The sequence below is a fragment of the Mustela putorius genome, unplaced genomic scaffold (genome assembly GCF_011764305.1).
Source record: "Mustela putorius furo isolate JIRA1106 unplaced genomic scaffold, ASM1176430v1.1 tig00000835_pilon_pilon_pilon, whole genome shotgun sequence".
Lineage (NCBI taxonomy): Eukaryota > Metazoa > Chordata > Mammalia > Carnivora > Mustelidae > Mustela > Mustela putorius.
The window spans coordinates 6435418-6579075 of NW_025421492.1; the positions used below are offsets into that span (position 1 = coordinate 6435418).

General features: G+C 54.8%; 1 protein-coding gene across 4 annotated transcripts; it reads right to left on the reverse strand.

Annotated features, from left to right (window-relative positions):
• Nucleotides 1–10365: 10365 nt before the first annotated feature.
• On the reverse strand, nucleotides 10366–120233 carry ZNF516 (zinc finger protein 516). Of its 4 annotated transcripts, none has more exons than XM_045085233.1 (4): nucleotides 120066–120233; nucleotides 70257–72188; nucleotides 22658–24100; nucleotides 10366–13099 (listed from the first exon to the last, which is right to left on the reverse strand). In XM_045085233.1, exons 2-4 carry the CDS (start codon nucleotides 72013–72015, stop codon nucleotides 13083–13085), a joined length of 3219 nt encoding a protein of 1072 aa, XP_044941168.1. In that variant the 5' UTR covers nucleotides 72016–72188; nucleotides 120066–120233; the 3' UTR covers nucleotides 10366–13082. The 4 variants fall into 4 exon arrangements, with proteins under 4 accessions (XP_044941168.1, XP_044941169.1, XP_044941171.1 ...); XM_045085234.1 differs by lacking the exon at nucleotides 120066–120233 and adding an exon at nucleotides 119656–119868; XM_045085236.1 differs by lacking the exon at nucleotides 120066–120233 and adding an exon at nucleotides 119558–119661.
• Between the last annotated feature and the right edge of the window lie 23425 nt (nucleotides 120234–143658).

Here is a 143658-nt window from a genome sequence, read left to right on the forward strand (position 1 = left end):
GGAGGATGACGGCAGTGATGAGAATGATGGTGGTCATGGTGACGACGGTGATATGGTGACGGTGTTGTTGGTGATGATGGCCATAGTGGTGATGGTGGTGATGGTGGTGGTGGTGATGATAATGGTGGTGATGGTGGTGGTGATATGGTGATGGTGGTGATGGTGGTGGTGATATGGTGATGGTGGTGATGGTGGTGATGGTGGTGGTGATATGGTGATGGTGGTGATGGTGGTGGTGATATGGTGATGGTGGTGATGGTGGTGATGGTGGTGGTGATATGGTGATGGTGGTGATGGTGGTGGTGATATGGTGTTAGTGGTGATGGTGGTGATGGTGGTGGTGATATGGTGATGGTGGTAGACGTGATGATGATAATAGTGGTGGTGGTGATGATGGTGATGATGATGGTGATAACAGGGCAACGGGGATGACAGATAGTGGTGACGGTAACAGAGATGACGATGGTGACGGTGGTGATGACGAACGTGATCATGATGATGGTGGTGATGGCGGTGACGGCAATGACAATGGTGATGATCAGGACGGTGGTGAGGGCGGTAGTGGATACTGACGGCGGCAGGGGTGAGCATGGTGATGACGATGGTGAAGATAACGAGGACGGTGGTGACGGTGATGGCGAGGGTGGCGTTGATGATGAGGGGGGTGATGGTGGTGGTGATGGCGAGGGTGGGGGTACCACCAGGACCGCTCTCTCATGGGAGTGCCTCTGAAGGGGGCATCATGCCAGGAGCTGACGGACGTGAGGACACATGCTGAGAAAGATCTAAGGAAAGAAGTTTCCAGAAGCACAAATGTTTCGTCAAGGATAATGTTTATCCACCACAAACAGGTAACATACTTCCCAGGGTATAGATGATGTCGCATGTTTACTGACGAGGATACGGAAAATAGAGGATTTGTGTTGGGTTACAGCAGGCTGCCCCGGCCAGGATCCTGGGTGTCGGCAGAGCCGAGGGCACAGAGCTGGCGGAGGGAGCGTCACGACCCTTGCCTGGCAAGAAGAGCCGACGACGTGAGGCCCCGAGCCCCCAGCCTGGTGCCTGCTCCTCTTTGCGATCACTTGTCCTCCATGGCTGGCTCTCACCTTCCACCTTGAAGACAACCCATGAAGACAGGCCCGGCCACTGCCACCTGTGTCAACTCTGCATTCGGTCAAAGGCGCCCTCACCTGGCCACCGCAGGTCCTCACACCCCCCTTCGTAAGGCACCAAGAGCCTTTAGCAGAGCTGGTCCTCAGGAGGCCGACTCCAGGGAAGTGAGGGCCGCTGCTTCCGCCTCCCATTTCCCCCGCACCGCCCCTGGGCCAGAAGGTCTCACCCCAACTGTGACTGTACTTGGGACCTTTGCCTGCCTCCCCCACTGGCGGGGCTGAGCGGCCGAGCTCTCCCCAAGTGGCTGCCCCTCCAGCCCTTGGTCCTTCTCTCCCTCGGCCTTGACCCCCTTCGCGGGGCCCGTCTGATGTCTTCTCATGGACGCCATCCTCCCAGACTGGGGGAAACCGAGGCCCTGACAACGCTCCTCTGTTCTCCTCCTCCCGACTCCTGGCCTTTCTCTGCTCGTGGCTGTCCTCTCCTTCTGGGGTATGCACGCCTTTGGCGACCGTGTTTCCCCAGAAGAACGTAAAGGCCCTGAAGGGCGGGAGCTAAGCCTCTGATGTGCCCCTGCAGCCCGGGAGCCTAGACCCAAGCGAGACACGCAGCGGGCGCTCATGGCAGACGAAGGCAGGAAGGAACGCCAGCCGTGCTCACGGCCAAGGACCACGCAGCCCGAGCCCTTTCACCCGCCCTGACGTCGGAGCTGCCGGGCCAGCAGCCCGCCCGCGCTCCGGCACACGGCGCGCAGTACACGCTCGCTGCAACCCATGCTGAAGAAGGGATGGCTCTGAAATGGGATTAGTTTACCTTCATGTCTGACCACCGCCCACCACCTAGTGGTGGGAGACGGCAACTTCAGGGCGACGTGCTTCTGCAGGAGCACCAGGGAGAGGATGGAGGCAGGGCTGTGGCCGCTGGGGAAGGGCTGGGGGGTTCCAGCACTTGCTCTGTGACCACATCAATTCAGACTCCGGGGTTCGACCCCAGAGCTGCACCCTGCCTGGGACTGAGGGAGAGCAAAGGCCAGCCAGTGGGTCCGAAACCCCCGCGAGCCACGTGGACGAGAGCTTCCGGGGCCGTCCGCGTGTTCGCGGGACGTCGGATATGTCAGAGTGACAGTCCGGGGACTTGCATGTGGCTTCTGACGTCATCAGAGATCAGAACCACACAGAAGCTTTAACTGGAGAACACAGGAATGCTGTGTTTCCAATGGCCTCAGGACACCCCGAGATCCCTCGAGGGAAGTTAAAATAAACCGAGAAGAGTGAGCAATGCAAATCTGAGGGAGAGGCAGGGTGAAAGGCAGTAGAAATGACAAAGACCCCCGAAGCATGAAGCCAGAGAGACCAACACAACACTTACTGCCTAAGATCACAAAACCCAGTAAGACGGCAGACCCCCACGCTGGCAGTCCGCAACCCCTCCAGACCGCTCTCCAGCAGGATAAACAAGAACTTTGGACAACACAGGAACTAAGAGGTTTTTCAACCTTCAAGTTCTTTAAGAGTCTTATTTTAAATTAACTTCAGGCAACTCCCCAACCCAAACCTGAATGTAGCCTCATTCGGCTTTTCACGGCGTCCTTGAATAAATGTTTGCTTTCTTGCTCTAGGGACCATCCCAAACCGGAGGGTAGTGACAGGGACGAGGTGGGACACAGTTCAGGAACGTGCCAGCCTGCACCGAGCTTCGTGAAGACCTAACAGAGCTTCGGCAAAGCTGGAAACACATGGGGATCCGGGCGGTGGGTGTCCGCGAGCAGGGCTGGCAGGCGACGGGCGGCGAGCCTTCCCGCACAAAGGCGGGCCGGGCCGCGCAAGGTGGCTGCCACGTTGCATCAGACAGATGCAGAGAAGCACTTTCCACAATGACCCATCCGCCTGTGCGTTCATAAATCCCAGGAATCTACCGGACTTCAGGCCACGAAGACCACCATGGGACAGGCACCACTTTTATTCTTTGGGAACTTAGCAGGAGGCAGTGGGGATTCTGAGCTGCCTGCCCTTCCCCCGCATGCCCAGGCCCACGCTCTCAAAGCTGGGCGATTGCTCACCTATGTCCTGGTGCTGGAGCCACAGAGCAGGGCCAACTCCTACAGGATCCTTGGACGGCCGACACTCAAAGCCTCCGAGGGCATGAACACAGCCCCTAAGGTCGCTGGGGCACCCTCGCCCCCTCGGCCCCTCGGACGGCCCGCGTCAGCTTGTACAGCCCACCTCGCCCCACAGCCGCTGCTCCCTCTACAGCCCACCCCTAGCAGAAGCACATCCAGAAAACAGCCCCACCTGATGCTCCACAGCCATGTGCACAGAGCCCCCCGGGGGCTGCACCCAGTCTCCCCTGGGACGGCCCAGCCCTTCCTGTCCTTGATAACGAACAAAGAAGCCTTTTCCCAGCGTCTACCACTGTAGCTGAATGACCAAGAACCATCGAAAGTGGTTTGGTTAACGTACAAGCCCTCGTAAGCGCTAGCTCACTTCCGTGTGAAATGTGCAGAAATTAGTTAACCTTCTCCCTTGAGCAGCCCTGTGAAGGGCCTGATGACGGACTGCCCACAGCAACGGACCCGACGGTGGCCCGGCGGCACGGTGGCCCGGCGGCACGGTGGCCCTAAAACACGGATCGAAGCCCCGAGACTGTTCACTGGGTGTTCGTGGAGTGGTTTCTGTCTACAGAGAGCACAATCAGCTCTTCCTTTATTATCATTTCCGAATGTTACTAATAGAATACATTGTTTCATGAAGAGTGTGATCAGCTCGCTTTCACTGGTGTTAACCTTTGTCGCTACAAGGAATCCAGCTATCTTTGGCTGGTCAAAAAACTTTTGTGAGCGCGGGAAAGTGACCCACTTTTAAGTGTGTCAAATAAGCAGTGGAAATTTCCTGATTCACAAGGGCAATACCTGTTTTTTTTGAAAAGCTGGTACATAAAACCCATGTTACTTAATGACGATCTTACAGAACTGGAAAAACACTGCTATGTAAATTGCTTGGAAGTAATTCTGGCGCGTGTTTATGAGTCACATGAGAGGCTAGAGCATGCAGCCATCACGCCATTTGACACGGCAGGAGTAGGAGGGAGACGGGACTGAGACGGGTCACCCTGCACAGCTGTGGGAACTGAGGCACGCCCTGTTGGGTACGGGCTGAAGAACCGGCCACTGGGGCTCCACCAGGGGACCTGGCTTTAAGGCAGCCCAACTTCTCTGCCTGCCAGCAACTCGGCTCATGGGGAGAGGCGGAGGGGACCTACTGACTCCCAGACGTCACGCTACCCGCGGTGAGCGGATCCCAGCATGCTGCAGGGGACCCGGAGGAGAAGCAGGTGCCCCGCCGGCGGAGGGGACGGGAGGTCCAGGACGCCAGGGTGGGCCCTGCACAGGCTTCCTCAGGGGTGGGGGGAGGAAAGCGCCAAGCATGCGCGCCAGAGCCGGTGCCTTCAGGAAACGCTAGTCACTTGGTATTACAGGAGGCGTTGCATGACGGCACACAGAGGAATTCAGCCTCTTTCTCAAGGATATAGAAAATTACTGGTGAATTCAATCAGGAGAGTAGAAAGATCTAACGCGGATTCCAGAAGATTCCTATGGTGGCCACAGAGGGAGAATAAATTGGAGGGGAGGTGATCCAAGGCAGAAAGACCAAGGTCATCGTCCCCAGAGCTCAGAGAATAGTGTGGGGGAGACGGTCTGTGGATTCGACAGGTGTGTGACAGAGAGAGAGAAAAGTCAGGACAACCCCCTTACTTTGGGCACGGTGACCAGCCGGCAGCTGGCTATGCCATTTACTGAGACGGATTTGTAGGAGGAAGGGCTGAGGGGAGAGAGGGAGCCTGTGAAGTCCCGGCACCCCATTGCCGGCTGAGCCCAGGGTGGCTGAGGCTCCCAGGGCACGATGCTCACCTTCACTGCCCAGGCAGGAGGCCCGTGTCCCAACCCTCGGTGGGTGCAGGGTAAGAGACGCACGCAGGAGCGGGATGCTGGCCAGGAAGACCAGGGTCGCCAGGTCGGGAAACCAAGGGCGGGGCTGGAGGGGATCGATGGAAGAGGAAATCCCACGGAAGCATCACGCAGTGCAAGGAACACAACATTCCTGTTTCGTTTGTTGAAAACACATCACTCGAAGATCAAGTATTCACAGTGCAAGTATCGGGATGTCTGGGAATGTCCTGAAATATTCCAAGAGAAAACAGCCATAATAACAAAGTAAAGTGTAGCAACAAACTTGGCAAAACGTACGTTTTATGAAAAATGTACATGTGTGTTTTTCAAAGGACATTTGAATAACACGTAGAATAAAAGGGGAAAAAAAACATGATTCTAACCAGAAAGGTCCTTCGTGATCTTAACAGGAGACAATGCAATGAAGTAAGTGAAGTAGGTGATGCTCTTCAAAGCTAGACTGGGGACTGGCAGAGGGACCGTGAAGCACCTTGTTTGGAAGACCGGCCTTAAAAGGCAGGACAGGACGTACGGGAGGGAAAGGAAGCAGAGGACCAGAGGACCAAAGGTGGTGGGGTTTTGGGGGGCGGTGGTGGGGAATAGGATGTCTTGATCATGAAGGAAAGAGCCAATAGAGAAGGAAAGACCAAATCTGGGAGAAACTGGCCAATGGATGCCTGTGTTCCACCTAGGACGTACCGCATGTCCTACCCAGGCTCTCAGAAATCCCAATCGGTGTTGTCCTCCCTCCGTGTTCGTAACTTCCGGGAAGTCCATCGAGAGACTCTTCGACCCAGAAAGAAGAGCTCAGGAGTCCGGAGCGTCTGGTTCTGAACCGGTGGTCGCCTGCCCGCCTGCTGGACACAGGGGCTACTGTCTGCACCTTAGTTGCAGGATCGCCACCGTGGTCCGCGGGGTAATGGGGGTCTCAGAGCTCCGGAAAGCGGGAACAGGTCTCGCAGAGATCATCACTGTTACTCACCCAGCTTCCTTAGGGATGGGAGGCAGAACACGCCGAGGCAGAACAACAGTAGCTGGCGAGCCCACGGGCCCGGGGCCCCAACGGTGTGTCCGCAAGCTACTGCTTGTGTCACTTTGAGCACGGTGCCCTTCCAGAACCTTCTGTGTTTTTGCCCTTAAACTAGACTTAATGATGCCGGCTTTGAAGGTGCAGGGAGACTTGCCATAAGGAATGGCCTTTCCCAACCCCAGAGCCTGTCCTCTCGAACGTCCGCTGTTCTTTGGTTCTGAATCTACCTCTCCAGACTGAACCAGATCCCACTGAGACCAGTCACAGTGCCAAAGTGCTGACCCAGGTCCTTCTCAACCATGTTCTGCCTCGGGCTAAGGCCTCCCTCCGTCAACCGCTGGCTTCTCCGGTTCCTCAAACCCGCGCGGTGGCCCATCAGTGACTCGGCACAGACGTGCACTGTTGCTGGCCTGTCCCAGCACCTTGCCCACGGAGACCCCTGCTCTCTCTGCCCGACGGCTCACTTGGAGCTACTGTCCTCAGCGACCCCGGCCGTGTCATCGGCCCCTGTTCTCGATGCAATCTGACAACTTGAAGTACGTTCTGAAGGTGCGGTGGTTATTTCCCAGAATACTCCTCTCTGGATTGTCGTCACTGAAATCCCCGGGTCACCCTTCTCTCCCGCATCGAAATCTGCTTGGAGGCTACCCAGGTCTACGAAGGTTTGAGATCAGATGCCCATTTTAACTCTAAATCATCACCTCCACCGTTTTATAAAATTGTTTCTGAAGTTTTAGGTCAGTGCCCCTGGGTCGTGGTAACACAGAAGCGTTTGGCTGGTTTAGAAGATCCTGGTCCCTCCTCCCCCGCCCAGCGGGCTCCTGCCTCCTCCACCCACGCCCCGCAGCCCTGACATGCCCAGCATCAGGTCAGCTCCAGGATGTCCCCGTCCTCCTGTGGGACACAGCCAAGGGCAGGCTCGCGTCGCCGGGCTCTCCCACCCAGCACCTGGGGCTGCGCTGTGCCGTGGCAGGGGCCCCGGACTTGGGGCATGGATTTATAAAGTCAGAAACGTCCTGTACCATTTCCACAATTGGGCCCGGGCCCGTGGGCTCGCCAGCTACTGTTGTTCTGCCTCAGCAGAGGCGTTTTCTGCCTCGGCGTGTTCTGCCTCCCACCCCTAAGGAAGCTGGGGGTAACAGTGATGATCTCTGCGAGACCTGTTCCCGCTTTCCAGAGCTCTGAGACCCCCATTACTCCCGGACAGTCTGAACTCTTGGGATGAGACGGGCGCGCTCTTCTGGTTCCAATTTGCTTCGCCGTGCCTCCCGCCACTGAGAGCGGCTCCGAGGGGCGAAGTCCCCATAGGTCTTCACTTGCTCCTTCTCCTGTACATCTCCAAGACCTCACAACCACTCACCTGAGCTGCGTGAAGATTTTCTTCGTAAAAGACGCCCCTCTGTTTTCGATTCCTTGTCCCCTGTCCTGCACATGTTCGAGTTCACCACGCTTTAAAAGGTCATTTCCCGAACTGAAATGAGCCCATCAGGAGACAAAGTGAAGCCGCAGGTCAGGTGGGGACACTTCTCCTGCCCTGAACACGCATCCTCCACTGACAAATCCGGGTCCAGAGAAAGGTGAGCTTCCTTGTCCCCTCTGAAACTCAGAATGTTGGCCACGCGCTCGGGGGTCAGTCTGAGCCCCCCCTGCAGAGACCCGGCCTCCCGTCAGGAGGCCTCCTTGGGAAGAGACTCCCATACTAGCTTTTTCCGTTGGAAGAAGGGAAAAAAGATGGCATTCTCATTACGATCTTTATTTCACTCTTTCCTCTTCCCTCAGAGGAACCCAGAGGGTGCGCCACCTGATGTCCCCTGCTGCCAGGTCCCCGTGGCCCTTCCCCAGCCACAAAGCCCTGCCACAGCCTCGTGTGTCCACGGGCAGGGACTCTCCAAGAACTCATCACATGGGCCGAGACCAGAGCACGTCCCGTTCTCCTTCAATTATTCTGCTCATCTCTTGAACGAGAACTTACCTTTTCAAAGTTCAGGCGGGGAACACGAACAGCCCAGATGAGACACACATCGTTTTCAAACGGCAAGAAATCAGACGCAGGGCAAGAAGGTGCCGTCACAAACAGTGGGATTTGTTTCTCAAGCGTGTGTGTTCTGTGTGGTGGGGGGGTGTGCGTGCACGCGTGTGTGTGAAGCATGGCCACGCCCAGTCCCTGCCTCCAAGGTGCTCCGCGGCCGACTAGAGCGCAGGAAACAGTCAGTGGCCATCTTACGCCATCTTCTCCCAGTGGCCAAGGAGCCCCCAGCCCGCGGCTGTCTGCTGTCTGGTGACCAGCAGGGAGACAGAAGGAACGCACCTTCCTGGAGAAAGGACTGTGGCCACCTGGAGAAAGCCCAAGGCCGGGGAAGGTGTCTGTCTGGGCATGAAGTTAGGAGCTCCCACGCCCGTGTCCTGTGGAAGGAAGTCCCTGCATCGGGGCACAGGGAGGTCTGGGGCAGGTTTCTGCCGGGCACCAGCAGGACTGTCCGTTCCCACCTCTCTTACTGCCAGTGGAGACACAGTTATACCTTCTCACTTCAAAACACTTCTCAGCTTTTTAAGCTGAAGTCCCCTGAGGGCCTCGGACCCCCATGTTCTTGATCCCATCACTTCACGGGACCCGGGCTCGCTCTGCGTCCGTCCTGCGCACGCCGCGTGGCTCGGGCGGCCAGAGTAGGGACGGTGTGTGCGTTTGGTGAGGGAACAGCGAGGGGCGCCGCGGGAGAAAACGAGCGCTGTACGGTCACCTTCCAAAACAAGAAACAGTGTGCATGCCCTGGAGTTGGCAAAAAAATAAAAAAAACAAACAAAAACAAAAAGAAAACACTCTGGCCATCCTGACATGGTGTTAGATGAGTTATCTTGTGAGTCACGCTAAAACCCTTCTGCTTCTAGAAAGAACTCTACACTTGGCTTTGTGTTCTGCCAATGAAAACAGGAAACCACAGATCGAGACGAAGTTTAGGCACCTCCTGGGAGGGCGAAGAAGGTCTTAACGAGTCTCAGCAACTCCAAGATCTTTTTATTGATTTCAAAGTCCAATAGAATGAATATGTTTTATCTAAATATTTTTTCACATAACTGAAACACTGAATTATTTTTTCAGAAATAGAGTTAAATACATCCATCTAGTTACAAATCTAATATAAAGAGTACAAAATATAATGTTATAAACTGTATTTTAAAAAAAAAAAAGAAATACAAACTCTATGGTCTTTTGCATTTGACTGCTTCAGAGTGTGATCAGCGCAGTGGATGAAGAATGAAGCCCCCTCGGTCCCGTCCCACGGGTGTGCAGGAGCCCGGCCCGCACCGAAACCACCTCTGGGAGCCCTGGCCGTGGTTCCCTTTCACTCCGGGGACAGAAGGCTCCACACCCGGAACTCAGCGACGAGAGACAAACACGGCCCCGCTCGCTCGGCGCCACTGACACCCTCAGGGCTTGGGAGTCAGCATGTTGGCTTTAAAGCAGAGGCTGGTAAAGGGAATCTGGGCACAAGAATCTTGGAGGCACAGTGTCTCTGGGGCACAGACCGACACGTGTCGTCACTGCAGGATCGAGGCGACACCCGTCCCGCGGGCTCCAAGTGCTCTGGCTGTCGTGCTCTCAGCCGGCGGCTCCCCGTCCGCGCCGCACTCGAGACTGCGCCCATCCGAAAGCGGGGCTCGCTTACCAACGGCTGTGTGCGGGCCCTTGTTCCGGATGTTTCCGGAATATTACGTGACCTGTGACAGAGTGGCCACGTCTGAACGTGGCTCGGGACACAGAGGGCAAGAGCCACGTCCCTCACCCGGCGCAGCGGCCACGGGCCAGGACTACCGCGAGCAGCTTCCCGGGCGCGCTTCTTGGGAAACTGGTGTCTTTCTTGATTTCGAAAATAAATGAGTATCAGAGAAACCGCTCCGAGTATTTCATACTTTTCGAAACTAGAAAGGCAAAATCGCCGAGCCCTGCAGGTCTGTGCTGCGTTCGGACCGGCGGGAGACGGAGCCTTCGGAGAGGCCGAGGGACCCTCCCGGAGCAGGCGGCGGAGCGGCCGAGGCGGGCTGCGTCCTGGAAGGGGCCGGCGGCGGACGCTGCGGAGAACGGACGCGGCCTTCTTCGAGTTAAGGAGTGTGAGTGAGTGACCTGAAACGCTCCTCAGCTCGTCGTCATTCTGTGTGACCGGACGGGGACAAGGAGGAAAGACGTGAGCGGGGAGGGGAGGGGGCGAGGACAGCCGGACCGACAGCCGCCCGGGGCAGCGAGGGCGCCGGCGGGCCGGGGAGACACACGGAGAAGCTGCGGTGTCGACAACCAAACCCTTTATTGTCTAAGTTACATCAGACGCCAACACTGTAAAAATCCTGTTAGGAAACAAGGAAACAGCAGGTCGGTAGAGGTAGTAGAAAGAGTCTGTAACAGTCAGAAGACGACTTACAGGAGGGATCACGGGGAAATTATCGTTCGAAAAAAAGCAAATCAAAACATTGGCTAAATAAATAAGAAAACACAAATCATATTAAATACTATGGTCAAACAGACAACAACGCATGAACAGACCCAACCATACTGCTGACCAGTGACAGAAGGAAGCCACAGTCCAGCCCCAGACAGCGTGGCTTGGAGGGCGGCCTCCTCCCCTGCTCCGTTCTGGGGCCGCCGCCTTCTGCGCTGGGCCAGGCACGCGCTCCCACAAGCGGACTTGGACTGCGCGCTTTGCCCGCGGGACCAGGGGTGCACCCCTCTCGCCATCAGGCCATTCCGGCCACTGGCGGGGCTCCGGGGTCGTTGGGGCGTGGGGGGGAGCTTCCAAAACAGGAAGAATGGACAAGACAGCTCCGTGTCACTTTGGGGACAGAACTGCTTTTAATCGCTAGAACACAGAGAAAGACAGGACTGGGTCTGGAGCCCCTGTGCGCCCTGACCTGTCACTGTTCACTTTCAGCTGAGAAAATGAAAGCCGGAACTTATCACTGTGGGGAAACTATCGAAATGATCAAACAGAAGTCAAGAGAAAGGCATTCTGATTTCTAACAGAGGAATGTGTCTCTGCAACTTTGCTCAAAATACAGAAACAGTCGATCACAGCTGCTCGATACAATCGGCGTGAATGTTCCTAATTACGCCAACACAACAGATCATTCCGGAACAAACCTGGTGTACGAGGATCAGGAAAAAGTGAGTGAAAACATCGTGCACACAGGCATACGCGTGTGTACATCCATACGTAAAGAGGAGCTACCCAGTTACATCCCACTGTTTCCAAGTGTTGCAAAGTAACCGGAACCTCAAGTAATTTAAATTCAGTAACAAGTAGAATCCAGAACCAAACATTAACTAATAACAACATCAACAATAATAATAATATAATAATTCAACAAATCATTAGAACAGGAAAACCACACTTCAGGGTTTGTGTCTGTGCGCGCGCACGAGTTTAAACATATCTTTGTATCAGAAGCCCATTTTCTACAAAAGACTGCGCTGATCCATGACTGTATTAAGTAAACTGTTGCTCTCACCAGTATTAAAGGTTAGGATAATTTCTGTACAGGTAAAATTATTGCTTTTTTGAAAAATATATTTAGCATGCTTGTTTTTAATCTGTTTCCTGCCTTTACAAAATGTCACGATTAAAAAAAACCTAGTAAAGCTTTTGCAAAAAATTTCACAGAACATTGTCATTCAAGGCAGCAACTTTTGATAATGCATAAAATCATATGTGCAAAAATCTGAAACTCTCAGAAATATTACCATCGCACACAGTGCCACGGTAACAGGAAAAGAAAATATTTCTATCTGTGGAATACAATTTTAGCTGCGTACACTGCACGGTTTAAGATCCTTTGTTTTGGGCCTTAACCCCCCACCACAAAAACTTGCATTTGCGGGACTGAGGAAGAGGTATATGAAGCTGTCCCCACCCAGGGGCCAGGGGACCTCCACGCTCCGGGAATGAAGGGACTCATCCCATGGAAGTCCCCGGGCCCGAGAAGACACGACACCTACTAGCTGGGCCGGGCGGGGGCAGCTGGGAGGGAGAGGAGCACAGGTTTCCAGAGCACCAGGGCCCCCGGATCTGCTCAGGGATGCTCCCGCCATCACTGAAACGGGTCTAGACCGGGGCAGGGAGTTTCAGTGGCTAGAGAATTTACGGGCAGTCTTCCTTGGGGAGCAGTCCGCAGAGTGTAGCCCTGTTACAAAAAGGTCCTGAGAATAAACAAAGAAGCCTGCTTGTCTTAGTGTTCAACTAGCTCTTTCCCGAAGCAAATACACGCACTCCCGTGGGTGTGTGTCCCCTGCAGGCTCGCCGAGCACAAAGGACGGGAAGGTCGGGCAGAGCAAACGGGAAACACCCGCGGCCCCCAAAGGCCACCAGTTAGGACCACACCGTGGCCCCAAGCCACCGGGCCTGCTTTCCGCAGTGACCAGTGCTCCCTCCTTCCTCTCTTGTGGACGACTTTAAACACCCGCTACGACACAGACGGGCTGTGGCACTAACGCTCCACCAGCCGCCCCACCACGTGTCCTGGCGTTACCCGACTGTCCTCTGAGCGTCTGCAGCTCCCGCCGGCGCCCAGCTCTTCCGTCTCTCTGACACGCACAAGAATCTCTCTCCAGTGTCTCAGACGTGTGTCCAGCAACACAGAGGCCTGTGCTCTGAGCGTACCTGCCAATAGCACTGTTTATGATAAGAAAATAGGGGGCGGCGGTCGATGAGCCCAGAGCTGCCCAGAGTATGTACACGGGATCCTGGAGGAGACCATCTTCGTGTGCTCCGAACCGTTTCCCAAGGCGCAGAAGCATCTCCCTTTGGCCTGCGCTCCAGCACGGCCGCGCCCGGGTCGGGCCAGGGTCGGGCCATCCGGTCGGGGCTCCTGCAGCTTCTCCTCCACGGGGGGTCGGGGTCACTGCCGGGACGTCCATGGGGGGCTGCGAACGGCTGTCACGGGGCACCAGGATACGCCGGCCACGAGTCTCTAGGTTCCCTTTCTGAGAGGCACTGCTGGACGGGATTGGGGTTAGAACGGTCTCTCCCCTAGATGAGAAAAAGCAGACAACAGAGAAGCTCATTTCTGCCTTTTGGTATCTAAGTGCATTTTCCCTATTAATTTTCTTATCAACCCCCAAGAGCAGGGCGACCTTGACGCAGCAACCCCGTCAGGTGGGTGGGGACCCCTGACTGCTGCAGGAAATCACTCTGCTCAGCAGAAGAGATTTTAAATGGGCCTTCCTGCTCTGCGGGGGCAGCTTCAGACAATCATTCGCAAGGCTGCAGAGAGGATGGCCGGCCGCCTCCGTTTCACATCCAAGAAGGCGAACAAGCGTCCAGACCAGCCCCGGAGGTGAAAGGTGACAAGATGGAATTGGGGGAGGATTCCCAAAAAAAGGAGAATTTTGTAGCACGACGCGGATTTACAGGTGAGTGACAGCTCCGCAAGGAGGCTGAATTTGGGGGCCAGACAGACAGTCAAAAAAGGACAGCTCCCACATCGATCCGTCGGAACCGAGTGCTTCCACCGATTCCCGTACATAATCACCACGTCGGGAAAACAGAAGGGGTTCTCTAAAGTCAAGTGCACGGCGAGATAAAAATGGGAAAACATGTGAGCCTGCGGCTTTCAGAGAAGGCTCTCCAGTGACATTCGAAGCATCGCTGTTGGAACAATGGAGTTTACCATCCGAGAACAAAAACAACAGGGCGAGATTAATCTTACTGAACTGCATGAACCTCCAGCTGACGTCCTGACGGAGAGAGACCGATCACTTGACATTAACACGCACACGACGCCACAGCACTCCCGCGCCGTTCTCACTGGTTTCCAGCCGTGCCTCCGGGAACCCCAGAAATCCTGGGGGGAGGGCTGGCTGACACCGTGCATTAAGCGCTTCTCTTTAGTCAAGTTTCTGAAAGCTCCTACTTAAAACCAGCCCCACGTGCATGACGTCCATCAGTCAACACTGACGGAGGCCCAGGAAGACACTGGACCAAAGTTCTGGGGGGGCTGGGGCGGGCACAGTGGCACAGGCAGGAACTTATCCGACGCGTAAGAGTAACTCCACGTCCTCGGGTAGACGGCGCATTCCCTGCAGCGAGCGGAGCGCGAGGTTTTACATTTTTGCACAGCGATCTCACACCACGGAGATTCATAACAGGGCACTTTCCAAACTGCTTCTAGATACATTCAAGAAAGGAAAATGGCCTTTGTGTTTGCCAAGAGAAAAATGAGTTATTGTCAGTGCTTAGGTGAATGGCCTGGAAGTCTCCCCAGAATGACTCGCCGGCGATTCTGAACAGTGTCCACTCTGCACACGTGACAGCGACGGCGCCCCTGACCTCCGCCTGCACCTTGTTTCCTTGGGGCCAGAATACACAAGCTTGCACAGGGCAGATTAGAGAGGGAACAGGAGGACGCGGCTCCCTCCATGAAGGACAGAAGTTTTGAATTGCAAAGCTCAGGAAGTTTTCAAAATGATTCGGAAGGACTGCAAAATCTGGTAACCCTAACCACCAGGTTGTTAAATTTAGTCCATAAATCTAGACACAGTAATGCCTATTTTTGCTTTGGAACTGAAGCAATATGTTCAGACAGCATCTCATTCTTTAAGGGAGTCATCAACATTTTATTCCTCAATACAGCGACCTACAGGCTTTTTAGGAAATGAAAGAGATTCATTTGAGAAAGCGGCACATGGGAAATGCAGCCCGGGAAGAAAGGGGTCACAGAAATATGCACGCGCACACCTAGGATTTTGAGGGCACACATGCTGCTTTCTCCCGCTAGGAGACCGAATACTCAGAAGACGAGAAACATGTTTTTAGAAAAATCTGTGGGTTTTCTGCTGCTCTGTGAATTATGGGCTTTTCAGTAACAGCAACACTAAAGAAAATAATTATCTTCCTTAATGCACTTCAATGTTCTAGGGATGGATACTGACTTCCGGAACTTCATGAGGTCTACTTTTTCTCCCTTTTGGCTTTATAAGGTAAGGGGATGTACGTGTACTCCTGTGGGGAGGGGGTGAGGACACAAACACCCTCCCAGGACACACGCGAACCTGTCGGCCTTCAGAGGGAAGGGGACGCGACCAGCGTCTGACACACGCGGTGTGGTGCTCTAGGCCGGATGAGGTCACACGCAGCACCTTCCTGACTGCGACCTTCACTCACCGCGCCGCAGGCGAGGGGCGGCTCTCAGGACCGCGTGTCACTTTGGACAAACCACGCATCCTGTTCACAGCTTTTCATAGTACGTTCGACTCAAGAGAAAGGTGGAAAACGTGTTTTGAGGTGTCTGTTTGGTTTTACCAATACGGAAGCTGCTTGGAGACCTGAGCGGGACTTTGAAATCCGACGTGTGACACTGAGACCCCAACAGTGACCGGAAACCGGACTGGGCGGCTCCACGAGTCTCCATCACCTGCATCATAATATCCAGAGCTAAACCAGGCCCCCAGTTACTTTTTCATTTCCCCTTATTTTGATTAATGGAATTATTTCTCTGGCTTAACTACTTTAAAATAACATTTAGAATAATAAGAAATAAACTATTAATCATAGTCTTTAAATTTTGGCAAGGAATCCAAACACACTGGGAACACCAGATTTGCTATTTCAGCAAAAGTCAGTCTGGTCTTTTAAATCCAAAAGCCAGGATACAGCAGGGAGACAGGGTCCATTCTTCTTGGTTCTAAAACCATTTCAATTTCTAACGTTTAACCACATAACAGAAAAGACAATTTCTTCACAACACACAGACAAAGCCACCTAGAATTCTCCCCCCCAACACCACTAGGACAACAATACCCATACGTCAGCCTATTATTTTTTAAAAATCTTGCTGATGATGAATACTGGTGATTACTGGGAACTAAACGTTCACTCAGTCCTGCTGAATCTATGACAAAGCATCTTGGAAGGATGCCCTCCTTTCATTTAGAATTTAGCTTCGAGCATCAGCTACCCTCACGACTGGACTTGGGTGCACTTACGAGAAGCACAAAAGTGGGGCCTTCATTCCTGAGGGTGGGGACAGTACACCCAGAGCCATGGCCAGGCCGCACGCGGGATGACACTCCTCCCCTCCAGCACCCACGCCCTGCGAGAGCAGACACTGCAGAACAGACACCATGACCACGAGTCTCCTTCTAGAAGCTCGACCACTAAATCCACGCCTGTAACTTGTAAGGGTTCAGCGACCCTGTCCACTCCAGCTGTGGGAGGAATGCCTGCTGACCAGCGCACGTACGGAGAAGAGCACGCTGCCACAGCACACAACCGAAGAGAATCACTTCATTTCCCCAAGTTTCTTTCATTCTGACCTAACAGAAGCAGATTCATTTTGGCTCTGGGCCTGGACCCCGTGCCTCACTCGGAGACCGGGGACATCATGATCTGTCCGAATTAGCTAACACACAGACTCTGGATGCTAATTCGGCAAGTCAGGGGGCTGCTGCGTGGTTGCCGGTGTGACACGGCAGAGAACTGGGGCCCCAGGTCTTGGCGACAAAAGGCACAGTGCCTGGCTCTGGCAGCACCAGGATGTCCAGAAAAAAGAACCGCCATCGGGGCTGGTTGGCTCATTCAATCTGGGAGCAGCATCCTGCCTCCGCATGTGCCTGGATCCCAGCAGTCACGGCGGGCAGCGGCAGACCCATCCCAGAGCACACCTGGATCCCAGCGGTCACGGCGGGCAGCGGCAGACCCATCCCAGAGCACACCTGGATCCCAGCGGTCACGGCGGGCAGCGGCAGACCCATCCCAGAGCACACCTGGATCCCAGCGGTCACGGCGGGCAGCGGCAGACCCATCCCAGAGCGCGTATGCGGCCCACAGTGTCTTCAGGGCGAGGGTACGACGTGCTCCTGGGGTTACCACAGACACGGGGCACCGGCACAAAGTCCCACACCCCAGGCAGGGCGGGGGGCAGGGCAGCTTCCTACTCAGGACCCCAGGTTCTCAACAGTTCAAAAGCGGACCTCGCTCGCTCTCTCAAATAAATAAAACTTAAAAAAAAAAAAAGCCACTTTAAATGTGACAAAGGACAAGAGGCACAACCAGGGGCCGCGACCTCCCCCTAGGAATTAAGCAAACCAGCAGCTCCAGTGGGAGGGGCAGGTAATCCAGCACAAGGCCAGGGTCACAGGTCTGAGTGAACGTGTCCCACGGTTGGCCAGAAGGACAGCTGACCCACAGAGGGCCTGGCCCCGAGAGGGAACGGTGGCTTAGAGCACGTAATGTGCATCCCTGCGGACAGGAAGCCCACAGGTCAGTCGGTCAAGCACAAAACTGCAGAATTTGCGTCCACAAGCCCAGAGAAACATAAACCATCTTTTCTCGGTCACAGTCCAGCACGGGTACCAACCGTTACGAAACCCCAACTAAGTACCGCAGCAAAGACACCGCGTAAGACACAGGCTGTGACGAGGCTCGCTGACCCGCGTGTCGCTGCGACAGGGCACCCGTGACAGGAGGCGGGGCGGAAGGAGCGCGGCGCCCACACCGGGCGCGCGACCCCGAAGAACCTCGCCAAGCTCCTGGTGGGTCCGCCGGGCCTCGGCCGCGACACCCAACACTCTCCGCGGAAAGCCACGCCCTAGGGAGATGCAACGGGTCGCCTGCGGGCCACGGACACTCTGCCCCGACGCCAGCTGTGACCTCCAGCGCACTCTCCAGCCCCGGTGCATCCGCGTTACGTCCCGCAAACACGCCGCGGTGAGTCCCGCCGTGAGGGCGTCTGTCTACACCCGTGGGAAACGGCGGCGCCCAGGCCACGTCTGGGTGGGGATCTGTTAACTCCGCATCCGGAGAGACGTTAGTTACGTCCGAAACGGTCCCAGCACCGCCAAGTGCGTTCTTTCTATGCTAAAACAGCCCGTTTCATGGACAGACAGAAACCGCTGACTGGAAAACGCTACCACACAACAGGGTGTTCAGTCGGTGACGTGAAGAACAGGCTTTTTAGCAACCGGCAGACGTTCTAAAATCATAGTAAGACACAAGCACCAAGTGCAGGACAGGCCACTCCGGGCGAAGGTCCACCTGTGTGGCAGTGGACGCTCCCCTGACAGCTTTGCAGCGAAGCTTCCCTTCTTGAGACACACACCGGGAGGCCACCGTCACCGTCCCCACCCTCGGCAGCCCAGAGTCCCGGGGACGGTTACGCTGGTCAGACAGGACCCATGAGCGTGCGCTGACCCCGTGACAGGGCCCGGACTCTTGCCCCGGCTGCCGAGACGCCGCTCCCTTTACAAAGGGGACAGTGAGCAGGTACAGAATCCCGTCAGAAAGCGAGAATGTCAGCGGAAAGTGCCCGTGGGAGGAGAGGGCACAGGGATGTTCTGTGCGGGGACAGGAGTGGGGAGAGCCCTTAGCCCAGGACGACCCACAAGGCCACTGAGGACGGTGCGCGCCCTGCGACAGGAGCTCACACTGAACCCCTCCGACGGCGCGGCGCGCCGTGGGGATGCTGAGCGGTGAACACACGGAGGCCATCCAAAGCGGCAGCAGAAAAACGCAGCACTTCCATTCAGCCGACCGCACGGCCTTGATCAAGTATGCGCCGGCGCGCACGCACGGACACACAGACACACGCTGTTCTCCTGCGCACTTTGCCGCATCGTTTTCTCTTTCCTCTCTGAGAAAGGACCGCTGCCCTTCATGGTCAATAATGTCGTGCCCGAGCTACCCCGGAATTCGGAGCCCAACATGAAGGTTATAGACTTCATTTGAGCCGAAGACTGGCTGGGGACAAGCGCTCTAACACTCTGACCTGGACACTAGAGTTGCGCAGCAAGGCGGCCCGGTGAAGGGCAGGCGCCTCCCCGAGGCAGGCGCAGACGCTCCCCAGCCCCGCACGCTAACGTGACCCGATCAAACACACTTGCCTGTCCGCAAGGGGACGGGGAGCCTGGACGCCTGCGGGGACCCCTCACGGAGCCCGGCGAAGGAAGCACACACCTCGCATCACCGTCACATCAAGTGTCTGTGTGGCGGCAGCAGCGCTGGACGGGACACTCCCCGGCACGGCCCTGGACAAGTCTCAGGCTTGTCCTCGGACAAGGGACTCTGTCAAGTCCCAACAACAGAGACCTTACATCTCATTCTATCTAAAATCAGCTCGTCCTGTTACCCTCAAGTTTCATTCTAAAGTCCCTATTCTCACCTAACATAGGCTGACCACGAAGCGTGAAAACCCAGATAATGTATTATTTTTCTATTCCATCAACAGAACAGTCCTACTCTGCGGATGGAAGTTTCCAGACTCGCCAGCCACAGAGCAGACCCTGTGTTTCAGGCTTCAAGGGTGGTGGTCGGAGTCCCTCCAGGAAGCGACAGTCGTCACGCCACAGAACATCCTTCCTCCCCTGGCAGGGCCTCCCCACAAACATCATTCTGTGGCAACACGTGGGGAGACGGCCTCGGAGAACTCTCCGCCCCGATGTCTGGAAGGACCCGATGTCTCCGAGGCACCGCCCGATGGCAGGGCCTCTGTGTGAGCAGAACACGAGCCCTGACAGAGTCACACTGGCCCCCACAAACACTGCACGTGGCACAGACGGCCGCTCTTCTCAGATGGTTCCCGGTTCCCTTCAGCAGCCTCTGCCTCCCCCACAACAGCGGGAGGCCAGGAGGTGCGTTCCCGCGGCCCGCGTGGAGGAGTTGAGACCTTTACTCTACAGGGACACCCCCGAGAGGAGGCTCGCATCCGATCCGAGAGGAGGTGGATCTGACCACGGAATGGGAGCCGACCAGCACGGGCCGACCCATCAGTGGTGCAGGCCAGAAAGATGACTTGGAACTGAAAGAACTTAATTTTCTAGATTCATGATGTGAAATTCAACTGCGTAGCACACCAAAGCCACGGACGCCTGGCCAGCAGAAGACAAAAACCTCAGGAATCTGCGTCAGTGGCACCTTCAGAAATGCGTCAGGGCGGTGATCTAGGGGCCACTCGCACCTGCCGGCGGCACAATGACAGAGGGCCTCCCTACAAGAACCGTCAGCCCCCCACTCACCTCTCGGCCAGGCCACGCCTGCCACGTCTCCTTCCTATGCAACACCTCAAGGGCCATCCAGAAACATCCCAAGAAGGAGAAAGGAACCAGCAAAGGCCCCGGAGGGGCGACCACAGACGGGACACGTGGGCAGGGCGCGGACAAGCCGAGGAGTTCGAGGAGTCCACAGGTGTTCCCATGGGACAGCCCAGACCCGGCCCCAAAGTCGAGCCCAGAGCCCAAGGGGGGCCACAGAGGGGAGGGCCATGCAGGGGGCGTCCCGTCCGTGCACGGCCATCACACAGACACCAGCCAAGTGACGGAGAGAAACCGATCTCTGCTCTTCCCTAAACCCAGGAAACCATGGTTCTAGAAACACACTTAATATATTACAGCTGAAAAGTTTAGGATCTGCCCTTAAGGAACCCACATCAGCGTGAATTTAAACGCCCTAAACGCCCTTAATCCACGGAGCTGTTATGTCCACGTGTACACGGGCAGAGGACCCAAGAGAAGCACGTGCGTGTGAGGCACGAGTCAGCGTTTCTCACATGTAGAAGGTCAGTGTGGAACCTCTCTTAAACCACGCACACACACACGCGCGTGCGCACACACGCATACACGCACATTAAACCCCGAGAACCATTTACAATTCTTAAGGAAAAGGAGAACATTTCTGGCTACTGCATACTTCCAAGCTGCCACGTGAAATTCTCAAAACCCGAACTTGAAACGGACTTCTACTTTTTGGGGGGAAAAGCAACAACAGCACCGTCGGACGGGCAGCGCGACAGGCAGCGCGACGGGCCGGTACAGAGGAGGGTCGCACCATGATGCCCCAGGTCTGGGCGCTAAGCAGAAGCCACTGACACAGGGACAGGCTTTCCCGGTCTGGGCACCCGAGGCCACAGTCACTGGAAGGAGTGGACAGCGGGTCACGGCTGCTGGGCACACGGGTACCCACGGAAACTTGCCCACTGTCAGCGGCCTCTGACTTCTCAGCTTTGAGACCCACGGAAATCAAACCTAGAGCAATGGGGCTGCCCCCAGGTCTAAAGGGCGCCCACGCACTGTGGCTCGTCTCCCAGCAAATAATCTGCATGCCTGGAAACGTCCCTGGGACGTGCAAAAGTCACTGAATTAACTGAAACCTGAACATGTGAACACACCAGGCCACGGGCCGGCTGCCATCTACCACCCGCCACAGCCTGGCGCCGCGCCCCTGACCCGAGGGGAGGCGTTGCGGACACAGGGCCTTCCAGCCTTGCCTCCCAGCACCTTGGTGATGGCGCGTCTCAGCGACCTCTGGGCTTCCGTGCCTTTAGCTTCATTCTAGAAAGTTCCCAGGAAGCGCGGGCTCTGAGCAAAGAGGAACAGACGCCGGCCTCGAATGAGGACCCCACTGGCAAAACCTCCGAGACTGTGGGACCCGGAGTGCTTCCCACCTTAGTGTTCCCGGGAGCCAAAGGCACCGCGAGCCACGCCAGGACGGCTCCAGCGTGCCCAAGGAGCCGGCAGGTTCCGAAGTCCCTGCGAACGTCGGCCAAGACCCGCCTTCTCGGCGAGGCACCCGCAGCCACATCATGGGTGTGGGACGCCTCGCCGTTCACCCAACTGCCACCAAACCATGAACCACGTTCCCCAAAAGTGCCTCCACCTTGCTGGAATTTGAGGGGCCCGATCGCAAAGGTCACTGTTGACGGTGACCTGCTGTAACGACAGGTGCGCGAACACTTGAGATCAGAGAAGGGCCACGGACAGAGAGAGCGCCGCGGGGCCTCCAGCTGCTTGATCTTTGGTTTTTAACAGCAAATCCTTCACTCTCCTCGTGCTCTGTTAAGGGAGAGCCCCCCACAATTCACGCCCAAGGAGGAGGGCGCCCTATCCGGCGTGTGCCTTCCCTCGCAATCCTCGCAACAAGGAGTCGGTACCCAGACACCGGCAGAAGAGGGCAAACGGCCACTAAGGTGTGTCTTTTCTCAAATCGCGGCACAAGCCAGTCCCCAGACGTCCTCCGGTACATCCATACTCCGCAGGGCTTGCTCACTACCACCACCGAACTACGCGCTTTTCGATTACGTACGTACAGAAACAAACGCTTGCTTCTTCAAATGGACGTTCCCACCTATTGAGAGAAAAGGGACCACGAACATCTACTGATTCTGTGTTTAAAATGACAAAGGAAAGCGCACCCAGCTGGCTCCGTCAGGAGAGGCTGTGACTCCTGATCTTGGGGCATGAGTTTGACCCCTATGCTGGGCAAAGAACTTACCTAAAAAATTTAAAAAAAATTAAAAAAGATAAAAAAACAAAGGACGTGAGGGGCGTCCAGGCTGCCCGCTCCCGTGAAACGTCAGCATTCCCGAATTAACAGCCCCAGGAGGGAAGGCCTGCGGGGCCCCAACCCTGGGCACCCGAACCCAGGCAGGCAAAGCTGGGGGGCAGGAGGGTGCACGGGCCCCGCATTCTCTGCTTGGTGCTCAGAGGCACAGCCGGCCGCCGGCAGCTGCCCCACCCCGTGGGGAGAGGCTGCTCGTGGGGCCTGCAGAGGACCTTTGTGCCGGCGCTCACAGGGCAGGGTGGGGGCTGCCCGTCTTACCTCTGTGCTCGAGTGCAGGGCCACTGGCACCCCAGCTCTGGTAGAGAGAAGCGAAGTCCTTTGGAATGTACGTCTTAAAGACACTGAGGATGTCCAGGCGTTTCTCGCGGCCATCCGCTGCGGGCTCCGGCTTGCTGGCCTGCACGGCCGAGCTCCCCCTGGGGCCCGCTCCGCAGCTGGTGGGCGGCCGCAGCTCCTGGCCGGCCTTGGAGTGGGGCTCGCGGGGAGGTAGAGGGGGGCCCCCATCGCCTTTCCCGTGCGGTGGACCCTGAGGCTGAGGGCTGAATTTGGCTTTCGGAGGGTCTGGGGCACTGTGCTTCTGTGGGGGGCCGAGGCTGGCCCCCGTGGGAGGGAGGACATACTTGTCCCCCGGCCTGCTACCTGTGGGGGGCTGGGCTCCTGCTCGGGCGATGACGGGGGGCGTGGGGGTGGCACACCGGCTGAAGCCACCGCCGCCTGCCACGGGCCCCGCTCTCGGGCCAGCCTCCGGCCCGGGCTTCGGCAGGGACGGCGGTGCGGGGGCACCGTGGGGCTCGGGGCCGTGGCCGGCTTTGGCCTGGCGGGGCCCGTCAGGGCCGGCCACCCAAAGCGCACAAGGGCCCCCGGAGTGGCTGTCCTTGCTCTTAGGCAGGCTGGCGGCTTTCGTGGCCACGCCCAGGGGCGAGGGGCCGCCTTTGGGCCCCGGCACCCCACCTGGCACCTGAGTGCGTGTGAACCGGGCGATGGGCAGCGGCTGGCACTCTTTGCCCCCAAGGGCAGGCGGGGGGCCCGTGCGTCCGCTCCGGGCAAGGAAAACCAAGTTGTTCCTGATGCTCCTGTAGCCGTTGGGCTGGATCCACTGGGGGGCCACGGAGCTGCAGCTGACCCTGTGCCAGACTCGCTCGTGCATCCACAGGACCTCGGGGTAGTAGGTCTTGTGGTCGCAGTAAGGACACGGGTGAACGGCCAGCGCCGCCCGCAGGGACGAGACCGGCTCCTTGCGGCTGGGGTCGTCCCGGCGCGACCTCTCGCTGAGGTCCAGGGGGGCCAGGTCTGGGGCCGGCCCCCTCCGGCCCCCTGCAGCGTGCTCCCTCATGTGCAAGTCAGACGGCTTCTCCTTCAGGGGCTGAGCCGGGCCCGTGGACGAGCGCGGCAGGTCGGCTCCTTCGGGGAAAGTCTGATCTGAATGGAAAGGGGAGTCGGCGGCGTCCCTGGAGACGGCAACCTCCTGCTTCGGGTGAAACGCCGGCATTTTGACGCCCACGGAAAACCGGGGCTGCTCTGCTCTCTTGGAAGCGTCTCGGCTCCTGCTTCCGAGTGCGGACGCAGAGGCTGCGCTCCCCGCTCCGGGCTCCCCGGTGTCGGTGTGTGACGCGGCAGTCCGGGGCGCGCTACCCTGGTCTCCGCTGGCGAGCGCGGTCGAGGCTGCCTCTTCAGAAAAGCGGAAGTGGAGAGGCTTTCCCCCTGGAGGGTCAGAATGTAAAACGTGAAGTTACCACTTCTCATCAGAACAGAAGAGGCACAGCAGCACACCCCAAGGCACTGTGGTCCTCGCGCGCAGAGGGTGCACAGGTCCTCGGGAAACAACGGGGTCTCGCCATAACACTCTCAAAAGTGGGCCAGCTTTAAGGGCAAAAGGATGGTATTTGGGGTGGGGTTTCTTTCTTCGGTTGATTAACTCAACAGACTGTCGGGAGAAATAAAATCTAGCTGCCTGCAACCGTGCAGTTACTCGTGAACAGAGGGTAACTAGTTGTATCAGACACCAAGAAACACCTGCTCCGTACTAGCACAAGCTCCCCATGCCTTTCTGAGAACTCTCTGAATGCAGTCACAGTTAGGGACCCCGGGGACGTAAGCCAAGAGGACCCCAGGACCGTGACACGCAGCCCGTGGTCACACAGAGGACCCCAGGACCGTGACACGCTGCCCGTGGTCACACAGAGGCTGAGCCTGAAAATGGCTCACTTTGCCCAGGGGATCCCGTGGCTGCCGCAGAAGTGTCTGGGCTACAGGTCAGCTTCAGACTAATCCAGAAAGGGTCCCGAGTGACACTCTGTCTCAAGGTCCACTCCTCTGGTCCAAAGCCTTGACACGGGAAGATTCCCTTCAGAGGCACGGGAGGTAAGTGAAGCCACGCATCCCTGCCCTTCCCCAGAGGGGTGTCCGGGACGGGGACCCTGAACGCTGCCCCTGCGGTTCCCACTTGCAGTGCTCCTGGCAAGAGACACCGGGTGCACCCGGAGGCCCTGCCCCAGGGAGGCCGGCCTCTGCCCAGCCACGCTGCGTGGAGTGGTCAGTGGCTGGTGGGAGCGGGGCTCCCTGCCCTTCAAGCCCGATAGGTGAAAGCCTCCGCAGCCAGGCCAGACCACACCCCAAGGGGATGAGCACAACCTGAGAGAAAGTCCACTTCACACTCGCACTGATGAGCTCGGGTGCAGCGAGCCCAACAGCGGGAAGGTGTGCGGTCCTTTCTGGATGTCTCAGAACTTTCCAACACAGGTTCTTCATCGTGAACACCCGCTGGACGCCCCGCGACCGCTGCTGGGTGCCCACTGACGGCAAGGCCCAGTACTGCTGGTCTTTAAGGATATTCACACCCTTAAATATCTGCAGTGAAACGTAGGTATCTATTTATAAAAAAATGTTCTTTAAAATTATTCTAAGTATATTTTGGGGGGTTAAGTCTCAGAAATCCCATCAAATGGGTATTTTTTTTAACGTATTCCAAAGGGATCTCCATTTAGGCAGGAGAGCATCCTTCAGAGAACGGGTTTGACAGAGATCAGAAGGAGCACAGTAACAAATGTGCAGTTTCCATTAGTAGGTAGTGAGCCGCTCCCACGCAATTTTAAGGGCTTGTGACTCACATGATACGTGACCAGCATGTAGTGATGGGGAGGAGGGGTGAGGAGAGAAGAAGGCGCAGAAAGGCTAACTATTCCTGTCTGCACCAAAATGCTAACATGTGAGCCACTCTGGGGTATGTGTCTGTCCTAAGTACCATGTCCTGTTCCCCGGAAGGCACACTGAGCAACCCTGGGAACCTCTGCTGACAAGAGGGTACCTGATCTGGGACTAAACACGTGGAAACCTCGTGGCCTTTGTTCAATTCCCACTGATGCTTAGAATGTCATAGTCACTTTTAAATTATCCAGAGAGAGAAACACCGGGGGCTGGGGGCCTCGTCTTTCCTGTATTAAAGGAATATGGATTTATGAAAACACATGCCAGAGACTAGGAGTCGAATTCCAAAACTGAAAGAGAGAACCGCGTAACCTGACACTGCACATCTGTGGAGGTTTCAAAGCAATCTGTCCAAGGCCCCACATCTTATGCTCCCAGAAAGGATTTTAAAACATCACAGCGGGACTTCCAATACCCCTGACCACGACACTAAATCACAAGATGAGACGTGCCACGGGGTCATCAGAGCCACCGATGGGGGCACGGCAGAGCTGGGGTCACGGGAAGCTGGTTGGGAGAAAAAGGAGGCACTCCTTCCCAGCGGCCGCCTGACTCCTGGAGGTCAGCTCAGGAGGGGACGCCAACAATCCACCATCAGGCGGGACGGGGGAGCTGCTGAGGAACCAGGTGCTTCTTCAAACCCAGAGCCTACAGCTCTCACGCCCTGGAGCCCTTTCCTTGAGAGGTTCCCTACGACGGGTCTGAGGAACCCCAGTTCACCGCAGAGAAGCACCTCCAGCCCGTCCCACGAAGCCAGGGGGCTCACTCGAGGCTGCCAAGCTTCAGGGCAAGCAGGCCAAAGCAGGGGCGGAGGGGCCGCCCGGGGGGCCCCATGCTCCTGGGTTCTTGAGTGCCATTTCCAACTTTGCAAGTCACCCACGGGGTGGACTTCTGGGGCGCTTCCCCCAGCCACCTGCTCCATGAGCACATGGGGAGCTCATTCCCAGCAACTGATGAGGCTTCAACAAAGGGGTTGCTTAAACCCAACACTGAGTTTGGGGCCTGAGTTACTCTCCAGCAACAAGTGTGGGTGACCCTGGCCACAAGGCTAAGTGTCTGCAGATGAGACACGGGCTCCGAGAGGCACAGTAAGTCAGCGTCCCTGCGGGAAGCAGCAGCCATGCGGTCTAGCCACAGCCCCTATCCCGGAGCCCGTGCCTGGTGCAGAGCAGCCAGACCCGCACGGCACTGGGAACCACAGCTCAGTCACCACCCCACATCTGCACATCCAACAGGGTGATCACCACCACACACACGTGTGTTTGTGCACATGGGTGTGCACACAGGAACACACATGTACGCACACGAAAACATGCACGTGTGTGTGCACTGGAACATACACGTGGACACATGCACACACAGGAAGCGTGCATACACGTGTGCATACACAGGTGTGTGAGCGCAAACACGTGTGTGCACTGGAATCATGTGTACACACATGGACACCTGTGTGCACTGGAACATGTGTGCACACATGGATGTGTGTGCACAGTGTATGCGTGTGAGGAGGTGTGTGCGTGTGAAAACATACCTGCACGTGCGTGTGAGCACACAAACGTTTGTGCGCGTATGGAACCATGCACGTGAGTGCACACATATGTGGGCACACACGTTTTCCAGGGCCTGCCGCTCCTTGGCCCGAAGGACAATGTGTGTGAAATCTGTTTCTCCCTCAACAGGACCATCCTGGCAGCGCTGGGAGCCGTGCCGCTCTGACACGGGCCCCACATCTGCAACCGCCCGGGTCACTGTGCATGCACACGTGCCGTCCGCACACACACGCATGCGCACACAGCGCCCTGCAGACCCCCAGCCGCCCCAGAAGGCCGGTGGAGGAGGGGACATCACCGTTGGAAATCTCCACAGCAACCCCGTTACACACACACGCACACGCGCGCACACACAACCACCCCGAAACAGGACACAGTGGAAGGGCACTCAGTAAGAAGAATCACTCCCCTTTGACTTTCTCTTTCTCGATGTTTTTACTGCGATAAGACCTCCGTCCGTCACAACAGATCCACCGTTCACCATCCCGAGTGTCCGCTTTCGCCCTGATGACGGATCTGGTTTTCACCGCACATCCCTGTTTTCATTTTTATACCCACTTTAAGGCACTTAATTCTCTGTGCCCGTCACTGCCTCTCCCCTCCCTGCTCCAACCCACAACTGAAAAGCAGGCCTGTGTGCTGTTACGTGTCAGAGACGAGCAGGCCGTGGACACGCCCCATGGTGCCTCGGACTGGGGTGCCGTCCGTGCCCCGACGCAGGGGTGCTCGCCTGGGCCGTGGCGCACCCCACCCCTGCACACGGGCTCTCCAGCTCACACCCCAATGCACAGCTGCTAGCGTTCTCTCCACGAGGTGCCTGTCTGACTGGGTGCCCGGCCCACGGGCTCAGGGCAGGATGCTTCCACCCCACCCCCAGCACTGGCTTCATCACGGTCATTACCGATCCTGGGAGTGGCCGCGATAAGGCGTGCACCCGCCCACGTCAGGGCTTCCCTTGCCACCCCGTCTCCCCAGACTCAAGAGTCCCTGTAGGTCCAGCCTGGTGACACGCAGGGCAGGGCTGCCGGGACCCAGCGACCGGCACGTGCGCAGGAGCCGTGGACCCACGTGCAGCCACGTTCGCCACCTCACGGGCTGGGCTCCCCCCACAGCAAGTGCACAACACAGACAACTACAAACCGGCATTCCGCGTCCGCCTGTGGTACCCGGGGATGATGGGAGAACGAGGGGGCCTCTCTCAATCGTTAAGAAAGAGTAAAGCTTCCAGGCTGTGCAAATTACATGAGGAAGAAAATCTGAGGCCCACCGCTGGGATTCTCTAAAAAAAAAGTTGGTGGTGCAGCCCTAATTCCAGGGCATCTTGGACACAGACCTGTCCTCTGCCCAGCCCGGGACGGCTTCACCGGAAGCACCACCAAGAGCTCACTCGGCAACTGCACTGCGGCCTCTTGCAAGGACTTTAGTTTCTTCCGACCCGGTAGCGCTGTAGTTTCCTTCTTAACAGATGAATCTGAAGTTGAATCTCTTCCTGTTTCCCGCTGTCAGTCCCTGCAAAACCATCACCCTCGCCCCCGTGGGACGCTGTATTGACACGAACACCTTCCACCTCTCCCGTCCTCGAGCAGCCGGAGCTCGCAGCTGCCCTGCCCAGGCGTCAACACCCTTCTGTCCCCACAGCGGAGGAGGACTGGGTGCCCAGGGCGGCGGGGCCGGGGGATTCTCATCCGGCTTCCCACCCAGGCTGTGCGCTGGAGGGGACCTGCCTTCTGCCGCTCACACAGCCCAGCTCCTGGGAGGGAAGGGGGTCTGCGGGGCGGCTCTGCTCTGGGTGGGGTGTCCGGGGCACCTGCAGGGCCAGAGGAGATGTGGCAGGACCCACACTGTGCAGTGCACTCAGCTTGGCCTCATCCATAAAGAAACGTGTCCTCCTCCAGGCCTCCATGATGACCAAAGACAGAGGCAGGAAATTCTATGTGCCTTGGTGTTCGGGTTTATAAAATAGGATGCATTTCAAAATATTTTATCCTAGGTTTGACGGGGAAAAAAAAAAAAAAACCACTCAGCACTGTAACAGCCCACAGATGGTCCAGCACAATTCCCTCTGCGACAAGGCTTTCAACACTGGTCACTCAGGGGACAGAGTGGCACATGGGCCTGACTCGCTGACAGTCCAGGGACTGGACGGAAGGAGGCTGCACGGAGGTCTCAGAGAGGCAGGGTGGGCTGAAACCGCGCCCGTGCCCAGGACCAACAGGAAGGAAGGCCTCTGAAGCGTGTTCAGTGTCTGTGCTCCCACCGTCATTTCCACCAGGGCCCTTGATGAAGAAATGGGACTAGACAAGTTTATCAGATCCGAGACTGACACTCAGCTAGGAGAAACAGCCAAAACCTTCAGTAACAAAACAAAAACTCAAAAGTTTTCAACAAGATATAACAAAGGCTGAAAAATAACGGGAAATCCCATGAGGAAAAACAGAAAGTGAAAGGTCTGGCTTAAGAGCTGTGTTGTGAAAAAGACTCCAGGATCCTAGGGGACCACAAGCCCAGTATGTTAGATCAAAAAAGCATCCTCAGGCAGACGTCTAGCTGGAAGAGCCCAGCCCCGGCTCTGAGCCACACACCAAGAGCAAAGAAGATGAATGGGAGCACGTCCAGAATAGGCCTCTTGAGGAGAAGCTTCTGGAAACCAAGCCATATGAAGAAGACTTGCAGGATCTTGGACTCCTCTACCTAGACAAGGGGACTGGAGGCTGTATACCTCGAACATTCCTTCACTCAGTGTGGGATGAACGAGGGGATGACTTCCTCATCAAGGGCAGGGTTCTGTCTACACCCTAGAATCACCCAGAAACATGCGAACCATCACGGGTGAGAAATTCCCAAGCCTGGACCAAGAGCCAGACTTTCAGGGGAGGGGCCTACCCTCAGCCTTTTCTCCAAAAACCTTGGGGTGATTCAAACTGTGGCCAAGACCAGGGAGCAGAAGAGTCAACACAGGACGAACACCTGGGAGTCACAGAGGACCTGGGACACTTGGAGTCACAGAGGACCTGGCGGCCAGGGAGGCCAAGGTGGACATACAGCCACTCCTCCTGGGGACAGCGGAAGCCCAAGTCGGCTCCCAGGAACCGAGTGACCAAGTGTCTGTGCGAGGCCAGGTGACCGGCACCCAGTGACCTGCACCCAACCCCGAGGCTCTATGGGACCCAGTGACAGGGGACCACAAGCTGCTGGTGTCCCGTGCTTCTCCGGCACCCCCGTTCCTCCGAATGAGCCCCTTTTCTGCACACTAAGTGTCAGCGAGGTTCAGGACAGAGCCCCACCTTTTAAAAATAGCTTTGTCACTGTGTGAGCTGCAACCTGAACCCCGGCGCGTGACGATTTCTCCCAGAGCAGCTCGGCAGCGTGCACTCGGGGACGGCTGAGTGATGGGGATGCGGCGTCTGGGTGGGGCAGAGCCGTGACAGCCCCGACTTCTAGCCCCCAAGTTCTCCTAGTGGCTGACTCGTGAGCTCGGGCCACCGCACACTCCGCTGTCTGCTACGGGACTCTGACTCTTTCCTTCCTTGCAGGTTCTTCATCATTTCTACCTACCTACCTACCTATTCCTTCCTTCCTTCCTTCCTTCCTTCCTTCCTTCCTTCCTTCCTTCTTTCTTTATTTATTTATTTACAGCGTAACAGAATTGGTTTTTGCACCACACCCAGTGCTCCATGCGATCAGTGCCCTCCTTAATACCCACCACCTGGTTCCCCGACCTCCCACCCCCGCCCCTTCAAAACCCTCAGATTGTTTTTCAGAGTCCATAGTCTCTCATGGTTCACCTCCCCTTCCAATTTCCCCCAACTCCCTTCTCTTCTCTAACACCCCTTGTCCTCCATGCTATGTGTTATGCTCCACAAGTAAGTGAAACCATGTGATAATTGACTCTCTCTGCTTGACTTATTTCACTCAGCATAATCTCTTCCAGTCCCGTCCATGTTGATACAGAAGTTGGGTATTCGTCCTTTCTGATGGAGGCGTCATACTCCATAGTGTATATGGACCACATCTTCCTTATCCATTCATCCATTGAAGGGCATCTTGGTTCTTTCCACAGTTTGGCGACAGTGGCTATTGCTGCTATAGAACATTGGGTACAGATGACCCTTCTTTTCACGACATCGGTATCTTTGGGGTAAATACCCAGTAGTGCAATTGCAGGGTCATAGGGAAGCTCCATTTTTAATTTCTTGAGGAATCTCCATACTGTTCTCCAAAGTGGCTGCACCAACTTGAATTCCCACCAACAGTGGAAGAGGGTTCCCCTTTCTCCACATCCTCTCCAACACATGTTGTTTCCTGTCTTGCTAATTTTGGCCATCCTAACTGGTGTAAGGTGGTATCTCAGTGTGGTTTTAATTTGACTCTCCCTGATGGCTAGTGATGATGAACATTTTTTTCATGTGTCTGATAGCCATTTGTATGTCTTCATTGGAGAAGTGTCTGTTCATGTCTTCTGCCCATTTTTTGATATGATTATCTGTTTTGTGTGTGTTGAGTTTGAGAAGTTCTTTATAGATCCTGGATATCAACCTTTTGTCTGTACTGTCATTTGCAAATAGCTTCTCCCATTCCGTGGGTTGCCTCTTTGTTTTGTTGACTGTTTCCTTTGCTGTGCAGAAGCTTTTGATCTTGATGAAGTCCCAAAAGTTCATTTTCGCTTTTGTTTCCTTTGCCTTTGGAGACATATCTTGAAAGAAGTTGCTGTGGCTGATATCGAAGAGATTACTGCCTATGTTCTCCTCTAGGATTCTGATGGATTCCTGTCTCAAGTTGAGATCTTTTATCCATTTCAAGTTTATCTTTGTGTATGGTGTAAGCAAATGGTCAAGTTTCATTCTTCTACATATAGCTGTCCAGTTTTCCCAGCACCATTTATTAAAGAGACTGTCTTTTTCCCACTGTATATTTTTTCCTGCTTTGTCGAAGATTATTTGACCACAGAGTTGAGGGTCCATATCTGGGCTCTCTACTCTGTTCCACTGGTCTATGTGTCTGTTTTTATGCCAGTACCATGCTGTCTTGGAGATCACAGCTTTGTAGTAAAGCTTGAAATCAGGTAACGTGATGCCCCAGTTTTGTTTTCTTCATAATTTCTTACGTTCCCACTCTTCTGGTTCAAACAAAATAGAAACTTTCACTAAGCACAAACCCAGGAAAACTCCCCCTGATGGTCGGCCTCCCTCTGCACAAAACAACCCTGACGGACCCTTCCTGGTGATGCTCTGGGCCCCGCAAGCAGCTGTGTGCTGAGGGCCTTGGCAGATCTCCTGCACACTGACTGGCCCCCATGATCCACAGTCTCCCCTGTGCCTCACCCGAGGGAGCTTGGCCATGAACCCGGAGGACTGGCTTGGAGCCCAACACCAGTGGATCTCACTGGACATTACCAGCTACCACCATCCATAACAGAAGCCCACAAATGGCAGTGTGGCTCCTCTGTCCATGTACCACATCACCGTCCTGTATCAGCAGCCTTTCCACGAAGCCACGTCACCCATGTCGGGGAACCACTGGCAGCCAGGTCAGCTCCTCACGGGCCCCCAGCCATTCTGCCCTTGGGAACAGGACTAACGGCGCAGGAAGTGGGCGGTGCCACGACAGGGACACGACAGGGACACTCTACCTCATGACAGATTGTATGTGATCCTTTGCTCTTTGTCCCAGGAATGAGGAGCAGGACAGAGAAGCAGAGGGTGAAGAACTCCCAGGTCGAGAGGAGACAAAATTGCAGACCATGGGGAAAAGGTCTCGAATCTCTTGGTCAGCAAGACTCTGGGGGGACCCAGGGCTCTTCATGCAGAAGCCGACCTTCAACAGGTTCAAAGTGGGCTCTGGGGAAAGCAAGCTACCCTGGGGGCCGTGGAGCCCAGGGAGAGCCTACAGCTCGGAGCAGAGAGCCACTGGTGTCCGGAGGGAGTGCTGATCCACACCTTCCCACGGTCCGACCACCACGCTTTCCCCCAACAGAGCTACGGGCCATTTGGGGGAACTGAGACTCTATTCCACGTTTTTGTGTCTGAAAGCCTCCCTCCCTCCCTTTAACACGTTTCTGCCCTAAAAAAACATGTGAACAAGTGCCTGGTCACCTAAGGCATGGCAGGAATATTTTAGAAAGTACGTAACAAAGTCACTGAGACGGTCTGTAGAACACCTCCTTGGGCCATACTAGAACAAGCATTTGACCGTAGGAGTGAAGCTCTCATCCAGCACGTCCATCACCCGGCGGCGTGGGCTTCCCACACGCCCACAGCCACTGTCCCCCCAGGCCAGGCTCCTCCCCCTCCCCGAGGAGCACCTCCCTGACCACCCTCCATAAAATAACAACCCCTCACACATCCGTTCCCACCTCTTGCTCTGTCTGCTTCGGTGCTGCGTGTGGGGGCGCGTCCTCTCTGCCTCTCCCCAAAGCCTCTGAGCTCCAAAAACACAGTAACCAGACACTGTTCTCGCCAGCGTCTGGCACATCTGGCACGGGGCAGACGTTCCACGGACACACACCAAATTAACAAACAAGTAAGACAAGTCATTCAACGTGCACAGGTCATGTGTACAAGACGGAGCACAGGAAAGCACCCCAAAAAGTGTGAGGTGAATTATGACCCGGTCAGTTCAGCAGATGCTTCTCATGGGCTTGAGGGACCGAAAGTGAAGGCTGTGTGGGCAGTCGCGAGGCCCTGCGGTCCCCGCCCTGTGCAGAACCGCCAACCCAGTTACCCACCTCGGTAGCAACCAGTTACCCAGCGCGGGTCCTGGAACTGCGGCGACCGCCGTGAGTGCCCAGTCACGGGAGTGGGGGCAGGCACGGTGCTGACACGGCTCACGGCGACGGGGTCCCCGCGCTGCTCAGACCTGAAGAGCTCCGAGGGGACCCGCACTCTGGACTCCTCGGCCCACGAGTGAAATCAGACGCCCGCTCGGACGCTGGCAGGACAGGCCGGCTGCGGAAACGCCCTCCGTCTCACTCTCGCTAAAGCGTGAGAACGTCCCATTATTGCTGCCGCCTCCCACCGCCCGGTTCCCACAGCCCCGAGAACGGAACCCTCGCTTGCACCATGGGCCGCCACTCGCCTAGGGCCGGTCCCACCGCGAACTCCGTCAGCGTCCCCCTCGGGCGGCGAGAGGGCACGGGGCCGCCCCAGCCGCCCCCCAGCTCCGAGGGCCAACTGCTGAGCAAGCCACTGCCTGCGCCTCTGCTGGTCCCCAAGGCCGCCTCTTCGGAAATATAAACACCATTTCTGCAGGGAACGTGAGCTGAACACGGAAGAGGGAGCAAGAATCGTCTGTTTCCTGCGTCCGACAGCGGCCGAGGGCAGGTGCACAGCCCGCAGAGCGGCGTGCGGGACCGGGCCGCGCTCAGACGACGTGGCAGGGCGTCCCCGGCTGCCTCCTCGCTGTGGCTGTGCACCTGCTGGAGGAGCAGCAGAGAGACGCCACGCTGGGACAGCTCGGCGTGGCTTCTCCTGGGAAGGGACCCATCCAGGCCGGGTGCACTGAGGGCGAAGCACGGGCCTCACACGAGCAGCGAACCTCCACCGCTGTCTACACAGAACCCAGATGCTCTCCAGCCACGTGATTCTAGGAGAGGAACTTTGTCTCCAAGACAGGCAGCCTGAGCACAGGGCGGTCCAGGAGAACTAACAGTGATCCCACGGAAACGCAGGTCAGCCGCGACAGCCCCAGCCTGGGCGGCTGCAGCAAACGGCGGGGACGGCCCAGCGGGCCTCCAAGGGTCGACGAGCTGCAGGGACAAGACCCCACGACAGCCAGCACCTCCCCAGCACCTCCCCAGCACCCCCCGGGGTCTGCGCCAGGCGGCCCGGAAAGCAGGAAGAGGCAGCTTCTCCAGGACCCGCGGGGAGCCCTGTGCCACCCGGGCATGGGATCCGATCAGCAGCCCCACGCCCTTCGTTAAGATCCGGACGTACCATCTGCAGGGAGAACCCACCGGCGGCCGCGCTCGAGCGGACGGCAAGCGCACACGCAGGTGCCCAGCTGGCCCGTCCCAGCGGCTGTGACTTGGGAGAGCTTCACATCTCTCCTATTTGCTCCTCTTTCCTGAAAAGATCTGCAAACTAATTCCACATATGGAGGAATTAGGGGGCACATGGGGGAAGGTCGGTCACTTGAGACAGAAATAGCTTCTATCCTAAACTGTACTGTGATGTGAGCTTTCTACGGCACACGGCCCTCCTCTGAGGACATCCCGAGCGCTGTGAGCCTGAAGCAGTCTACTGACAACTACTGGATGAGAAGTACGTTTAGGGGCGCCTGGGGCTCAGTCAGTGAAGCGTCTGCCTTCAGCTCCCAAGGGATCGAGCCCCAAATCTGGCTCCCTGCTCAGGGGAAGCCTGCTTTTCCCTTGGCACGGCTCCCTCAACCCGTGGGATCCTGTGCGTGTGTGTAACAAAATCTTTTTTTAAAAAAGGAAAAAAAAAAGAAAAAGAAGTCCAACATATCAGCAGTTCATTTTAGTATTCCTGAGTTTCTAGTAACTTTTATAATAAACATCACCAGTTATAAAAACCTTGATGTGACAGCGAGAACGCTGCAGTTCGTAAACGTTTCTCGGCAGATTCTTCTCTTATCTTCTTTTTATGTGTCTTACAACAGGACAGCTGGTCGCCAAAGCCAGGCCAGAGGAAAGGTAACAGGTCTGGGGAACCACCAGACATGGGAGTCTCGCTGAAGCCTCGGACTTCCTTGACAACTGACACGCAAACATTAACAAAGAGAAAACGGCATGGTGTCTGCAAAAAAAAAAAAAAAGTGCCCTGGAAAGATGTTTCCATGAGAAAAAGCTCCGACACAGACCACTGATTCTCGGTGAAACGTGATGACATAATGACGATCTGGCACTGAGCCGGAGAGGAGATCGAAGAGCTAAAAGCTTTACGGCCGTCGAAGGTTTTAGGTCGGACCTACAGGACGCGCAAGATGGCTTTCAGCTCCATTCCCCATGGGGCTTTACCGTTAAAACACACAACTCCGGCGTCCTGTGCCAGCGAAGCCGAGGGAAGGCAGGAAAACACTGCCACGGGCTGGTTTACCCCAGAAGCTCACCTTCCAGAAAGCGGGAAAATAACCAGGAGCCCGAGACAGAGCTGGAATGTGCGGTCAGCAGAGGGACACAGGAGGGAGGAGCGGCGGGGCTGCCGGAGACGGGGCAGGACCGAACACGGACGCTGCGGAGACGGGGCAGGACCGAACACGGACGCTGCGGAGACGGGGCAGGACCAAACACGGACGCTGCGGAGACGGGGCAGGACCGATCACGGACGCTGCGGAGATGGGGCAGGACCGAACACGGACGCTGCGGAGACGGGGCAGGACCGATCACGGACGCTGCGGAGACGGGGCAGGACCGAACACGGACGCTGCGGAGACGGGGCAGGACCGAACACGGACGCTGCGGAGACGGGGCAGGACCGATCACGGACGCTGCGGAGACGGGGCAGGACCGAACACGGACGCTGCGGAGACGGGGCAGGACCGAACACGGACGCTGCGGAGACGGGGCAGGGACCGAACACGGACGCTGCGGAGACGGGGCAGGACCGAACACGGACGCTGCGGAGACGGGGCAGGACCGATCACGGACGCTGCCGGAGACGGGGCAGGACCGAACACGGACGCTGCGGAGACGGGGCAGGACCGATCACGGACGCTGCGGAGACGGGGCAGGACCGAACACGGACGCTGCGGAGACGGGGCAGGACCGAACACGGACGCTGCGGAGACGGGGCAGGACCGATCACGGACGCTGCTGAGACGGGGCAGGACCGATCACGGACGCTGCCGGAGACGGGGCAGGACCGATCACGGACGCTGCCGGAGACGGGGCAGGACCGAACACGGACGCTGCCGGAGACGGGGCAGGACCGAACACGGACGCTGTGAGGCCATCCAGGACCCTGGGCCCGGGACTGAGCACAGAGCACCAGCAGGGTCCCTCCACTCACCCTGAGACCTCAGTATGCCATCTAGCAGGTTCGGTCCAAGGGCCGGAAAACTTCTCCTAAGCGTTCTAAACTCTCTCACGAAGGTCATTACACCCACAACATAAACTACAAAAAGAAGAAGAAAGCCTAAAAGATAAGGAAAGTGCCAGTAGCTAAAATAATGGGTAACAGCTAATCATATTTTCCAATTCTTACAAAGAACATGTCAAGTTGCTCGGCTACTTTTTCTGTGTGAGTACTATATACGTTTTCATTTTATTTTTTTTAAAGATTTTATCTGAGTGAGTGAGAAAGATTGCACAGCCGAGGGGATGGGCAGAGGAAGAGGGAGAAGCAGACTCCCCGCTGAGCAGGGAGCCTGATGGGGGACTGGATCCCAGGACCCTGGGATCATGAGCGGAGCCAAAGGCAGATGCTTAATCAACTGAGCGACCCAGGTGCCCCCAAGTTTTCATTTTAAACAACTGATCTATTAACATAAACAAACTGCAAAATTAACTAATTTGCATTAATAGAAAAACAGTTAAGAACCTTCGTACTTTGGAAGCCGTACTTTGATTTCTGAAGAAAAAGGGTTACAAGTTAAATACTGGCTTTCTGACTGATCAAATTAACCAGCTCATACGAGAAAACCTAAAGCTTAATATCCGGAAAAGAACTTTTTCAAAAGTTCTCCTACTGCTCAACTACAAAACCCGGTTTCCGAGGCTAGTCAGACACCTTGAGTCTCCACGGAGCTTCAGCCACTCACCCGCAGTCTGTCCCGCCGTGAACACAACTGCGTTCTCGAAATCTCGAACTCAGGAACTGCTTCCTGACTCAACCATGAAACACAACTCCCCGGTGGCTGCTGTGTATTTAACAAAAACCCCACTGCTGCTGGAGTGAACAGAATCCGGGTCTGTTTTCATAGTGGCGATCCATTTAACACACCCCCTTCACTCCCAAAACCTAACTGCAAAGGACAACTCACCCATTTGAAAAACACAAACAAATGCAAAAAGAAATCACGAAACAAAGATTTGCAAACCGTGCTCTGAGCAGCAACGAACATTCTCACCCAGCACAACCAGCGGGAAAGTAAATCAAATCTTCCACAAACGGTCAAAGGAACTGCCGGAAAGAAGGCCCTTCTCCCACGTCTGGGTGTGGGAATGTCGCCACGGGAGGAGAGGGGACAGAAAGGCACAGGACAGCTCAGCACCGGGCGCCCTTCCCCGTCCCCCTCGGGTGGTCCCGACCTTGCTCACGGGACAGCAGCCTAGAGTCGCTGTCGGGGGCGACCGAGAAAATGCTCCTGAGCTCCCCTGCTCCGTCTCACACCAAGTGTTTCCGGACTCGGGAAGCGGGGAGCCCTGAGAAGGCGGTGGCGCTGCACAGCTCCCGCACGAGAAGCGGGACGACACGCACAAGCTCGCAGGCACGCGGTTTAGAAGCTTCCCCCCTGCTGCCTTACCCCAAAAATATAAAACCCAAATGCTGGGTATTTCCAAAGAAATTATAATGATCTTGTTTTTAAAAAATCAGATTATCTACTGGCATCGCCTTCAGACCTACACACAGACCGGGGGAGGCAGGCGCTATGCGGGCCGCCAGCCACTAGATGGCGGCTGCTCACAACCGATAGGCCCAGGCTCCTGCCGGCTCCCTGGGTGGTCCCCGGAGCCCAGAAATGGGACCTAGAGATAGAGACCTCTGAACAACGCCGTTTATTAGCAACAGATGCAAAACCAGGAGCGCGCTTTCAAGTCTGGTCAACATAATCGTGCCTGTTTCTTCTGAAAGGGCCTCATCAGCATTTGGAAGTAGTTCATCAAAAGGTCTTCAAGCATCTTCCATTTGTGGGTGTGTTTGCTCATCAGGACGGGCGGCAGTCAGAATGCGGAGGGCTTTCACCTGCTGATGCACTCGAACGATCTGGCAAACACGAAGTCAGACCAAGTAACGTTTTTCTCTGCCTTGGACTCTGGGGGACTGGACCTGTAAATGTCCAACTTGCTGGAACTTAATCTAGTGGCTGATTTGAACGACTTGGGTCCTTAAGAAAATGACTTGAAAATCTTCATCCGCAGATATTTTCACCCTGACTTTGAAGCAGTTCCTTTCCAAGTTAAAACAGAAGCAGTTTCTAGGGGTGCAAGTGCCAGATCGTCTAAGAAGGGGGGAGGGGCTGAGTCACGACCCTCTAGACTCAAGTCTGAAGACCGAGCTCTAGTTGCAAGATCACGGTGTCTCCGAAAGAATGTTTCCTCATGCAGTGGGAGCCCACTCGGGCCACCGACCTCGTTCAGCAGGTAAGCTCTGCACACCTGTCCGTGTCCCACAGTCTGCTCCGTGCTGGACACAAGCTACCGGGGCTGCGAGCCGGAGAAGCAGGAATCATCATTTAACACTGTGTGTAGAAGGAAGGTGATGAACTGGAAGCATTTCTACAGCTGCTTCGTCCTAGTCGGGTCCCCCGATGGGGCTTTCCTGCACCTGCTCAGGTGACCACCACGGAGCACCCGGGAGAACCGTGACCGCACCCCTGCCGTGTGGGACCGGAGCCAAGCCGCCACCTTTCTGGCCTTTCCGCACCCACACTCACTTTCCAGCAGCAGGAGGGCCGTGTGGGCAGCGCATGAAGGCCGGGTTCCGGGGACTGGCCTGGGGCGGGGGTGGGGGGCACCTGCCATAGGCACCTGGTAAGACAGAAACACTTCAAAGGAGAGCATGGTCCCGGGATGCATGGCGTGGCGGGATCTCCTATGTCCTTCCACAAACAGAATCTCTTGTCTAAATTAAAATCACTCCCTTCTTTGAGTAATGTCCTATGTATCTTCTGACAAGATGCGCCAATGAGACCTGGGCACGGCTTCTTCCGAGCACTTGCCAGGATTCGCCCTCAAAATGCCCACCAAGTTCAAATGTCACTACTCGTGAAGGTAAATATATAAACTAAGTATGAAGCATTCCTTCTCTCACGGCTTGAGTGGATTCCCGACACGGACAGCCGCTGCCGAGGACGAAGCAAGACCCACAAGCCAGGAGCAGCGAGGCGGCCGCCAGGAAAGTTAACAAACCGGCCAGAGCCTGTGTGGCCGGCGGTCTCGTCTACATGGGGACGCTCAGCCTGTGACCCAAAGCCGTTCATGGTTACAAATGCATACCTGACAGCGAAACACATACAGTGGTTCTAGCTCACCCCGAGAGCTCCAACCGTTACGTAAATACTGCATCTCAACAGTCTCACTTCACCGAAGATACTTCATGGCCAGAACTGTTTCGTGTTTCACTTCATGATTTAAGCAACTCTTCCCCAAGTCCGTCACTGAAGTTTTCTGGGGTCTCAGGCAGGCCGTCGAAGCCCCGTGATGAGTCGTGACCATGGGGTCGTCAGGAGAATGTTCTTCGTTAAAATGCAAAAAGGAACAAAAGAGGTCATGCACATTCCTCCTTCGTCAACTTCTCCATCCCCGACTTTTCGTGTTTTCTCATTTCTGGTGACAGGCGGGAACTACGCCCCCTCCTATGGCTCTTCAGTTTCACTCCCGAATGGCGGCTCTCGCCAACCTGCACAGTTTTTGAGTCAAGACGGAGTCCCAAGCTCGAGGGAGCAAGGCCGCTCAGAGGATCTCGGAAAAGCCCCGATTACTCCATGTATTCTCCTCTACCATTTCAGTCCTACTGCTATTTTGAGAAGAAGTTGCAAAATAGGATTTCTGAGATTGTTTACTAGGAGCTGGGTGACTAAGCCAGCGGCCCGAATCCATGAATTAAAACTTTCTTAAAGCTAAGGAAAGCTTTGCCATCAAATTCTGCTGGCTGAACCCAAGAGGACAGGCCCTGAGCCCCGCCTGTCCCCCACTCTGCCTGGCGTCCCCCCGCAGAGAAGACCCCGCAGCGGCAGGCTCACACGGGGGCCAGCCTGGACCGTGGCCCAGCGCGGACGCCTGCTACTGGGGCCAAGGGGAGGGGCAAGCAGGCCAAGACACAGAACAGGCTCCGGCTTCTCACCCAGTCAACAGCACACCGCCACCGAGCTGCTCCCACATTCAGGAACGCGGCCAGCTCTGCACGGGCGCCCAGAAAAGCAGTATTTTGGAGCCCTGCCTCTGTGCAGGCAATTTCCAGACATCGACCACGGCACGCGTGCAGGTGCATGTGCATGTGTGTGTTGTGTGCACGCGTGGGAGCAGAAAGACAACCGGGGGCTTCTCCGAGGATATCCATTGTGGGCACGGGTCACCCCTCAGCCGCGTGCTCCCATTTGCTAGAGACACCGTGGAAGTCAATACTAAGTAACTAATTTATCTGCTCTTTAAATATGCAGCTCAGGACTCCCCAGAGATCCCCCACGGACTCAGGAGTGAGCCAAGCACACACCACTGTCCCTACACAGGCGATGGGAGCTGATCGGAACAAACGGGAACTAGCAGCGTAGACGCTGCCTTGATCGGCCGTGATCTCTCTGAGTGGCGCTCCAGAGCATGGAAGGTTCTACTAGCTCCCTGCACTTCACCTGTCCCACGATGTCTATGACCCATGGTCAGGGTCCCAAGTGACCCCCGATGCCCCCACGGGGCCACAGATGCAGCAGAACCAGACCCTTCCCAGGGCTCGGCGAGCTGCCAACTGCAAACGCAAACGGACGCGAGCATCCCCATCCCGCTGTAGGTCCCCCGAGAACAGCGAGCTCCCACCCCGTCGGCCGCTGGGTCTCCCTGGCCTGGAAAACACCTTTCTCTGGCTACCATGCCCCCACCCCATTTATAAGCTCCTTCTCTTTCAAAATGCTGGCAGCTCACTGTTCCATGCAGGCCCGAAAAAGATCCACTGGTCGTGGTGGCAGAGTTGAAGCCATAGGGTTGAGAGCCATAAGCCACATCTAAAAATAGACTGTGCTCACGGACGTTAATTACCCGCAGGCCCGCTGAGTCATCCCTTCGCGACCCTGGAGATCTCCAGGCTCTATAGGCCCAGCCCGAGCCGACCGCCCCACGGTGTCTGCGTCTGCCTGTCTGTCCTCACCCTGAGCTCCCCACACACATGGTCACAGGGCGACTCACACACCGCGTGCGCACGCGCGCGCACACACACACACACACACGCACACACACGACTTCCCACGGCAGAACCACAGCGAGCCCGGGTCAGGAGGACCACAGGGGCCAGCAACTACCCAACCTGATGATTACACCTGTGACCCTGAGTCCTGCGAACGTGGCCATGTCCCCACAATTACAAAGTCCAAAACTGAAAACCCCACCATTCTTTAAAAGGAAAAAACGTGTGTTGAAGCCATTTTTTTAAAAACTGAGAGCATCAATCCAGCCCCTTAAGGCCATCAGGAGACTGGCTGACCTTCTGCGCCACCAGGACGTAAGGGCCCCAAATACAAGGTCGCCTCTTCCCACCTTCGTTCACAGACTCTGTCCACTTAATGTTTTACAGAACACACCACACCACAACTAAAACACGCAACTGCAGAAAATGAAATGCTTACTTTTAGCATCTGGCTAAAACTCCACTAGTCACATGCAATTGTCCTGTTGCTTTAAAACCACAGCTCCCCCCGGCCGGCATCCGGACGGGTCCCGCGCGGCCCTCTGCGCCCTCCCTGGATGGCTTCCACTCCGCGGGGCTGACTGGCCACCGGCTCGCAAGTTCCCACACGGGAGCTCACCAGCCCTGGGACAGAAATCACAATGTTTCCACTCTGTGGTCACATTACCGAGGGCCTTGGCCTTCCACGCCACCAACCCCCAGGGGCTTCTGCAAAGCACCCAGGGGCCAGATACCAATTTTTGGCGCTGAAGGGAAGTTACTGAAAAGCAGCTGAGCGGATGCAGGGAGCGAGGTAAGGGCCACTGAGGCAAGCCGCCCTCCTCCGTCACCACAGAGCCAAGAGCGACGAAGACAGTTTTGGCGGGGCCGGGCCCCCCGTCCTGACTCACCTCCCTCCAAACACCAAACACCATACCCATGTCTTTGATCACTGCAGTGTGAGTGTGCGTGCATGCGTGCGTGTGCGTGTGTGTGTGCGCGCGTGTGTGCATGGCGGGGGGTGTCCGCGCACAGACATGACGGCGTCCAGCAGAGCACAGTCTGGTGAGCCACGGGGAACGCTGCACCCACCCTCCCAGTGCCCGGGTGGCAAATCCCGGGTCTCTGTGCAGCAAGGAAACACACCGGGCCCTGCAAAGGTTCCACACTCAGGTTGGAAGGTCCCTGGATGCCTGGGCGTCCAGGGCAGGAAACATATCCAACAATCCTGACTTTCCTTCAAAGGACCTCGCGAAGTGGCTTCCCTGCACCACGGCACGACACAAGCCAGCAGCTCCCAGGGGACACGGGTCCCACAGAACAGGGTCTGCAGAGACACAACAGGCCAAAGGACACCTCAAGGCCCGACCCCCACTTGCCGGACAGCCTTTCAGCACGTTCCAACGGGGTCTCGGCGCCGCTGAAACGTGAGCAGGGACCAAAAGGCTCACTCCATCTGTTGAAGGAGTGTGTGCGCGCGGGCGCTGCCTAATCACGGGACACTCTCGGGTTTGGGTAAAACTACAAGGTGCTCAAACAGTCTACAAAGCGGCAAATGAGATACCTTCCAAGGGAAGAAAGAGCACAGCACAGCGTCCCTTTACTCCACCTCCTGCCGCGCGGTCTGTCTTAAGCTACTATATCCACATGGTGGGTCTCAAAGATGACCCAGCCCCCAGGAGCCATCCGGCAACATCTGGAGACAGTCTGATTTGTCTCTGGGGTTGAGGGCTGCTGGTCTCTAGGGCTGGAGACCAGAGACACTGCAGAACACTCCTCAGAGCCCAGGACAGCCACCATCTCAGAAGTCAACAGCATGAGGCTGAGAAGCACTCGGCTGGAGCCCAGATCCCCGGGCCAGCGCCTGGGCAGCCCCAACACTCCCTGCGGAACAGGAGCCCCAGAAAAGGCTCAAGCGGTCCCAGGCAGGATGGCCTGCTGATGGGGGACAGGGGGCCCACGAGGCCTCCAAGAGTGGTGAGACACTCTCCAAGCATCCAAGAGGGTGGGCCAACAGCAGACCAGAAGGGGACAGTCCCCAGATGCGTGGAGACCAGGAGGGGAGGCGTGAGGACCGAGGAGGCCGGCAGCCGCACTGAGAGCAGGGCAGGCGAGGTGTCCCGACGCGTGGGGTGGGGTCAGCTAGAGGAGCCGGGACAGCCTGACGTCCACGGGCTCTCGGTCCCCTTTTATCTTCCAGACACTCAAGCATGTTGTGATAATCCAACAGCAGGTCTGGGTCTGCACAAAGTGGATGTAAAAACCACGGGGAAGGCTTCCTCTGTAACACAGACAAGCCCAGGCATAAAACCCTTGTGTTTTCACAGAAATCCCGTGTTGGTGTGTGACTCACGCATGTCTTACTTCAGTGCCTCGTCCTCACCCGGGCAGGGGATGATGGTGGACCCTCTCCCTGCTCAGCTAGGCTCACAGGACAACGGCCTGTGGTTTGGATGCCCAGCTGTAATCCCAGCGGGGGACGGGCAGCGGAGGGCCGTGTCCGTCTGATGGGCTTGGGGTCCATCCAGATGAGTGGCGTCCACTCGAGCTGGACAGCATCACGCACTGGAATCTGCTTAGCAGCCCAGTCTTGTGAGAAGCAGCCAGTGGGAGGTCACCTCTAGCGTAAGCCTACCGGATGCAGGACACTCCTGTCCCTCTGTGCTGGCCCCTCTGTCGGGGCGGGCATCACCTGCACACGTGCAGGAATGATGACAGCGTCTGTGCCCGCGGATGCCGTCACCGCTGCCACCTAACTCGAAGCTGTTGCATCCTCCGAAGCCTCCAAGGCACGCCAGAAGCCTGTGCAGACGGCTCTCCCGGCTTGGCTAGCCTTTCCCTTCCGACATGACCCTGGCTAATTCCCAGGAGACAGTCACATTCCCCTTCACGCGAGTCCCAACAGTTTCACTGATGATCCAGGAACAAACGGGGTCTCCGTCTTAGAGACGGAGGCACAGCGCACACCTGGGAGCGTGCAGACGGCTGTCGGCACCTCCCCCCGCCCGGGTCTCGCACCTGCCCGGCGCAGGCTCGGGTGCAGAAGCCGGCGGTGGGGGTCTCCCGGCTGCAGACACACCCGCCAGAACCCTGGTGCTCTCGGGGCAAGCGAGGAGGGCGGGTTAGTGAACTCTGAGCCCCTCCAGACAGGTTACAGCCCGCTCTGCCGCGTCAAGAGTAAAACGCAACAGAGCGCCGGACCGCCAGCCCCGCACACAGCCCGGCCCCGTGAATGCCGCCGTCGGGCAGGAAAGGGCACCCCAGGCCGGCGGCTGTGCCCCCTTCACACTTGCGGCCTCTGGACGGTGAAACAAAGCATGGGTGGGCGCAGAAAATGAAACCAAAGCAGAGTCAAAGTCCTCTGAGGGAGCACTCCTGAGACCCCGCTCGGGTCGGGCAGGCGCCAGCGGCCGAGCCAGGGGCAAAGCAGCGCGTCCCCCCGACCCTGGTCCGCACCAACGCACATCCTGGGACCCGTCATTGTGCGTGCCACCCGCCGCCAGGGACAACCGAGAGTCCGAGCGCAGCCTCGCTCCGCGCGGCCACGCAGCCCCGGCAGCAAGGAGCCGACCTGCAGGACACCCCACGGCGGGAAGCGCGCCCGCTCCTGGGCACAAGCAGGAAGCGGCGGCACGCTGCCCCCCAGGGTGTGCCCAGCGGTGCCCCCGTGACTCCGGGAGAGCGAGACAGCGGGGTCAGGACACACAGGACGTGGAAGCGGGGCCTTTCGAGACTGGCAAATGCACGGGAGTCCCTGGGGACGGTTCTCTGTTCTCTCTCGCTCCCAGGAAGCCACCGCACGCCGCACCGGGATTTCCCGTGAGGCACCAGCGGTGCAAACGTTCCTGACAGGTGTAGCGCCGACATCTACAACGCTTTGAAGCGACGTCAGCCTAAGCTCTGGGCCTCCAGGGGCGCCGGGCCAGCTCAGTCCGTGGCACGTGCGACCCTCCATCTCGGGGTCATGAGTTCAAGCCCCAGGCCAGATGCGGAGCTGCTCACAAACCCCAACAAAACTGCGGGCCCGGAGACACCGGACAGAGCCCTGCTCAGAGAGGGCTCACCTCCCGGCCACCGGCCAAAGCCAAACCCACGAGCTCAACACACTGGGCCCACCTCGCTTCAGACGGGAGAGAGCTGCGTGACGTGAAGCTGACAGAAGGTATCATCTGCGGGACGCGCACAGCCAGTGGACGTGTGTACATGTACACGCTCCCAACACACACACGCGTGCACACACACACGCACACGTATGCACACGCACACACACACACGGCCAGGAGACGGCAGCCCAGAAAAACGAGTCCACGAAAATAACGCCGTCCTTACGGTGATTGTTCCCTGCAGGAGGATGTACTGTAAATCCATGAAAACCCTATTTTTGTAAGGTCAGAAATCCCAGAATAAAACCCTTGGAAGACCAACATTCCACTGTCAAATTTAATTAATGATGAATATTTCATTATCAAAATTAATAAAATCCTACGACCTTCAACTTGTGCCCAAAAGACTGCAGGAAATCGTACTGCCCACACAACACTTCTACCAAGTGAAATTTCAAAGGAAAAAGTGAAGACGACTATTTTGAAGCAAACAGTCAAAGCTAATTTTAAGAAACAAAACACGAGGCGCTTGAATTTCACCTTAGGAAAGATGACTGTGCCAGTAGGAACGCTGCCATTCATGCCCCAGAATTCATGGCAAGGACAGGAGGACACAGCTGCTCCCAGCGGGGCAGAGACACCTGCTGCTTGCTGTACGGGGAGCAGCGGTCAGCCTCCGTCCACTCCGGGAACGCCCAGGCAGCCCGGCGGTGGGGCCGGTGTGAGCCCCCGTCCTCCAGTCAGGGGCCCCGTCTGGGTCTGGAGAGACAGCATGTGGCCGGCCCGTGGGCAGGCCGGCCGGCGAGGACGTGGCGCGTGGGCCCCCACAGCCGGCCCCTTGGCTGTCTCCGGAGCGGCCACAGCGGCAGAGTCCCCGCTCTCAGATCCAGACACCCATTCTCCTGCGTCCAGGGTTTCAAAAGCAGTTTTAGGACTGGGGACGCTGGCTTCTTTCTGCAGGGAGACAATTCTGGAATGTTCCGAGGGCCGCCCCAGGAAGCCCGGCCGGGCCACCCAAGATTCCATAAGCCCTGCTCTACGTGTCCTGCCTGAGACAGGGACGGCAGCTCCTGGGGCCTGAAGCCTGGCAGGTCAAACTGCCTCGTCCGCAGGGGAGGAAAAGCCCGAGGCCTCGGAAAGCTCCAGCTTGCTTGGAGAGAAGGGAAGCTCTCCCGCTCCCGGCCACGGCAGTCACTCACCTGGGTGCCGTGTGAGTCAGGACGGGCCGCGAGGAGGGGTTCCCCCCCCCGGGGCTCCCGGACAGGCTGGCTCAGCGCCCGGAGCCCGCCGACAGCGACGGTGCGGGGCTCACACCCACGCAGCAGGCCGGCGCCCAGACACCCCGCGCCAGCTCCCGCCCGCCTGGCCGCGCTCAGGCCACTGTCCAGCTGCACCCGCGGCCCTCCCAGCGGATCCGCCAGCGGAGCGCGCACGGCTTCTGGCGAACACGAGCTTTCAGGAGCCAAAGCCAGAAGAGCAGCTAGAACCCTAAAAGAGCACCAAGGCCGGCGAGGGGTGGCTGCGATCAATCCGTCCACGGACTGAGAGGCAGATCCTAGGACCAGAGTTAAGAGAAAAGTCCCTTTTCCACACAACCACACGGGCACCGGTGAGCTAAGCTCACTTTTCAGGGTTGTGTGAACAAGACACAGGGCAAGTTTCTAAAAACCCGAACTGTAGGATGATGCGAATTTCTTTTTTTCTTTTTTTTTCTTTTCTTTTTTTCTTCTTCTTTTTTTTTTTTTTTTTTTTTTTTTGTATTTATGACGGTAATTTCTAACTGCCTTGAGGTTTCCTGTATTTCCTACCATTCTGGAGGCATTCCCAGGTTATTTATCCTTCCGTGTGACGCGGGTGTGATTTACCCGCTCAAATACTCCGCCCACCCACCCACGTCCCCCGTCCCCACCCTGCCGCCCCCAGACCGGTTTTATGCCCAGAGAGAAAACGCTTCCCCAACCTGACCCACTTCTGGCATGAGGTCCATGTGACCGGATAAAGCCAGAACCGAAACGGTCTTTAAAGAAGGACCCAAGCACACGGTACCGGTGCGCAAGCACGAGGCGTCCGGGAACCCCGGGAACAGAAATGTTCCGACACAATCTTGATGTACTGGGAACCACGGGAGTCGGGCTGTTCACAAGGCTTCATTACCCGGTTTCTCGGACTGATAAAATATTGAAGTTTACAGAACTACCAAATCGCTTAAAGAAGTTCACATCAACTTTTATTTCTGAAAACATGAACCACTGAAACCGAAGGTTTTTTTGAGAAACTCCCGATGCCGTCAAAACCATATTACCCTTGCCTTTTCTCCGAACAAATTTGCTTTAAAATTATTTCTCCCAGGGTTGTAAAGACTCACGTGCACGTCGACACATATTGCTAAATATTTAAATTAAAGAAGGTAAATCATTCATTCCCTGCTGTCCGGCTGCCAGCACTACCGATCGGTGGCTTCCAACCTGCTGTGAAAATCCTACTTGTTCTGAAACCAGCTGTCGTGCCTCTTTCTGGGATCGCGCACTAGCACGTACTTAAGTGAGATTTCACTGAAAAATCACCTGATTTGAATACTAGCACACTACAGTGATTTTCCTCAGTTGGGGAATTTTTTTTAAAGTTTAAGAAAGGTTTTAAAAGTTGGCTGATCCCAGAGCCCACCCTCTCCCGCCCTGTCTACCTGCGGACGGCAGAGGCCCGGGGGAAGCGCGCCATCCGCCTTCGTGATCTGGTGACCTCGAGAGGGCACAGGGCTTGAGCCGCGCCCGACAGCCCAGACTGACCGAGTCCCGATGGCCCAGACTGACCAAGCCTGGGGCTTCTCCGACTTGTCTCACCTGAGAAGGGTCACCTACTTCACAGCACCGAAGCTTCTGAAGGACTTTCCTCTTGCCGAACTGGCTTACTCAGAGTACTTACGGAAAAGGTCAGAGGAGGGAGTGAAGTCTACGTCTGCTTTTAAATCACAACATTAATTTTTCACCGACATGTGATGAACAGGACGCTGGGAACACGGGACTCTTGGTGTTCCCAGCAAATATTCTGTGCTAAACCACACCACGCGTCAGGCCCTCAATTCAGTCTTCAAGTGAAATGACACGTACGCACACACACATGTACGAACCTGCGTACACACGTATATGGACAGATACATGTACACTTATATGGACAGATAATCACAATCATCCTCACCTGCTGCACATGCACATACACAGGCTCTCACACACACACACAGGCTCACGCATATACACAAGCACACACACACAGGCTCACACACACACAGGCTAACACACACAGGCTCTAACACACACACACGCACACACACACACACACACACAGGCTCTGAAACGCTTCACCACCATGGACCACGTTGGTGACTGAGGACCACACGCACTTGAGCTTAGCTACGTGGGACTTGGACACAGCAAAACTGGCCCCGGGGGGTGAAGGCAGGAGTCTGAGCTGGGAGGGCGGGGCCGGCGCACCCCATGCTCACTGCCTCCGTGATGACAGCAAACCTGTCTGCGGAGGGTCCCATGGGTCCTGCGCCGCGGCTCCTGAGGTCTCAGACTCGGAGGAAGGTTTCCGTGGCAGGAGTCAGGCTGGTCAGGAAAAGTCACTGTGAAAGGAAGAGTCTTCTGGACCCTTGGAGCCAGGGACCACCACCCGCCCGGGAAGGAACGCCTCAGGGGGGCGTATCGGGAGCGTACTTCTCTCGTTTCAACTGCACAGAGAACCTGGCCGAAAGGGCCATGGGAATATCCGTTCTCTGTCCCAAAGACCAAGTTCACTTCAGAGTCGCTGACTCGGCCTAGACTCTCCTGACTCGGCCTCCACACCTGAAGCGGAACCTGGATCCTTGAGCAAAAGCGCTTCTGGGAAAGCCAGCATCCTTCCGCCCGAGAAGTATGCTTTTAGCAGCCGTTTGGGGACCAACCACCAACCGGTCAGCTTGCAAACGAGTCAGTAACACACCAGCAGCAACCCTCTTCCAGAACCGTGAATTAAATTCACCGATTTATACGAACAGAACAGACTCCTTCCCACGCGACAGCCTTCCCCAGTCAATGAGGGATTATTCTGAATAAAGGTCACCTTCTAGCGTTGCACACTGAACCGCTACTCCTTCCCGAAAGGGAAGGACACACTCTGGAAAAAGACAAACGTCAATGCAGGAGAGTGAAAGGCAGCTCTGCAGGACGACCTTCCACGGAAGCAGCAAAAATGCCACAGTAGGAAGCCGCACCCGAGTCACGCAGAAGCGGCCGGTTTCCCAGGAATAACATGTTCTCGCGGATCACACCTTAGAAAAGAACCACGCCACTGCTTCTCTGTTTGGGCAAAGCTATGTGCTGACCCAGATCCATGGTCACGGGTCGGTGCGTCCATCCCTGGGCACGGCCATCGCGGGGTTCCCTGGGCACGGCTGTCACGGGGTTCCCTGGGCACGGCCGTTGTGGAGGGCTGTGCTTTACGTGACGTCAGGAGCCATAAACTTCCCTCTCGAAGACCACAGACCAGAACTGCCCATTATCCAAACTTCCTGCTTGCAGGCTTTGGGGTTTTAGTCCAATATTCAATCCTGTTTCAAATCCTCAAACATAACCAAGCCCCAATGCCAGGTGAGAACACGGCACATTCGTTCTCCTGTAGACCTCAAGAAAGAGAAACGGAGCGTTCCCGAATGTGGACCTCACAGATGTCACCTGAAACATCCCAACTCCTGAGCGGTAAACAGGAAGCTGTCTTTAATAAGCCATAACCACACACCTGAACCTCTACTGTAACCGAGAAGGAGGTTTAAAGTCTCATATGAACTAGAACTTTATCGCTGGGGGAGTGGGGACCTTTGCAAATATGCGTTTCCCTCCTTTTCTCAAATCCTGCCTCCTTCCTGGGTTGCCTGCAAACACACGTCCTGGGACCCCATGCGTCACCCTTCGTTCCTCCACGCCCCCTCCTCCAGAGTAAGGCGGGGTGCGCTGCCATCTCAGTTACGGCTACCAGGAAATCTCCAGCCCTTTTCATGCTTAGCCAACAGCCCGAAAGACCCCATAAATAACTCAGAGAATACAGGCTCGGCACGGTCTGTGATACAGAGAAACACATAGATTCTCCCAGCACTGCTCAGCGGAAACCATTTGGCGGGACTTGGGACGTGCTCTCTGCGAGGCGCCTTGGATCTCAGGATGCGTCCCCGTGGTACAAGGACCGTGTGGGTCGTCTGGTCCCCGTCCCCAATGTCAAAGAGCAGGCTCTCATCCCCGAAGGGCACCAGTCTGGGGTCACAAATTTAGCCCTAAACCTTTCACGTGACGCTTCCAGCCCTTTCAACGTCTCATTAACCTGTGAAAACACGGAGACCAGAGCCATAGGATGACTCCAGGCACCTCAAAAAACTTTCAAACTCTGAAAACTGTCTTCACAAAAGTCTGAAAACAGTCATGACTTTTTGTTGTCGCCAAGCAGATCTGCCAGCAAAATGTATCAATTTCTCCACCACGTTCTTTGTCCAAATAGTTTAAATACGTGCGTAAGAGGATGATTTCATTATCTTCAGCAATCATCTGAGGTTAGCTGCATTCCGTTACCTCAAGGTTTATCACTGGATTTTTTTGATGCTTTCAGCCAAGAAGTAATAAAACTGGAAATGACTGGTTTTTTTTTTGATGTAACTAATTATATTAACTTGATAACCTTCAATTAGAGAGACTACTGCATTAAACAATTTATTAGCCCTAAAAAAAGTTCACAGTTCCTTTTATGGAATTACTGATGTCACTGATTTTCTGCAGAAGTATCAAAACCTCCTTGGTCAGAATGTGCACCAGCTCAACCTCTGAGAAGCAGTGACATACAAATACACAAAAGACAAAAGCGTGGTCACCTATTAAATGTGAAATCCTACAGTTTTGCTAGCTATCAAGATGCAAATCAGCCTAACAGTCAAATATGACTGTGAATTCTTAAAATCAAATTATAGACAGTTTCTTGGTAAAATACATGTATCAGTAAAATACAGTATTTTAAAATTTCTCTTCTCAGTGCTTTTGGGAGAGGGTTGTACCCAGTATTTCAGCACAGGGCATGTGGTCTTTCACTAACAATAACTCACCCTGATCGCGGATTAAAATAAACTAAATTCAGATACGAAAAGAAAAGCAGAACAAGATTATGTTTCCCGGATGCACCTTGTATGTGGAACAAAACCAAGATGGAAACACAAATCTTGGAGCAACAGCTTCATCTGAAATGTAATCTGTCTCGGCTTTCCCCTTGGAAACCTACAGCACGGGCTGAGCAAGACAAAGACGCCAGCTGGGGAGTCCAAAGTGACCAAGCAATGGCAGACCGTTTGCTGGTGAGCGAGGACAGAAGTGCCTTCCTCCCGGCGAGGGACACTGTAAGCACATGAGCGCGGCAGAGGATGGTGGGGACCCGGACACCCGCTTCCCCAGCCCCCAACCAAGCGTCTCTCTCAAGGCCTCACGATGAAAGCCCAGGAATCCTCTGGGAGAAGTGGCCACTCGGTCGCCGCCATCCTGCCCTGCAAACTCGGCCGCCACTCTGTCACACCGACAAGTGACGTCTCGGCTTCCCGAGACCGCGGGGGGCCAGTGTCCCGCGCTGCACTCTGGGCTGTGCACAGAAGCTCGTGACGCGGCGAGTTTGAGAAAGGTCTGTAAAACCGTCCCCCTCCAGATGCACGCAGGTGTGAGTGCAGACACAAGCCGCACGACAGGCGGACGAGACAGACCACGGAAAGGCCTAGGAAGGAACAGCCAGACCCAAACAGCGAGTCCGATCATCTCTGAGCTGCGGGAGCCTTTCTCCTTCCTCATCCGCATCTCCCACACGACTACGGGTCACGGGACGTCCATGGGGCAAGCACGGTCAAACCGCCCGTCCTCCCATACACCCTGACCCATCCGCCGTCATTCCTGACCCCAATGCCGGGGCGTCACTGCTGGGCGCCAGGCCCGGTGCACACCGGAGCTGTCAGGGAAGGTCTGCCTGACTGGGGACCGGGGACGCGACCCGGCTCCAGGGGCTGCGACGGTCTCGTCCATCCTCTGTTCGACCCCTGAATGTGTGCAGCCCCCGCTTCTCCGTGGTCAGTCTTCCTGCTCCCACGTCCTGACATGTGCATGGGTGGGCTAGAGCTGCCACACACGTGCTGGGAATGCGGGTCAGCAGCGGCACCCCTTAGCGGCCACGGAGCTCCTGCTGGAACCCCCGCACCATGGCCCACCTGCTGCTGCACGGACACAGGCCACATGCCAGAGCTCCAGAAAGGTAGCCTGCTGAGCCTTGAGTGGCGGGAAAGTGCCAGACCCCTGCGGAAGGAACCCGCCCCGTCACGGCCACGCGTGGTTCTCAGTTTCCGTGCAGACGCACCCCTGCGGGGACTGGATGGGGGGCGGGGCACGAGCGTTCCATCACATCCTGGAAATCCGCGGACACCTGCGGCAGTGTCCTGCCCCTGACAGAGGATGGCGAGAACCCGGCCCCGAAGTCAGCTCCTGCGCCTTCAAAGTCTCTGCTTCCGCTGCCTTTATAGCATCTCAGAAGGTGCGTGTAGTCGCGTCTCCTGAATGCGTTACGTTCTTTTCTCAAGAAAGCGTTTACAAGCTAGTTATGCAAAATAAAAATGTGTTTTTTTATTGGAAAATTTTATACCCTGCCATTAAGTTCCCAGACAAGTCTGCAGACGGATACGTGACCACCCAAAAGTAAACCGACAGACGGCTCCACAGCTCCACAGCGGCAACCTTGTGAAAACCCCAGTCACGGTCACGACACGGTTCGTTTTACAAGTTGTGCAGGCCGGTGACCCAAAATGCCATACGCAGACGAGAACGAAGAGGCAAGACTACACGAGCGGTCCGTCGCTGGCTGGAGCAGCAGGACACAGAGGGCGTCTGACCGCCCCCAGTGCCCCTTCCCTGGACCCGCACGCATCGGCCCCGCTCTTCTCAGGGGCCCCACCCACATTCAGGGCCGACCTCGGATGCAGAAACGCTCCAGAAGGGAGGAGAGTCAGAAGCAGCTCAGGAGGGGGCGCCCGGGGGACTCGGTCAGGGGAGCGTCCAGCGCTCGCTTTTGGCTCCAGTCGGGGTCTCGGGGCGGTGGGATCAGCCAGCACTGGGCTCCGCACTCGGGGAGGCGTCTGCTTGAGATTCTCTCCCCTCCCCCCACTCCGAACCTCCTCTCACTCTAAGATAAATAAATAACATCTTTAAAAGAACAAAGCGCAGGAAAGGGAGCTGCAGTTATAGTCTGAGGTGACATTCAGGTCACCCCCACATGACAGAGGGGGGCCACAGACATGCCAACAAGACAGCTCTGGCCAGTCGCGGCCCTCCCAGCCAACCCCTACAGATGACCTGTCCCTGCGCCCAAGCAGAAAGTCGGGGGCCCCTGCGGGCAGTGGAGACAAAGCTGGTCCGTCCTGGGTCAGAGCTTTGGGGGGTGGTAAGAAGCAGGTCACGTGTCCCTGGACTCTGTCCTGGGCGGGCAGACTGCAGCCTGAGCCCCAGCTAAGGTCTCCCTCGGCAAACCTCTGCCCCAAGAAGAACCTGCCGGACGGCCCAAGAGTTGGCCAGACGGGTGTGCTGGGCACACGGGCCCGCCCTCCATGCTGCCGACGTGTCCACAGCGCCGGCCGCCAGCACGGGACGGGGGCGAGCGACACCCTCCCTGGAGCTGCCGGGACCCCCAAGCACACTTTCTCACGGGCAGAGGAGCGACAAGAAGCTGCATGAAACACTGTTCATGTTGGGGCAACACTTCCCGTTTCTCTTACTTCACTCCCCGTCAGAACGCACACAGACTGCCGCACTTTCAGAGCAAGAAGGAGTTTCCAAGGACAAGACATGCCCATTGATCTCAGTTACACGAGAGTTCCACGGCTTTTCTGTGTCCTGCACGGGTCAAACTGTAGCGCTCGGGCCCTTTGGAGGCCTTTGGAATTGTAACAATTCATTAATACACCAGACCATTAGCGATTATCGGTGTCATTTTAAGTAAAGCTAAGACTACGTGAGCAATTTAAAGTAAATCCCAACAAAATTCAGCCAAAATACTAAAATGCAAGCAAAACACAGCCGTACTGTACGTGCTGATAAAGCCACGTGGGTCTTCAGTGGCACAAACGCGGTGACTTACTGGAGGCGCACAGAGCGTGTCCGAGAGGAGGCTCAGAGGGGGCTGCTCCTGGGGGTACACGAGAACAGAGCGCCGGACACAGCTTCGGCCCAGCTGCACTAAGAGCGCTCTTCTGCCTGCAGGGCTGTGGCCTAGCTCTTCCCCTGGAGGCAGGGGTGAAGCTACGTGCTCCCTGGCCGGCCCAGCTCGTGGGGCCCCGACCTTCTGCCCACGCCTTCAGACAGTGGGGAGCACACAGAAGCAGGGCCCGACCCGATAATGCATGGCCAGGGAGCCGCTTCTCTTGGAGACCTAGGATCCAGACGTGTAGGTCACTGCAAGGTTAAAACACACACGATCTCGAATTAAAGTAATGACTGGGGGACAGGCCAAGGCTGCAGGAGCTCCAGGCGTCCAAGGCACCCGGGACGGGGATACCCAGTGGACAAGCCAGACACGCGGAGGGCGCGGGGCCGGGGGCCGAGAAGGGCGCGCGGGCCGACCTCGCGGGGCGCAGAGAGGAGACGTGGTCCCAGCTCCGCCGAGGAAGGGACAAGCCACGACGGTTTCAGCCGCAGGCAGGGCAGGCGAGGAAGCAAGCTCGCCATGTGATACACGCCAAGTGACGAACTGAGAGACGTCAGAAAACCAGCTAAAGCGACTCTCCTCTGTGCGGATCCTTTTAACAAAGCAAAGATAATTCATTCCTGTGATTGGTTCACGGAGTCTTACCTACTGACAGAAGACAAGACGTCCTCTCACGATCCTACTGACTCCTACTACTAAATGCCGCACCGCCCGGCCGCCTGGAGCCTGCTTTCCGCCGCGAGCATGTGGGCTCGCGGGGAATCCTGGGGGTGGCAGGTGCCCGCCAGCACGCAGCACCAATGGGACTGGGATCAGTCACAACACGACGCCTGCGACCGCATTTCCACACGGTCATTCCAGGGGAGGAGATGCCTACGAGTCCCCAGAAGGAAAACAGCTGTGGGATTTTTTTTTACAAGGTCCAAAGGGAAAAGTCACCCAGAGCAAACGCCGGGACGGCACGCACGTCCCCACTAGTCCCTACGGGTGCGAAGCACAAGGACCTGGCCTCGGACCCCCGTGCGTGACACGGCGGGACAGGACACAGGGCAGCAGGCAAGACGGCTCGCCTGGAAGGGCCTTCAGGTGACGCAGGGAACAGCCGCCGGCCCACACAGGCCTTATCTCAAAGGAACACCAGCTTCCAGCACCTTCTATTTCAATGGCAGACCAACCTTGTAAAACCAACTCCAGATCTCTCTGCATATCCTGAGAGGCTGGAGGTGTACGAGGAGCCCCTGGTTTTCGCCAAGTTGCCTCTGTGCCCTGGAACCCACAGCTCGTGTCAGTCACTCGTCACAGTTCAACCAGGGACAAGGAATTCCCACGGGAACGGTGATTCGCCATAGATTTTTTTTCCACACATATTTACTTCGTGTTTGATTAAACCAAAACTAAGGAAGGACAGATCATACACAGATAAAGCCAACCGAGAACCAGAAGAAATATGTACCCTAAAAATGCCACAGCACGCGGATGTCCTCCGACGACACCAGGGGGACAGCGAGTCGATCCTGGACCGTCACTCCCTACTGTGAAGACCACAGCCCAGAGCGCAGGGACCGCTGTGACCACAGAGCAGCCCTCCATGGGTCAAGCACGATCTAAGGAAGGGATTCTCAGGTCTCTTTTTATTTTGAATTAATGTGAGAAGCCCGTCCACGTGACCTCAGGCTCAGCGTTTAGGGCTCGGGTCTTCCAGGAACAATGCACCCCGCACAGGGTTCGCCGACACCCTGAGTCAGGACAGGCTACAGCGTGTACGCCGCCCCAGGGACCCCGACATTCCCCACAACAGTGCTGACACGAGGTATGCCCGTGGGGCCCAGCTCCGAAATGTCACCTACAAAGTCCCCAACAGATCAGAGCCTCCCAGCTGAGGACGGACGTCCATGCGGGAGGGGGAGGTGGCGGCACCAGGTCCTGCAGGGCAGCCCCGCATCCCAGCATACCACACACCATACTCGGAAGCGGGGGCCTGTCCCGATTCGAGAAACTTGATACAATCGTGCTTGACAGAGACCGTGCGGTTCATCGAGCGACAGACGAAGGTAGTTTTATTTGCTCCCAAATCCCGTTCTCAGCAAGCACCGCTGTGACCCTCAAGAGTGTGAACACACGAGAAGTCACCGGCGAGCGGGAACTGTCGAGAGCGCACACCCCGCCGAGGGGGCCTCCCCTGTCCTCCGCAGCATGTGAGTCCTGGGTGCGCATGGAGGGGGTGAGCAGCGGCGGGGCCTCGAGGGCAGCAGCAGGGGCGCAGCCGAACGGCCTGACCCGCTGGCCGGGAGCCGGGACTTCTCCCGTGTGCTGAGGACAACATCCGCCCCAGGAGACTTAGCCCAGAGCCGCTCTCCAGGAGAAACACGGCGCATCAGGTAACCCTGACTTCAGATACACGGCAAGTCATTCTTAGCACAAGGGATTCTCCAGCACTACACGGGACACATGGAGACCGAAAATGTACCATTCACGGCTTCTCGCAAATGCACGTCGAACAGGTGACCCCTATTTTTACTCACTGAGTCTGGCGACTTGACTTTTTCTCTTATGCGAAACACATGATCTGAATAAATTACCTCAAAAGCAGCACAGAGCGAGTGAGACCCCTGGCCTGGAACAGGTAAGTGATGCAAGAACACGTGAACATCACACATGGAGAGAAAAATTATTTTTCATTTATATGCAGCGTCATTAATTCACTGCCAAGTGGAGACTCTCCACAGCCAATGCAGGAGAAGCCCGTAATGGCAGGCGGTCACGGGACGGGGCCTCTGGGACCCTGTGCCCCTGAAGGCCCCAGGCATGCGAGCAACCGTCCACCCGCGGGACCCGGCCGGGCTCCGTTCTTCCTCCCGGGGCAGGCTGCAGAGAGGTCCTCCCGGAGCCCTGCTCGAGGCCCTCCTGAGGCGGGTGAGGGGTGGGAAGTAGCTGGAGCACAGCGTGCGTATGAAGGGGAAGGTCAGGAATTCTCAGGACTGCCCGGGCGCCAGAGAGCCCAGCCGCTGCTCGAGGGTGCACAGCGCACGCCCCATTCTCTCCTCCTTTCCTCTCCCGGCTTCCTGCCCCGCCCGAACACTGCGACGGAACCAGCACTGACCGGCCCGAACACTGCGACGGAACCAGCACTGACCGGCCCGAACACTGCGACGGAACCAGCACTGACCGGCCCGAACACTGCGACGGAACCAGCACTGACCGGCCCGAACACTGCGACGGAACCAGCACTGACCGGCCCGAACACTGCGACGGAACCAGCACTGACCGGCCCGAACACTGCGACGGAACCAGCACTGACCGGCCCGAACACTGCGACGGAACCAGCACTGACCGGCCCGAACACTGCGACGGAACCAGCACTGACCGGCCCGAACACTGCGACGGAACCAGCACTGACCGGCCCGAACACTGCGACGGAACCAGCACTGACCGGCCTGAACACTGCGACGGAACCAGCACTGACCGGCCCGAACACTGCGACGGAACCAGCACTGACCCAGGACTCACGGGTTGGCTTTGACACGATTGTCAGCACGAAAGTCTCCTGAACCTCGGAACCTTGGAACCTCGTCTGGATGTGAAGAGGAACATCTGCAGCCTTCCGGCGCCCGGGGGACGACGCCGGCCCACGGCCTGTACGTGGCGAGGCTGCTGTTTCAAATCAGCAGAAATAAGATGCTGAAATAAAATGATGCTGGGAAAACGGGATAGCAATAGCGGAAACAATTAAAAACACCTCCTGGGATCTGCCAAAAGTGCCACGTGGGTTCATGCAACATCGGCTAAGCACACGGAATAAAGCAAACTCACTTCATTCGGTGAGAACATCCGAACGGTAGGGCCGGGAATGCCTAAGTCCTGGGTAAAAACCATGACGGAAAAATGAACAGTTCTGACTTTTTAGAGCTTATGTGCTAGAAGACTTCACACAGCACAGCACAAAGTGAGAAGAAAGTAAACCGAACAACAAGATTCATTCCCACGATGTACCAAGTTCCTGTTAATTAATAAGAAAAGGACAAACACCACATTATAAAAATGGACCGAGGGCATGAACAGGTGAATCCCTCGAGAAATGCCAACGGCCAGCGATCCTGCAAACACACTCACTCTCACAGGAGCAGGGAAGAGGTGAAGTCCGGCAGAAACACATGAAGAACATTCTCTGCCTTCCGCTGGGCGAGTGCAGGAGATTTATGATCCTGGCACCCTTGAAGGCGTGGGCCCACCGCCATACTCGCGAGCTGCTGGTGGACATGGGGACAGTCACGGCCCACCTGGTGGTACCCACAGAAACAGAACACATGCAAACCCCCAAACCAGCCGTCTGGTACCGAAACAGGTCTCGGCAAACTCCCAAGCGTTCTCAACGGTCCCTGTTACCGGCAGCTACAAGCAACACTCTTTGTAACGAAGCAACTTCAAGGTCCGTCAACAGGCAAATGAATCATGATCGTACTTCACTTTCAGACGGCTCGAGAGGGAAGCAGATTCCTTTATCGACATGGACGATTTCCGAGACATTATACAGAAAAAGCAACTTTCAGAACAGAACAAACAGGATAATCTCATCAGGCGTCCAAACAAGAAAAATGCACAGACGCGGATCTACTGACACATGTAAACACACCTGAAGGGGCTGAAGCGGACAAGAACCCAAGTGTCTCCAGCCCACGAGGGAGGACGGTCGAGGAGGGCGGTTTCTCACGCGCACGTTCAGACACCGCGGATCAGCTGCACTTGGCGAGCGTTCGTGAGACCTGCCGACTTTCAGGAGGGGGAGGGGCAGAAGTTTAAACTCAGCAGCATGGGCCTGGCACGGTCTGGCCCAGGCCGTGTGCTTGCTCCTCCTCCACCACCTCCCACTGCTGGGCCCGTGAGGGATACAGGGTCAGGGAGGCAGCCTCGGGAGGAGGGAGAGAGCCTCGGGAGTGTGGGGTGAGCGGTTCTAAGGCAAGAAAACCAGGTCCAGGGTCCCTGACCTTGCCCCAAAGATCTTCCTCCCCACCAAGGGCACCAGGAGGAGCAGAGACGTGAGGAGTTCATCTTGCATCCAGGGCAGAGGGACGGGCTCTCCCAGGAGGAGGCTCAAAGAGCGCTCCATTCCTGGAGTTCCTCTGGCCAGTGGCCGCAACCTGGGATCCTGTCTCAGCCCCGGGACAGAAGAAAGAAGGCAAGCACAGGTGTCCTCCGCGATCAGACCCACAGCCCCAGGGTCCGCTGCTCCCCAGCACCATGACCTACCGGGTGGGGTACGTATTTGATGTTCTGTGATGCCCCGTTTCCACACGGCCCTTCACCCGCCTGACTGGAAGGGGAGGGAAGAAAGGAGCAAAGAGCTCGAAGGGAAGGAGACGAGAAGCGGCGGGCCGGTGGGCGACAGGAAGGTCCCCCCAGTGCCCCATCCCTACCCAGATGTGCTCTGCCCCTCACAGGTGTGCCACAGGTCTGAAAACTGCTGCAAGCAGCCACAGCAAACACCCCCCCTTAAAACTGGATCTCAAAATTCGAAGGAAAAAATCTTAAACTCAAGATTGGGGGAGAAGGAAGGAAGCAAGGCAGGCAGGCAGGCAGGTTGGCTATTCTATCCTGACCTGGAATGGAAAAGAAATGTTCAGAGCACAGGCTATTGAGAAGGTACTAAGGTCTGCCAAGGGTGGCGGGCTCGCCAGGCAGTTCTGCAAAAGCAATTTTATCTATTCGTAACTAACTTGCAAGCATGATGCCCTTTTATAACTGGGTTTCGAAACAGTATCAAGAATTGGTTTCTAAGCTGTGTGTGTAGGCTTATCACCATGGAAACTGCAGATACTCTGCAGAGAACCTAACCAGAACCTTCCTGTTCAGAGTTCCCAAAATCTGTCAGAACTTCACAATTCCTTTAACACCTAAACTTCAGGAACCCTGCGAGTCGTCTCTTGGTGACACACAGAACTGCTCCCTGAGGCTCTCACTGATAACTTCACCACCCGTGAAGGAGGTTCACGATAAAAACGACTCGTCAGTGTTTTCGCCTTGTTCCCAAGTGCCGACCCTTCTACCGCACTGCATCGGTTTTTAAAACGCGGTACCTGACGTCTCCTTAAAGTGGAAATGTTCAAGCCGCCCCACTATCAATTTCTAACCTGAGGCCAAAACCCTCTGCAGAAGTCCTATGCCATGAACTGTGTTGTTATCAATGTTTCAAAAACCAGCAATATCCTAAGCGAGTCTTCTATCAAAGGAGCTACGGTAACCAGAAGGGACAACTGGAGATGATCATCCATGCGGTAGCACAACGTTCTCCAGGTGTCCAATCCAATTAACAAGCTATGCCCATGCCGCTCACGCGCCCAACGGCCTCATCTTGTGACCCGGGAGGAAGCTGACAGCCCCTGGGTCTGTGTCACGGGCACGCACGCGCCAGATCCTGGGAGGAGGGCCGACCCCCCAGAGGGGACCACTCAGTGACCCCTTTACATCGGGGATCTGAAGAACCGGTGAGGTCACAGACGGTGCTGGAAGTAAGTATTCTGAGTCAGAAGAAAGAACACAATTAAGACTCGGATGGGGCACACTTTTACAAGACTGGACCCCAAATGCCTTACTAATCTCTGATAATACTCGTCTCAAATCAACGCCTGCCTTTGTAAATACAACTGGAGCCGAGACATCCTGAAAATGGAAAGGACTGCCCTCGCCTCCCGCGGAATCAGGTAGGACCCCAGGAAGGAAACTGTGACCTTCTTCTGACCTTCATCCGGAGAAGACCATGCCTCACTTTTTAATTCTAGTAAAATACAGATCTTAAAAAAAAAAAAAAATCTAAAACCGCAGTCTGCCTGAAGACCCAAAGGCTTATGCAAATCGGTTATGCAAATCCTGATGCTATCAGCAGCCCACAAAGGTTTCACTCAGAAATGGCCTCAGATTAGGTCCACCACACAGGATATTAAGGAACATCAAAAAGAAAGAAAAAAACTAAACTTATAAATGAAATATTATGATTCTGTGCCAGAGAGGGGCACACAAAACAATCACCAAATGAAGGCTAAGTGCTTGGAGAAGGAGAGGCTAACTCACTGAGGAATTCAGCTTGCCCGCTGCGCTCAGACTGCCAAGGAGAAGGCTGAACGGGAGAACCCAGGGCCCAGGGGCAGGCTCCCCGCCACGGGCTCTGGGCCGTCCTCTTCCCGGGCCTTCCAGACAACCGTGGCTCCCTGGTGGAACCGTGGGGGAACGGGAGGGCCCTGCCTGTCCCGGGCCACACGGGTGAGCAGTGTTTTGACGAGTCACCACTTGCATTCACAGGATGGCCCCAGGAAGGGCCAGGCCAAGGGCACTGTGCCCACCAACTGTGCTGACTGGCAACTGCTGGGGACACAAGCAGGGAGGTGGGAACCACATGGTGACCTCAGTCCCTGCTTCCTGAGATGCCGGGTCTGGGGGAGCATGGGCTGTGTCCTCCGGCACTGGGGATGGGACAGGCCCAGCCCACTTCTGCTCCCCTGCACACAAGTGACTCCCGGGAGTCCTGAGAGACACAAAGTCCCAAGCTGATCCCAAGTCTGGCACTGGCTGGGAAGTAGCCCCAGAAGCAGCCAACTCCTGCCGTGCCAAGAGGCCAGTGTGCTGGGCCATGTGCACAGGATTCCAAAGCTCAGGCACAGGATGGTATGAGTATCCGCTCTCATCCGAACCCCCACTATCCGTCCACACCACCATCATGGGCCACAGGCCTCTTGAAGCTGGCAAGCACATGCTCCCCCACGGGGGACAGATCTCAGCGAGGCTCACTGCAAACCCGAGGTGCTCCTGCTCCGTCCAGGGTGGCTGGCAGCCACGGCTGGAGTCGTGCAGGCCATGGCGCAGCCGGGCTGAACGAGGCAAACCCTTACCCTCAGTGAGATCACAACAGCGGCAGGCGCAGGAGGTAAAGAGGACACGGGGCACGGGAGGGTCCTGGTACGGAGCGGGAGTGACGCACGCGGGCTCCGGGAGGACTGGCCACGGGGGCCGAGAGGGGCTTCCCAGGTCCAGGGCACACTCAGGCCACACAGAGGGCACATGGGGGTTCTGGACGAGGCATACGGGGTGCGGCGAAGGAACAACAGCGGACCGTGGTCCCAGAAGGCCTGCACAAGAACAGCGTGCCTCCACTAGCTACCTGATGGGCGCCCGGCCTCCAACAAATACCTGGAAACCGTGTGAAGAAGGGGACGTGGTGACAGGTGCCACATCACCACCTCAGAGGATACGCAACTGGCCAGTGTGCTGATGCAGCAGGAATGCCTGGCCCACGTCTAGGATGGCCCTGCGACAGGCAACATCTTCAGGGCGATGCCACGCCAGCAGAAGCCGCCCCCACTGACTGGGTGACCCCCTCCTACAGAGCTGACCTGGAACTACCTTACCCCAATGAGCAAATGCGGATTGTCCAGAAGCAAAACCAGGTCAGCCTGCTCGGCAGACACTCCCAGATCGGGCACGATCCAGGCCTCCCCGCGGACCCCCTGCGGACGCTCCCAGACCTGGTGAGACCCAGGCCTCCCCGCGGACCACCCCCCACAGGGCCTGGGTTGGAGAACCGGACGGACTTCTATCCCGTCGATGCACAGAATCCACAAAGAGGGCCCCTTCCACTTCACGTCAGGAGGAACAAGCTCAAGTCGGAAGCGAAGACCAAGAGCCCTTCTTCGTGACAAAATGACAAAGAGGACACTGAAACCCAGGATGGTGCCAGAAACCACGGCCAGCATCATGCCTACAGCAGAGCGAGAAAAACTGCATCCAGCAGGACAAGGACTAAAACAACAGAATTCAGGATGTGAACCAAAGGCAGAGGAAGTGGAAAAGTGGTTACACATCAGCTAAGGCTCTCTACAGACCCATCGCGTCCATGTTTATTTGAATGCAGGGACGCAGATCATTCTGCCGGGAGAGGATGCCCCCTGAGTGCCCCCCAAACAGGCTCCTGCGTGACAGACGCCCGGTCTCCACCCCACCCCACCCTCGGAGCCAGCCTCCAGGCAGAACTGGGGATCCAAAACCCCACATGGGGTCCAGGCCACCTTGTGCCTCGAGCGACAGGGCAGCACAGGGACCCTCTCCAAGGCTGGAAACCAGACGCTGAGGCCCCAGCTCGGATCAAGAGCCAACAAGAGCCGTGCCCACAGGACGCCGACCACAGGCCAGGCACCCGAGGAGCACGGCCAGGACAGCCCGAGTGGGGACATCGCGGTCCCCCACGGCCACTGGGGGACTGGACACTTGTGGAGCTCCAGAGTGAACAGCACGCTGCCCCTCAGTGCAAAGGTGACTCGCGACCTGGCATCTGCCGACCGGGCTGCCCTCCGCAACACACGCTGCCCACTTCTGGAAAACCAGAATAATTCCTATAACCCAGTCCCTGCCCTGATGAAACCGAGACAGACTCCCTTCCAACTCTAAAATCCTGCGATCCTGTCTCCTACAACAAAGTAAAAGGAGAGAGATGAAACCGAGCGCGTGAATGATGCCAGCAAACGCAAACGTTCGCCGGGGCCGGGTGCACGGTTCTGGGTACCAGAGCCCATGCGTGTGTCTCGGTGAAAGGAAGAAAACCCCAGCATCTCGTCTCCAGAGTCTGACGCTGTTCACGCCGCAGTGAATTCGCTCTGGAGGTCAGGGGACGTGTCATTCTGCTCAAGCGGACATCAGCCTGCAGGCCATGCAGACACCCACATCGGAAAAATCAAAATACCAACAACCGTACTCTCGTCGTAACTCAATGTCCTCCAGTAATTCAGAGCGCGTAGCGGGGTGCTGGCTGCGCGGGGGCAGGCCCTCTCGTGGGTGGACGTGTCACCAGCACTGATACACGCAGGCCCCAGCCGCTAACACGCGAACTGAGACCACAGGGCGCTCTGCTTCTGACGGCCAAGTACACCTGAGCCGCTTTTCCGAAGACCTGCCCGGCATGTTCCCACCAGACAGGACATGACGAGGAGGGTTTCCAGCTCCACCTCCGTTCTCTGACACCAACAACGAGAGCTGCCTCTGCTCCACGGAGCTGGAACGGCCGGGCGTTCCAGGATGCTCTTCTGGAACCCGCAACAGCCGGGCTCTGCCATCGTCTCCAGCTCCAGGGAGAAGGGAACGACCCGGCACTGCTGGGAACAGGGCCCGGCACCCGCCACGCGGCAGAGCGCGTCCCAGGTTTCCAGCCCGGCACCTGACACCCCCGGCGGGGCGTGCCCCTGGGCCCTCCCGACCGGGCATCGGCCCGTGTGGACATTTATTTGGTATCAGCAGTACCTGGGGGTCGCCGGAGCGGGAGAGAACCTGGACAAGGCAAGCCGGAGCGACCTGCCCGCAGCTCAGGAGCCAGACCGGAGGAGTCCTGTCACCAGTTCCGCGGGCTCCCCCAGGACAGAGGGCGCCGACCAGCCAGGCCCCCGCTCAGAAGGACCACCTGCGGTAGCCCCGTCCGGCAAGGCTGTGCTGCTAGGATGGAAGCATCCCCAGACATCCTGGCTTCCCTCCCCGCAGAGGCCGACTGTCACCTGTCGCCGGTCTGTCTGCACCTGGGCCCCTCCTTTCTCCCTTTTCCCATCCACACCCCCACCCCGGACACGCCGGCTCACGCTCAGCCCCTGGGTGGGGCCGATGCCACGGTCCCTCCCGCTCACTCCGTCCGTGAGGTGGCCAGAAAACGCGGGGTCTGCTACGCGGGTCCCAGCTCCGCCGCTCAGGACACGCATCTCGAGTGGATCCGGCCAGAAGCGCAGTGCGTTCCTCCTGCTCTGCACTGAAGCAAACCCTGAGATAAGCGATCGTCAGAGCTCCACGTCTCGGCAGGCCCAGCTGCCCCGGACCAGCACCGGTTAGCTAGGTTCTCCCGCAACCCCGGGACAACGGGTGGACGGCCGAGAACGTGCTCTCCCCGAGCCGTCCTGAGGACCGTCTGCGCTCTGAGAAGCGGAAAGAACGCCTGCTGGACCTCCGCGGCCCTGCCCCCGCACGGCAGGCCCTCCTCCCCCACCTCTGCCCCAGCACAGGGGGCCTCCTCCCCCGCCCCGGCAGCACCACGGCCACCCGTCGCACAGTCTCGGGGCGTGCGTGCAGGAGAGACGGGGCATCCTCCTGCCGTAAGACGGAAAGGACAGAGCGCGATGCACGAGGCTGTTGGCCTGCGGGGAGCAGGGGGACCAGCAGAGAGAGCCAGGCAACCGGGGCTTCCGGAAGGAAATCCTGTTCTTCTTTCAACTGTCTGTCCATTCCCTGATCCCGCTCAGTACTGAGAACGCTCTCCTCCATTCTCCAAGCTGCGCATCACACTGTGGCCCTTGTTCTAAGACCCCGTTCCTCTCTCCATGCAGCAGGTCTGACCCTTTAGTGGGCCGGAAGCCAGGATGTGCGATCTCACAGGACTTCATCTAGAACACGTGGTTTTGCCATCTGTCCAGCTGCACCGAGTGTGCGAAGACGTACCAAGAGGCAGGCTCACCAGAAGGTGGGCTGGGTGTGACAGCCGTGTGGAGAACACCAAGTGGGCCACACCGAGGTAGTCACGTAAGTCTTCGCAGAAACTATACGCAAATGGTGGGAATGGGGGTCCTTGGCATTTTGCCCGAAGGCAGGAAGACACACCGTGATGGCCCCAGATAAGGGAGGCCACCCAAAGGTGCTCCTCACGATGGCTCGGGCTGTGAACCAGCCTGTCCAAGACACGCTCAACAGTGGTCCCTCATTCTGGAGCTGTCCACAAGCTCTTTGGCCAGAACCCACTTGGGTGTATTGTTCAGCACTCCTTCATCCCCAGAGTGACCTCAGAGTGCCCGGACTCTGCTTTGTGTTGGAAACGCTCATTTTATAAACCTGAACTGCATCCCCTCTGAACACTTCTCTCTTCCCTAACTCAAAGGCTTCCTCTTTTCATGAGCTCCAAAAGTGCCCCTTCTCTGCCAGGGCTACGCCACTGTCTCAGTGGAGGGCTGAGATCCAGCTCAGGAACCCATTTGATACTTGATTTTTATTCACAGGTTGCTCTTCTACCATTTTTGGTCAGTAAGGAGGGCTGCCAGGACCCAGTGTTCCATGGAAATAAAGGGAATGTGACAGAGCTTTTCAAACAAGCACATGGATTTCATGGGGAGCACAGTTCTTTTAATTAATCTGATAATGCAAAGTTTCTCCAGGGCCAAAAGCAGCATTCAAATCCATTCCTGGTTGTCAAAAAAATCTCTGGGTAAAATTACGGCACAATGGGGGCTTGCTGCGAAGGGTCACGAAGACAGAATTGTAATGTCGACTTTGCTTCCACCAGAAGGCACATTCATCTTGTGGGACCTACTGTGTGCGGCTCTGATCTCACGCTCCACGTATTTCCTCTAACAATTTTGGCCGGCCACCCCACCAAAGTTCTTAAGAATGGTACGGTGCCTGTATGTGTAAGACGTAATTCCCCTGTTAGGAGTAGCAAAGGCACACTGCAGATCGAGAAACGGGATTCAAAATACTCGTTTGCTTTTCCGAAGTCTTTAGCCAAACCCCGAGAATGGGAGTGTCTGTGGGGTTCACGTGGACTGTAACGCACATTTCACTCCTCAAAGAACACCCATGAAGCTGTGGTTTACTGCCCACACTGGACCACCAAGGGCCTGCTGGGCTTGCCAAGTCTGTAGTCTTTGGAGGAAAGAGTCTGCTCCTCAGAGCCACAAAAGGTACCCATGCAGACCCACAATGTTCTTCAACACTTTATGCCACTGTCATGACCTAAATCTCCGTTTCTGGTCTCTCAAGGAGCTAGAACATTCTGTTGATTCTACTGTCAACTTGTTGAACTAGGACATGAACACATGAACTTGTTACAGAAACATCTGATATATCAGGTTTCTCAAAAAAAAAAAAAAGATCACATATAGAAAATACATATAATGTTATTAGGAGGGAAACAATGATCTCAAAGTTAATGAATCTAAGATGAAAACAGTGAACTCCAATGTCGAGTGAAAATCACTCCATCCTTCCAACATTTTCAAAGGACGACTGAATTAGATTATTAATCATGTGACCAACGTCACCACAGATGAGGAAAGGCTCAAGAGCTTTTTTAAATATTAAAAATACCAACCTCCAGAAAAAGACTTAGTTCTAACCTAGTATTATCCAACGCACTCCAAAAACAGTTATAGTGCTATTGGAATATCATCAGTAAAATCCGTAATTTTCAAAACTTTTAAAAGAGAAAAACCAAGAATTAATCTTCAAAAACGCCAACCAAAGGTCGCAGCTGGGTGGCCCAGGTTTTAGGACGACTCGGAGAAGGAGCGGTGGTTTGTTTTCAGAGAGGAGCGTGTTCTGCTCCTCCCCACAGGTTAGTCAGAAATGAAACGGGACACAAGGGTCCACGTGCAGCGTGCCACTGCCCGTCTCGGACGGATCCTTACGAGGTATATGCAGGGGTCAGCACGGGCTTCTCTACAGGACTCGAGAAACAACTCTCTTCCACACTGTTACTGACTCAGTACATCTGAGCAGCACACTCTCATATGACACACAGATAAACCTATAATGAACCCTGTGCCAGAGAACAGGCTAGGCCCCTCAAAAGGAAAAAGAGGACGCAGATTTTGCTTTGGAGGAATGCAGGCGTGTTGTTTTCTTCACTACCAATCGTAAAGAGCCCTCCTGAAGCTCCTGGGTTTCTACACCACAGGACTTTCGGGTAAAAGCAACATCCACGAGCCAGTCTCCAGGGAGAAGAGAAAAACACTCCCAGTGATGCAGGGAAAGTTACAAGTTCTGTCACTGGAACAACCCTTTCTACTAAAAAGAATTACCCAAAACAAAAAATAATTAAAATATCAAAACGCTTAAGATGTCTAAAAAGTAGGAAAATGACGAAAACAAAGTCAGCAAAGCATCTTTAAATATTTACATAGCTGCTGTTTGGAAAGCCATCTGTTCCAATGAGCCGTCCCTAAACCCACAGGGTTACGTGAACCCGAGGAGATTAATTAGAAGAGGACACCGATTGGAAGTTACTCCTTTCCTCGGCTGCCTGGTGCAAAGGAGAAGAGCAGAGGCAGGGGTGTGTGTGTGTGTGTGTGTGTGTGCATGCGCACATGCGCGTGCCGCCTGGGGAGGGCACAGGCTCTGGGACTGCGGAGAAAGAGGAGGACACGCCCTGGACATGTCCCATCACCTGTTCTTTGCTCAGAAATGACTGATGTCCCAGAGAAACCATGAATTCAGCAGACCAAAGTTGTTAATTAATGCAAACACATCTGAGCAAATTAGCGAGAAAGAAGCGTGAAGTGGCGTGGACAGGCACCTGTGCCTGCACCCACCAGCCTGAGCTCGATGTACCGGATACCTGACACCTCGGGGGGCCACCCGGGCTGCAGGGTCTACCTGGGCCTGGGAAACCAGACCTCCAGGGTGCAGGGCTGAGCCTGGGCCTGGGTTATGTGGATACTACCCGGACCCAAGGCCACCCCCCTGCCAGTCTGCTGGGCCTGGGCTGCCTGGGCTGAGGGCTACCGGTCAGAGGGCCACCAGGGCCCCTATGTAGGCACGGGTTCCCTGGGCACTGTTCAGGGATACTTTGGGTAGGGCTAAGGGCGCACAGAGCTACCTGGACCTGTGTTCCCTGGTGTGGGGCTCCCGGGGCTGGGATCCCTGGGCTCTGGGACATCCGGACATGGACCACTTGGGCACAGGGCTCCCGAGCCGGGGCTACCTGGGCGCCGGTCACCCAGGTACGGAGCTCCCGGGGCCCTCACTCTCTGAGCCCAGTGCATGTGCTCACCTGCCGCAGGGTCCGCCGCCCCGTCCTCTCCACTCTCGTCCGCAGCCTCGTCGGCCAGGCCCGAGCCCGGGGAGTCAGCGGCCGCCCCGCAGGCCGAGCCCGGGCTGCTGGGCTGCGAGGCCGAGTCGCCCTCGCTGAGCGAGCCGCAGCGCGCACGGGGCGCGCGCTCCCCAGGGCCGTGGCGGTCTCGGCGCGCGCGGCGGTGCACCCGCGAGTGCAGGACCATCTGGTGATACGTGCGGAAGATCTTGCCGCACTCGAAGCACTCGGACGACTTGCCGTGGCCCGCGGGGGCGGCGGCGCGGCGGCTGGGGCGGGCAGCCGGCCTGGGGTCCAGGGGCCCGGGCAGGGGGTCCCCGGGCACGCCCGCCCGCTTGCGCGGGGGCCCCTGCGCGCCCGGCTCCGGCTCGCGCTTGCGCTTCTCCTGGCTCACCAGGATGTACTCGCGCCGCTCCTTGTCGAAGGCCACGTCCCCGGCCAGCGCCTCCTCCCACGCCCCGTACTTGAGGTACTCGGCGGGCTCGGCCACCTTGCCCCGCGTGGCCAGCTGCCAGGCCTGGTAGCTGTTGACCGGGTCCAGCTCGGCCACCCGCCGCCCCGCCTGCCCGCGGGCGGGCGCGCCGGCCACCGCAGGCCGCAGGTTGAGGCACCGAAGGAAGAGCTGCTGGGGATCCGGGGCGCCGCCACGCACCGCGCCCTCCCCCGCCGGGGCCCGGGAGCGGCCGGCTTCCACCCTGCGGTGGATGGCGTTGTGCGCGTTCAAGCTGTCCAGGTTTGTAAACAGGTTCCCGCACTTGGTGCAGACTTCGTAGAGGGACAGGCCAGCCACGATCATCTCCTCCTGCACCACGTTGTTGATGGTGGCGATGGGGTCCGGCTCGCTCCTGGGTTTGTTCTTGCTCCCGGTCTTGGGCCCGTGCGCCTTCATGTGGTTCTTGAGGAACCACGGCTCCTTGAATCTCCGGCCACAGATGTGGCAGCCGTGGTCAAAGGAGCCCCTGTGCTTCTTCATGTGAGCCTTCAGGAACCAGGTCTGGCTGAAGGCCTGGCCGCACACCTCACAGGGGAACTCCCCGGGGGTCAGCTCGGGCTTGCCGTTCTCCACGTAGGCCTCGGCCCCGCTGGGCCCCTGCGCGGTGATGTGGTCCTTCTCGATGTGGCTCAGCAGGGACTCCTCCCGCACCGTCATGTAGCTGCACAGCCGGCACCGGAAGGGCTTGTGGGCCTGGTGCACATGCTGCTCCAGGTCCTTCTTGCGCTCAAACTTGCACTTGCAGAAGGAGCACTGGGCGGCCGCCTTGCCCTCGTCCGGGGCGCTGGCGGCCCCCTCAGCCTCCTTCTTGCTGCTGCGCAGCAGGATCTTGCTGTCGTCCACCGGGGCGGCCCCGTTGAGGATCTTGTTGCAGGCGGAGGTGCTCTTGGTGGGGCTGGTGCAGCCGTCCAGGCCCTCGGACGCACGCAGCTCCCCGGCCTCAGGCTCGCGGCCCTGGGTCAGGGAGCCCGTGCGGTGGCTGCGGACGTGGATCTTGAGGTTGCCCTTCTGGGAAGCCCTGTGGTCACAGTAGGGACACTTGTAGGGCTTCTCCCCCGTGTGCTTGCGCATGTGCTGTGACAGGGAGCTCTGGAAGGGGAAGGTCTTGCCACAGATGCAGCAGCTGTGGCTCAGGGCCTTGTCTCCGTCCACCTCGGGGCTCCTGCTGGCCCCGGTGGGGCTCGGGCCCCTTCTCAGCTCCACCTCGGCCGCACGGGTGCGATCCATCTCCAGGACCAGGGCTCCCCAGCCAGGGCAGGCGCGGCGTTCTGTCACACGGGCCGGACCTCGTCTTATCTCTCCATTTTCAGATGAGGCTTCTGCTTCCCAGCTGCAGAGATGCACCTGCCAGGGCAACCTGCATGTCCTACCTGGAAGCCATGGCAGGCAGCGGAGAGCACCTAGAACAGAAAAGACACGAGAGATCTTAGGAACGAGGTTGCCTGTGCCCACGGGGACCCGGCAACATCCACAGAGAGTGACGGGCCCGCTCCTGAAAAAGAGCCAGCCAGTCCCAAAGGAGGCACCAACACAAATCCAAGTAGGCATACCAGCAGCTGCTTTCCTCTGAAAGAGAGATAATTAAACAATTACTGATAACTGTATGCTAAATCGTTACAATAAATAACCTTATGCGATCATATGCTAGAGTCATTCTTCTCAGAAAGGTCCCACATCTGTAGGGAGACCCTGAGGAGAAGAGGTTGCGGCAGCATGAGCAGCACAGACCCCGGGGGGCGGGTGCGAATGAGGAGCACGGGGAAGGGACCAGGGAGGGGGCGGCAAGGGACACAGAGACACAGCCCGTGCCCAGGACGTGCCCAGGACGCGCCCAGGACGCGTGAGCCCCAAAGGCAGCTGGCAAACATACTGCCGTGTGTAGCTGTTGGGGAAACAAGGCTTCGGGACAGAGGCAGACGCACCCCGAGCTCGTGCAAGGTCTGTGGCTGGAACCCGCTGCTCAGGACCGGCTGCCCAGCATGGAGGCCCCCGCGGACACCGCCTGCCGGCGCCCAGGGCCACAGAACCACCACCTCTTAGAAGAGCCCCGACCCTCCCACCACCACCCATCCCTGTCCCACGCTTTTGCTCCTGCGACACCACCGCAGCCCAACCCCCAAAGGGCACCGAGACTCCGGCTGGAGGGTCCCAGGGCAGAACAGCCTCTAGACCCCAGGTGTCATGCAGTCACCCCCAACCCCTCTGCACAGGTCACACACCCATGGGGCCTTCCCAGGGAGGCTGGCTACACCTCTCCCTGGCAACAGCAGGCGTCACAATGCACGTCACTGTCAGGTTCGTGCCCATCCCCCCTCCAGAGATGAGGGGCGGGCCCTGTCGGAGCCACTCCTCCAGGTGGCTGGCTGCTTCCGGCACCCTGTGCATAGGCAGAGACAAACCAGACAAGGGAGGTGCCCAGCGCCGAGCCCGGCACAGGCAGGCCATCACCCACGCGTCGGGAAAGCCAACCGCGATGCCTGGAAGCCGCCAGAGAGGCCCAAGACGATACACACCAGAAAGCAATTATCGGCAGTAAAAACAAGAATTTCCATCTGACTTGTGATAAGCAGAATAAGCAAAACAGCGAGCCCATGAGAAAGGAAGGGAAAGAGAGCATCCCCCGGAACAGCCTTCCGACGGGTCAGAAAGGGAGCAACGCGGCACCACAGCTTCCCTGGGACATGGTCTACTGAGCCTTCTTAACGCTGAGCATTAGAAACGGAGCCGGGATTGTGAAGGTCTTCCTGGGGGGGGGGGGGGAGGACTTCAGACTTGCACCGAGAGGCACCCAGATAGGCAGATTTTCTTTAAAAATAGCCCTGACATATATAAAGGAAGCCCTCTTTTTACAAACTCACAACCTCACACACATTTAGAACCTGTACTATAAAATTTATAAAACATGAAGAAGCTATAGGTTTCTGGTTTTGAAGCAGTGTACTAATACACATTTTCTGCTCCCAAATGAAAGGTTCTCTCCCAAAAGACCCTGGGCGGCAACTCCTTGTCTGCTCTGGGTTCTGCAGCCTGACATGCCTTCGCCGGAGGAGACACAGAGAAGGGTGCTGACAACGGGACAGGGGAGTGAACAACGCAGGAGAACCCGCCCTCCAGGAGGGGTTCAGAGGCAGGGGTGCGGAAGCCCTCTGTGACAGATGCCCTCTGGACAGACGACACACCTGCTTCCTCCAAATGCCATCTCCCGCAGAAGAAGAAATCTTGCTTAGTAGAAAGAAATCTAGAAAAAATCTTGTTTAGTAGAAATCTTATTTAAAATTATAAATTTTGGAACACCTTTTGATAAAGCCCCGTGGTCGTGGGGTTACGGGGCACCGGAGGAAACCAATACGATCAGAGCAGCCAAGTCTGGAAACAGGCCGAAAGCAGAGCCATGCGCAGGTAACCCTTCTTCTAGAGGCTAACAGGGGCACAGGGTATCCCCTGCCGAGAGAGCCCCCAAAACCAACGCCTCCAATAAAGTGCCTAAATAAAAACTGCCTGTGAAATTGCACAAATGAGGTTAACCAGAACACCTCCTGGTGACTGAAGCTAATTTAAATCATCTTTTCAAGGTGTTTTGGTCGTGGCACAAGCTCTGGAAGGCTCTATGTGTTGCTATATACGGGTTACACGGCAAGTGATCCGCGTGCATCCCCTCTACCCCGGGTTGATGTCATCCCCTCAGGACGCTGAATGTGAAACACTGTAGAAAAGTCGGAACGAAACCTAGTATTCCTATTTCGCTCAAGGATCTAATCTGGGTATAAATATCTTAGAGTTCAAAGAATCATAAATACGAAGAAAAAAACACCGGAAATTGGAGGCTCTGGAGTAACCACAGCATCCACTGGCCTTCCCGGCGGTCGGCGAAGCCCGCCGGAGTCGGCCGCTCTGCGGCCCGAGGGGCGGAGACAGCCGCGAAGCCGCCACACAGGCAAGGGCCCACGGAGCGCCGGTGCTCCACCAGGTAGGGGCGGCAGGTGGCAGCTCACAGTCACCTGCAAACGAAGGCAGCCCCTCCAGGGGACACTCGTTCAGACCCCCTCAGTGCCCACTCCGCGGCCGCTGCACTCCTTGCGCTCCGCTACCGTGAGCTCAGCACCCCCCGGGCGCCGAGGGCGGGGCGGGGCAGGTCAGGGGTCTGCGCCCCAGCACGAGCCCGGGGTGACACCCCATTAGGAGCCCTGGTCCCCCGTCAGCCAGCCAGGTGGCTCTCGGGGGGCGACCCTCCCAGCCCAGGCTCCTCTCCTCATACCCAGGAGGCCAGGGTCAGGGAAGCGGCCCGAGACCCGTGCGGCCGTCCGCACACCGCAAACCGCTGCCCGGTCCAGGCCTCGCGTGTGACACCAGCCGGCGCCATCCCTGTGGCCCGCGGGCCCCGGCGAGCTGCCCGGAGAGGAGCAGGCGTGTGCGCCGCCAGGGCCGCCAGCGCGGGCGGGAGGAAGGGGTTCGGCAGGTCCCGGGTGCACAGAGCGCCAGGCCGCGAGGCTGCCGGTCCACGGAGAGGGGACCGCGCTCCCCTTTCTCTCGGGGGCTGCTCCGGCCTCTGCACACCGAGCAGGGCAGCCCTCCGGGCCGGCTGAGCAGGCCACGCGCCTGCTCCCAACCCGGACTCCCGGGGGCCCCGGTTCCCGCACTCCCCCGGCCCGGGCGCAGGGCTGGGCGCCGTCCCTCAAGAACCCAAAAACCAGACCATACAGGTCTCCGTCTCGGGCTCCCTCCGAAACCAGCGGAAAGCCTTCACCCAAGCCGACAGGGCCCGGCCGTGCCCGGGCAGTTCGCAAGCCAGGACGCGAACAGGCGCTGCCCTCAGCAGAACAGGCTCCGCTTTCTCTTTTGTTTTCCACTTCTCGGCCCAGCCCCATCGTTCAAAACTCAGCGCTGCTCCAGGTCCCGGGGAGAGCCGTACAGCCATCACCAAGGAGAAAACACATCAACACAGAAACGGGGGAAATGCCCTAACAGTAGTAACTATTCAAGCCCTGAACGCCGCTATCTTAAGGAAATCCTAACGTCAACGAAACAGTCTCCACTTGAGAAAGTTCCGCGAAGCGGCCCCTTCTGGGCGCCCACGGTCCACTAACGGGGTTTCCTGAGAACCTCTAAAGCCACGTTCCAAGAGCGAGTCCCAGCCACCGGCCCTCCTCCATCTGCGGCCCCATCACGGAGCTCTGTGATCTTCTTAGCTGCAGGCAGAAACTGCTATTTAAGACAGGGTCGTTGCTTCTCTTCCAAAAAAGAACAAGAATGCAGTCATCGCAGCTCTGAACTTAAAAATGCACCCCACACGGCCGCCCCAGTTGGAGGCTGGCGGAGCCGCGGGCGGCCCCCCGGCACCCCAGCTTGGCAATCGCCTTGAAAAACCTCCGCCCACCCACGTCCCTGAGCCCAGAGGGTCTCAGCCGGTCTCTCCACACTCCTCTCGGTCCCCAGTGGGGAGCGGGTCACGTGCGGACACCACCGTGGGACAAGACGACAGACTGTTCTGCTCTAGGCAGATGCACTTTTGTCCCGAACTGCCTTTGACTCTCCCAGACAGACAAGCACATACCACATGGGATTCGCTGCTCCAGCTTTCCCTACAATAACACGTCCACCTAAAGATAACTAGTGTTGTAAAATGTGTGAATAAATGTCAGCTCTTTGTGCTGACCAGAGCATGTCGGGTCCCAGCAGCAGGAGCACGAAGCGGGCAGCGCGTGGAGGGGAAAGCAAACACACGTCTGTGCTTTTGCTGACCCAGCACAACACGCCACCCCCACGGACATCCGTACACGATGGCCCCATCTGAACGCAGTTTGCCCATAATGAACCCGTTTTGTTGTCACCGTATCCCAAACTTTGTCCAAGGCTGTAACTGGGAACTTGCCAGACAAGATTATAATTTAATTGTTTATGCATAAAAATGGCTTGCTGATGAGGGTTTTAAAATAGATTTCCAACGGAACACTCACTATGTGTGTGTGTTTCTCTAGAGAGAACAGTCTGAAGCTACTCTTTAAAAATGCCTTCTACATTTTTTGAGATGTGATTTTGTAAAAGGTAATTTGATCATATCGATAAAAAAGTGGTGAAGGTAAAATGTTTTTAAGAAAATAAAATCGCATATTCGTAATGTACAAAATGCATTACAGGGGATGTAGGGAAGGGTTTAAGAGGCGATATAAAAGCTGCGAAAATATAGTATGAAGCTAAACTTTACAAAGCAATCGTGGGAACACAGAAATAAATGACCCACGAGCTGTAAACACAGAGGTGCGGGGTTGCCGCCACACCTCTCAGACACTCCCTGTGCCTGCATGCCACAACTTACCGGATCTGTGACAAATTTACTCTGTGGGTCAATGCTCCAACTCACAAATCCCTTCTCTAAGTGAGGATCCTGGGGTCTGCATCTGTGACCGCATACAAGCAGGACAGTCACTTCCGGAAGCGTGCCCTGCTGCAGCAGCTCCCTGTGAGGACCTAGGGGGGTGCAAGTCTCCTGCCCTAAGTGAGTCCCGTAGGGGCAAGAGCTGGACACCTAACACCCAGGATGGAGAACCAGACTGCCGGACAGCCAGAAAGCCGGACAGCTGGATAGCCAGATAGCTGGACAGTCGGACAGCTAGACAGCCGGACAGCTGGACAGCCAGGTAGCCGGAAGGGAGAGCACAGCCAAGGGATCTAGAAGAACCCACGTGCACCCCTGCATCTCTGCCGGGGAGAGCACCACACAGACAGCCTCACAGGCCAGCAGAGTCCCACTGAATACAGGTTTCACCCCAGTTCCTGAGAGCTTATGGGGCACCAGGCCACTTACTGGATCCTAACAACTCAAAGAAACGAAGCAGGCTTGGGCTAGAGAAACCCAGAAGTCACAACGGGAAACACGTCCACACACAGAAAACAATGTCCTGGCAGAGCAGCAGAGCAGGAGGATGCTTCCAGAGGCACGTGGTGACCTTCATGGACGAGAGCGGGCTCGGTGTTCTAGGGAGCTCGACGCTCTGTCCGGAACACGGGGATGTCCGGAACCCTCGGTCAGCGCGATTCCCCCCAGGGCGGGGACCCAGCCACAAATCCCACTGGTCTCACCCTCGACTCTCCCCTCCTCCTCCTCAACACCCAGCCCCTTCCCCCACACCCTCAATACACTCCTGAATCCACGCACCCCCTCTCCCGAGCCGAAGTGGGCATTCCAGACAGAGACCTGGGCCAGCCTGAGACTTCCACCCTTCACAGCCTCCATGCCCTGCAGATGAGGCCCAAACTCCCCCTACAAGCGCCTGCGCCCCGCACTGCTGCAGGCGAGTCTCCGGGCCCTTCTAGGACCGCGAGCTCTGCTCCATGCCCAGGCAGACACACACTCACTCTTATCTCGAGCCTCGCACACGCAGTTCCCACCCCCCCCACACACAGGAGGTCTCACCTGACATCTCACCTGACCCCTAGGAGCTGTGCCAGCTCTCCGCATGGCCCTGGCCCTACTCTAGCCCACATCTGCACGGCTTCTTCACCTGCCCCTCCTGTGCTGGAGGACAAGCCTTCTCCCCACTGAGTCTCCACACTAGCACAGAGCCGAGCACATGTCGGGCATCACGGTGCTGCGGGAGGTGGTCTGGCCCATAAGCTTCCAGGTCAGACTCGCCAAGATCAAACCCAAGTTCTGCCACTTGGCTCAGATCAGCCGTGTGACCCCAGTCTTCTCCTCTCTGGTCGCCAGCCCACTGCACTTTTTAAATGTAAATGACGGTTATGATAATTACAGCAGAGTAATTCTGTGAGGCTTAAAGTAACGCATTCTAGGTTCAATGTTTAACACACAGGAAATGTTGAAGACGTTATACATTATTATTATTAACTGCTGAATAAGTAAATGAAAGATACCTTACTCACTGAGAGGGACAGTAATTTGGTTAAATAAATTCAAAAGGACAAAATAATACAAGTTTAGGAAACTAAATGAGAAATCACTAGGGACCCTTGTGCGCTCCGTGGGCCCTCACAGGTCCACTACAAAAGGGCATTTAATACAACTATTAAGACTTCAGCAGCTACAAGCCTCCACAGCACACGTGCTCAAACACATTCTAGCTCCCAAACTCTTCACAAAAACTAAACTTTAACACAGGCTAAATATTAACTAATATTTGAGAACTGCTTATTTTGTTAGGTTGGCAATACAGGAGAATGGTCTTAGTTTTTGAAAATGTGAATGAAGTAATTTGGAGGTGGTTTAAAAAAAAAGGAAAGGCAAAGATATCAACATGTCCACGACAGCTAGATGTAGACGGCAGATGCAGGTGTGTTTGCTTGTCTGAGACCAAAACCAGACAAGGACGCCATGAAAAAAACACAATTACAAGCCCATATCCTGGATGACCAGCGACCCAAAACTCTTCATCAAAATATTAGCAAACTGAATTCAACGATACACTGAAAGGTTCCTGCACCATGATCGGGTGGGGTTTATCCCAGGAATGCCAGGATGGTTCAACGTCCACAAGGCAGTCAGGGTGGTACACTACGTAGACCAAATGAAGGATAAAAATCACATGATCATCTCAACAGATGCAAAAAGAAGGTTTGACAAAATTCAACATCCATTTATGATAAGACAACAGCAGCCCTGGAGAGACCGTATTTCAACTTATTAAAGGTCACATATGACAAACCCACAACCAACATCACACTCAATGGGAAAAAAGCTAAGAGCTTTTCTCCTAAGATCAAGAACAAGACAAAGATATCCAGCCTCAACACCTTTATTCAACCTACTACTGGAAGGCCTTGCTAGAGCAGTTACAGAAAAAAAGCAGAAAATAAACCACTATTTGTAGATGACATGATATCATATACAGAAAACCCTAAACACTCATCGAGAAACTGTTAGAGTAAAAAAATTCAGGAGTCGTCAAAGGATACAAAATCAACATACAGAGATCTGTGGCATCTCTACACATTAGTAACAAACTACCAGAATTTAAACTGAGAAAGCAATCCCAGGGGCTCCCGGGTGGTCAACTCTTGGTTTTGGCTCAGGTCACACTCTCACGGGTCATGAGATCAAGCCCCATGTCGGGCCCCACACTCACCACAGAGTCTACTTGAGATTCTCTCCCTCTGCCCCCGATCTGTGCATGCGCACGCATGCGCTCCATAAATAAATGAATCTTTAAAAAAAGAAAAAAAAAAAAACGCCATGTGTAATTGCATCAAAAAGAATAAAATACCTAGGAATACACTGAACCAAGAAGATGAAAGACCTGTACACTCAAAATTACAAATGTTTAGACACAAATAAATTAAAAGATATCCTGTGCTCACGCATTACAAGAATTAGTATTGCTACATCATCCATATTACCGAAAGCAACCTACAGATTCAACGCAATCCCTACCCAACATCCAGTGGCACTCTCCACAGAACTAGAACAAACAACTCTAAAATCTCTACGGCATCCGGAAGACCCCAAAGAGCCAAAGCAAGAAGAACTAGGCTGGAGTCATCAGGCTCTCTGATTTCAGGCTGTACCACAAAGCTACAGTCATCAAAACAGTATGCTGTTGGCATAAAAACAGACACACTGATCAAAGGAACAGAACTGAGAGTCTAATAATAAACCCACATGTATACGGACCATTAATTTACAACAAAGGGGCCAAGAACACACAATGGTGAAAGCAGTGTCTTCAGTAAATGATGTGGGGAAAACTAGGCAGCCACATGCAAGGGAATGGAACAAGCCTCTTATCTTACCATACACAAAACTAACTCACAATGGATGAAAGACTTGAGTGTGAGACATGAAACCATAAAACTCTTAGAAGAAAAAGTAGGTAGAAAGCCTGTGAGTCCTCGGTTTTAGCAGTATGTTTGAGCCCAACTCAAAAGGCAAGGGAAACAATAGCAAAAATAAACCAACGGGACTACATCAAACTAAGAAGCTTCTGCACAGTCAAGGAAACCACCATCAAAACAAAAAAGGTAACCTAGTAGGAGAAGATATTTGCAAATCCTATGTCCAATAAGGGGTTATTAATATCCAAAATACATAGAAGCTCCTACAGCTTGACAATTAAAAAAACAAGCCACCCGACTAAAAAATGGGAGAAGGATCTGAAGCAGCATTTTTCCAAAGACGTCCATGTGGACAACAAGCGCGGGAAGCAGGGCCCAACATCACAAATTACTAATAATTATAAATCAAAGCACAATAAGAGATCATCTCACACCAGTCAGAACAGCAATGATCAAAAAGACAAGAAATAACAAGCATTGATGGAATGTAAAACAGTACGGCGATTCCTCGAATCAGGATACGATGCCCCTGGTTCCACTTCTGGTATCTACCTGAAGAAAACAAAAACACTGTAACACTATTTCCAAATGAGACCTGCACGCGCCCACCCCGTTCACGCAGCGTTCCTGACAGTCATCAAGATACGGAAGCAACCTAAGTGTCCACCAGAGGATGAACGGGCCAAGAGGACGAGGTGTGCAGACACAGACACACGCGGTGGAGTACTACACAGCCACGAAGAAGAACGGAATCTTGCCGTACGCGATGACACAGAGGGACCCTGCCAGCATCAGGCCAAGTGAAGTCCGTCAGAGAGACGAAGCCAGATACTGTATGATTCCACTCATCTGTGGAATCTGGAAAAAAAAAATAGCAGTATTAAAACAAAGTCACAGATACAGATCAGTGGTTGCTCCAGGGGGAGAGGGTGAGCGAAATGGGGGTCCCTGTGCGCGGACAGGCGGTGTCTGGTCTTTGGTGGCGATCACGCAGTAGCGCATACAGATGGCATATTACACTGTTGCACACCTGACGCCTGCAGAATGTTCTGTACCAAGTGCACCTCATTAAAAACAAAGCAGAATGTTGGTATGTTATTCAGTCAAAAGGAAGTGAATAAAAATAAATTAATATAAATAAAACACCTCAACATTTTTTAATCTTCGTTGCTGAATCTAGATGGTGAGTGTATGTATGTCTATCATTCTTCCAATTTTTATGGATTTTGGAAGTCTTTTTACAAAACAAACGACAACAACAACAACAAACTCCCATCTGCAGCCTCAGGAAGGAGCACAATTCAAAGCAGGGCCCTGGGGAGGCCTGGGGAGGCCTGGGGGGCCCCTCCCCCCACCTCCCCCTTCCCAACCCCTCCCCCCTCCCAGGCCTGGAGGAAGTTCCGAAGGCTCCCAGGAATGTGGTTCAAGAACATCATCTTTTGTTAATTCCAGTCTTCAAAATTCAGAAAAGAAAAGAAAAAAGAAAAATCATCTGAATAATAAACCGTTCACATGAGAAGCAGTATTTACGAGACTGCTCAATGCAGAAAAACCCCGGGATCCACTCAGAGCTTGGTCACAGCCGTGCCGCGGGCAGCAGGGGCCTTCTCCGGCCAGAGGAGCCCGCCCGGGCTAACTCCTGGGGCTCAGGGGGACCCCACCCGCGGCTTTCCAAGGGAAAAAAAACTCGGTCATGCAGTTGAGGTCTCTTTCCCACACTGCAAACAATCATTTTCTAATCAGTTAAATGCGGCCTCGCCAAGGGGAAAAGGGAAAACGTCCTGCGCTTTTGAGCAGTCAGCCTCTCTCTGCATCTACGGGCAACCTCGCCTCTCTCTGCGTCTACGGGCAACCTCGCCTCTCTCTGCGTCTACGGGCAACCTCGCCTCTCTCTGCGTCTACGGGCAACCTCGCCTCTCTCTGCGTCTACGGGCAACCTCGCCTCTCTCTGCGTCTACGGGCAACCTCGCCGTCTTCTGCGTCTACGGGCAACCTCGTCTCTCTCTGTGTCTACGGGCAACCTCGCCTCTCTCTGCATCTACGGGCAACCTCGCCTCTCTCTGCGTCTACGGGCAACCTCGCCGTCTTCTGCTCTGTGAAGGAAACCGACACTCTGCTCCTTTCCCCAAAACGGTCCAAGATCATTCTATCGACATCTGCTCCTGCACAAGGAATCCAGAGTAACTCTAATATTTTGAGCAATTTGCCTAACCAAACAAGTCTGCAAGTTTCTTCCAACAGACCCGAACCAGAGTGGGAGAGGCCAGGCCTCTCAGGCTCCCGGGGCTGCGGGAGCACTGGCGGGGGCATTTCCTGCTCCGAGCCCAGTTTTCGGTTTTAGGGAAGCAGAAGCTAAAGCCTGCCCTGTCTGTCAAACAACTCTCCCTGGGGTACTTTTGCAGTTCTGGCTCATTCATTAACCATCTCCCGCTACCAAGAAGTAGGTCTGCTTTCCTCAGCAGCTGGGGTGCCTCCTCCTGTGTCCCCTGGCCACCTCCTAGGGAGCCCCGGGCTTTGGGGAGGTGGCGGGAGCCGCAGGGGCTCCCCCCGCCTATTGTGCAAGGCTCTGGCAATGGGAGATCTGCGGAATCTGGAGTCTGGCAGGCCGGGAGGATCCCGTAGGAGACCACAGCTCTCCAGGACGGAGGCTCGGGCATTACCGGAGGGGTAGGGCTCCAACCCACAAGTCACAGAACAAAAACACTGAGTCTCCAGCAGGGCCTGGTGGGACACTTCCGAAAGCTTGTCCCCAGAGCAGAGGGGGCTGCCCCCCCCCACGACAGGGCATGCCCAGGATCACAGGCCCCGTGGGTGCTGGGCTCGGGGGCGCAGTCACTGTCTGGCTGTCCGCCTGCAGACAATGAAATGGGCTTTGCTTGTTACACTGTAGTATTATGGGCCTGAATTAAAATACATCATTAAGATCCTGCACAGGCTTATCTACTGCGGAGACAAAAAGCCCATTCTTTTAACAAACGGGGAGAAATTCCTAACAACAATGAGGAGTTCCTCTCTGCACACAGCAATCTGCCCCAGATTAACAATCCCAGGCTTATAGTCCGCGGCCACCGAGTCACTCCGTGAACTGATGCTTTCACTGCTGGGCGGTTGCGGACCGAAGCTGACAAGACCTCGAGGCTGCCTGGCTCGGGCCAATCAATAATCCATTATGAGCAAACTACATTTCCACTCTAATAAGAAGACATGAATAAAAGGCCACCAGAATCAGCAGCATTCACAAGAAACCCCACCCCACCGCCCCACTGCGCGGAGAAAGCACAGAAACCCACTATCCCAGGGAGGGAGACGCACACAACCGCCCACGGGCGAGGCAGGCCCTATTTCCAAGCGGGAACACTGTGCTCGGACCATGGTGCGAGGGCACCCGCTTTAAAGGTAAGTCCAAAAATGCTTTGTTCAGAGCACGAAGTAGAAGAAAAAAACAGCAACGCAACAGCGACAAAATCCCACTTTCTCCAGCAAAGGTTTCCCTTAAGTTCTTCAGCACCCCACGCCCAAAACGTCAAGTGAGGGCCACCACTTTCATGGACCCCAAATGTAACCAACTGTCCCTAATACAGTTTCACTGCGCGAACGGCACGGTCTCCGGGCAGGGCTGGCGCAGACCCGCCGCCGTCTGGCCTCCACCCACGGCCGAGGGCCCACGGGAGCAGGCGCCGCTGCGGGAGCTGCGGACCAGGCTCTGCCACACGCGCGCCTGAGCTCCTGGTCCCCGAAAGGACAGCCTCCATTTTCACCTCCAGAGAGACGGCGGAAATAGACCAACAGCAACAACTGTACGCTGATGTATTTCCAAGAGAAAATATGAATTAACATCAGTATCAAAGCCGCCTGCACGTCCTTGGACGAAAATAGAACGACCGGGAAGTCAAACCTGCCCCTGCGGCGGGATGAGCAGAGCAGACGAATGCGCCATCTCCTTATCGATCACATCCGGGAGCGACCAGGAGTGACGAGGGAAGACGTGGGACTTTTCCCTCCCCGGTCACTAATAACAGACCCAGAAAAATCCTAAGGAGGCCTGGAGACGTTCACCCAGAAGCCTCCACGTGCAAACAAACAGGGCTGGGTGTGTTCCATCCACAGGAAAGCAGCGTCCTGCCCCTAGTTTTTCTTCCTTTGCTCTCCAAAATCAGTGCCTCACTCCTGCTGGCCCTTGACCGTTTCCAAGCCTTACACTACAAAGTGACGTTATCAATCTCTTTGTTCCTAAAAAAGTGAACTTCTCTCCGCTGGGGGGGAAAAGAAGAAGAAGAATGAGACGGTAAGAGGGCAGAAGTCAGAGGCTGCTCTGGAATGTTCTGCGGCTAGATTTCCTGCCGGGGCTCCCGGCCGGCCACAAAGAGCGGGGGCCTGGGGGTCCACCCAGCGCCCCTGGAACTGCCAGCACAGTTCATGACCTAGTCAACATCTCCATTAAGAGCCCACGTCCCCCCAGCTGGGCCGCTGGGTGACGTCTGCAGCCCCCAGAGGCTGCCCAGCGTTTTACAAAGAGAGAGAGCAAGTCACTCGCTTCATTCCACGAGCCACAAAAGCGTCCGGTTTCACTCTGACAGTCTTCCCATGCTGCATGCAGAGCGGAAAGCCTAAGTTTCGAATAATCCAGAAATACTGACAACCCGGAGAACCCCAAAGAAAATCAAGACTCATAAATTTCTAGTTTTAAAACAGACATGGGAGATCCGAAGGCTCTAGATAAAGTGCAGGTAAAATCCCATTTACAAGTGGCTGGTAAGTTTTTATCCAGCTTGACCTCCAGAGTGTGCAAATTATCACCAATTCAGTGCCTAATATCAGTGTTTTTAAAGAAACTGTCAACAGTGAAAACAAAATAACCCTGTGTAGAAACTCGCCACATTTTCTCACTGCGTCACACTCCCTGGTCTACTGGACGTACCTTGTTGAGATTTTATTAGTTGATCATAAAACATATTTCAACAGAAATTCGTTTCTACAAATAAGCTCTTTTGCTCCAAGTAAACCAAGAACAAAGGATAGTATTTGCCCCCCAAACCACTAACAGTGACCTCTTTTCCAGACTTTTACCTAAAACCAATATATTTCTCCCCATGTAAGAATACAGACGGCCGTAAATACCTAGACCTGACATTATCACTTTCCTCTGTGCTTTTCATGAACAGCCTGGAAGTCCCCACCCTCAAATAAAGAACTGTGCCCAAGAATACAAAGAGAGATGATTCTGTGCGGCAAGCCATGAAACATTCTGTGAAACGTCACCTTCCGAGGTAGGACTGTTGAGCACAGAAGTCCGCCCCCCAAAAATCCCTTCACTAAGAGCACACGGGAAAAATAAACTTTGGTGATCAATTTTACTGAATTCTAAGTGACTGCACACAAAACATTTTCTGTAAAGATACCCTGAATGGAGTTTATTTTGGCAGGACAGTTGAAAAGCATATCATGTAAGAAATCATCGAAGACTTTCTTGGCCCCTGTACAAACACCAATCAATACTTTGAGAGGATCAAAATCAGAAAAGGACAGATCTTCCCCAGATGCTTTCTTTCGTATCTGAGCACATTCAGGATAACCAGTTTAAATGCTCCAGACCCGTTACGGCCAGTAACTGCTGCAGCGTGACCCAGTTTACCACTCGCACACACAACACCTCCGAGGCCAGCTGGGTGCTGCAGCCTCTTACGGAGGGCGACCTATCAGAGAATGTTTACAAAGAGCAATTCTTGACAAGAACATGATGTCACATCGCCCCAGGATTTATCCCGCATTGCTTGTCTAAAAATATATTTTCAACCACACTTAATGACACATCCCTGCAAGTCCTGACTTCTGCAGATAAAAGACCACGTCTGCCTTCCTTGCAAAGAACAAAAACGGACAAACACGCGAAACTCCACTGTCATTCCCCGGAAGAACGTTATTGTGTATCCGGCTGCCAAAGTCAGGGAACGCTGCATGTGAAACGATCGTAAGTGATCTCGCAGAAATGAGGGCGGGATGTTTCCTAAGCCAAACCGTCTCACCCGCCAACAGCTCTGAGGGAAAGTGACCACAAAACACAGCACAGCAGCTTTTGGGGTTTCAGAGCTCACAGACCCCGCGCCCGCCCCCCAGGCCCGGGGAGGGATGGGAGACTGTGCCTGCAGAAGTGCCCTCCTGCTTTGCTGAAGGAGCGCAGCGTTGCCCGGGCTCCCAGAGACACAGCAGTCACACCGGCTGCTGCAAACGGCGTCCGAGAACCAGGAGACCCAGACGCGGAATCAGGGCCCACCTCCAGAGCCTCCTGCAAAGACACAGCGAAACCCAGAGTCAAACTGGCAGCGGGCTGGTGCGATCAGGTGTGTGTTAATTCCGTCAGCGCTGTCCCTCCCGCCACCTGGCACACGGCAGCAGAAAGCTCTAGAAGCTTCCTCCATGCGCTCAGCACAAGGCCCGCGAGCAGACCGGCCGGCATGGCGAGGCGACAGACCAGGGTTCCCAAGGGCCGCATGGGCCTAGGTGGGAGCCCAGGGCATGCTCGGAGCAGGCGGAGCTCGGGCACCGAGGGCCTGGGGGGCTGCTCTGGAGTTCTGGGGACCGTGACATCCCAGCTGGGGCCGCTGGTTCCCGAACATCACTTGGGAGTCGGAGATTACAGAGACAAACTCCAGAAACGCCTCTTCGGTGAAAGAGGAACAGTTACTCGTAACCATACTGTCCAACAGCCACGCGACACCCACGGTTACAGGAGTCTGTCGCCAAGACGCCGGATGACGGTGCACAGGCCGGGTCTCTCGTGAGCACAGACCTCCGTGGGAGAGAGAAAACAGCGGAACCCCCCCAACCAACCACGTCCTGCAAAAACAAAACACAACCGGTCTGAGGTATGTTCCAAGTCAGCGACGGGAAGGAGCTCCTGCCCGTCGCAGGACGGTCCCTGTTAGCGGCTAGAGGTCTCCTTTACCTCCGTATCCCCCTGACTTCCCCCCGGAGGGCCCCACCCTGTCTGCGCCCACCGTTCCCTGCCGGAGGCAGGGCAGGGCCCGTCCAGCTGCGATGCCGTGACACGCACGTACTCGGAAAAGCCCACGCTCTGTCCCCACAGATAGGGACAGCGGGCTCTCCTCTCCCCTCACGGGAAACAGCAGATGCTCACTCTAGCTCTGCCGCCTACCACACTCCCTGGGCCGCTGACGCTGGGCAGGCACAACCCTCTGTGCCTTTGTGAACCCAGGGGGTACGCGCCCGCACCGCTGGGGGGAACCTGCATTACCGCTGGAGAAACGCAGGACAAGGAGTGAGCACAGCTGAGCCTTTCCTCCACTCAAGCCCCCCAAAGCGCGCCTCTCTGGACCCACAGGTAACTAAGAACATTCTGGTCATGCACAAAATCAAACAAGCTTCCCAGTGCAGAATCCCATCACCTGGCGCCTCCGGAGACAGCACCGCCCCCAGCAGGGGGGAACCGACCGGAAGCTTCTCGACACTCACCACGTAGCCAGCAGACGTCATAATTCCAGGGGACGGCCCACGGCCCAGGAAAGTGCACACAGCACATTGTCGCCAGACGCGCGACCAAACCCTAACGCGCAGGTTTGCCCGTGTGCTGCAACAAAAAGGCACCATCCACTGATCCCCCGCGGGGGGTGCGCGACCCCAATCCTCAGTACAAATGCGGTTTCTCCGCTCTGCGCTTAAAGTCAGACCGAGCCACTCGCACACACACTCGCTGCAAACTACTTTTGATTTCCTTATATTTACACCGAGTTTTGTTTTTGACATTTTTTCCAAACTCGGTCTGTTGCCCGGAAGGTGCCCGGTCACAGCGCGGGGAGGCCGGGAGGGTCGCGCCCGTGGGGCCGGCTGTGGACTACCGCGACGCGAGCCACAGGAAGGGAGAACAGCCGCCCGGGGCTTCACCTCCGCCACGGCACCAAGTGAAGCTGGCAGAGGCCCTGCCAGGAAGACCGCACACACGGAAACAAAATGATGCTTCCGTGGAAGCCCGTGTAGGTAAGCGTGCGTCCCAGCACGTGCGTGTGGCAGAGAACAGAGACCAGCCTGAGTTGCTTGAGTGTTAACCTCCCACCCAGGAAGTCCTCAGGCAGGAGACTGGTCTGCGGCCTTGGTCCTTTCTCCTTCACCTGAACCTGCCTGCACTTCAGAGTGGCACACGGGGACCGGCTTTCTCAGGGAGCGACAGCTTCCTCCAGCCAGTTCTAAAATCTCCTAAGGGAGACCCTTCAGAACTAGGACCAAGAGCCAGTGTTGCTTTCCGGAGAGACGCACACACAGGCTTTGACTCGGGGCCTGCAGTAGAGGCCCTGTGGATCGGTCTCGCCATCTAACAGGGTAATTCCCACCCGCGTCATACTCTGAAAACACAGCTCCATGAGGAAACACGTGGAAAACACCCCTGTCCTTCCAGGACGGTAAGCTCCACACCCACTCGGGGGGCTGGCATGGGCCCGGCGCACACCGCGGCCTCCCGCGGGCACGGGACCGTCGCGCGTTCAGCTCCGCTTGCCGTCCCAGCCGTGCCGTGACCGAGCTCTTCCAGAAAAGCCCTCTCGGGAGGAAAAACTGGCAGGAAGAGCCCCTGAGTCACGTTCTTCTAGAAGTTCATGGTTTTCCCACCAGCGCACAGACGGGCGACACGCTCCAGCTTCCAGGCACAGAGGCTCGGCCCGCACAGGCCAGCGCCCTGAGGAGCCTCTTCTCACAGAAGGGCTCCCCACGGAGACCCCAGCCCCAAGGACCCTCTGGAGGCAGAGGTGGCCATGGCCCGTGCATGGGTCACCAGACACTCGGGCTGGAGGCCGGGGCTTCGTGCACAGCAGGACAGCAAGCGGAACCAGACACCTGCTCCTGAGGCTGGTTCTCTGTCTTTATTTTTCTGGAAGGGACAGGAACCGATTTTTATAGCCCACTGAACCATCAGTGATGGCTCACCACAAGCACAGAGCCAGGGAGACGCAGCTTTCCCGGCAGGACAATAGCCCCCACCACCAGCAGGCCCCATCTCTGTACGCAACCGGCGAACCCTGACAGCATCCTCGGGGTCTGCCTTCGTGTCCCAGCTCTCCGTGCCCCAGCAAACCACCAGCAGGACATCCGCGGGGGCGAGCAGACGAGACCACAGGCAGCCTCCTCACCACCAAGGGGGCCAAGGGCACCTGGTGACCACACTGTTTGAGGGGCCCTGGATCACCCCATGTTCTTGCAGCCATGGGAGATTTAGGGGGAGTCACTGGCCACACACAGTCTCTACAGTTGTCAGAAACGCAGTCAGAGAATGCTTCCCCTTCTTGCATTCCAAACGTGGAGTGAGAAAATGTACATAAAGTCCTCAGGCCTGTGCTGGTCTCCGGTGGGCACTCAGCGAGGGAGGGTCCCTTCCCCGTGTGGCCCCAATTCCAAGATTCAGTAGTCATGTCAGGGACCACGGGGAACCCCGCCATGGGAGTCCCAGGCCCACATCCGAGGTCCAGTCCCGCACACGGTCAGCAGATGACCGCCAAGCGCCCCCCTCAGGCCGGGCGGCCCACATGCTGCTCACGGCTGGGCAGGTCTCTCGCTGACCTGGGCACCGGCGGCTGCGCAGGGAGGGCCTGGCCTCACCCGCTGGGTGGAGGTGCTGAGGAAAATCCCTCCTCCGACGCTCCGGCCAAAGGATTGTCCCCAGATCCAGAGATAAAAACCTACGGTGCTCTTTTTCTACGCTACGTAGCATCAAAATACGTTAAAATCACATTTCCTATTTTTCTTCGGGCTTTTAAAGTGATTTTCAAAGTGTTTTTGCCCCAGAAGAGCTTTTGGCGTTTCCATGGTGGGCCTGGGGTCCCCACAGGGGTGGACCTCACAGGCTTCAGTTTTCCAAACCTGGAGGCACTTTCCAGCAAATTTAAATCAAACCATTTCACAACGTGAACCAAAGGACGACCCACAATCACCGGAGAAAGGAAAGAAGAGTCTGTGCTGCACACGTCTCCTTATAAGGAAGGCGAGCCCAACACTCTCCGGCCTCCAGAACGGCCCGTAGGTAAAACACTGACACCGCGGGGCCGGAGTCCAGGCATGTCCCACCCACGGCAGGCAGACAGGACCGGGACGGGCACAGCGCGTGGCAGACCCGCCCCGGGAAAAGGAAACATCGCCCCCCACGGACACCGACGGCTGCTTCCTCCGCAGGAGCTGGAGGAAAGGGAGGACCGAGCGCAGAGTCCTCGACGCCCACAGCGGCGCCTCCCGGAAGGGCCCGCAGCCGCCCGCCGGCCCCACACGCGGCCCCGACCACCCGCAGCGGACGCAGTGCAGGCGCGGGCAGCGCTCCGTCCCGCTCCCGTCACGCGGCGTCCTCCGAGCATCACGGGCCCCGAGGGCGCGGCTGAGTGTCCTCCCCACAAGCCCCGCGCCGGGAAAAGTCTGGCGAGCGCGCGCTCTGCCTCGCCCTGACCCCGTCTCCTGACCAACAGGGGCTCTTGTTCACTTACTTCCCATTTGCCCTCAAAGGCCCGTGACCATCTCCCTGCTGTGCAGGAAGAGCGACCCAACGCCGAGGTCAGAGGGAGACTACTGTTTTCTTAAGCACTTTCCACCCCAGGTCTGCAAAACACAAGTCCCGAGCATGGAACAGGAAGGTATCCGCGTCGACCCAAATCTGGCTTCGCTGAGACGGAGTCAGAGAAGCAACCAGACCCGCCCGACGCACCCCGTTCACCACAGCCCCCCAGGAAAGGAGCCCGACCCCCCGCAGCCCCTGCCAGAGCCGGAACCCCTCCCCAAGCCCGTTTCAACGGATCACACGTTTCCCTTGGAGATGTTATTTTTTATTCTTCTCCAGTTTACTTACCGTTGGTTTTTCACTAAGTTTTTTTTTTTCAAGTGACACTTTTTTAAAAGTTTGCTATTGCTTTTTAGAAAAACATTAACTGCTGCAAATGCACAGACAAAGATGTTTTCATGAGACCCAATGGCACCCCGGGGCAGCTCGCGGGAGACGCTGGTGCGTGGACGGGAGGCTCCTCACAGCAGCCGTCGAACCGCAGGCCTGGCCGCCCTGGGCACCGGTCAGCCACATCGCCGAAGACCAGCCGCGGGGCTCTCCTGCCGGTGCTCTGCTCTGTCACGGCTCACGTTGCTGGCCACCGAGCGCCGGGCCCCATGGGCGGCTCTGTCTTCTGCCTGGACCATGGATCTGAGGGGCAGGACCTCCACCTCCGCCTGAATTCACGAAACAGACCCTCGGATCAGGGCTGACTGGGACCAGCAGACCGACCGGTCCCCCGTCCCGGGAGCAGCCGTGCCCAGCGCTGGAAGCCCATCATCTAAATCTCAGCTTCCTCGGTTCTCGAGCACTCAGCACGGGTGCCGCTGTGATCATCCAAGCGGAAAGGTATCCGTATGCTGGTGACAGTGAGACTTAAAATGACACTTAAAACATCTCTCCAAGCTTAAAATATAATGCATCTGCTGCACGAGCCACACACAGTGCATGGACGTCCTTCCTCTCCACCCCAGTGACATACACTTTTCTAAGAACGGGAAGACCCGGGCAGGGCTTCCCCCGAGTCAGAGCTCAGGCTGGAGCTCTGACAGAGCACAGGGTCATACGACGTGTCTTCACGTCCAGGCTCGGGACCTAGAGCTCCTGCCGGCGTTACGGCACATTCGTGGAGCCCCTGGCCATGTCTCACGCTGGTAGCTGGGGGCTCTCGAGGAAGGCTAGGAGGTACCAGGTCACTGGGACCAGGAGTGCAGAGCCCCAGCAGGGACCCGGGGCCAGGGCTGGGGCACACAAGGCCTCTTCTGCACTCCACGCCCAGTCACTTCACTTACAGAAAGGTTCACAGATTTCCTTTTCTCTTTCCAATTTTTAAAAAACTACTCAGCAATGTGTCGTTTAAGGCCTGAGCTGCATCATGGATCCCTCAGGACCCTGGGGCAGGGCCGGGAGTGGACGGGTGGCCGGGCGTCAGGTGACCCCAGCACAGGCCCGGCCCCGGAGCTCTCCAGGCATGAGGCTCCCGGCAGACGCCACAGACCCACGCACAACCTGGGCAACCTCGTGCAAACTGCTGCCGACCGCGGGTCTCCTGCGTTAGGGTTTGTTCACTGAAGCACTAATTTTTTTCTGACTTAGTTTTTCCTTGCCTGAAATGACATTTCACCGTGAGGGCGCTGAGAGGCCATTTCCTGCCTCTGGACACCTCGGGCAGAACGAGGAAGAAGAAACAGAAAAGATTTTATTCTTTGGCACCAGTTCCTCAGTGCAGGAAACTCAGAGGAGAAAGAAGCCTTTGAAAAACCCTAAGTACCATCCCCTGTGGGCCAAGGAGCCCGCGTCCGTCGGAGAAACGCTCTGATGGGGCCCCTTTCCAGACGGCGCACAGGAGAAACGTTCCAGAACAAACCGTGAGATGCGAGAGGAGACGGAACCCCAAGGGCAGCGCCTCGGAGAGAGCCGCCCCCACCTCCTCATCATGACATCACTGCAGTCACGAAAGACGGAGGAAGTGGCCCTGGAATGACCAGCGCGCAGGTCAGCCAGCCCGAGAACTGCAGGGCGAGCAGAGCCGCTCGCGTCGGTGCCTCCGCCCCACGGACACACGCACCACGGCACACCCGACCGGGGCTCCGCCGCGCATCCAGGGCAAGGGCAACAAGGGACGTCTGCGGGGACCACCCGGCCAGAGGGGCCGGGTCCCGGGACAGCAAGAAGCGCGGAGGGACACAGGCAAGGCCTGGGGCGCAGAGACGCTGCCGCACTCACGTCCACCTTTCCAGACCGGACAAACGCGCAGCTCGCGCAGGGGACGCTGCGCCGAGGGGCTGTGGGAACTCCATCCACGCAGACGGACTGCGAAACTGCTGTGAAAGGACACAGCCCCGCATCACCCGAACAATACGGCGTCAGGGATCTGCTCCTCTAAGAGCTCTTTGCCGTCTTTAAATAAAACGGTGTTGGCCTGTGAGGAACAAGTCAACGAAGGGCGCCGGGGTGGCTCAGTCGGTTGAGCGTCTGCCTTCGGCTCAGGTCGTGATCTCAGGGTCCTGGGATCGAGTCCCGCATCCAGCTCCCTGCTCATCGGGGAGCCTGCTTCTCCCTCTCCCTTTGCCCCCAACTTGTGCTCGCCGTCTCTCAAAAATAAATAAATAAATAGACAGATAGATAGATAGATAGATAGATAATATCTCTAAAAAAAAAGAATAAGTAAATGAAATAAAACTACAGAGACAGGCCAACATGTGAGAGGCAGAGAGCCGTCCCCAAACCAAGGTGCGTGATGCCGTGGAGCCGTCCAGACAAAGAGACGGAGGTGTCGCTGGCCTGGGGACATGCAGGCCCCGGTGGCCTCCCTCCATAACTCCCTGCTGACCCTGCCCCCCCTCCAGGCAGCTGTGGCTCAGACGCACAGGGAAGGGTGCCCCCCACCCCGCGTGCCAGGTGCGGTCCCAAACATATCTGTGAGCCACACGTTCAACGTGCCCCAGTCCCTGGTGCAGGAACCACACCCACCCTCTCCTCCTAACAAGGAAACGGGCACAGAGAGGCAGACGCACTGCTGAATGTCACACAGCACACTGGTGGCCAGGCAGCGGGGTTTAGGGCTCAGCCCCTCTGACCGATGATGTGGAGTCTGGGTGGGCTTTGGCATGGCTCCTTTGTCCAGGGAGGACGCAGGGTGGCGCACCACATGTGGGCGTTTCAACGCCACCCTGCAGAGGGGATGGAGCAGGGTGGAGAAACCCGGTGGCAGGCACAGGCCCCTGGACGATGAGCCGTACCAGAAACGCAGGGTCCTCGAGGAGGAGGAAGAGATGCAAAGCCCCCTCCCTCGGCTCACGCTCTCCTCTGCTCGCCGCACCACCCAACTCCCACCCGAGAAGGGCACAGGCAGGAACTCTGAGGGCCCAGGCCCTGCGCCCCAGCCCGTGTCCCCAGGGGACCGACTCCCCTTCTGGCTCTCCACAGTCCCGCTGACCAAGCCCTGCCGGAAACTCCCAAAGTCCCGCGGGAACGAACATTAACTCCAGCTCCTGAAATCCGTCTTCCCAAGGACGACAATCCTTTAGGCCTCATTGAGCTATCAGGGCCCCGCGGACACGCCGGCTCAGTCCCAAGGGCGCTGAAGAGGTCACAGGTGTCACCGCCCTCCCCCTGCCCGGATGCTGCTGGGTCACTTCAGGAGGCCATAAAAGCACACGTTAGCGCAGGCCCTTCCTCCCCTCGGGGTTCCGTGACCTGCTCCCAGGGAGGTCGCCCGTCGTGCAGCCCGGCTGCCCCATGGGACCGCGTCCGCTGTGGAGGCCTCTCTCCTGCCCGGAATCTGTCCCAGCGTGGGAGGGCGGGCACCGGACACGAACACGGTTCAGGACGCCAATCGCAGCCACACGGCAGCACCCTCAGAGGACCGCTCGGGATCACATGCACCCACGCGGGGTTCCAGGGAAAGGCAGAGGACAATCCACTTGGAGCGGGTTCCAGGACATCCAGGGACAGGCAGAGCGCAGGGAAGGCAGAGGGGACTCTGAATCGGGGGACAGGGCTGGCGTCCCTTGTCTCCCAGCAGGGACACACACCACCCCCTCCAAGCACACAGGGAGGACGGAGTCACGACCGGTCGGGGAGACAGGCTAGGGGACAGTCAAACCAGGTGAGCGTGAGGAAGGCCATCACTGCCGAGACCACCTGCCATCAGACTCCAAATGACACGGGAAGCCCCCAAAGTCTAGGCATGAGGAGGTGACAAAGAACCAGAAAGCCTGTCCCAGAGCCCCAGAGCAAAGACAGGGACAGGGAGACGTGAGGTGGGGCCGTGGACCTTAGGCCCTTCCAAGGGAAGCATTACGGACAGAGACTAAGTTCAGGGCCCATGGGACCCCTGACACTAGGGGCGTTGGGCAGAGGCCTGGAGCCGGGGCCCCGGGATGTGTGGTCAGCCAGCAGCAGCTCTGGGTCTGGGGATGACCATCTCCTCGAAGCTCAGAGCCGGGACGAACCGAAGGACAGCTGACCCCACTCCTCCCGCCTCAGAGCACCAGCAAGGTGGCAAAAAGAGAGAGGCCACGGCCCAGTCAGGTGACTGCCTCCCTGGCCCCACTGAGACGGTCAGCACCGGAGGGGCAGGAACAGCAGGGTCCTCCCCGGCGGCCACAGGTGACCCCATGGCTCACAACACACAGGCTGGGAACTGGAGCCCAGGATGCTGGCCCAAGGCTCGAGCACCCCTCACCATAATCTGGAGAAAGACACAGCTCATCGCATCAATTTAGAGTCTGAGCCCCAAAGCCCTTCTGCACCGTGCCCGGGCAGCCTCGGTTTTGTAGCAGAAGTTTGGCAACTTCCTGCATTTGCAGACGCGCTCCAACAGTAAGTACATTCAATTCCTGATTCTTCTGTTACCAGATAAATGCATTTCCAAGCAGGAAGGAACCACATGCCTCCCGGCCTCCCAGGGCGGCCTCGGGGAGGAAAGGCAGGCAGCAGGGGCAGATCTCGAACTCGCCCCACGGCGCCGGACAGCCATCCCAAGAGGACGGCAGGCGGCGCACCCCAAACTCCGGCCCGGAGGCAGCAGCAGCAGCGGGCCCGACGCACACCGCCGGGGGGCCCATGCGGACACACCTGTGTCCCCCACAGGGCAGCCATCACATCCTCGGACCACTGGGACGCTGCAGCCACGAGACCGGCTGGAGAACGCTCTGGCAGGCCGAACGCAGAAAGGTCCAGAAACTTGCACAGAAACAAAGTTTGTCTGAAGTAAGAGACGGCAGGATGAAGACTGGCAGTGGCCTTCGGCGTCTGGGACGTGGGGCAGGCCTGCGGTCCCTGAGCAAGAAATGCCATCCTGGGAGCCCCCGCTGCAGTGAGACCCTCACTCGAGGGGAGGAAGGAACGCGTGGACCCCCCGCCCCGGCCAGTTCTCTGGGGTGGTCCTCCATGAGCCGCCCTGGCTGAACCGATCGGGTCACCCCCCCACCCCCGTCACACATCCCAGTGTCTCCCCGGCCATGGGGGTCCTGCAGCCACAGGGCAACGCCGACCGGAGGCGCAGAGGGAGAACATCGCCTCCCACTTCCCACAACGCGCACCGAGGCACTGAAGCTCCCTCTGGAACGTGGTTCTCGCTGAGGTCCGAGCGCTCCCACAGGTGCAGCCCTAGATACCTCGGCTGTGCGGTGCTTCCAGGCTGTGCTGCAGAACGTCTCCGCCTTCTCCGAGCAAAACGTAAAATTAGGAAACCGTGCAGAGCGGCGAAGTCACTCGCCCAGAGCTACACCCCCACTTCCTATTATTACGGATCTGCCGTCCTGCTTTTCGTATGACCGAGAGCGCAACACTGTTCTATTTAGAGGGTTCTTTAAAAATAAATTTCAGGAAAGATCTATGAATGTGTGTATTGTACCCGGTGGACAGTTACAAGAGAGTACTCATGACTTTTGGTTACATATTTTCCCTTCTACACTGAAATAACCAAAAACCTAGTAATAGTTTCCACGACTGCATTTAGGGTAAAAGTGCGTTCTTTCAGTGTAGTAAGAAATTAAATAAAAATTACCGGGTTGGGCCAAGGGAGGACATTCACTCTTCAGATAAACGGAATGGTGGTGATGGGAGTCCTCTGACCAGAAACCGTAATATTTTTAAAAACATAATTTAATGTTGGGATGACACAGAGACTTCACGGCCTATTTTTATCTTCTTCCACTTGAAAGCTCTGGAGTCTGACAGGTTAAGTCACGCTGTCCTCAGAAAACCAGACGTGGTCAACTTAGGTTTCTCTCAACTGATATTAATTATTAAAAACAAAACAAAACAAAACAAAAAACAATGTAGGCACTGAAGTGTACACTCAGTCATCACTCAAATGCCAATTTTTATATCGTATCTACTTGGCCACAATCAAAAGTGACAAATAAAAACACAGAGATCATCACATAAGCCTGAAGTCAGCGACAATGCCTTCATGTTCTATTCCCAGAAAATAAACCACAACACAGAACAGAAGACTATTTACAGGCACCTAATCTACAGTTATACGTGCGTGAATTATATTAATCTTGAAACACCATTATTCCAAATGATTAGCTCTGTAGACATCTGAGGTCATCACCAGAATCCTGAAAAGAGATTTTTTTCCCTACACGAGGTCAATTTTGTGCGCCAGATGTGGAGCGGGCGGTCTGGGGGGCGCCGCGTCACCCTCCACGTGCTCTGTCGGCTCTCTGCGCCAGCAAGCTCACAGAAACCCATGGCTTTTTTTTTTTGTTTCTCAACTCGCAGCTGAGCTCTAGAACACGCCAGGAGTCTCATGACAGAGTTCTAGGGCACATACAGAACATAAAGGAGAGCTTCAGAGAGGACTCGTCTCCACCCGTCCACGTGTGTTCCCAGTGCCACACCCGCTGTCACCGCTTGGAAATTCCAAGTTAGTTCAGACGCAGAGTCTAAGCAGCTCCACGGCCTCCGGACCCGAGGAGCCCTGTTCTCGAGCGGCTTCGGAACGTCCCGCTTCTTCCTGCGAGAAATTCCATGTGGATCCTATCCTGTGCTTTCCAGCTGATTTGGAGAATTTTAATCCATTTCATTTTCTGCTACAAATATTTCACAGCCAACCGTGGCCAGAAGCGCTCCCGCTCTGACTGAGGTCACATGAAGAAAGTCTTAGCGATGATTTCCGATCAGTCCTGCGTACTGCCAGGCCGACTCTGCCCAGAAAGTGTTTCCGCAAAGCTCAAGAAACCTGATTTCAGAAGTTCCCTCTACTTCCCTTACTTTTCCGAGCAGTGTCCTTCTTTAAAAGTATTTTTGTAAGCTGGTGAATGAAAAGACAGCTTTCCAAAGCTGTGTCCACCCATGACAAAGATAACGATTTACATTATTCCTAATCAATCTATCGGCCAGAAGAAATAAGAAAGAAGAAAAAGAACACTATTAAAAACTCTCACTAAAGAAAAAGTTAGCAGAACACAGGACATATTGTCCGTGCAGACACTGTCACATTCACCAAATCCTCAACCCTCGGGACTGGGAAGGACGGAGCCCCGGCCGCCAGCCCGGGCCGCGACGAGCTGAGCTGCGTCTCTCCCGTCACGGCTGGCGGGAGCTCTCCCCGGCCCTTACTCCCACGCCCCGGGACTGGACATATGGCCTCGGACGTGTCCTCTGAATCCAAGGCCTGTACTGCTCCCGCGGGGACGTGAGCGCCTGGCAACAAAAGGCCTGCAAGGGCTTCCCTGGCTGGACAGCCGTTCCGTGGGGGCACACGCCAGGCCTCTTCCTGGAACGGCTCCGTGGCCTCAATTCTGTCATTGGACAGATGTTCAAAGCAGAGCCCCAAGTCCATCAGGCTTCCCCGAGTCCTGGTCCAGCAGCCGGCACCCCTGCCAGGTGTTGGAGGCTGGACCGTAACCCCCGTCCAGGCACGGCCTCCACTGGGGCCAACCCAGAATGCCAGGCCCGCGTCTCCCATCCCCACACTCGCCACACCTACAGAGCCCACAACTCGGCCCGTGGCCTCCTTCAACAGGGCCACCGACCTGGTGAGGGGATCACTGCCCCACAGACACACATGGGGATTCGAGGTCCACCCAGCCTCCCCCAGCCTCACAGTATCTAGCACATGGCCAGCTCCCCAGAACCTCACCTTCCCATGGGAACCACTCGTTTTCACCCCTCTTCCCCCCACCTCTCAGCCTCTGGACTAGCCCCAAGCACCAGCCTCCTTGGATCGGTCCTGAACATGCCCCTCCTCCAGTCTCCGCACTGGGGAACCCCCTGCCGCAGCCACTGAGGGTCATGCAGAGCACGTCCCACTTACCAGCGACAGCGCCTCTAACTTCCACTGCCTTTCGCGCTGAGCCCAAAGTCTTCCAGACGATCCAGAGTCATGACTAACTGCCCACAATGACCTCGGAAACGGCTACCTGCCGCCCATCACACATGCTTGCACACGCATGCACGCACGTGCATGCTTACACACACACGCACCCATGCTTACACACACACATGCACCCATGCTTACACACCTGTGTGCACCCAAGCTTCACATGCATACACGCGCGTGCACCCATGCTTACACACACGCATGCACACAGGTGCACACACAAGCACACCTCCAGGCTCCAGCAATACCAAACTTCTCCCAGGCGTGGTTCCTGTCCAGCGCCCTTCCCTGCGCCGGGATGGAGCACCCTCACCAGCAGGTCCTTTACCATCTCCTCGGAAGGGCAACTAGGCCAAGTGAAAGATGACTCAAAGAACTCAGAAAAAAAACAAGAATGAAAGAAGTCTGACAATTATCACTACACCCAGAAAGCGCGGAATTATAAATATAATCACCCGCGATCTACACAGAAAATAAACATGCAATGCTTGTGTTTCCTGCGGTAAAATATAACGTAAAAATCATAAATGTAGGCTAGACGAAAACAACCTCCCACAAAGGAATTGCAGGAGCGCCACGGGGAGAGGGAGGAGCTGGAGAAAGAGAAGAAGGTAACAGAAGTAACTCATTTCTTCACCGTCCCCAAAGAGGAAGTCGAATTATATGGTTACTGAACCCGATAAATTGAGAAACATGGGTTTAAGAAAAAGCTATAAATATAACCACCAGCATAACTAAAACACTGGACTTTCCGCAGGCTATCTTCTGACTTCAAAACTTAAAGGACCATAATCCATAGATCAATAAACAGAAAATAAAGGGAAAAAGAAAGAAAGCGTAAAGAAAATAAAACGTATTTTTAATTAGGAAAGAGGACATCTGTTTCAGCAAAATTACAAAAGGAACAAATTTACCCAGGAAGACTCCATGATGGGGAAAAACAGACGTCTAGCTGTGGGCTCCCTATAAGAGACCCCGAAAGCTAAGGGACGCACAAAGTCGGGCACGGAGACAAGCTACACCAGGAAAATGCAAACAAAAGCAACAGGGAAAAGGAAAAGATCATTAAAAGTTTAATTCACAGTTTAAAAAGCACTACATGGCACAAAACTCATATTTATTAAGGGTAAAAAAAAAAAAATCACAAAGAAAACAGTGGTTCTTAAAGCTGTATGTCCAACCACACAGAACAAAACATGTAGAACACCCATCCCAGTGAGTGGACGGGAAGACCCGCGGGAGAAAACAGATGCAGGAGAGATGGCGAAACACTCTAAAACCCGGATCAAAAAGGAAAAATAACAGAGGGCTGGAAGGAGCTCCGCGCCCAGGAGCGCCATGATGACACAGTACGACAGCAAACGCTAGCAAGAACGAACAAAACCAAAACTCACAGAAGTTCAGCCACTTGGAAAATGTTAAATTCTCCGCAGCAACGCCTGTGGCAGGCGCAATCAAAGCTCAAACCCAAAACCTCTCCTGCAACTGATCTGTGTCAAAATCTACAGGACACAAAGAGAGCTGGCAGGTTAGCTCCAACAATTAAAAATAAAGAAAACATAAATGAAACACTCAATTCAAAAAGTAACAAAGAAACCTCTTAAATCCGTTTTAAAAAGTGGCAATAAATAAGAAAAAAAACAGTAAAACTGATAAATAAAATCGCTAACTATCCCTTTGAAAGCCCCAATGAAGGAGTTAAAAGACTAGCCAGCCTAATTTAAACATTTTTTAAAAGGCAGGATTTGGGGGAATTAGGTGTAATGACCAACAAAAGAATGAAAACTAAAATACTGCAATGTTTTTCCAAACTCTGGTTGAATACACTTGATAAGAAATGATGAAAGAAATGATGGATTTTCTAATAAAATATAAATGGTTCAACATTTACTCCAGAATTGACAGAAAAAGTAACCAGACTAATAATCCCGTAAGAAATCAGAAGATCTGCTGTATTCCTCCAGCGACTGAGACCAATGCGAAAAAGCCACCCAACTCACACATCTTCTGAGAAACGACTCAGATGCAGCCATTTCAACGCTGCCGGAACCGAAGGAATTCACAGAAATTTTAAGCTGTAAACGAGATAAACAAAAAGATACTTGCAGCACCAAACACAAGGCCACTGTCCTAAGAAAGCAACAAAGTACCGATAACTGGGTGGAAAACTGACCAAGAAAATAAGCAGGCAAGTCACAGGAGAAATGAAATGATCAGCAAACATGAAGAAATGCTTAAATTTTTTAACACAAAGTATTTCCCTGATTCGCTGGCCAAGACTTAAAGGACCAATGAGAGCAAGCGCCGACGGAGAGAGCCGTCACTCCCGCCGACAGAAGACGGCATTCCAATACTGCTGTTGAGAAATCTGGCCGTATCCATCAGTTCAAACGCCCCTTCCTGGGGTGCCTGGCTGGTTCATTCAGTAGAACACGCAACTCTTGGTCTTGGGGTCGTGAGTTCAAGCCCCAAGGTGGTCAGAGAACTTACTTTAAAAAAAAAAAATGTAATATCCCTTCTTGACCAAAATTCCATCCCAGGGAACTTTTCCCAAAGAAATATTCCCCCAAGTACACAGAACTGTGTGTCAGAGAGGTTTGCCGCACCCGAGGAAGGAGCCAGAGGGACAGAAACGTCCTGCAAGAAGGGAGAGGTTGAAGGGGGGCACCTTGCTGGGGCAGACGTCCGGCGGGTGGGTGCTGGCCGCCCCTACTGGCTGCTCAGGCCACAGCCCACTCAGACAGGTCAGAGCTGGGCCACACTGGGTGCTGGGCTTTGGGAAATCATTAGAGCGTGTGCAGAGAACTGCACTTTACACATCCCTTGGAAAGAAGAAGTTGTGATGTTTTACACACACACACACACACACACACACACACAAAATGAGCTGAAGGGGCGCCTGGGTGACTCAGTCGGGTCATGTTGGAATCGTGATTTCAGCTCAGGTCATCATCTCAGGGTCATGGGACAGAGCCCCACATCGGGCCCTGGGCTGAGCAGGGAGTCTGCGCCAAGACTCCCTCTCTGTCTGCTTGTGCCCCTCCCCCAGCTTGTGCACACAAGGGCTCTCACTCTCTCTCTCAATGAAGTAAATACATCTCCAAAATAATGAGTTGCAGAAAAACTCACATATGGCCCCATTTTAATGTTTTGAATTAAAGTTTACATATTAAAAATCTTAATACATTTATTAAGCTCATGTATTTCAATGCCTAAGACTGCGACGGGCACAGAGAAGGCGCTCTACCAACAGTAACCGGCGTACGCGATCAAATTAACGTGTGTTGTGAAACGTCTAACATATTCTTTTTTCTCAAAATGCAATTTCCTCTTTAAGTTGTAAATATCCTGAAGGCAAAAATGAGGAAAAATCTGTAGTCTCCAAACTATGCATTTTGGGTAATTATCTTCAAAGACATAGTTTAATTTGGGCAAGAACACTACCCTACGTTTTTGGCTCTAACGAAATTGCTCAAACACGTTGTGAGAAATCAAGTAATGTGTTACCTGCTGTGAATTCCACACCGCCCACCCCACGCCCCCTTCACAGCACTAAAGAGAAAGTATGCATTTTCATGCCATTTTGTGGACTTCTCTGTAACTTATTTATGTAAATCTCTGTGCATCTCTTGAACGCAAAGCACTTTCGTCTCTCTTCACCCCTTAATGCAAGAGACATCGGCAGTGTAAGGTACTGGGTACCAGCTGTCAACATTTCTGTGTGATTAAATAATTAACCTATGTAGCTTTGTATTGATTCCCTGGAACAGTGACAGATCAGGGCACAGCCAGCAAAGGGACTTCTGCAGTAGAAACTTATCACCATCCCAGGGTTCGAGAAAGGAACCGCACCTGTTCCCAGCCGCTACGGTGCCCAGTGACTGGAAGGACGCAGTCCCGTATCCTTAGCTCTAACCTCAGACTTCTTAAAGTGAATTAAACAAAGTGACTTTCAAATAAATATGAAAGAAACGCTGCCCTCAGTGACTCCATGTGAGCCTACAGTTCTGGCCTCCAAAAGCAGTCCCAGCTCACCCATGAAAGGGTGTTTCAATCTGAAGGCTTTACCGCGACACTGAGGTTCCATCCAACCAGCAGATCCTAAGGCAAGTGAAGCCCTGAAATTCCATGTGGCTGGGCAGAAAGTGTCTAAGCTCCTGAGACCCCCACCCCCGGATGCGTGGCCAAGAGGGGGCAACCAGCGATGGAGGCTTTAATCCTTTCCAGATAAGGCCCACTTGTACAGTGGAACTCACTGAGACGCACTTGGGTTTGCAAACGCTGTGGAGGGTCTCCGGCGCACACGAGCACGCGGTGACCCCGACGGCGACGGCCCACACTTCCCCGGCTGGCGGAGACGCCCCCTGGCCTGCACCTGCGCCCGCCTGCAGGGCCCTGCTGCCGGCCCTCGGGACGCGGACCCAGGGCACAGGCAGAGTGCACCGCTACTGCAGCGCAATGGCACGGCCTCGGACTGTCACCCCGCTGACCGCAGGCGTCCTCTGCCCTGAAGTGCTGAGTTTTCTTAACTCAGACGCTGCTACTCACGTGCAGGACGGCGAACAGAATCCCAGTGTTTCAGCAACACTCAGCCGTCGAAGAGGCATTTCTGTGACTGATGGGACAAGAAATGGAACTTGACCCTCAGTCCAAGTAATGAACTTGCTGACCTGCACGTCTGGATTTCCAGGCAGGACAGCAGGTAAGCCACACAGAACAGCACCGGCCCCAGAAGGACAAAGCCATCTACCCAGGCGTCCCCTTGAAAATGCGCCAACACTGAAGACGCAGATCGAACAGCCATCTTGGGACACCTGGGGATGAAGACCGGCTTGGCTCTGTCTCCTCAACACAAGGCTGGCTTCTCCCCAACACAGGTGGCCCATGACGAGCAGGCCCACCGCCCCCCGCAACTATATGCTTGTCAGGCCCCCGCTTCTGCCCTCCCCCGAAAACAGCCCTGCCAGGCCCACACAACGCCCCCGAGGTGCAGTCCCTGAGGGCTGGGACGTGACAGGCCTCTCGGCACTCGCCCGCGCACCCACCGGCGCAGGCACAGCCCAGCAACCAGACTCCAGGGCCCTGGGCGGAGGCCGGGCCAGAAACTCCCGGCGCCGCGTCTCACCCACATCCTCTGAGATGAGGCTCCTTTGCTTTGAGAGGACGACGCCGAGCTGCCTTCTGAGGAACAGCTCTGTGGAGCCGCCACTGTCACCCATCTCAGGGGGAAACATGCATCTTCATTATTATTCATTCATTCATCACATTACTACATTTAAATGACCCGTTTAAAAAGGACTAATCAGACATACTTGTCCCGCCTCTCCACGAGGCGCCCGACCTCAGTTTCCTAAGCTCCAGTGCAAGGCCCCAGCGCTCGGACCCCTCCCCCGTCAGGGCCTGGGAGAAGGAACGGGACATCAGGCCATCAAGGACAACACGACACACACGGGCTCCGCCCGGGGTCTCGCTCCCGACGCCCTGGAGGCCCAAGGGGCGAGTCCATGCCACACGCTGTCCATCGGCCTTTTACACTGCGGGGCGAGCAAGACGAACATGGGGCAGAGTGCGGTAAAACAGGCCTGACTCCTGAAAGGCAATACAAATAATACCTACCTAATTGGAAAAAACCAATTCTCTCTTTCCTAGGAAAAAAAAAAGAAAGCAAGGAAAAACAATGGATGATGTTTTTAATGCACAAAAAGTAGGAGAAACCAAGTCGCTCACACAGCTTCTATGTCGGATGTCAAATGATCACTCGATGAGACCGAAAAGGAACTCAAACCGCCACGATCCTCCTCCAGTCACCGAAGTCTCTGGGTCAGCGGGGCTCACCCCCTAGTCAGTCCCTCTGTGACTGGCCAGCGGCCGCGGGAGCGGAGCCTGCGCCCCGCTGGCCCTCAGAAAGGCCGGCATCCTGTCCACTTCCCAGACGACACAGTGAAGGCTCGCCGAGGCTCCGTCCCCGGCCCCAAGTCACTGCTGGATCCTGGACTCGAGGCCTCACTGCCTCACACTCAAACTCCTTTCGCCACAACGATGATGCCAGACTGGCCGGCATGAGGAGGGCCGGGTCCCGGGGGCGGGGGGCGGGGGGGGTCCTAACTGCAGGAACACGGGACGATCCCCACACACGGCACATCGTCCCCCCAGAGCACACTCAATGACACACTGGGAACGACGGAGGCACACGCAGCGGGGCCGGGCTCCCGCCTCCTGGCCTTCCTCGCTGCCTCCCCGGGGACGCACCGCTCAGCCCCGGCACCCCCACGCCGCCCGCACCGGTCCCGGGCCCAGGTCTCGCAAGTGCTGACGAACCACCCCTCCTCCTCTGGTTCAACTGCTAACGTCCCACAGAGACGTTCCCAGAGCATCGTCCCGCAGCGTCCTCGCGGGCAAACAGCTGAGATCTCCCAGGGACGATCTCTGACTCACCTCGGTGACAGCCTTGGTTTAGGGCGTGTCACCTCAAGCCCCTACAGCTGCCCCAGCCCAGGTGGTGGCCTAACAGGGACCCGATGTAAGGGTGAGATCCACACCCGATTTCCAAGACCTGGTCCAGAAGCAGAACAAAAACAAAACCTCAGTGATAATGTTTATGTCATTCCCATGTCTGAGTGACAATCTGGGCAGACCGGGTCACATAAGAAATTCACGCGACCTGGACCATTTCTCGAGCTCTTCTCTCACGGTCACTGGGAACACGCAAGCGACAGATGCGCTCACACTCCGTAGGGCAGTGCTGGCCGAGCCGTGGCGGCCTGGGGGCCGAACCCTGCCCACCACCTGTCTCTGGACTGCTTGGGAGCTAGGAATGTGTTTTACATTCCTAAGTGGTTGGAAAAAAAATTACAGAAAAAGAATAACATTTTGCGACACATAAAATTCTATGAATTTCAAGTTTCGGTGTCCATAAATATAGCTGCTTTATTTGCTGACTTGCTGTCTCGGGCGGCTTCCGCGGATCAGGCAGAGCAGCTGCAACAGAAAAGGCTGGCCCGCGGAGGCCGAAATAGTTAGTATCTGGCCCTTCACAGAAGAAGCCCGCCGACCCTACAGACCCCTCATTTCCAAAGTTCGGGAGGGTGGGCTCCATCCCCCTCGGGCTCCAGGGGCGCCTCCCTTTCCAAAACCTTCCTGGGGAAGGCCAGGAGCCCAGGGTGTGGCGAGGCCCCCCCAGCTGGCTAGGACCGCTGGGGGCCGACGTAGGGCCCCCCTGCTTCGGATCCTTGGACCACGCTCTACATTTCCCCTTCCTGATGGATGACTCGAAATCCTTGTCCTCAGAGGAGATATGACTACTGATTATCTCCCACGTTCCAGCCCCCAAAGGCTCGGGCAACGGGTTCCCTCTCGGGGGACTGTGCACTGGCTCCCAGCTTCTCTGCGGTGGCTCCTGGGTGACCCCAGCCATCGCGAAGGCAGAGGAGCTTGGAGAGTGGGAAGACGGGTCCTCCACAGTACGATCTCTGCATGGTGATTCAACTCTAGGTGCCCCGACCAGCCCTCCCATTAACTCCACTTTCTAACAACCGTGAGGAAGGTCATAAACTCAAGGTGACTGCCCAGAGGAGGTCTATAGAGAGCCCAGCTACAGGGCTTTGACCAAGTCCGCTGCATGGGTCTCAGCATGCTCCCGGGGGCACGGGGGCTAGGAAGGCCTCCCGAGCTCCTAGCGGTTAGAAATAGCAAATGGTACCCATACGGAACGCGGGCACTGCCGTGCTCACCACGGGCGTGGGACCCAGGTCTGTGGCAAGGAAACAAGGGGTGACAGAGCACTTACGAGCTACTTATCGGGGCTCATCCAGGCCTTCGCCAGTGGGGATTCGGGTCTATAACAGGACATTAGTAACGAAAGTTAAACTTCTAATACAATGGGAAACTGTACTGCAGTCACTTGGTTCACATTTTTAGGGTGATTCAAAAAACCAGGTCTCGGTGCTTTGGACTCTGCTATCATTCACCTTGCTGGTTCTCTGAAACCCTCCCCACTAGAACCACCTTTCAAGAGTCACTGTCATCGGCCGTAAGACTACAACCGAAGACACTGTTCACGTTAAAAAACAGTCGTGACACCCTGTACAAAAACAGCCAGTATCAGAACCAATGTAAAAACGTCCCCTCTGGCGTGTGCTGGAGGCTTTCCTTCCACAGGAGACCTGAGGACTTCTGCCCTCGTCAACTCAACGCATGAACGGCAGGTTTCACTCCGTGTTTCAGTCACCAGAAAGCTCAGACTAAATTCTGGTTCGAGTTCGGCCCCGGGAGGAGTGCTGATATAGTGTGATCGATCACCCTGCTACCCCCTCGTCACGGTCTATTACTTCACTTCCTCGTCCTTGGTTTTTCTTAGTGTTTCGCCCTAACGCATGACCCCGGCACTCGGCGCCTTGTAGACGGCACGAGATGCGCACAAACCAGCAAACTCGCACTGCCGACACACAGATACCAAGATCTCAATCACCAGGTACTCAAGCCTGCAAACACGCACTCAGGATGACGTCCGTAAGAGAGACACCGACCGAACCGATCTACGCAATCCCGAGTTCATGCTGGACGTAGTAGGTCATGAAAACTTCTAGAACAGCAGCAAACTACCTAGGACAGAGTCATTGGTAAATCATGAAAACGCATTCGGTACCATCTTCTCCAGAGAAGGAAAAAGAGATTCTAAATCGGGGTCTCGACGTACTGATTTTTCCTCTGACGTGGAAACCTAGACCGTGGGCCTGTCTGCGCGCCCGGAGCAGCGAGCGGGCTCGGCTTTCTAAGCGGCTCTTGTGCAATGAAGCAAAACGCACGGCGTCCCGGCCCAGCTCCCGAGGGAGCCCAGGCGGGCGGAGCGGGCAGAGACCTCCCCACAGACCGGTAACGAGCTGCAGGCGTCCACACGGCAACCCGCAGCCCAGCAACAGCAGCCAGCCAGGGCCAAGGGCTGCCGCGTGTGGTGCCCGACTGCACGCCCACGGACACGCAGGGAAACGCGGGTCTCCCCGTGTCTGGCTCGCTCCCCGGCCCACCTTCCTTTCTCTCGGTGGCCTTGTGGCCCACGTGCACCCAGGACGTGTGGACGGAGGAGCGCCACTCCCTGGCCTGTCCCAGCCAGCAGCTGCCCTCCGGGAAGTCTGTGGTCCCCCGCCCCCTGTCTCGGAGCACAGCCACACAGAAGCCCGCTCTCCACCGACGCCCGCACCCCATCACCCGCTGCGGCTGAGCACAAACGCCCCGGAGAAACCGCTGCCCTACCGACGACGCTCGCCGGTCTTCTCGACCCCACTCCCTGAAACTTTCCGTGGTGTCTTGTTTTTTCTCTTAGGGCTTTCTATCCCATGCTGGTCAGTTACTTCCTATGGTTACCGTCTCATGAAGGGTGATGATCGGTGCTACCACTGGGTTTCCCAAGAAAATCGATTTCCCGGGCCACGCTGAGCTGGGAATCTGTGCAAACAGCTGCTAGGCCTTCGGTGATCTGGGCTTCCCTCGTGGCTCCGGCCGGCAGAGCCGCAGGAACCGCGGAGGGGACGGCTCGTCTGGTTCTCACACTGACACGATGCCCCACTGAGAGGGACAAACACAGAACCCACATTTTTTCTTCTCTCTGGGACTAGAGCTGAGCACCAGAGGGTCAAACGGACGTGGGGCAGTATACTATCCACGTCTTCAATACCCCATCACTTGCAGGGTCTACACTCTGTAGCACACAACGAGCTCTCAGTCAAGGTCACCTTGAACGTGGGCTTTCTCCCACCTCCCCTTGCTGTGGCATCCAGCATGCACTGGGAACTGGGAACCCAGAAACCTGTCTGAGCTCTGCTCTGTGGCCGTGGCCTTCACCAAACCACGGTATCCATCTGCCTTTCAACTCCTGAAACAAGTCAGGATTCTCCCCAAACCACCTCCAAGACTGCCACCAGTTATAATACAAATGTAAGCCTCAATCTAAAAGCCCAGACAGAAATAACATAAATTTACAAAGGAAATATAGTCAAAGAATACATGTTTTCCTTCACGGTCATTGTAGGGTGTGACTGAACGCTCCTTGGAAACCCCGAGCGAGGACCCACGTTAACTCTGCTCTTGCCAAAAAGGTGTGGCTTCAGCGGCCACCAGCCCACAAGCTTCTACAAGGCGCCTCCGTGGCCCACAGCTCTACCACTCCTTCCAAGACGGCCTACTCCGTCCGCAGACAGTCGGCAGACCTCACACGAGGACAGCGGGAAGCCCACGCGGACGACGGCCGCTCTGCAGCCGAACAGCGAACGCAGAATGTACCTCATCTCCAATCACAGCCCAAATGAGAGCTGCAGGAACCTCCTTTTTTAACCGATTCCTCCAGATGCTGAAAACCGGGTAGCTGTTAGAAAAATTAACCATCCTTTGACAATTCCAGAGTCTACGCGGCCTGTGCTCTGCCGTCAATCTAGAACCAGTGGAGGAGCCGATCTTCCCATAAAACCATTAACAGATTCTGCTTTTCTGTCACCAGGGTAATTTACTGAGGCCAATTTTAATCCTGCCGCTAAACCACTAATCCCACGACTCTACAGAATTGTCCCCAAGTTTACGTTGCTATGGCGAGGACTTTTATGTGAGGAATTCACGTATTTACTCCCAGTCATGTTTTTACGTCGGCTTTAGGGATAAGTTCCTCTTCCTTGTCCCTTCCGTGAAGACGTAAAAAGCCATTTTTCGGACTCAGGTCGGCCCCTGAACACCTGGGCTGGGCCGTACTCAGCACAATAACGCTAATGTAAATTACGCAGGGTGTTACTCAAAGGCACAAATTATCGTCATTATGCTAATGGTCACGCTAAAGACATGAAAAGCTTTGGTATGATGAATCTAATCCGGTGGGAATATGATTATCAACGTGAATGATGATATTTTCTCAGAGTGGCATAAAAACGTTCTCTCCGTGTCACTGATAATGTCAATATAAATTATGCATCACCAAAAGCGGCATTCGAGCACATCGCTGCGATGCCATGAGACACCCAGGCCCGCCTTCCCGCACACACGCGCGTGCACGCACACGCAGAGTATAAATGTGTTTACTTCTTCCGTTAAAACAGGAGAACCGGTAGGATGAAGCCCCAGAGGCAGATCAACATGAGGGGTATGGGGAGACGCCCTGGCTCCCGCAGCGAACAATGGGAGTGCCATCTCCGTGCTGGTCCCTGCTTGTAAATTCCCGGGATGTCGCCTAAGAAGCCACTCTGGTGAATTACACACAAGACCATCCAAAAATTCGAAAGCAGTATGTGTAAACAAGTCACTGAGTGAGGGCATCTCTGTTCCGCCTCTGCGTAATTCCAGAACAGCAGCACAGAAGCTTCAACTGGGAGGTGGGGTCATGCGTTTGCTCAGGGATCCGACCGCTCACTTAAAAAAAATAACAGCCAAGTCTTTAAGGGGGGGGGGGGGACACATTTTTCAGGTCTAGCTTAAAATCACTAAAATAATCGGGAGCTAAACAGGGCCTCTCAGCCTATCCGCAACCCGCAGAAGTTTTAACTACTCGCACTGGGCTCTCTAGTTCCCTGAATTAACACAATCAGTCAACCTTGAGTATCAAACTATTTCCCACCAAAATTCCTGCAGGAAAGAGACAAGTGATGCTTGCTCACGACGCTGAAGCGTCAGGGGAACAGGAAGCCGCTCGGGCCGCGAGCAGCCCCGCCCCCACTCTGGAGGCATTCTTCCCTGTACTAAATTTCAAAGAACATTCTCGAACGCTGAAATCAATCAATGCCTAACACCATGCCAAGTCAGCTCGAGCAAGATAGGTTAAATAGTGCCATATGGCAAAGGCAGACACATGTTGCCCTTTTCTGAAACAAAGGGGAAAATTCCTAAACAAATATCCTTCACTTCAACACGAGAAGAGCTGAAGACAGGGGTTTCCAAGTGTTACTAAATAATGCTGCAAATGCTATTTTAATCCTTAACCATCTGGGGAAAACTACAGAGTTTAACAGAGAACCTCGATTTTTGAGAGTCTCTCTTTAACGATGTCCTGAAAGCTAACACCACATGTTAGCCTAAGCTCACCATCCCCTAAATGAGCCAGAAAATAACAGGACAGCTGTATCCAAAGGCCGAGGGGCCCTCGGCAACTCCCCGGGGGGGCCAGATCCTCGGGAGACCGGTCTACCTGCTTCTGAAGGAATAACACACCAGATGAATTTGGCCTTGAAATAAAATATATTAAAAATCTCTGCCTGCGTTCCTCACTCCACTGAGGAAGTGTCTGAACTTTACAATCACATATAATACCCATCCCTGAAATTTTGATTAAACAACTTGATTAAATTCTTGACCAAATACACATATACAGCCAGAAAGAAAAAAGTCTACCAGAACGAACTCACATTTGAAATAAACAGCAAAATGTATCTAAGCCCAATAGAGTCTCTAAATGATTTATCTTTTCTATTCCCCTGTGCAGTATCTTATTTATTACTTTACATATATTTACATGTTTACGTTCTCGAAGTAGTTGCATCTCTAATTACTCCTGCTCTGTGAGCTCCACACCAGTGGAATTGAAGAATAAAGGCCAGAGCTTTTTTAAGGAATGTTGAGAGCCACAAAATCACACTCCTTCACACTGTGCATGTCTGCCGCCGGGACACGTCTCATTCTGGACGTAAATAATGACAGCCAGCTCCAGCTTTGCAAAGAAAGGCTTCAGCTGTTCAAATCACGTGTAGCCAGAAGCAAGGGAGGAGGGATACACAAAACGGACAGTTGCAACTGCTCATTTTTGCCAGTCCGTCCAAAATATACTTGACATACCCCAGTGGGGGGCACAGATCCCAAATCTAAGTGACACATTTATAGGGCCTGGAGATGTATCCTCCCACAGGTGTTACAGTCACACCCCAAAAATAGTCCTCTGTCGAAGAAAATTAATTTCAAAATAAACATGCACTTTCAAGAACTGGATGAGACATTTTTAATTCGTAGTGAATGTTTTTCTTTATTCTTCTTCGAAAGTTAAAGTTACTTTTACTAGTAAATTCTTCCTAAACATTTGATGTGATTCTTGCTTTGAAGTGGGTTTGTGACAAGCCACCAATATTCCCGAGAACTCGGAGACAGGCCCAGCTAAAGCCCGATGACGAAGAGGATGTCCCGCACCCCCACCCACCCCAACCCACCCTAAAAGGTGGGGAGGGGAGGTCTCAACCCACTTCAGGCAGAGGTCACCCCTCTATCAAAGAGAAATGTCCCACATGTCCCACCCCAAACTCGCCTGTTTCTGGGACCAGTGAGAACTAAGGGCAAGGCTTGAATCTGAAAAAGGCTGTAAATCACGTGGCCCCAAGACCCATTCAGACCCATAACAGGCTGCTGCCAACACACTCCTGGCCGCTGGCCATTGGGTGGAAAGGTTGGTGGTGACAGCCACAGAGGAGGACAGGACAGGACAGGAGGGAGAAGAGGGTCTCTGTCATACCGGGTGGCCCAGGCCACCAGTTAGCCCTAAGTCAAACACAGAGCAGGAGTCAAAAAATTGCTGGAACCCCAAGTCCTGGGCAAACTGAATGGCGCGCAGCCCACAAAGACCCACCTGCAGCCCACATCCCCCCGCCCCGCCTTCTAGACGCCCCAGCCTGCCACCGGAGCCCGAAACATTCATGGAGAGGCAGGCCGTCTGCTCAGGCCTCAGAACCACCTGCACCCCAACTCTGCACTTCACCTAAAAAATGCAGACCCAGAAGGCACGTCCTTCCCGACCCACAGACTCACGGTCTGGGAGCCGAAGCCGGCGACACAATCACTGTGCATGTTTACACATCACTAGTTCTGGAAGCACAGGTCGAAGCAGCCCAGCGGTAAGCAACCCACGGAAGGTCCAAGTACTGGCTGCTGGTTTGGCCGTCAGTTCAAGTCCAGAGCAGGAGTCCGCCAAGGGTCAGGGCAAGGCATGGACGCTGGGCTCGGCGAGGGCGGGGCACGGCCCTGGCTTTCTCTGGACTTGGGTCAGGAAGAGGAGAGCTAATTCAACTTTTGTCACAGACTCTAGAACTTTTGAGGGGTTGGGCTGAGGGCAGCGAAGAGCCGCACTTCGGAGAGAAGAGCTCATGGGAGCACTGAGATGCAAAAACACTGCCAGCACCGAAGACCGCTTTCGAGGAAGGAACGTGACTGCTATATTCAAAAATCTACAACGTGGATATATAATCAAACCAATGGAACTTTCTTTTGCCTTCTTCCATTATGTCCCTGACTTCTGCTTCAATCCATGCCCTTGAAAAAGTCTCGATGTCTCCGGCTAAATTTGGCTTCCAGACACCAGCGAAAAAGCTCTGTTTCCTGCACCTTTTATACAGATGCTTTATTCAGTTAGAAATCGAGTCGCAAACAAAAATACCACTTTTAATTATATAATTAACACCTGCCCTGTTCTTCAAGGTTGAAAATGGAATAAAACCCAAAATAGCACCCTGTCTTGAACACTGAACACAAGCACATTATAAAAGGCAAGCGCAGGCCTTCGGACAAGCTCCTCCATTCTGAGTGTAACCCGCCTCCACTCCAGGGTCCGGTTCCTGGGACAGTAAGGTATAATGCACTTGAAACTCTACACACACTGCCCTGCCAGACTTACAGCCACTCCCACAAAATGCCTGTTTAAAAGATTCCTTCTGGTACACTAGAAACAAGACCAATAGCTATCCTGGAAAATGAATACATAAAAATCCACAACAACCCCTTTAACCGAGCGCTGGTTTTTCAAGAACAGTGTCCGTGATGAAACTCTACTCCACGTCCCCGGTCACATCACCACTTTTCCCTATTTGGTCAGACTGAAAACACCGTCTGGGAGACAGAGCATACCTCATTGTCCAATATTCTCTAAAGAAGTCTCTCTTCTTCTCCATGTGAGTGTTGGGACACAACATCCACATCAAATTCATCAACCTATAAAACGCAAACAGCTCCATGTAGGAGAAACTAAGGTCCATGAAAGTAAAGTTCAGTTCATGGACATGAAAACATGGTTTCCCCACTGACCAGCTTTCAAAAACCTCTCTCTCTTTCCTCCTTGAAAGTCTCTGGGTCGCCATCCTCCAGAGTCAGACACACAGGACCTCAAAGGCCCAGGAACCCCTGAATCCCGCACCTGTCCAGCCCCCTTCAAAGGCCATTTACCAGTCACAACGGGACACACGGGGACGCACTCAGCTCTTCTCACCCAGGATGAACAGCCGCACACAGGGCAAGTTCCCGCTCTAGTTTGTTTCAGGTCCCGGGCCATTTGGAAAGAGGACTCCGGTGAAGACTTCCAGAAATAAAAACAAGCAAAACCCCCCTCTCTCTGCACTGCTGGGCACTGTGCCTTCTGAAGCACTGCTCTGTTTCCTCCCCGGCAGGCATTCCCACTCTTCCTGGGCATTTTACGACACATCCCTGGGCACCGCGAATATTTTTTAGGATGTTAATGTGCTCTGAATGTTTCAGTATACTCAAATAAGCTAACCGAAGGAAACAAAGTCCTCCTAAGGCGCTAAGAGAAACACTAGACTGGACCCACAGGCTTGGGCCTCAGCCCGGCACCATTCTAATTGGAGGACTCGAGTCTCTGAGGCTTGGCTGCTTCTGGCGGGGCCCACGAGAGGCCGCGGAGCCCAGGGAAACTGAAGATGGCCTCCTGGGTCAGCAGCGCCCAGACCCAGGCCCCGGGCCAGCTCGCGCCACTCGCTGCCCGATCTCACCGAGAGGGCAAGCTCCGAGCCGAGCGCGGCAGAGGCCTGCGGTGGGTTTAGGTCCAGCGGGTCGGCGTCCGCAGGACAGCGCGGCGGTTTTGAGGCCACAATCGGGAATGTAGGGAAGAGCAGGAGGAAACGCACCGCGATGAAGCGATCGGGCGGCCTCTCCACGCGGCAGCACCAGGAGCCTATCGAATAGCACACATGCCTCGGCCCCTAAAGTAGCCCTTACATTCCTCAACCAAAATACTCCCGTCATATTAATAGGGCGGCTTAGAGCATCCTCTGGACAGGATCCCGCTGGGGGGTCGCCAGCCCTGCTCCCACTCGGGCCCCTGCTTCAGTGCATTTGGCCCCAGGGCCACAGGACCGGAGCCCCCGTTTCTGGATCATCTGGAATCAGGATCACAGACTTAACGGCAGGTTCACGGGGGGGGGGGGGGGGGGGGCGCCTTCGGGGCACGTTTAATGTTTCATGAAGACCACCACCCTCTAAAGTTCCTTTGGGGACTTGCTGTTGGGTCCCGCAGCCCCTGCCCTTTGTTACGCAGTGGACCCCGCCGGCGGGCCCCACGCCCTCGGGCACATCTGGGCTTCCAGGAACGGCCCCCGCGTCCACGCGGGCCGGCGCCGGCGGGACGGACAGAGGCCACGCAGGCAGGACGCCACACCCACGCGCCGCAGCCCCTCGCGCGGCCCGCGGCTCCCCGCGCCGCCCACCCGCGCGCCGGCCGGCCCGGGTCAGGTGTGAAGACTTATGTAATCGTCCTCAGGGCCACGCCTTTGCCCGCGCCCCACCTCCGCCAGAACAAAGTGAAGTTTAAAATAGAAACCAATTACCTGGCCGCGGCCGCGCCTCGGCCCCCGGAGCGCGGCCCGCGCCGCCGCGCAGACCCCCGCCCCTGGCTGCGCGGAGACACGCGCCCCACCGCCCCCCGCCCGGGCCAGGCCCCTCATCCCTGCCCCCGGCCCGCGCAGACCCCCCCCGCGGCGGCCGGACCCCCCCCAAGGCCCGCGGAGACCCCCCACCCTCCCACACACACACACCCACCCCCACCCCGGCCAGACCCCCCTCTCCCCGCCCCCACCCGCCAAGACCCCGGCCGTCGGGCCCAGCGGAGACCCCCGCCCAGGGCCAGGCCCCCCACTCCCCGCCCCCGCCCCCTGCAGACCTCCGCCCCGGCCAGGCCCCCCCACACCCCGGCCCATGCCCTCCAGCCCGCTCCCGCCCCAGCTAGGCCCCCTCCGGCCCGCACGGACCCCCGCCTTTGTTACGGTGCGAAGTTGGGCCGTGGGTCCCCGTCTCTTTCACTTCTTGGGTTACAGTGCAGGCGAGTGACGTCCGCTCCACATGACGGGGGCGGGGGGCGGGCGCCCGGGGGCGGGGGCGCGGGCCGGGCCCTCCCCCACCTCGCTGCTCTGCCCGCCCCGCCCACAGCCCGCCCCCTGGCAGCCCAGCAACAAGCGGCCGCCGCCCCCGCCCCCGGGGCGGGCAGGTAAATCCCCCCGCCCCCGCCCCGCCCCCGCCCCGCCCCCCCAGCGGCGCCCGGGGCCCGGCGCCGCTCGCTGGGAGATACATAAATAGGAATGATTTAATCCCGCCACACCTCCCCCCTGCTGCCCATTCCTCACTCGGCGAGCTCACCGGGGTGGGGGCGGGGGTGGGGAGCAGAGTCGGGTCGAACTCGAGCCCGAAAATGGCCGGAGCGGGAGGATGGGGTCGGACACCACCTCGTAACTGAGTTGGGTTCTCGCAGGGGGGCACGACGGAGGTCGCCTGGGGCCGCTCGTGGGCCCCCGGGGTAACCCCGGTGCGGCCGGGCAGACGGGCACCCCGCGCGTGGACGAGGGCGGGGCGCGGGATTCCCCCCTCGGGGCCTCCCTCGCGGGGTCTCGGGGGCAGGAGGGGCCCCACGTGGGTCCGTGACCGGCGCGCGGCGGCAGCGGCATCCAGCCCCGCACGTCGCCGCGCGGCCCCGGGCGCCTCGCGACAGAGATGCTGCGTGACCGGGTCCGGCCCGCACGCGTCCACACACCGCGACCGACGTCCCGGGGGGAGCTGGCGCCGGGTCAGGCCGGCACGAAGCGTGGGGCGGCCCGTGACGCGCTCCGCCCGTGAGTGTGCCCATTGTGCGGGGGGGACCCGGCGGGCGCGCGGCGCTCCCGACTCGGGTGGGCAGCACAGCCCCCCCCGACCGCGCGCGGGCCGCGCTCCGGAACCCGCCGTGGGCTCGGGGTGAACTTTCAGCGCCACCGCGTCGCGAGAAGTTGCGAGGTGCCCGCGTCCGCACTTCGCCACGGATTCGCACCCCTTTGCCCGGCGCCCGTTCCGTGCGCTCTGCGCCTGGCGGGCGGGCTCCGTCCCGGACCCCGAGCGCGCGAGGCCGCGCCCGCCGCGTGGGAACGGGACGGAGGGGGCCGCACGGCGCGGTCCCCGCGGCTGGACGCGGGATCCCATCCGTCCCGTCTCCGCCCGCCCTGCGGGTTCCGACTGGAATCCGAAAGCGGCTCTCGAACGCCCATCTCCGCAGGAGCACCTCGGCGGCGGCGAGGCCCCCCTGCGACGGCCGCGTGCCCATCTAGTGCCCGGACTCAGGTAGCAGCGTGTCCACGTCTACAGCACGGGGCTGAGCACATCAGGCGCTGCGGGCGCGCGGGGCCGGCGGCGCGGCTCGGGGGCGTCCACATGGGCGCGGGCACGCGCGCGCGCGCACGCACACTCCAAATTACCTCCGGGATGGAGACAGCCGCTGCGGATTGGCCGACAGAGCCGTCACTCACGCCCAGGGGGCAGGGAGACTTCGCAAGGCTGTTTCCTTCTTTTTTTTTTTCTTTTTTTTCTTTTTTCCCCTTCCCTCCCTACCGTTTCATTTAATGGTAAAACAACAGCAGCGCCCTGAAAGTTAGCCATCTGCGCGGAGAGTTTGCTTTCTTTAACGACGGGGGCGTCAGACAATATCCATTTAAATATATTTTGTTCTTCCACAATGGCTGAAAAGGGAAATTAGCGATCCGGGGTGGGGGCGGAGAAGGAGCTGGGAGTGAGGAGGAGGGGGTCATCCGGAGGGGTGGACGCGGAGTGAAGAGTTGTTCTCAACGCCCAAAAAAGACTTTGACCTTTATTGATCTCGAAATTAAAAAATGCTTTTCACAGATCAGATTGTAACAAACGCCGGTCCTAATTTATGCACTCATTATTTTAATTTTATTATTTAAGCTTGCGCCAGCAATCGTGTTTCCTTAAGAAAGAACTGACCTATTTTTGGCTGGAGATAAACGATCATGTTAACAGATGTTAATCTTGTAATCTGTTTTTCCTGTAAGCACTTTACATACCCGGGTTTCAGACCTTAAAAATAACATCTTTTCCAAAAAGACCTGACGTCACAATTCACTCCCTGAAAAATCACCCCCCCTCCAGTTTTTTTCCTCTGCAATGATTTCAAAGACATTAAATCTTTTTCACTTTATAAATGCTGATTTGTTCTGCCTCAACTCCCACAGGCTTCTATTTGCATTTCAAATTCCACAGGTTACACCAGTCGCCTTTTCAAAAAATGTAAACCAACAATGAAGCAGCAAATGGCTTTTTGTGCATCTGGATTAAATAAGGCGCAGAATGAATATATTTAAAAAGAGGGCTGAGCAAGTTGATCTTTGCACACCCGGAGACCAAGTAATTCTTTATCAGTAAGCCAGCAGAATGAGTAAGATGCAGACACACAAACCCCAGAAGGTCCTGGTCTGATCCCGGTCTGCTGCGGGGAGCTTATTAACGCGGATAATAAATGGGGCTGACTTACAGACCCACATTTTCGGGTAAAAGGCTGGGTCTCTCTGGTCCCTAATTGCACGGCTCCCGCGGCTTCCCTGCCCACGACCACTGATTGTCAGCCCACACCAACCTCCTCCATAAACCGCTGTTTTCGATATCCAACTCGACTGGCTTTTAACAAACTTATTCATACAAAGTTTCTTTAAAACTTGACGAGGCGGTTTATTCTAAACACTGATCGCAACTATTCGGTGTGTTAGTTCTCCCTGGAAATGGCAGACGAGGCGCTTTTCCAAACACCCTCCCCCCGCCGCCAGCAGTCTCCTTTGCTCCTATTTCCCCGGGTACATGTCGCGATCGGTGGCTCCCCAACCCCCACTCCGACCCCCGCCAGGCTCGGTGCCTCTGCGAGGAGCCCCTGCCACCCTAGGCCCTGTCCCCACCCCTCACGGTCACTGAGAGAACCTTCGCCCCCACCCCCACCCGGCCCTAACTTCCCTTCCAGGCGCACTCACTTCTTTAATGTTAGGGTCACTTATATGCCCCCAGCTAATGGGCATGCAGCCAGGGGAGGGGGAGGCAACCCCCCCACACTCACACACACACACGCCAACACGTACCCGAGGCAGCAGCGCTCCGTGCCCACAGGCATCGATCCCATCAGCCAAACCCTTAATAATTGAAGCGGCTCCTCGGGCTCCGCAGCCCCATCACCCACCTTCACTAGCCGGAGCGTTTTACTTTAAAGTAAGGCAATTTGCTCTTTGTCTCCTAATGGATGGAGAGCGCATCCGAGCTCCCCTCCTCCCGCGTCGCCTTTGACGAAGTGTACAAAGCCAGAGCCTCTTCCGCGCTCCCACCCGGCCCCCACCCCGCCCCTCCACTGCGGTAAAAACCACCTCCCAGCGCCCGCCTCGCCGCCCGAAGTTGCATCTTCCCTCTCCTGGAATCGCCGAGCGGAGCAACTACCCACAGGGAAGCCAAGCCGCCCTCCCCGCGCCCCGGAGCCCCTCCCCGCCCCCCACCCCCGCGGCGCACACCGGGGTCCCGGGCACCGCCAGGCCCCGGGCCCCGCGCCCCCGCCCCTTGCGGGCCCCGCGGCGCCCCCCACCCCACCTCGGCCCCTACCTTGGCGGGAGGCGGCGGGCCGGGGGGGAGAGGACGCGCACGCCCCGCGCCTCTGAAGGTGAAGCCGAGCGCCCGAGGCGCGGAGCCGAGCGCTGCACTAGATCGACCGCGCCAGCTGCGCCCGGGCGCGGGGGACGCGCGAGGGCGCGCGGGGCCCGCCACGCGCCCGGCCCCCTCCCCGCGCCGCCCTCGCGCGCCCCGGACGCGCCCGCCCCGCGGAGACCCCGGCGCCGGCCGGGCTCGGGGGGCTGCGCGGCGGGGGGAGGGGGCCGGGACCCCGCGGCCGGGCGCAGGCCCGAGGCTTCCCCCAGCCACGGAATGGTCTGCCCTGTAGGAAACGCACACGCTCCACTATTGTCTCATCAGCACAAAGTTCTACCACACTGCGGGCAAAGTCTGGAGGCTCGCGATGACTCAGACGCAGATAATCCTTCCCCTAATAGCACTGAATCACGATCCCAGCGGCTAGTTGTCGCCCCTTCTCCTCGAGGACCGACGCTGCCGCAGACCCGGTTACGGGAAGCTGTTTACGCGCGCACACACGGACACACACGCACGCGTCCATACGTGCAGACGTGTCGGGACGCGTTTTCAGCCGCCTGGGCACCTGAGCACCCAGCCAGGAGTCCAGACCTCTGCGGGGTGTCCCTGCGGTGGTCCCAGAAGCGTGTGCATTCCACACGGCTCAGGGTGCGCGCTTCACTGAACTTCCTGGTCAGGGTGCTGGGGATCCTCGATAGATCAAGTCCCGGGTCCAGACCCGAGTCGGCAGAGACTTGAGAACGAGGACTGTGCTGTATGGCAATCTAGAAACGACCGTGGGCTTTTATTTTTATTTTTATCCTTGGAAAGTTCAACTCTAATTTTTTTTTTTCTGTTTTTCAACCCATTTCTTCACCCCAGCTGCTCTCCGCGGGCCGTAGTTAATGGCAGCAAGTTAAGTCTGGGAATAGAAATGCCAATTTGACTCCAAGAAGCAATCAGGGTACACGGGGCGGGGGGAGGGGGAGGCGCCGACGGGGAAGGGGCGGAGGAACGCGGAGAGGGGAAGAGGAGAAAGAGAAGGGGCGCGCCCCTGAATCAGCGTGACGCAGAGCGAGGGAGTTGGCCTGCGGAGGGGAGCACTGTCTTCTCCCACCAGGCTCCTGGCCATATTGTTCTGCTCTCCTCGTGATAACTCCGCAGTGGAGATGGATTCCGTCCAAGACACCGACGTAGCTGGGCTTCGCCATCAGCGCCGCAGTCCGGCGTCACCGTCCGCCCTGGCAATTTCTCTCTCTCGGCGCCCAGCACTCGCTCACACTCGGCTGCTGATGCAGCTTGGGCCCTCTCCAACTTAGGGCATTTACAACAGAAACTACTAAGGACGAGCTCCAAAGGGAGGAGCTTGTGCCTGCAAAGCTGGACTCTCAGACACAGGGGCCATTCTGAACATGTGTGCATGTGCGTGTGCGTGTGTGTGTGTGTCCGTGGAGGAAGAGGGCAGCAAGAGGGGGTGGACCTTGGCGAGAAGGATCTTTGAATCCTAAAATGTTAGCTCCTTGTGATTAATGGTCTGCATTAATTAGGATAGCAGGCACAGAGGTAAAGGTCTTTGGCAATTGTTGCAGGTTTGGAGGAAGTGCTTAAATGGCCTGTATTCTTAATCAAATTTAAGTCGGGTTCACAGAAAAGTATTGAAGGAGCACAACTCATTACAGTACCCTGTGACAATGCACAAATGAAAGTACCCCCCAGTTGAACTAATTCCACGGATATAAATGGCGTATACAGACTTAGAGAAATCCTCGTGTGTTATACGTGTGCACACACAAAGATTATAATATGCACACTTGGAATTTTAATAATTGTTTGTCATAGCTGGGAACAGATTTGAGTCAAGGGTAAAAACCCGCTTCGTTAATCTGCATTCTTGGGTCTATTTAAGACTACAGTGTTGCACTAATAACTTCCATGTGTTCAAAATTGACGAGTTAGATCAAGGGACGGTTGATCAGCAAAACTTCCAAACTCCTGCACGTATAATTGTGATTTTCATGACTCGCCTCCTTTCTGTAGCCTGCTTATCACCCACATGTGATTTCACTCAGGGCAGAGCCCGTTCTACAATAATACCGTGCTTTTAAAAGATTTCCTTTCTCCCTTTCTCTACAATGCATGCAGAATCTGAGAATGTAATTCGAGAGACAAGCCAGGGTTACATTCTGGAAAAACAGCAGCTTGCCAGCCAGCAGGTCTTGATGCTGCTGAGGGTGCCACAGTGCCCGGGGAGATAGTGTTCACATTATTTGTGCACCAAGCCACTGGCGGAGGTCCCTTTGTCAGTGCATTCTTAGCTTGTTCGGGGGTGGGGGGAGCACGGGGAGGTATAAAAATAAACTATTTAGCAAGGCTTCCCATACCACTCCTACAACATGTTTAGCATTGTTAAAACTTCAAGTATTTAATAATATCTGCAAAGACTTCAAGTAGCTATGAAAGATTAAGGACCCTGTTTCCGCACAAAATACAAAGCCCTGAAATCCCTGAAAAGAGGCCCACCTCGTTTGAAATGTTTAATTACAATATTTGGGTGGAGAACCATGATATTACTGGATTACTGGTTGCATACATATTTGGCTATTTACAACTTTATCACAGGCAGTAATTCTGCTGAATGAAATAGATGGAGAAGAAAACACATTTTCTCTTGTGATTGTCTAATGAATTATTTGTTCAGCATTTGGGACTCTGCTCCTTCAAGCTAAGGAAAATGGCATTTTAATGCAACAGCGCTCAGTGGCTTGTCTGCAGAGCTTAGGTGGGAACATGACTGGTGAACATTTGGATCAGAACGGTTCTGGAAGGGTTCCATTAAAGAAGAACTAAGAGTAAGAGACAAACAAACAAAAAGAAGCCCAGGAAAGGCCTTGTCTGTCTGAAAGCTGGAACTGAAACTCTTTAAAGTATGAAATCCAAGACAAACTAAAAAATATTTATTAAATATGCATGCTTAAAAATTTAAGTGCACTGCCTATTGGTAAATATTTAATGTTAATTCTATCTCTGTGCAAATTTGTATCCTATATTCCAAATTACATCTGAGGAAGGAGAATGACAGTGGCACCTAAGTCTAAGGGTAATTAGCTCTTTGAACTAACTTAAATTTACAGATTTAAGAGTGGACAAGGGAGAAATTTTAGTTAAATTGTCAACAACTACTCCAAGGTACGGACTGTTTTAGGAACAGACTACTTGTTGATCACCTTCATATCGTGTGAAGTAGGTAACAATTTCATGTGTAAATGGAAATTGGCTATTTCTTTAATAACTGATGGTTTCATAAATATTGCCCCAATCCTAACCTAATGGGGGTTTTTTACCTAAAATCTTAATTTTTTTCTCAGAACTTAGAAACTAAGAGAATACACTGCATTTAGAATATGGAGGAAGAGGAATTTAATAGAGGGTGATCCCCTGCGGAGAAGGAGGGAAAAGTTGTAATGATATTTTAGTCTTCTACAGAGTGGTTTTAGAGGGTTGAATTTGGAGGTAACCAGCAGAAAGGTCTTTAATCTTGGTGTAGGAAACTATCTTAGTTCTGTTTTTTTAAGCTTTATTCCCTTGAAGGTGATGAACTGTAGCAAAAAAATAGATAATATCCTTTTCTTACATACACACACACACATGCACACACCCCCCCTAAGTGATCTACGCCCAAATCCTCCCATGTTTACTGTAACTTCTAAGTTGTGTCTCTTGTTTGGCCCTTTTTGCTCAGGACAATTTGGAGTCAAAGTGGCCGTTTTCTTGTTTTGTTTTGTTTTTTAAGACTTATTTATCTGGGGTCGCCGTCACGTGCAGGGGGTGGTAACTACATCAGGACTTCCCAGCAGGTAAAGGGCCCTCAGATCTGTTCTTAATTTCAAGTGAAGCAGAAGACTTTGGGCAACAGCTGGCTGCCGGAGAGCTGATCCACAGTTCCACAGATGTGGTTCTTAATGGGTTGAAGAAGAAAAGGAAGGAGACCACGGAGCAGAATTCATTGAAGGAAAGACAGATTCAAGACGCAATCCTCTTGTGAAAGATTTCTGTGTCAGCGGGGGGACTGTTTCTCCTGTTACATTTTCTTGTAATCCCTACAGTCTGTTCATTACTTAACAGGTAAGCTGTGACCTCTTAACACCACCCTGTCTTAGGATGGCAAAACCATGACTTGGTCTGCCCCACAGTCTCATTGTGTTTCGTGGTGCGTAACTGATTACACGTGTGTGTTTATGCAAAGTTTGCTGAGAGAACCAGAATAAAGTAAGGCAAACCGCCAGGCCGCCTACACTGGGCCGCAGAGGCTTTGCCCGAGATCGCAAGGGCCTTGCCCCAGTGGCAGTTTGAAGGAAAGGATTTGGCATTTGGGGGTTCGGTGGAGTTGGAAACAGAACAAGAACGGAACAGAACGGAAACAGAACAATATGGAAAGAGGATGTGGCTCAGTCGTCATAAGGAGTTGGGACATTTCGTTGGTGAGGGAGGCTACATACATTTTAGGGGGTGACCATTGCAGTACAATCTACGTAACGTAAAACTGACCGTTTTAACCACTCTAAGTGTCCCAATTCAGCACATTTCCGGTCCTGTGCAACTGTAATCACCACCTCTCGTGTCCAGAACTCATTCTACCTTGCAGACCTGGAACGCACGCCCATGCGACGACTCCCTGCTCCCCCGCGGCAGGAGACCCCCGTACTTTGTGTGTCTGAATGCTGCTCCCCCAGGGGCCTCCTACAAGCGAGCTTGTCCATTGTGGTGGGGCTTATCCCCCCCGAGGGATGCCCTCACAGCCCAGGGCGCTGTGGCTAGGTAGTATTTTGTCTTCTTCAAAAAAGATGCTGAGCTTGTATGTGAGAGGAGGCAGGACCTTCACCAAAGAAACGGATGAACCAAGCGAGCCTAGTCGCGACGGAAACGACTCTCCCTTCTCTCCCGTAAAGCCATCTCCTCCCTGCCTGTCTGCGCCTGTCTTTGCCCCCAAACGGATCCTGAACCAACGGCATTACAGTAAACTCGGGGGGCGCAAATCAATTTTGGAGAGCGGCAAACAGTTCGATCTCCTGTCGAGTCGCTGAGTTGTCCTGAGTCACCGAGAAGCACACGTCCACGTTCTCTCGCGTGGCGCAGCTCCTGATGCCGGCGGCGTGAAGGGGAGCAATGTCAGGCTGCTGACGCATCTGACGCATGGAAACATTTTTAAAATATTGTAAATGTTAAAAATAGGTAGGGAGGCATGATTGAAAGGACGACAGGGGGCACCCGTGGCTCCGCTGGCGGAGCACGCGTCTGCTGCGCCCTGCTCAGTCGCCCGCTCACCCACCTTGCAGGCTCGGATGCAGGACGGAGAGTGAGGCCGAACTTTCACAAGAAAGTTTCCTATATTCTTCTTGTGTAGGAAACCCTCATGGGGCTTCCATTGTATCTCGCTTCACAGGTGCGGGTGCCACTGTTGTGTCATTGCACAGGTGACAAGGGACCAGACAGGCATGTACCACCACCCCCAGGCCTGATGGGCTGGTACAGGCCAGGGGTATGGTAGGAAGCCAGCGGCCCTGACAGGGGAGCCCTGAGGGCCACCCAGGCCCGCACCACCAACCCTCATGTCAACAGGCCCTCCAGCCAAACATCACGGCCTTGGCCTTGGCTGTTTTCAAAGTACTTCTACAGAGAGACAAAACCAAACCTGTCTTTTCTGTTAGTCCTTCTCGGAAGGTGTCACGACCTCTCCATCCAGCTCTCATTCTGTTCATCAGCAGTGTGCCCCTGTGCATGTCACATCACACCCCCCAGGGCGTCTGCGTCACCCAAGGGGCACGTGTCCCTCAGCAACGGACATTGTCGGTCTTCCGTCCACATGATGTGTGTTCCATATGCGTGCAGGATTACTTCGCACTGGTGGATGTGGGATCTGTACGGGATCTGTCTTGGTTTCCCAAAGGGTGTGAACCGTTGTTGTTGTTAGTACATAAAATATAGGAAGATAGCATCAGCAGTTGAGGAATTAGGTTGGTGGGCGGGGAGATGCAATCAGGGTCCAGAGGAGCTCACCGAGGTTTAAGACAGGTGCACACTGATCCTATGGGTGCTTGGGGGTTGGGGGAGAATCTTCCCCTGAGCTTCCTGGCACCCAGAACAAAGAGGGAAGCAGTCAGCTTTGACAAGATCGGCACAACCTATAAAACAAGAAGCACACATTTCCACAGAAAAACAGTACGTCCTAAACCTGGTGCCTCAGTGAGATTTCTCCTGAACGTTCATGAAGGAAGGGAGGGCAGAACGGATGGCGTTCCCAACATTATTTTTACCAAGAAAATACTCAGACGCTGTTCTTCACGGTAGTTTGGAGGAAAAACCATGAACCTACGATACAGTGAGAATTCGCAGGAATGACCTGTCTGCTAACCAGGAAGAGCGTTGTCGAGGACGAGGAGGAGAACGTGAGACCATCCACAGATGCTGCCGGGACACACGTCCCTTCTCCTCAGAGACAGGGTCTCCCTCACCATGGACTTGCTGACGGCATCAAGGTGAACAATCACATTTTACCTGAACACACAGTTTTCAAGTGTCCGCAGGCATCCAAACTCTTGTTCCAAGTTGTACTTGTTCTCTTGAAATGCGGGCGCATCCAGAACCGTTCGATTTTTCTTCGCTGGTTCTTACAATTCTGTTTGTCTGCTTAGGATGTCAATGGCATGGTCGAGCCTTGCCAAATCCTGGAGGCACACCCCAAATCAAAGACGTTTACAAGCTACGTCCATTTAGGATCTGATGTAGATGTTCCCAAGCACGATGTGAAATGTGCGTTGGGATTCTGCTCCCTCTCTCCCCACCAAGCCCCTGCCTGGGTCAGGTTCCCGGGGGCGCCTCTGGTCTTCCCCGAGCCACTGGCCCTCCCGGCAGTTCTGGGTCTGCGGAAACTTCTGGGGTGTGGACATGAAGCATTCGCAGGGTCTGGACGCACACTTTACTTCTTTATTTCCGACGGCTTAAGCCCTTTGGCTTCTAGAAAGCCTTTATTTAAAATAAATACAGGAAAGATGTGTTACACTGTGAGTTACAATACAATACAATCCTCCACTAAGTACCAAACTCTGTTCAAACAAAGTTCATGGCTGGACTGACAAATTTACAAAAGCCAGGAAATTCAAAGAGGAGGGCCGCCGCTCAGCCGCTCTCCGTCGTGCGGGCGGCCCTGCAAAGCGGCCCCGCAGAAGGAGGGGCGGGTTTCTTCCGTTTCATCTGCTTTGCTTCTGAGTTAGGATACCTCGGTAAATTGAGGGTATAGGTGAAAATAAAGAAATCCTTAAAATGAAGTCATTTTCTGTATGCTCCTTTTCTTCCAGAAAATAAATTACCCCAGATTTCCGGGACGTTCCCTCCCTGTCCCACAGCTCCCGTTTTCTTAGCGGCAACTGAGCTTATCAATTGTTTACGCTGGGATTTTACCCAGATGGGGCAGGAAAGGGACTTTTAGGCAAACTGATAATAAACTTCAGTTGTAGATCTTGAATTCTTTAGGAAGTAATAAACCACGATTTCGCTACTATTTCTAATAGCAGAAAACATTCCTTTGGAACAACACAAAGGCCACATTTTAAAAAGACGTGTCTGTGAAGTATTACAGAGATGGTGTTGCACTCCTCTTACCTGTTCAGGAAATACCGTCTTATTTTTAAACACAATGATATGCTCACATGAACCCCCCTAAGAACATTTTTTATGAAACCTTCTTTCAATTACCTACAAGGCAAAAAGGATTACAAAATCTAAACTCTGCTCCAGAAGAACCTCTAACACTATTATTTCTGTTGACTCCTGTCTTTTTGACACCCCCCGCCCCCCCAGAACTCACCGTTGTGCGATATCACTCCACCCCTCCTCGCTGTGCAGAATCACAGGGAGGTTCATGGTGCCAATCTCCTGTTCGTTTCAGGGCCACTCTCGCCCGATTAACTCAACGGGGAGGAAAAACAGAGCACATATGTAAGGGGAATGCAAAGGAATTGCTTATCTAATGCTCTGAGAAAAAAAGACAGAAACCAAGCAAAAAACCTGTTGTTTGGTGACGTCACAGATCAATCATTTCCAAACTGTGGTGGGAGCTTCGTCTGGAAGGGTTCTCTGCACATTAGGTCGGAGCATAAAAGCCATGAAGACACAACTATTCTCTCTGTGTGTAGAGATGCTGCTATGTCCCAAGTCAGCAGTACTGTGTGAGGAACGCTGTGGATATGAACGAGGTTCTATGAGGTCCAGGTGATTATTTCGAAGTCACAGACTAAACAATCAAAGGAATGCATTAGCTGTGAAACATCTAACTTCCCAAGGGCTGAAGCCCTGTCGTGTGTGTGGGTCTGAGCATTCCTGGGCCAGCTGTGGTCAGAGAAGGTGACCACCAGGCTGCTCCTGAAATACAAGGAGAGGTCTGTGCTGCAGAACCTAATACACACGCTGTGCCTTGAGGCACTTTCTCCTTCATTTGTTTTAATTCTACTCACAAAGGCAAAGTGAAATTGCTCAGAACTGACTCCATTTAAAAGTTTAAAATTCAGGGCGTGTCTGGCTGGCTCCGTCAGAAGAACACGCTAATCTTGATGTTGGGGTCGTGAGTTCGAGCCCCACGTTGGGTGCAGAGATTAGCAGATAAATAAATAAATAACCTTAAAAATAAAATTAAAAGGTAGTTTAAAATTCATAGCAAAGTTGTTATGTTTCCTCCAGGGGACAGTCGGTTAGAAGCAGAAGCACTTGGAGCTCGTGGTGTGTGTTTAAGAACCACGTGTCCAAGAGGCCGGTTCTTACAATCCATTTGCCTCCCACATTATGGGAAGGTGTCTCCCCTGTGGTCATATGGGTCGCACATGGCTCCATCCCAAGATCTGAAGGTAGAACAGTGTCCTCGCTCTACTCCTACAGCTCCTACCTTCCCCGGTACGGGGACACTAAGAAATCTTAGGAAGGATGATGATTCTTTCTGTAGCCAAGATTGTCTTACAAAATGTAGCAGTCAACGATGAACTGCAAATTTGGGTTAGTTCCTGGATAGACTCAACTCTATCAACTAATGTCCATTGTTTGTATGATTGTAACCTAACTGTCTTCCAAAATATGAGTGATGAGAAGCAATATTTAAGAGGATAAAGGAACACAGGGCACATCTGGCTTTAAGTGCACCTCGTCTCAGTAAAACCAGATGTAAGTCGTAAAGCCCAGCATGTTAACTTTTGACTTATGCCATCTGGCATCTGACGCTATCACAGGAGTAAGGATATATCAAACGTGCGAGATGAGCAGAGATAGAACCCTTCGCTCATTCGCCAGATGTGCACTGAGCTCATCCCTGGCGTGAGGCATCGGGCGAGGCCCCGGGTCTTCACCGTGAGGCCAGCCCCCAGGTCGCAAGGTGCTTCCCCGGCTTCAGCCCACCTGCGACTTCTCACAAAGGGTCCCCTTGCGGAGAGCGGGACTCTGGGTGGAGACATGCCTGTCCTTCTTGTCCTGGAGGCCACCACCGAGGCACCGGCAACACGGGGGCAGGGAGGCCAGCCGCCGTCTTCCTCCCCGAGGAGCGGGACATGGCGGCTCGCAGCAGTCGCCCTACCCGAGCAACCTGCCCTCTTTGCTGTCGCCCTTCAAGGCGGGGATTTCTGTCACTTTGAGTGGAAAGCAGCCTCCCCCTGCTTTGGCGGCAGCTCCGGGCTCTGACGCTTCCCTCCCCGCCTGGGAGCCCCGCCAGCGGCCGCGCACAGGCCCGGGGCAGAGCACCGCAGGGGCTGTGAGTGGAAGTGGACGGCCGTCAGGGGTCACCACGAGCATCTTCCACAGGAGAAGGACAGGATCAGACTCATTGTTAGAGACTGCTTGGCCTCGGGAAGGAGAATTAAGAGGTCAGACGCCACTGAACCTGATGATCAAAATTCTGAGCATCTCCCGTCCCGGCAGAGGCAGGAAGGTCGCTGTGGGAGGCTGAGACGGAGCACAGAGAGGCGGGGGGAGTGCTGTCCCGGAGGGGAGACACCCACCCAAAGGAGGATGAAGTGGCCGAGGGATGAGATCCCGCAGCACGCCGAGGGATCCAGCAACCGGCCATGCAGGGAGCTCAGGTGAGAAGTTTCCGCGGGACACCTGGGACAGCGGCCAGATGCGGGGGCCTGGACGGTCCGAGGTGAGATGAGCCTGCGGTCAGTGCCTGCTGGAAGGGCCTTGGGGTTGAGGCAGGGGACTCTCTGCCTCACTCCCGTGTGCAGGCGGGAGAGCTATGAGGATGCTGAGCGCGGACGCCGAGGCTCCGAGGACATGCAGAGCGGTCTGGGGAATGAAGACACGCCACGGCGGCGGCGGCCTCTCGCCGCTCACGGGCTCTGTCTGCTCCCGGCTGTGGAGATGCCGGATGGGCCCGGCCCACACCGGTGTCCACGCTCAGGTGGGTGACCGCTCAGGGACACACCGATGTCCACGCTCAGGTGGGTGACCGCTCAGGGAGTATGAGCCCGTGCACGTGCAAGCCGGCTGCCCGGCTCTGAGCAGGGGTGTTCACGGCACCTTTTGCTGAAAGGCCTCTGTGGAGCGCTGAGGAGGTCAGCAATCACCAGCCTTCGCTCTGTTGTTGGGACCGTCCTGTCCCCCAGGCCTGGGGCCCAAATTGAAGCCTTTTCTCCACATCAGCTGTCACTTCACATCTACTCACTGATGAAAACCCCCTCCAGACGTAGAATCAGAAATGTACACTGTCCTCTCTCCAAGTTCTGACAGCCTCAGGCCTGGAACTCTTCTGAAACCCAGACTAAAGAAAAGTGGGAGCAAAAAATAAATAAATTTTTTTAAAGACCAGGGGTAGAAGCACCACGAGTGAGTAAAGAAGCCAAGAGAACTTATTGTTCCACTTAATAAACGCTGGTTATAAGACATGTAGCGGAAACTGTCTGGAACAGGAACCCTCGCAAATCCCAAGACCGGAGCAGGTAGAAAAAAGCCTGGTGAGGTTTTATCTGGGTTGGGTTGGGGGAAAAGAAGTTTATTAATACTGGATATTGACAGAAAGAAAGATTCATTAACTGTGTTCAAAATTTATGAGTAGAAACTAGAAAAAAAATCAGAGAGGAAGGGGCTAAAACCTAAATGGTAATAAAAACCCGGAGAAAGGACGGGAAATAGAAAACACACAATATGCAGGACAAGTCAGCACACGGTCGGAGTAAAAACAAGTGTGAAAAGAAGATACAAGGCTGCGCTTCACGTCCCGTCACGTGCTCTTCCCCGGAGACAGCCGGATGCAAACAGCAAGATTACGTAGAAAGGATGGACATCAGGCAAATATTAATAAAAACGATAAAATGTAATGATAGAAGCCACAGACAAAAATAGAAGTCATGACAAAAAGAAAAACAAAGGATATTTTGAACTGATACACGTTACAAGAAGATTCTTCGTGGACATTTATGTACCCAATAACGTAGCTTCAAAACACAGAAAGCAAGTGCTAGCAAGTGTCCAGAAAATAGACAAATCATCAGTTCTAACGAGGGTTTAACATACATCTAACACGAGCCATGAGCTAAGTAAATAAAAATAGTTGTGCTTCATGCATTCAATAAAGTCGAGCTGACAGAATACGGGATACTATAGAAGACAGAGTAGAACCTCGCTGGCAACAGTCATTGTAAAAATGAAAGGAGAAAACAAATGAACAAAAACCACAAGGAACTACTGGTAAGTTCCAAAGTAAAGAAATCACCAAGGTGTTATTCTGAGCCACAGGGCAAACAACTACAAATTAGTGATACAGAGATAGTCAACCACACTGGAAAAAATAATAAACAATTGAGTAAACATCGAAAATATCCTAAATTTTAAAATATCTTATATGAATATCTTATATAATTTAAAATATATTATATATATAATATCATATATATAAAATATCTTATATATTTATATAAAATATCTTATATATAAGATATATATCATATCTTTATATCTTATATAAAATGTCTTATATAAACAATTGCAAATTACTATTTAGATTGGAAAGAAATGAGGGATCTACATAGTAAATACGTAAGGTCTTATCAAAGTGTGATTAAGCTGACAGGAAGGGAAACACGTAGGAACACATTTATCATAAGACGCGCGAGCCCAAGTTCCAACCCGGAAAGCTATCAAAAAGATAAATGAAATCAATCCAAATAAAAGAGAAGAAAATAGTGAAAGTCAAACACAATACATGAAACAGATAAAAAATAATAATCAGGGGGCGCCTGGGTGTCTCAGTGGGTTAAGCCGCTGCCTTCAGCTCAGGTCATGATCTCAGGGTCCTGGGATCGAGTCCTGCATCGGGCTCTCTGCTCGGCAGGGAGCCTGCTTCCTCCTCTCTCTCTGCCTCTCTGCCTACTTGTGATCTCTCTCTGTCAAATAAATAAATAAAATCTTGAAAAAAAATAATAATAATCAGTAATTGAGTTGATTACTAAAAGTAAAAAAATCGATTATCAGATAAACTTTGCCAGTTCTAATCAAGAGACAGAAAGAGGACACACAAAATCAATAATTAGGAGTAAATTACATGAAAATGTATTTTATTATAAAGGAATAATGTGCTTATGTCAGTAAATTTAATAATCCAAATCAATATTTTTAAGGGATGTAAAGCACCAAAATTGGCTTAAAGAATAAGCCGTTACCTTGAATAGACAAATAATGGCAGAGAAGTTTAAAAAGAAGTCTGGAGCTTTGATTTAAAGTGATACCACATCAGACAGGTTTATGAAGTCATTTAAGGGGCCCCTGGGTGGCTCGGTGGGCTAAAGCCTCTGACTTTGGATCAGGTCATGATCTCAGCGTCCTGGGATCGAGCCCCACATTGAGCTCTCTGCTCAGCGGGGAGCCTGCTTCTCCCCCTCTCTCTCTGCCTGCCTCTCTGCCTACTTGTGATTTCTGTCTGTCAAATAAATAAATAAAATCTTTTAAAAAAAATAAATAAAAACATTTATTTTTTTAATTATAGAAGCAAAACATGCTTATTTTAAAAGTCAAAGGTGTAAGCGTATACCATAAAACTCCTCTCCTCAACTGCATCTTTTATCCAAATTTCAATGCCCAGGGGTAACCTGTTAGCTGCAGACCTCTTACCACAAAGAGGCAAACCTACACATTCTCATTAAGTTTACAACAAGGAGAGCTTGAAGGCACACATCGGTGTGAAACTTATCCATCTGGTGTCCTGACATCAAACCATATAAAAATATAACAGATGCACAGTATTCAATTGTGCCATAATATTATTGCAGAATATTTCGGGTCAGCTGTCCCTCGCTTCAGAGAAAGAAGCACCTGTAGACATATTCCAGCAACCTGGGAGAGCGCCTTCCACCAGAACGTGGGGTGGGGAGGAGTCTCCAGATGAAACAGGAGAGCGCGGTACTTGGGCTAGTGTCCCACCAGCACTGAGGAGATCGTCAGATCCAGCACAATGGCACAATGATGAGAACTGAGGTTTGAAGTGTAAACTTTCCAGGTCAAGACTAACCTGACCATATAAAAAATAGATGAACATTAAAAAAAAAAAAAACCCACTATATTTTCTGTACAAGGACTTCCAATGGTGTTGGACAAGACAGACCCACACTTCCTGTCAAGGGGGGTTCACCAGGTTCTGAACCTCAGAACCACGTTCTGAGCACACCATGAACCTCACGTTCTGCCGAGGGCCGTGTTCACTGAATCCCCCCGGGTGCTCCCGGTTCCCCCACGCCGCTGCCTGAAGTGACCATACTTAGTGGCCGTCATTCTAGATCTTGCTCAGCCGGGGGTGCTTTATGAGGCTGTGGGCAAGCCTACGGACAAGAAGGAGGCACTTTCTGGGAAGGACGCTGTGCAGAAAGAAAGATACCGCACGTGGAAAGGCAGACTGAGTCCAAGATCTCCCTCCTTAAACTGCGAGGATCCGTGACTACCACAGTCACAGGGTCTAGAAACGCAAAGGTTAAGACCAGTGAAGAGACTGGTTAATTCATGTGAAGTTTCTTACCCACTCCTCGTGCAGGAAAAGACAACAAATGACAGCAAGTAACCTGCTTTCCTCTGCCGGTCTACGTTCTTCCTTTAACCTTTCATTAGGAGCATCTGAAAGTTATGCTTCTTTGCTTCATATTTAAAATGATGGGTCGGGGCACCTGGGTATCTCAGGGGTTAAGCCTCTGCCTTTGGCTCAGGTCATGGTCCCAGGGTCCTGGGATCAGCGGGGAGCCTGCTTCCTCCTCTCTCTGTCTGCTTCTCTGCCTACTTGTGATCTCTCTCTGTCAAATAAATAAATAAAATCTTTTAAAAATAAAAATAAAATAAAATGATAGAGACTTTCCAAGAAGTGATCATGGGACAACAGGATATGCACATTTAAAAGAATGACGTTGGACCCCTTCTTCATGATAAACCCCCAAATTAACTCAAAATGGATCACAGGCCTAAATGTAAGTCCTACAACTATAAAACTCTTAGAAGGAAATAAGTAGTAACTCATCATGAACTTGGGGCAGGCAAAGCCTTCTTAGATACGACACCAAAAGCACAAAATAAAGCCGATAAATTAGACTCCTTCATAGGGAAAAGTTTTTGTGTCTTCAAAGGACATTCTCAAGAAAATGAAAGGAGCTTCCAGAATGGGAGACAATATTAGGAAACCGTGTATCATATCTGATCAGGGACCTGTAATCTGGTATGTACATAGAACTCTGAAGACTCAGCAATTTAAAGATAAGTAACCCAAGTGAAAAATGGGCCAAGGGGGCGCCTGGGTGGCTCAGTGGGTTAAGCCGCTGCCTTCGGCTCAGGTCGTGATCTCAGGGTCCTGGGATCGAGCCCCGCATCGGGCTCTCTGCTCAGCAGGGAGCCTGCCTTCCCCCCTCTCTCTGCCTGCCTCTCTGCCTGCTTGTGCTCTCTCTCTGTCAAATAAATAAATAAAATCTTAAAAAAAAAAAATGGGCCAAGGATCTGACTAGATCGTTCTCCGAAGAAGATATGCAAATGACCAACAAGCACACAGAAAGATAGTCAGCACCATTAGACATTAAGGAAATGCAAATCAAAACCCTAACGAGATTCCGTGTCCTGCCCACGAGGACCGCCAGCACCCGAAGACGATAGGAGCCAGCGTTGGCAAAGGCGTGGTGAAATCCCCGCACCCGGTGGGCGGGGGGGACGGTGCCTGCGCTCTGGGGGCAAGAAGGCTGTCCCTGGGGAGCTGGGCACAGAGTCACCACGCGTCACATCCCCACTCCCGGCCCACGAAGCTGACACGCGAGGGTGCACGGCCGCGTTATTCTTAAGAACTGAAAAGTGGGGACAACGGAAGTCCACGCACCGACAAGCGGAGGAGCAGCCCGTGGTCTGCGCACACTGGAACGCTACCCAGCCGCCCGTCGTGTGCCTTCCTCTCTCACGCTACGGCCCCGAAGGGCCTCAGAGAACGGGGAAGGCAGCCACGCAGAAACGGCTGAACGTGTACGACGGCTTCGACAGGGAATGTCCCAAACAGAGAGGCTGCCGGGGCCGGGGAGCTGGGGGGGACATGGGGGTGACCGCTGGTGGCATATGTGTGACGGAGATGCTTTGGTCCCAGATAGAAGGAGGCCGATAGTTGCACAATACCGCGTGTGTGCTAAGCGCCGTGGAGTCGTATGGTTTGTGTGCAGGAGTTGTACGCTGTGCGAATCGTCTCTCAGTACAGCTGTTGTAAAAATGACAGGGTCATTAGGACTGTCCTCTCTGTCATAAACAAGGAAGAGATTTATTTACTTATTTATTAAAGATTTTATTAATTGATTTGTGTGAGAGCAAGAGAGAGAGCAGGAGCAGGGGGAGGCAGAGGGAGAAGCAGGGCCCCCGCTGAGCAGGGAGCCCACTGCGGGGCTCGATCCCAGGACCCTGGGATCATGACCTGAGCCGGAGGCAGACGCTCAACTGACCCAGCCACCCAGACGCCCCAAGAGGGGATATAGTGACCTGAAAGACAACACACCTTCCTAGATCTCCTGCTGGGTACAAGTTATTTTTTCTCAGGTGTTCCTGATTTCCCTGGTCGTCTGGTCAGGTCACGGTCGTGGAGAGTGACGGTTTGGCTCCTGGAGGGGACATGGACAGGGCAGCTTCTTGCCCTGGTTTTGCTATGACTAGTTGTGTGACCTTCGTCAAGTAACGTAACTCCTCGGGGCTTTAGAAAGCTTGTCTGAAAAATGAGAGGCCAGAACTAAACAGATCCTCCTGCCTTAGAATTTTATGATTCAGGTTTGAAAGGGCATATGTAAAGATAAACATAATTATGGAAGCAAAACATATTGTATTTACTTGTTTTTTAAAATATGTAACAAAACGGGGTGCCTGGCTGCCTTCGTTGGTTAAATGTCCAACTCTTGAGGGGTGCCCAGGAGGCTCATTGGGTCCAGTGTCTGCCTTCTGATCGGGTCACGATCCTTTAGCCCTGGGGTCAGCCCTGGTCGAGCTCCATGCTGGCTAGATGTGGAACCAGCTTAAGACTCTCTGCTTCCCTCTCCCTCTGCCCTATCCCCTCTCCCTAAACGGAATTCATTTTAATTATAAAAATAAGAAGATAATAAAAAATAAAATAAAATATGTAACAAAATGTGAGTCACGGCTGACTTGTACGATGGGTGATCAGTGTTCGGCTTTCACTCGTGCGTGCTTCTCCGCTCTACCGTATACCGACACATTTGCTATTATCCTGGAAGAAAACATTTTTTTCAAGAAGCTTTGTATCGCACACATTAAAGTGTGATGACTTGACTGAAACACAAGTCTGTTACGTCTGTAAATACAGACGCAAGACGTGTGTGATCTTCCAGTGGCGAGTGCCCATCATGGCAAGCCCTTGGTGGTTTAGAACCCTAACCCGTGGTGTTTTCCAGTTGGAGTCCTGTAATACAGAATTACGATCTCTTGGTTTAAAAGCATTCTTACTTTTCAAACTCAGTACAGTCCTTGGCACATACCTCTGGTTCTCATAATGTATGTGCTGGTGGGAGCGAACTTAATTTGTAGACACCAGGGAGAGGGGGCCTCTAACTCGTCTTTCCCAATGAAAGGGAAGAGTCAGAAAAACACTTAATCCCGATAGTTTCTTATGCAAAACTTGGTTCCTTACAACAGGTGTGCACCAGCGACAAGACGAAAGCTGAGTAAAATAATTTATAACATACATGCAGAAACGCTTCGATGAAGGAAGTAGTCGAACAGTGAAGACCCTTTCGTTCAGGTTTCCAGACCAGGAAACTGTGCTCTGCATTAGGCCGAGCATGGAAAAGGTTTTCTTTGACTGAAGTATTTTTAGTGTGGACATTGGAAATGACATACGTCTTTGAGCTTGAGACAAACGTCGTGGACTTTAAGAAGTGAAGGAAGCGGCAGTTACAGATCTAAATACTGTTCAGCAGAGCCAGTGTCGCGGCAGATTCGGGAGGACATCAAACATCTGCCCACAGGTGCCTCCCCCGTGTTGACTGGAGAGCTGATGCAGAGGTCAGAGTGGACCTCAGCACGCCCGGAGCAAGGGGACCACACGTGGTGTTTCCTGTGGGAGACAAAGAAGAGCCCGAGGCTCAGGGAGAGGCCCGGCACGAACATTCTCGTTGCTGCCAAGGTGTGCGGCTACAGACGGTCACTGTTGGACACAGGCCTCTGTGCTGGCTGGTTGCCGACGCCGGTGGGAATCACAGAGGCGGGATCAGTGTGTCAGTGTGCCCGCTTCACCACTGTCGCTCCCATTCAAATACCCTGTTGTGCGAGTGTAAAGACAGGACGTGAGTCCCACGGAACCGGCCGCAGCAGCCGCGTCGAGCTGCAGGTCAGCGCGTGTGCTCCTGGTTGGGGAACTGATCCGTGTTTAGTTTATGAAAATGCCGAAAAAGTACTACCTTTTCTCTGGGAAAAGTGTTTTCAGTATTTCACAAGAAGCTTCGAGGGACAACGTACCTATCCTCCGGCTAATAATTGCGCTCGCTCACCCGGGCCTCTCACAGCAGGCTCGAAGCATTTAGTTTGGTGCTTTATGCGCGTTTCTTTCGAAACACTGAAATGCGTCTTCAGAGGCGAGAGAGGGAGAGGAGGAAGAAGTAAGCGATGCGGGGCGCGCTGTGCTCGGGCTTTCCTGCCAGTCACCGGCCCGGGGCACGCAGGGACAGAGACCCCTCATGCCCCGCTCCGGCCACGCGGCTGCCCGGCACAGCGGCCCTGGCGCTCCTGCCCTCCGCTGAGGGACGCGTTGAGAAGGGCTCCTTCCCTTGCAGGCCGAGAGGCAGAGCCCCCTGGTCTGAGTCTTCCTTACGACTCCTGCTTCCCACTTCATTGTGCCAGCTCCTACTGGGTTGTAAGACTTTGGAGATCGACGCATTTTCCCAAACTGAAGAGCATACAAGACTTTTGGGTTCGAGTCCCAGAGCAGTGAGGAACTCGTTTGGAATCCAGGTTCTCAAGTCTGGGGTGTGGATGAGATCAGCTACACGAAATGCTGTGAAATGGGGTTGGGGGTGGCTTACGGCCTTCTCCAGGGCCTCGACACACAGTATTTCAGTAGCACTCTCAATTCCCAAGAGAGTGAAGCAGCTCTCCCAACTGTCCCAAGCGAAACATTGAACTGAGAATAGGAAGTGGGGGGGCCTGAGGTTTTCCCGTCGTGTCTGAGCTCCGACTCCAGGATGCAGAATGAGCTCCCTGCTCGCCGCCACCCGCTGGGCGCCCTGGGCTGAGAAGACAGGTTCCCTTTTCTGCTTCTGGAAGCAGCCGCAGTCTTGGTCCCCACGATGCTTCATCCCTGCAAGCAGCTGGGGGTGGGGGTCAGATAACTGTGTCTCGTCCTTGAGCACAGGGTGTTGCTTCAGCACATGGCGAACACCCATCTGTAAAGTCCCTCCTGGAAAGTTGCCACATTCTGATGAAAATTCAAAAGAATGTAAAATCCAATGTTTGCGGAGGAAATTCACCACAGTTTGCTATCCTGTTTTCAGGCTGACGATTTGCGTTTAGCCTGTAATTAGTTTGTTCGCAAACTGTATTCAAGACCTACGACATGTTAGAAGTCGTTTGAAGATTTGGGAAAGAGATCCAAATGTACTATTTCAAAAGAAAATCGGGAACAACTAAGTTCATGCTACTGGTTCGGCTTTATTTTCACTCCACTTTTTTTTTGGTCCCGGCAGGTGAAGATTGTTATTTTAAAAGCCATGTGAACATTTATGAACAAACCATTTTAAATAGCTACTGGTACCAAACATGACCTTCATAAGCTCAGGGACAGCGTGGACCTGTCCTCAAGTGGCACGGTGCCCACCCCATCCAAGTGGCATTAGTGAATCCCCGTTTTAAAAGCTTAATGATCAGATCCATAATACTCAGTAGGCAGCCCTGTTAGAAACTAAAATTTGGTCCAAAGACAGCTTTTTTTTATTTACTTGATTTGCGATTTCTCAGAATTAGGGAAACTGTTTGCTGGTCGTATTGATTTATCTTAGAATCGCCTGACAACACCCTTTGGCTAGCTGTTTCTAGGTTTCCTCAAACATTGGAAGAAAAAACAAACATAGTGTCTTTCGGCTGCTTGAAGCCTTATCTTTCTTTTAGTTCCATAACATGAACACATTGTAACATTGTGTAGATATTACACAATTATAATTTACAATTATAATTAAAGTGTCATAGCCGTTGTCGTCTAGCTGTGAATCTCCTTTGGGGACAGTGGGTTCAAAGAGCCCTACTCTTCATGGGATAAGAAATTGATTCTTTAATTATTATTTAATGGTCTGTAGGTATGAGACAGAAACTGTCTGTAGGTTCATTCCCGGGCTCTGCAGTTCACGGGCAGTCTGTCCGTACTACCGTCGGACCCCCCTGGAAATAACAGCTTCTGACAATCCTAGTGTTAAACTATAGGATTCATGACCAGCTTTGAATGTGTAAATCAAGTATCCAGTATAAGGGTACCTGCCCCTCCTTTTACCTGTTTTATTTGACCCAAACCCTCTGTTGATACAAGAAGTACAGGTCGAGTCTCCACGTAAACCCGCTCGGGTCCATGAGCTTCTAACTAGATTTGGGGGCCGAAGTGGGAAATCACAAGAAAGACTCCTTGGGAAAATGGCATATTTGTAGTTGCACTGAAAGGCCAGCAAGACCTCAGGGAAGTTGATGATTAACTTTAAAAACTGCGAGGCCCAAACCTCAGTCCCCAAAGTACAAAGAGCTAACTTCCTCCCGGCTGCCGGCCCCCAGCCGTCTCAAGTGGGAGCAGAGAGCAAAGCGACGGCTTCCACGTTCTGTAAGAAAAGATTATCTTCCCTTGTTCTGAATTAAACTAGAAAAGATGCTTTTCCCTGAAAATCTCAGTGGAGTCGCCTGCTTCCCTTAAACCCTTAAGGACATTCTTTGTCAGTGGATCTTAACAATTACGTAATAGTCTTCAGTGGATCTTAACAATTACGTAATAGTCTTCACTCATGGCAACCTATTAAGAGGCTAGTTATATCCACCAAATTATATGGTTAAAAATGATCATATACTTTTTTTAAGTGGAAAAAGCATTTTAAACCACAGGGCCCAAGAGAGCTGTGTATCTATTGTCTCTGCCACAAGAGGGGACATTTATTTCGTGAGGGGTATTTGCATTGCAATGACGAGCTTCAGGGCTGACATTTTCTCTAGGAAATAAAGTCCCTTTCTTTCTTCGAGGAAAAAAAAAAGATTATTTGCTATTTTCAAACCACCTCCTTCCTGCCATTTTGGCGGGTTCTAGGCTTTTTCGGCTGATCTATTTGTTGTGCAATGATGGACTGGCGAGGATTTCTTTCTCATCACTACATGGCTCGAAAGTCTTTCTCTGGTCTCGGCACGTGGGTTTACCCCCCTCCCCGCCCCACGCATGTCCCAAGCCAGGAGCAGGGGCGCCCAGGAGCCCTCACCGGCCGTACCCAGCTTTCCTACTCGCAGGGCAGACAGCAGCCTGGAACTGCGTGTGGCAGCCAGCGAAGTTGGGGTCACTCTGTATGTCAAGGTCTCCAGGCTAACGGAACTACAATTAAACTACTGGGAACCGTAGCCATCCCCGAGTGCTTCTGAATGGTTTCCAGGCCATTCTTTTTGTTTCAATAACAACGTCAATTTAAATGGATGCAACCCAGATTTCAGAGAATTTGAAGTGATACGTTGCCCATAACCTTTAAGCGACGTAAGCACATCTAAATGAACCCTACAGATTGTCTTTTCAGGACACTGAGATACAGGGCCATGGGAGGCAGAGGTTTTAAAATTCACATGGCATTCCCTGAGTGACATGAGATTATTAACACTTATACACATGTGAACTTTAAACAGCAGCCTTGATTTTTAACCAGCGAGAACCCGAGAGAGGAGTTCCTGAGCAAAGACGACACTGCTGGTAATGAACAGCCAGCCGAGTTCCATGGGAGCCGCTTAATGGGGCAAGGGGAATTTGGGGGGAAGTGGGAGAAAGCAGACCCGTGCAGCAAAGGGCTTGGTTGGTGAAACCCGTGGCGTATAAAAGGCCGCCTTTCTTTTCAGTGCTGGGGGCCTACGGCCTTTCATGTCGAATCAAGACGCCTTCCACTCCCAGAAGTGCTTCTGACCTAAGTAGAAACTGAATTCAGCAGCAGCAGCAGGTAAGAGCTCCTGGGCCGATGCATGGGGAGGCTTGTAAGCGGCTTTGTCCATTTGTTTTGAAAGCTGGCAGAGCGCGCCATTCCTGGAACACAACGCCGGTGAACACTGACACGACAGACCGAACCCAGGAGGCCACATCCCAGACACACGCTCGCCAGAAATCCTTCTTAAGGTTATCGAATCCCTGAAACATTATAGCACTGACAGTAATGCAAATAAGTATTGCAGAAGGGCCGTAAGGACAGAACCCGACGAAGATAATCTGTATGTTTATGTTCTGTAATACATCAGAAAACTGAAACTAGGGATGGGCTTTCCTGGTTGCTAGGAAACAGGTGTTCAAATTGTGAAGATGACTATTAGTCAAAAGCCAGAAATTTCAACTACCGCGTCTGCATCTCCCCCTTCCAAGCCCCCGCTGGTGATGCTCACCAGCCTTAGTATTGTGATTTGTCATCAAGGCCATGCAGAGAAGTTTCTAGAGATCTCCTTTCTCTCATAAAGAGCTCTCCAGGCCTGACAACGTTGCTCAAACAAAAGCCCTGAAAGGATTTGGGGAAGGCAATATTTTAAGAAAGCATTTCTTAGAAAAGAAAACTTAAGTTGCCTTTAGCATTTTTTAAACTGTTTTCTGCTACCTGGAAACAACTTCTAAGGGAAGTTAAGAACACTTTAGTTCTTTACAATGTAAGTGGAAAACGGGGGTGAAATCATCTCCGGCATGAGAAGAATTGCTGTCTTCAGAAAGTCTCTAACACCTATAGTTCCACTGAATAAATCCCCCAAAGCACTCAGTGATTGTCAAGATTAACTGGCAAATTATTTTTTAAAAGTCCTGGAAATGCCTGATGTCAGGCACCTGACCCTTCCCTACCAGTATGTTGCTGCCGTCAGGTTGCCTGGGGTAGCCTTGGGGTTTTCGGCCCTGGAATCAGATAGAACTGGGAGTCGAGAGCCTAGTGGGACACACAGCGGGACACACAGCGGGACAGGGAAGCAGCGGTCCACGCGGAATTTACTGAGCCTCTGCAGGAAGAGTGCCTGACTTACGTCCCCAACACAGACAGGCGCCACTTCCCAACCCGCCTGGGGTGTCAAACGTGACCAGCTTCTACTTCCCAAAGTAACAAAATAAATTAATACTTAGCTCTCACCTGACAATGTTTGCATTTAGAAATCTTTGTAGCTTGCCAATGAAATGAAATGAAATGAAAATGTCCATTTTCCTTCTTACCCAGTATCTACTTCTTTCCATTCTTTAATGTCCCTTAGAACAGATCAGCGGCCCTTTAACCAAAATCAAATAGATCATCACAAAGAAATAAAAATAAAAGGACCCACGCGATCCCAGAAGAGCGGAGGAAGCGGCCCCCGCGGGCGGCAGTCCCCGCCCCACACAGAACGACGGGCCCCGCGGTCCGAGCTGCCCTCAGCCCTTCGCCGGCGCAGGCTTCCCCAGGAGCGCGCGGGGCGGCCGGGGCAGCCGCTCTGCACCGCGGGGCCGCGAACCCCTGCGCGCGCCGCCCCGAGGGCTCCCCGCGGGTCTGCAGAGCGCGCAGAGCTGGGACCCGCGGGTCTGCAGAGCGCGCAGAGCTGGGACCCGCGGGTCTGCAGAGCGCGCAGAGCTGGGACCCGCGGGTCTGCACAGAGCGCCGAGCCGCGAGCGCGTCCGCGGTGTCTCGGGGCCCCGGCGGGCGCGCACCTGCAGCCCGTCCCGCGGGGAGCGCAGGGGGGCCTCGGGGCCTCGCGCAGCCGCGCACCCGGACCGCGCGCCCTCGCCACACCGCGCCGGGCTCCCGCGCCCCCGCCCTGCTGCGTCTCCATGGCGATGGGAACGCACGGTGCGGGCGCAGAGTCGGGGTGCGGGGCCGGGCGGCCGGAGAGCCCG

Excerpts from the sequence above, each read along its gene's own strand:
- ZNF516 (XM_045085233.1), bottom strand. The coding sequence starts at position 72,015 with ATGGATCGCACCCGTGCGGCCGAGGTGGAGCTGAGAAGGGGCCCGAGC. Across the intron at positions 24,101-70,256 it reads GGCGGCGGACCCTGCGGCAG|GGGGAAAGCCTCTCCACTTC; the intron begins GTGAGCACATGC and ends CTGACCCTCCAG.